The 143199-nt window shown below is 45.7% G+C and overlaps 3 protein-coding genes and 5 long non-coding RNA genes across 26 annotated transcripts in view; 5 read left to right on the top strand and 3 right to left on the bottom strand.

Moving 5' to 3' along the window:
• Positions 1 to 4913, top strand: part of LOC128341582 (zinc finger protein 501-like) — a 7927-nt gene extending 3014 nt beyond the window's left edge. For all 3 annotated transcript variants that reach the window (XM_053287879.1, XM_053287878.1, XM_053287877.1), the window contains one exon: positions 1 to 4913. This exon is cut by the window's left edge. In XM_053287879.1, coding sequence (XP_053143854.1) covers positions 1 to 577 — 577 coding nt within the window. In that variant the 3' untranslated portion in view covers positions 578 to 4913.
• Positions 4914 to 7690: 2777 nt separating this feature from the next.
• Positions 7691 to 15646, top strand: LOC128348032 (uncharacterized). Of its 3 annotated transcripts, none has more exons than XM_053303524.1 (2): positions 7691 to 7937; positions 14117 to 15646. In XM_053303524.1, the coding sequence occupies exons 1-2, from the start codon at positions 7850 to 7852 to the stop codon at positions 15115 to 15117; spliced, it is 1089 nt and encodes a 362-aa protein (XP_053159499.1). In that variant the 5' UTR covers positions 7691 to 7849; the 3' UTR covers positions 15118 to 15646. The 3 variants fall into 3 exon arrangements, with proteins under 3 accessions (XP_053159499.1, XP_053159500.1, XP_053159501.1); XM_053303525.1 differs by having other exon boundaries at positions 7697 to 7934; XM_053303526.1 differs by lacking the exon at positions 7691 to 7937 and adding an exon at positions 8515 to 8660.
• Positions 15647 to 38918: 23272 nt separating this feature from the next.
• Positions 38919 to 46794, bottom strand: LOC128342928 (uncharacterized). 3 transcript variants are annotated; one of them, XR_008315259.1, is made up of 4 exons: positions 45761 to 46794; positions 42659 to 42769; positions 41476 to 41770; positions 38919 to 39102 (listed from the first exon to the last, which is right to left on the bottom strand). It is a non-coding gene; the product is annotated as an uncharacterized LOC128342928 (long non-coding RNA). The 3 variants fall into 3 exon arrangements; XR_008315257.1 differs by lacking the exon at positions 38919 to 39102 and having other exon boundaries at positions 41425 to 41770; XR_008315258.1 differs by lacking the exons at positions 38919 to 39102; positions 45761 to 46794 and adding an exon at positions 43839 to 44436 and having other exon boundaries at positions 41425 to 41770.
• Positions 46795 to 47998: 1204 nt separating this feature from the next.
• On the top strand, positions 47999 to 80499 carry LOC128342926 (uncharacterized). Of its 7 annotated transcripts, XR_008315250.1 has the most exons (5): positions 61204 to 61902; positions 67565 to 67642; positions 69297 to 69397; positions 76373 to 76505; positions 78075 to 80499. It is a non-coding gene; the product is annotated as an uncharacterized LOC128342926 (long non-coding RNA). The 7 variants fall into 7 exon arrangements; XR_008315249.1 differs by lacking the exons at positions 61204 to 61902; positions 67565 to 67642; positions 69297 to 69397 and adding exons at positions 48184 to 48247; positions 49671 to 49889; XR_008315254.1 differs by lacking the exon at positions 69297 to 69397 and having other exon boundaries at positions 61209 to 61902.
• Positions 55702 to 107277, bottom strand: LOC128342925 (E3 ubiquitin-protein ligase TRIM39-like). Of its 7 annotated transcripts, none has more exons than XM_053291127.1 (10): positions 107187 to 107277; positions 105645 to 105851; positions 104504 to 104629; positions 100045 to 100466; positions 84047 to 84142; positions 80807 to 81037; positions 79529 to 79551; positions 69432 to 69547; positions 67045 to 67059; positions 55702 to 59677 (listed from the first exon to the last, which is right to left on the bottom strand). In XM_053291127.1, exons 4-10 carry the CDS (start codon positions 100459 to 100461, stop codon positions 59130 to 59132), a joined length of 1446 nt encoding a protein of 481 aa, XP_053147102.1. In that variant the 5' UTR covers positions 100462 to 100466; positions 104504 to 104629; positions 105645 to 105851; positions 107187 to 107277; the 3' UTR covers positions 55702 to 59129. The 7 variants fall into 7 exon arrangements, with proteins under 7 accessions (XP_053147102.1, XP_053147098.1, XP_053147099.1 ...); XM_053291123.1 differs by lacking the exon at positions 107187 to 107277 and adding an exon at positions 106728 to 107046; XM_053291124.1 differs by lacking the exon at positions 107187 to 107277 and adding an exon at positions 106728 to 107046 and having other exon boundaries at positions 105649 to 105851.
• On the top strand, positions 106573 to 117636 carry LOC128342932 (uncharacterized). The gene is made up of 3 exons (XR_008315263.1): positions 106573 to 106710; positions 116035 to 116157; positions 117479 to 117636. It is a non-coding gene; the product is annotated as an uncharacterized LOC128342932 (long non-coding RNA).
• Positions 112199 to 114363, bottom strand: LOC128342929 (uncharacterized). Its single transcript, XR_008315260.1, has 2 exons — positions 113788 to 114363; positions 112199 to 112523 (listed from the first exon to the last, which is right to left on the bottom strand). It is a non-coding gene; the product is annotated as an uncharacterized LOC128342929 (long non-coding RNA).
• A 7560-nt stretch (positions 117637 to 125196) lies between the features above and the next one.
• On the top strand, positions 125197 to 135430 carry LOC128342930 (uncharacterized). Its single transcript, XR_008315261.1, has 3 exons — positions 125197 to 125328; positions 130462 to 130578; positions 135112 to 135430. It is a non-coding gene; the product is annotated as an uncharacterized LOC128342930 (long non-coding RNA).
• The last annotated feature ends 7769 nt before the right edge of the window (positions 135431 to 143199 follow it).

Here is a 143199-nt window from a genome sequence, read left to right as displayed (position 1 = left end):
TCGGTGCACACAGTGTGGGAAGAGCTTCCGTCAGAATTCACACTTGGTGATCCACGAAAGAATCCACTCGGGAGAGAAGCCCTGCCACTGCCCCCAGTGTGGAAAATGCTTTGGAGACACTTCGGCCCTCCTCAAACACCAGAGAACTCACTCAGGCGAGAAGCCCTATGCATGCCCGCACTGCGAGAGGGGCTTTGGCCAGAATTCGCACCTCCTGCAGCACCTGAAAACACACACAGGAGAGAAGAGCTATCGGTGCACCGAGTGTGACAAAAGTTTCGGCCAAAAGTCTCAACTGATTGTTCACCAGCGAGTCCATTCAGGGGAGAAGCCCTATAAATGCTCTGACTGTGGGAGGTGTTTCAGCCGCAGCTTCAATCTGATTTCGCACAAGAGAACTCACACTGGGGAAAAGCCTTTCAAATGCCCTGATTGTGGGAAATGTTTCAGTAGGAGCTCAAACGTTCTTGTGCACCAGAGAATCCACAATGGGGAGAGGCCCTTCAAGTGCCCTTGCTGTGGGAAGAACTTCCGTCGCAACTCTCACCTGATGGTGCACCAGAGACTCCACCACTGACACCTTCTGTGTGTGTGTGCATGTGCACGCACAATTTCTCATCTATGTGTGTATTCTGTTCTGGAGAGCATAAGCCTTCTTCCAACAGCTGGTCACTCACTTAGATGGCTTTAGAAGAGGATTAGACACATTCATGGAGGACATTGGCCCATGACTGCTAGTCATGAAGGTTAAATCCTACCTCTAGGTTCAGAGGCAGGCTGCCTCTTGAGTACCTGTTGCAGGGGAGCAGTGGTGGGAGAGGGAGCCATGCCCTTGTCTCCTGCTTCTGGGCTTCCCAGGGGCATCTGGTGGGCCACTGTGGGGAGCAGAATGCCAGGCTAGATAGGCGTTGGGCCTGATCCAGCAGGTCTCCTCCTATGTTCTTGTAGACATAGTCTTGGGTATTGGAAGTCTCAGGGTGATATCTTAGGCACTCTTGAATTCAATGAATATGAACAGAGAACTCATGAAGAGGGCAGCTGTATTTTTGTATGCATGTTTCTTTAAGCAGGAGTCCAATTTGGCTATTGTGCGTGCGTGCGTGCGCGCGCACGCACGCACACACACACACACACTTTCCCCCTCTCTGCCATGTGAATCATATTTCATCAGGGACCTCTAGGTCTATGGGCAATAGTGCAAACAGAACATTAATGAACAGACCCCTGCAGGGTTCCCTCTAAGGCATGCGCACATGCACACGCCCACAAGTTTTTTAATGTCCGCTCAGTTCATTTTAGATCCCACTCAGGTTGAATCAGGAAGGCCAACCTCTGAATGCACGTGCGGACACACTGCCTTGATATTGCCGCCCAGAACAAAATTCATTCCGCACACAGATGAAAAACATTAGAGAGAACACTGCACTCCAGAACCTAAAAGCCCTGGAGGAGGAAGCTTGTGTAGGCAAGGAAATACACAACGGATAGTGAATGGCCAAACTGAAATGAGATGTGACCGCAATATTAATTTGGACAAAGGAGCAAGACAAAAAAGCAATAGGTGAGGTGGAAAGAGATTTGGACAGGCTCTGATGGACACGGCAAACAGGCGGAACCAAGGCTTACACTTACACCCTATCCTGCGGTGTCCTTCCATGCACATCTTTCCTCCCATATATGATGGAATGATGGCCGTCCACTCCTATGAGAAAAGATCTGGCACTGTACTTGTGGCTACCACGAGGCTGGAGTTGGCTCCCAGTTCCTTATCTGACACAGCACTGCATGAGCAGCCTGAGTACAGAAGCTGGCAGGGCCCAGACTCCAAACTAAGCTTTGAGCTACCAGTTTCTTATTCACGCTGCTCATGGGACTTAATTTCAACAGGACTGCTCAGGAGGAACTCAATTTGGTTGTCCGCCAGTGTGCCCATGGAAGGTTAGTTGGAATGTCATCCAATATTGATATACCACTTGTTTAAAAACTGCTCAGAGTGGTTTACATAGCAAAGGAAATGAAAATGTGGTCTGTTGTCCCCAAAGAGCACACAATTTGAGGGGAGGGGCACACAGGTGAGGGTGGGACACAAGGGAGATACCAGCAAATAGTCACTGAAAACACTATGTTGGGATGAATACAGCAGATAATTGGTAACCCCTGCTAAATGTATGAGAATCATAACTCTAAAAGTGCCTCTTTGCCCAGTTAGATTACAAGATTTTAGATTAGATAACAAGATTTTACAAGGTATGCAGAAGTCTAAACCTCTCTCTCTCTCTGTACACATGCACACAGGGCAAGGGAACTGTGAATCATGGGGCCAAATGGCTATGAAATGCAACGAGTACAGTCTGTAACTATTCTTCTGTCAAGCCTAAATATAAGAGATAAGTACAGAACATAGTCTTCCTAGATGTGCTGTTGTGAGATAGGAAGTAATTTATCTCTATGTAAAAAACATTTCCTTCAAATGGGTCTGGCTTAATTTTAGTAGTTCAGTGTCATTCACTATACTCCTTTCATGTCATTCAAAGGAAACCAATTAAAACAAACAGGAGGAGTGAATAGGATTAGCCTTCGAAGAGAGAAAAACATTACATCTATGTAACAAACTTGGGGCCCTTCCAGATAGAGGTTTATTTAATGAATGGTCATTTCAGACAATTTTGCTAGGCATCCAGATGATGTTCTCTACATTCTGTGGGAAATGTGCCCCATTTCCTACTCCCATTTCTTTTCAGTCCTCATTAATTCTGACTTGAACTCACTATTGGAACAACTTGCACAATGAGGAGAGGTGTAGATAAACCATAATGCTACCAGTCTGGGTCTGAAAAGGAGTGGTTTTCTGCCCAAGTAGTGACATATCAGATGATTGGCTCCCAGGGGCAGTCTTTCCCTGCTTCTACACCAGTATTACTGCTATTGTGTAGGGGAGCATCAGCAGGAGAGAGGGCATGACCTCAGCTCTTGCCTGTGGGCTTCTCAGAGACATCTGGTGGGCCACTGTGAAACAGGATGCTGGTCTAGATGGGCCTTGGGCCTGATCCAGCAGGGCTGTTCTTACGATCTTACCCTGTGTTTTTATTTTTAAAAAATAAGTGAGTTTTTTTTTTTAAGTAAAAGCCTGCTCCTATTCATGTTTACTCATTGGAAGATAGGGGGCCCCTCTGGGAAGAGCATTTGCATGCTTGCATGCAGAAGGTTCCAGGTTCCCTCCCTGGCATCTCCAAGATCAGGCTCAGAGAGACTTCTGCCTGTAACCTTGGAAAAGCTGCTGCCAGTCTGTGCAGACAATACTGAGCTAGATGGACTCATGATCTGACTCAGTATATGGCAGCTTCCTATGTTCCTCCCAAGACGTCAGGGTGGGAGGTTTTGGGAAAGGAGTACAGCTATGCATCAATTTCAGAGTGATAACGGGGTGGGTTTTTTAAATGGTTTGTCCTGACTGCTCCAACTAAAATGTTTTAAATGGCAAAAGGTCAAGCCTCAAAACATTCAAGTGTGCCACAGCCACTGACTACAACCTATGTGGCCTTTCCTTCATGCTGCAATGTCTACCCAATCCACCTCCACCTCCTCGCTCTCTGCTCCCCATTATGTTCCCCCCACAAGCATTTTAATTTTAATTTAATAATAGCAGTGTGTGTGCTATATGGTTGTGGTAGCAGACAGAGTGGAAGAGCAGCAGTTTAACATAATATTTTAAAAGGAGGAAACGGTGGTCTCAGCAGCACAATCGACTCATACTGAGAAGTATTACTCATACACATACTGAGAAGTCAGTCCCACTATGTCCATTGGGGTTTAAGCCCAGGTAAGTGTGCATAGGATTGCAGTGATGGTTGGGTTGGAGGAAACTATTTCAGGAAGTGAGTATAAGGATCAGCAACAATGTGCAGAGAACCAGGAGACACTCGAAGCCACATCAGGCATGTTTTATTTTTGTTGCTTCCATTCCAGAGGGTGTGTGTGGGGGGGGGGGATGTGTGCTTCAGATGTTTGGTAAAGCTGAAGGGCTTGACCACAGAATTAATTTTAACAAATGAGACAGTCTTGGTGGGGACAGCGGGAGGGATGGGCAAGGCAGCGGGAGGGACAGACAGCCAATGCCTCACCCTGTCATTGGCAGGACCTATCCAGACTCCATCTTGGAGGAAACCCTTTCGGGGTGGGGGGAGGGCATACCTCAGCCAAAAAAACCCTTAGCCCTGATGAACGCCTGGAGCAGAAAGGTTGGCCGCCTTGCAGTTGGTCCCTTGAAGGAGCCCTGGAGCCCCCTTTCTGTCCTAGAATCCCTTTTGTCACCCCTGAAGTGACACCCTGCCAGGGCCAAACTCCAGCAGTGGAGGTGAAGTGCTCCCCTGGCTGCTCAGGGCCTCCCTCCCTGTGGACCACTGTTCCTTCTAACAGGGATTCCCAGATGTTGACTACAGCTCCAGGATCCCCAGCTGCAGTGGCTTTTGCTTGGGAATTGTGGGAGTTGTAGTCAACAACATCTGGGAATCCCTGATAGAGGATGTGAACCCATTTGGGATGTCCCAGCTCAGACACCTGATTTAAATCGGGACTGGCCTGAACCCCAGGGTCAAGCAGGATTCCTGTCTCCTTCATAACTTCTCCATTTGCAGCCAGCCTTGGTTGGTTCAACAGCTCCATCCAGTGAGCTCTTCAGTCCGACTTGCTGCCATGCCAGGGCTGCGCATGGGTGCGTGCGCACACACACATACACACCAGTGTGGACAGACAATAATGACAAGAGTGTACAAAAGAACCCACAAGTTGCGTTTGTTAAATAAAAGTTGCTTTGGGAGGAAACTCTTTGGAAAAGGAGAAGCAAGGAAATTGTAAAATGCAAGCTTTATTTACTCATAAAATAAACAAGAACACCACTGTTGTTATTCCTTGTGCGGAAGGATCCTAAGCATGTTTTCTCAGAAATCAGTCCCACTGATTTTAACAAGACTTACTCCCTAATACAAAGTCTTGGTTTTGGAGTACAGGGGAGGGAGTTGGAAGTTACCCCCCCCCAAGCAAAACGTGGATTTTTTTTAACCCGATATAAATCGGGCTATACTCTTAATATGCAATGAAAAATCCAAATTGTGTGTGACGTGCTCCCCAAGAGCTCACAGGGACTTCAAGGTAAATTTGGCCAATACGTGAACGCACACCTCCGTTCGGAGGAGATGTGAGCTAAAAGCCAGGTGTGAAAAACCTCCAGGCGGGTGGTGTGTTGCCCATGTGGGGAGGGGCAGGGGACCCGTACTAACTGCCCTGTATAAACTTGCCACTTGAGGCAACTGCCTCACCCCACCTCATTAAACGACTGCCCCATTGGAGAGGGACAGCTCTTCTCCCCTTCCTGTATATGAGACCCAGCAATTGAAAAGGTGGCACTTGGCCCAGTTAACAGAGGAGTCAGTCTTTATTACAGTCATAACTAGCATAAAGTATAAGGGTGATTAAAAGTTAAAAGTGAAAGTAGATAAAAAGTGATTACATATAGGATGGTACTTAAAGTACATATTGATACTAAAAATAGTAAAAATTACACCAGAAGCATGAGGGCATAAAAACCTGAAAAGAAATAAAAGGCATAAAAAGGCGGGGTGGGGGGATAAAAATGGAATTAAAAAGATTAAAAGACATGAGAGGACAGAAATACATAAAAGCCTGCGTAATAAAACTAATCACCTTAAGTGGAGCAGTGGGGAAATGCTTGACTAACAAGCAGAAGGTTGCTGGTTCAACTCTCTGCTGCAACTATATTGGGCAGCAGCGATATAGGAAGATGCTGAAAGGCATCATCTCATACTGTGTGGGAGGAGGCATTGGTAAACCCCTCCTGTATTCTGCCAAAGAAAACCACAGGGCTCTGTGGGTGCCAGGAGTTGAAATCGACTTGACGGAACAGTTTAATAAAACTGGATAACAGCCAGGCTATAAGGAGCAGTAGAAAAAAGGGAGGAACGTAAGTCTTTACGTTTAAATCCATTTTTATCCCCTACCAACCTCATGAAAGGAGAGCTGGTCTTGTGGTAGCAAGCATGACTTGTCCCCTTAGCTAAGCAGGGTCTGCCCTGGTTGCATATGAATGGGAGACTTGATGTGTGAGCACTGCAAGTGTTCACACATCAAGATCTTCCCCTCAGGGGATGGAGCCGCTCTGGGAAGAGCAACTAGTTTCCTCCCTCCCTGGCTTCTCCAAGATAAGGCTGAGAGAGACTCCTGCCTGCAACCTTGGAGAAGCCGCTGCCAGTCTGTGTAGACAGTACTGAGCAAGATGGACCTGTGGTCTAACTCAGTATATGGCAGCTTCCTATGTTTTCTATTGGATCAGTACTGAGTGAACAATTGTAGAGCCCGTCCTGGGAAGGATAGTATCTTCCGGGACTCATTCTAAGGATGGATTCTGCACCCAGTCTTCCCCATCCTCTTCTGACTCCTGACCTGGACCATGGCAGTACTGAGATAATCTTCAGAGATTTTTCTCTAGGTGCCCTTGTCTTCTGAGGACCAAACTATAAAGTACTTTAAACCCATCAGTTAACAGACAAGCGCTTGTAGGCCTGTTAACCTAATGGGTACAGCCAGGTCTGTGTGCAGGCTGCAATCTAGCAGGAGCTCTGAAAACCTGCAAAATGTGATACTGGGTAAATGTGATACTGGCTCTATCTTGCTCTCTCTCTCTCTCTCTCTCTCTCTCTCTCTCTCACTCACACACACACACACACACGTACATGGATTTCCACTAGTTAGGGGCAGAAGCTTCAAAAAAGCTTCTTGCAGCTAGGGTTGCCATGTCCCCTGGAATTTAGGGCAGCCCCCGGATTTTGGCTCCTCCACCTGTCTGCTAAATTCCACCCGGATTTACACGGATTTCAGATGTGCTGCCTGGATTTTACTCTGGGTCCGATCATATGGGAGGGCAGAGGAGGGGAAAGTATGCAAATCTGTCAAATAAATAAATAAAAATACTAATTAGTTGCCACATAATTTGCATAATATGCGAATTAGGTCACCTGGATTTGGGAAGCTTGAATATGGCAACCCTACAGTTGCTCCTTCCGTGTCTACCAAAATCAGAGGAATAGGCTGTAGCTCAGAGTACAAATACTTTGTATGCACGGCAGTAGCTAGTCTCAGGTTCTATCCTTGGTGTCTCCAGAGAGGGCTAGGAAAAACCCCTGCCTGACTCTAGACTCAGAGCTGCTACCAGACAGTGGAGGTAGTAGCCCTAGGCTAGACAGACCAATGGTCTGAGTAGATGGCAATATTTTGCGTTCAATAAATAATGCAAAAATACGCAGATTTGCATATAGATTGAGAAGTCCAACTTTTACTGGCAAAGAGTTTGCTTTGCTCCTGCTAACTGGGCAAGAAGCACCTTTTAAAAGCTCTCTTGTACTTAGCACGGGGAGAGCAGCTGGCCCAATTCAGCCCAGCGAAGTGCCTCCCCAGTGAGTGTCTCCTTTGCATGTACTTGTTTGTTTTAGGTTGCGAGCTCTTTGGGGAGAGGGGTCCATTCCCTCTCACAGCATTTCATAGCATATTAAACTGTTAAAGGAGATCCAAAGCCCCTACTATTCTTTTCCAACCTTCAAAGACAGTTGGTGTGGCCCAGTAGGGCTCCTGGTTTTGGTTAAAACAGACCACGCAGGACCGAAGCCAACCCAGCCTGCTCTATCACACGCCGAATCCGCCTTCACTACCCCGACCCCAACCCAAGAACGGAGGGATACAATTCTAGGGTCACTTCCGTTTGGCTGGGAACAGCCCCCTAGAGCGATCGTCTTTGTATTGCAACAAAGTGGGCTGGGCAGGAGGCGGGCCCCAGAACTGAATGCGTGCCGGAGAATTGAAACCAGGAGGACGCCAGAGCGAATCAAGCCGGGCCGAGGCGACCCCCGCATCGGAGGGGTGCAGCGGTAGTAAATATCTCCTCTTGCTAACTGCCTCCTCGCCGCCGGTCCCTACACGGCGGCGCATCCCTACCCTGGCCCCAGAGCTGCTGTCCCTAGCGGGGCGTGTGGGGCTGGTGAAGGGGTAGTAAATATCTCCTCTTGCTCCCCCCCGCCCCACATAGGGCGCATCCCAGGGCTGTCCTTAGAGGGGCGTGGGACTGTGGGGAGCTGGTTGTGGGGGAGAGTATGCATGCAGCCGCAGATGTTTGGGGGAGGAATCTTCTCCCCCAGGGCTAAGCAACGGTCGGGGGGGTGGGGTCCCAGGCAAAGCCTGTCTCTGTGCCCCCCATCCCGTCACCCACCTGGGCACCGTCCTGGCCCCTGCAGGCAGGAGGGTGGGTGCCAGGTGGGTGATGGGGAGCGCACCGCCTGCCTTCCTTGCTGCCATCGCTACCCACCACTTTGCGGTGACGGTGAGGAGGGCGGTTGGAGGATGAGGCACACTCGCTCACTTGCCCACTCACCCACCCTCCTCATTGCTGCCGCCTCCATTTGCTGCGAAAGCAGTGGGTGAAGGTGGCGGCGAGGACGGTGGGGGGGTGGGCAAGCTGGGGGTCGCTCCCCACCGCCCACCCCCTCACCGGGCCTCCTCGTTGCTGCTGCAAAGTGGTGACGCAGAGGAGGGCAGGCGCGCGCTCCTCCCCTGGAAATACTAGAAATGTCTTCAGGGTACAGCAGCTGGGTACCTTGGTAAGCCTGACCCTGGTGGGGTGCAGGGCTTGGGGCGAATCAGCATGTTCAGGGCCTCATGGGGTGGTATTTGTGGGGCGGAGTGGGTATGTAGCTGCAGATGGTGGGGGTCTCCAGTGATCCCTCTCCCCCTCCCATCTCCCGTATACCATCTTCTTTCCCGTCCACACTCCTCTTCCCACCCCCCACCACTAGCTAGCAGATATGTACCTTTTTGTGGGTGCGGTTTGTTAACTTTGGGTGTAGTCATGCAACAATGGCTCACAACTTTTATCAGTCTAGAAAGGGGGGAGAAAGTATGTGCAAACAAAAGGCTTGTTAAGAGGGGGTGGGTTTAAAGACCCTCTCTATCTCCTTCATTCTCACTCTCCAGGTCAGTGTGCCATTCTCTTCAAGGATTTCAGAAACAAAGGTGGTTTTCTTTACACGCGCGCACACACACACACACACACACCCTGTTTGTCAGGACGTAATTCCATTGACTGTAATGGATTCAATTCCCAAGTAAAATGTGCTAGTGAAAATGCAGTCACAATGTTGCAAGACTTGACTGTTCATTGTGGAAAGTGAATATGCTCTGGTGCAAGTGGAGTTGCCAGCCAGATTTACTCAGGCTCTGGAGTCTTTGCAACTCTGTTTATCAGGCTAATTCTGGTTATCTTTTAGTTGCACTTTTTGGGAGGGGGGGGAGTTTTTGCCTATCTGTTAAAGCATCTGCCTAACTGTTAAAAGCAGAGGAGCCTTGTCAAGAAAAAATCTGGCAAATGCAGTGGCTTGTGGTCTTGTGCAAGTTGTGGTGTTCCCCTCCATTGGGAAAACACCCAGGATGCTTTGGGTTGCAGCAGGTCAGGATAGTATAACTTCTTAAATAAAGGTTTTTGATTGAATGCATGTTTTAATGAGCAAAAGTCCATAAACAGAAAGTCTCTTCAGCATTAGAGAAAGATAGAACACAGTCTGCATATCAGCATGTTTAACATAGTATAGGGAGACCTTATTTGCTTTTTTTGTTTCCAGTCCTTCCTTTCTATTCACACTAACCAGCTCTCAGGAAGAATTCTTCAGCCCAAACAGATTGCTTTGAACCCGCAAATTGCTTAGCATTGCAACAACAGATGCAATATTATTTTATCTCTGAGCCAGATTTCTGCATTTCAGAAATGCTCAAATAGGTTTATGCCACTTTGAGAAATTTCCCAGTAAACCCAGCAAAGGTACAAATCCTGAATTCAAATTACTTATGTCAAGAAACTTGAGGAGACAGCCTTTAGCTTACTAGGATTTCTGCCCCAAAGTTACTCCTGACCCCCTTGTGGGTTGCTGCCGCTATCTCCTTTGGCTATCCCGACTGGAGGCACAATAAGGAGGATCTGTGCCTCTTCAGGTAGAGTGCAGGGGTTGCTGGCCCCTCCAGCCTTCTTCTTCTTCTTCTTCTTCTTATTATTATTATTTTATTATTTACATTTTATATCCTGCTCTTCCTCCAAGGAGCCCAGAGTGGCGTACTACATACTTAAGTTTCTCCTCACAACAACCCTGTGAAGTAGGTTAGGCTGAGAGAAATGACCGGCCCAGAGTCACCCAGCAAGTATCATGGCTGAATGAGGATTTGAACTCAGGTCTCCCCACGGTCCTAGTCCAGCACTCTAACCACTATACCATGCTGCCTTGTGGAGAGATGTTTTTAGGCTCTGTAAAGAATAGCGGTTGTATATAGGGAACAGAGAAACTTCTTTATAGGAGTATTCCTTGCTGGCTCAGAAAATAAATTCCATCAGTATATGTGAAAAAGCATTGATGGAATCAGAGGCTGATGAAAATGCAACAAAAGTCTAGCTCTCAGAGGGTTTACTGGGCAATTTATCAAAGTGGCATAAACCGATTTGAACATCTCTGAAATGCAGGAGCTGGCTCAGAGATAAAATAACATTATGTCTGTTGTTCCGATGAGAAGCACTTCATGAGTTCAAAGCAATCATTAGTACAGTTAGTGGCGGAAGAACAAGCCAGTTTTTATGCAGGCCGCTCTCCCTTAGACAATGAGCATATTTTGCAGCGTTTGGTAGAAAAGTATACACATAAATCTAGGGATGAACCGAATTCACATCAAATCCAATACCACATTATATGCTGCCTTCATTGAATTCAGATTTGCTTTTGATTCAATTTCTAGTGAAAAATTGTGGTTCAAACTCAAGAACCATAGACAAAAGGTTGTTATTATTATTGATATATAAACTACATGAAAATTCTTCTGTGAAAGTATGCTGCAATGCTCAGGATCACCTCACTAAAGAAATTCCAACTTGAAGAGGTGTCAGACAAGGGTACATCTTGGTGCCCTTATTACAGGTGGACCACAGTTTTTGCGGGGGTTCCGTTCCATGGCTCTGTCGTGGATATGGAAACAATGAATATAGAAGCACTGATCTCTATGGGATCATGGGGGTTAGGTTCCCAGCCGGCCATTTTTGACCAAAATCAGCTGAAAATCGGCCAGTTTTTTTCAGGGAGAGCTCCTTAGCAGTCTCTGCCACTCTCCCCAAGTTGTACTATGCCCCCAAATGGCCCAAAATCAGCCAAAAATGGCCTAAAACAGCCAAAAATCACCCAATTTTCACTGGGGGGTTGGAGTTCCTTAGCAGTCTATGCTGTTCCCCCCAAGTTGTAATGTGCCCCCTCAAATGGCCAAAAACTGGCCAAAATTTGCCTGATTTTCATGGTGGGGGGAGCTTCTTACCTTGCTCTGCTGCTCACCCTGAGGCATGCAGTGTTACAAAATGGCTGAAAATCACAGTTTGGGGGTGGTGGTGTTTTTTTGACGGAAGCCATTTTGTGGCTCTGATTCCTAAAATGGCAGCTGGAAATGACCTCTGCAGGCATTTCCGGCCATCCCTGACTTGCGGATATGTGAGGTCGACATGTCCCCGCCAGCACACACACGCACGTATGCCAATTTTGGGTGTCATTTTTCTGACCGCAGATACGTGAAACTGCAGATAAGGAGGCCCACCTGTATTTCACTTTTATATCAGTTCCATGGTTTTTCATTTAAATAATCTGGTTTACCATCCACTAAAGCTAGCAAACAAACACCTAGAAATTTTGCTTTACTCGGATGATGCAGTTCTGCCTTCTCAAACTCCGATTAGGCTAAACGGGCTCTCAATTCCCTTGCATTATATTGTTAGGAGGAAACCCTGGAGATTATTTACCCCAAGACAAAAACCCTCATATTTGTTCTTGGCATTTGAATGGCTACACAACTGAGCAAGTTAAAATATTTAAATCTCTGAGTGTAGTCTTCTAATCTTCTGGCAGCTGGAATGCTCATTTGGACTATGTTTCCCCAGAAATCAGCATCCGCTATAAAATATTTTCGTTCCAGAGGAGCCTTATTTGTTCCAGCTATTTTTGGCAAAATCTTGGGCACAACTCCTATATTCCCATTCAGCCATGAAACTAGCTGGGTGACTCTGGGCCAGTCACTTCTCTCTCAGCCTAACCTACTTCACAGGGTTGTTGTGAAAGAGAAACTCAAGTATGTAGTACACCGCTCGGGGCTCCTTGGAGGAAGAGTGGGATATAAATGTAAAAATAAAAATAATAATATGGAGCTCAACCTGGCCCTTATAACAACTGGATGGTATAGAATCTGTACAATCCAAATTGTTAAGTTCTATATTTCAGGATCCACGTTGCATCCCCAATGTTGTTTTCTGTTGAGAAGCTGGTGTAATTGGGTTGAGACAGAGCTCTGGGTGTGTGTTTTCACATACTAGTTAAGACTATTATTCTGCCCAATAGGGTTAGTTTTCCTGACCTCGGCTGATAACTTTGATTCAAAATGGAGAAGGTCCTTAGAGCAGAAATTATGGCTTCTTGCAGGAAGAGCTTACTAAGATGGGCCCTGATTAGGCTGAAAGAACACTCACTCACTCACTCAATCTTTATTACAGTCAAAGACAAGCATAAGACTCCGAATACTAGATGTTGAATGGCAATTAGACCTAGCTGGTCTTCCAAAAGACATATTTCTCTCCAACCAATCCATTTCTTTGAGGCCTGAGAGCTATCCGAATCATTTAACAACATCAACATTTAGTTGTTTTTTTAAAATAAATTTTATTAGTTTTCAAAATACAAAGATGCAAAGGTGAGGGAGAAAAATGAAAATAATATAAGATCAAAAGAATAGGATGCCTCTCCAAACATACAATATCCACGAATAAAATCAGTTTTGCATACTTATTTTGCAAACTTATTATCCACAAAAAAGTACAATCTTATCATCAGAGTTGTCTAATCTGATCAAACATCCTTTTAAAGCAAAATCCAAAGGAAAAAGTGTGATAACAGAAAAAGTGGCAACTCTGTCAGTTATGAGCTTCAAATTAAACCTAAATCTCATTGGTTTTTATATCATTCAGGTATCCAGCATATTATCTACCAAAAAGTATTGAATGATTGCATCAAGGCAAACTGAGAAGAGAAATAATAATAATAATAATTATTATTATTATAATTATAATTAATAATAATAAATTAATAATATTAGTGGAAAGCGGCAGAGTGAAGTAATCTGTAATAAAGAACAGTTTTTCTCTAAACAATTTGATTTTTTAAAAAGTAAAGGACTACCAAAAATGTTACAATAATTTTGTTTAGAAGCCAATCGTATTAATTGGAAATAGAAAATACCAGAATGGAAAAGTAACAAAGGTATTCAGCTTAGTAAGTATAAGAAACTTATTTCCTACTAGACAAAGGAAAACTAGTAAGCTAAAACATTGTAATAATAAAAAGGCCTTTTATCATCAGTGAACCAGGCCAATTGGTAACACTGTTAAGCTAAAATAAAAATAAGATGCAGGGACAAGAAAAAGCAATAACAAAGGTATCAGAGACTTTGTCAATAAACCAGTCCAATTAGTAATCCGGTTGTCTTGCTTTGGGCAAGACAAAAGTGGCCCCTTTCTTGCAGACTTGCTTGTTATCATCAGCTGGGGGTGGGGGCGATCCATTGTTTCTTGTGAGCCAATGCTCACAACCTTTTATCAGCTTTGGGAGGAATATTATCCTGCTCTCCCTACTGGGACAGCAGAATGGATAATGGAGCACACCCACAGATCTAATGCTACTCATTATAAGGAACATTGCCATAGATATATCAGACTGCAGAAGGCATTAACTGAAATCTGAAGTGGGCAAGAGCTTTATTCACACAGCTTATTCAGAGCAGTTAGATACTGTCCAAAGCCATGCTGGGACATAAATATACTCCAGGGGACAATCCTAGTAGCAGCCAGAGAAGACAGATCCCCTTGTGTGCACATATCTGTCAGAACATTTTGAATTCCTATGTGGACGTGGGATTCATTAATATGGAGGGGAAAGGTGTGGTGTTGTGTGCATGGCAGAGGAGTAACTGACCTTCAGCTGTTTTTCATTGCCAGTTCTCGCCAGCATGAGAGATGACAGCAACCTGTACGAGCCTCTTCTGGAGGATGGGGACGACAGAAGGCTGATACCTGTCCCGAGAGTCTCATATGTGGAGAAACTCTGGGGAATTCTTCCACAAAACTTTGCAGCATCGTGGCTTAATTTTCCAAACAGCATAGAATATGGCATGCCCTGTTCCTCTCATAAGCTTACAAGGGAGAAGTCCACTATGACTCAAGCCACTAGATTTGCAGCTGAAAGAAGAACCTGGGCTTTGATTCTGGGTTTTGCTCTTCTTTCCCTCTTTCTGCTGGTTCTGTTGTGTTTCTTCTACAGTTTCTCCATTTGCCCCTTGAGGAAACAACAATGTCCCATTGAAGTCAACAGGACCAAAGCTGAGGAGAACACAATAGCGGCCATCGTGGTTATGCCAGAAGATCTCAGTGTGGCAACTCTGCAGGAGGCCAGGGAGAAAGAACACTTGGAAGCCATGAGAAATTGCTTGGATAAAGCCTTTGAGGAGTTTTATCAGGAGCCAAACATGGTAAAGAAGAATGCCAAGATGGTCCTTCAGTGTAATGGAACAAGGCGGGAATTTCTATCCGGAAAAGGGGAAAACCACATTGAAGTGGTCCAGATCAATGACAAGATTGATTACATACTTGATGAGGCCAGCCCAGAGGTTCATATGGCAAGGCTTGGCCGCCATTCATTCCCACTCAATCTCATCAGCATCAATGAAGTTCTCGATGATTTGGCTTCCTGGGAAGGCTCAGAGGAGCTGCAGGCCTGTCTCAACAAGGCCTTAAAGGAATTTCCTCAAGAGCCAATGAGTGTGCAGGACAATGCTAGTTTGGTGGTGGTGTGTGGGAGGAAGAATCTGACCTTTATCTCTGGTAAAGGGCAGAATGAGATCAATGTGTACAAAGAGGACACAGATGAGGAGATTCAGTATCAGGTGAAAGCTACTGGATGGGCCTGGTGGGCCAGACTTTTCACCAGAGGTGCAGGCTGAGTTCTGTGGCTCTGCTCAGAAGATGAACTATGAGGCACCTCCCTGCTATGCTTTCCAATGGACATGGTCCCTTGTGATCACATCACTTCTGTGTCCTATACCAGGGGTTCCCAACCTTGAATCCCCAGTTGTTGATGGACTACAGCTCCCATCATCCCTGGTTGGGATTGATGGGGATTGTGGTCCAACAACATGTGGGGACCCAAGGTCAGAAACCCCTGTTTGTTACAATGCCTATCAATCACATAACTAGCAGTAAACAATCATTTGGTAATACTTTTTTTTTAAAAGTCACTGTTTGTGTTCAGACTATTATTCCAAAGCAGGAAGTGTCTCTTCTGGTTGAACAGTAATGCCAAATCTCAGATTCATTGTTTAGGCACATACTAATCAGAACTGCATTTATGCAAAGATGATTAATTATCAGAATCTTGTATGACAATCTGTTTCAGCACTCAAGTGCTGCACCCTCAGTAATTTATTCTGCTCTCTACGTAATGCTTTTTAATAAAGGCTTAAATAAACAATACTTCTTTTCCCTTTTGTGCTATCTCAGACTTTCAAAAGATCTCTCTATTATTAAAAATATTTTTACATTCCATTTTTCAGCAAAGCAGTTCTCAAAGTGGTTGACATAGCAAAATGTCGGGGGAAACAGTTCCCTGTTCACACGACACCGGCAACAGCGCTAGAGATGCTGAGCTGAGTTGTTTCCCCCTGATCAGTATAAGAAAGCCACCACTTTGTTCAGTTATCAAAGACATAGTTTTTAAATATAACACTTATCAGAGATCTTTTGTATGTCCTGCATCTCCAGACATTTCAGCTAGAAATAATGGATTGAACTTGTAGCCTTCATTTGCTTCCAGTTCCATCCTTCCTCCTCCTGTCTGCCTTTGTGCTCCTGCCTTCCGGTAACTGGACCTGGATTCCCCTTCAGCAGATGAGCCAAGGTGTGAGAAAATCTTGTCCATCTGACTAAGAACCACCTCTCTCCCCAATTTGCCTCTCCTTTAAGCAAAAAGCCCATGGCAGCTTTACCCTTTGCAGCCCCCTAGTGGTGGTGGTGAGTTTTGTTTAAAAAGAACTTTGAGACTGAAGATTGGGTGTATTAAAGAATGTGACATTTTGCCATCAGATCAAATGGAAATTTGTGAATGGCAAATGTAGATTTTAAAAGTTATTATTTCAACTGGTTAAAATATCTTTTGCTTGCAATCCTGACAAAGGGCAAAGGACATGGAAGATACCTTGGAGAAGCCGCTGCCAGTCTGTGAAGACAATACTGAGCTAGATAGACCAATGGTCTGACTCAGTATAGGGCAGCTTCCTATGTTCCTGAATTTAGTCATTTCCTGGAATCAACCTGTTTTTGGAGCACCAGGCCATCTTGTTTTCCCTTTGCCCTCTATTGCTGCCAGTTACAACCTTTTCTTTTGAAAAATTCTGACATTCAAGGCAGAGTGCCTCTGAACATATGCTGCGTGCCTTGCCCTTGCCAGGAATGCACTCTGTTTTGAAGACTGGGCCTAAAATTCAATAGACTCAGACTGTGCAGACTGCCTTTTCCTTCTGGAGAGGATGTTTAACTCCTGTCACACTACTTCCCCAATCCAAATAGAACCTCCCTTCACCTTGCCCTGTAAGAAGCTGCTATTTGCTTTGAGGGTCAAAAAGTACAGGGCAGTCTGGGAAACGGTAGCCTTGAGGGGAAACCCCGCAAAGCACGCTAATGGCACTATATAAATACCATATGGCCATCTTGAACAACTTGGAGAAATGGGGTATGGATAGATGTATTAAATGAGTGTGCTTAGGTGCCTACAGACAAAATGTTACTTGCATCCTTGGGTTGCTCTGGAAGCACATTCACCATGCTACATTTAGTCAGATATTCTCCAGGGTCAAGCTTGGCAAAACTGCTTCTACTTGTTTGCAGGAGAAGCCAGTTGTGCACAGTGCTGATTGGCGGGCACCTGTGAGCTCAAGAATCTCCTTTCCTCTCCAGAGCAGTTCTGATTTAAAAAAAAACCAGCTGTTAGACAAACCTTTTATTGCATACATGTACAAATGGTGCTTTCAGCTCATTAAAAAAAAAAAAAAAAAAGGACATAGTCTGCCTGAAGTATGGAATTGGCAGCTCAACTTTCCAGCAGCCTTATGAGATCATCCTGCTTTCTGTGTGTGTCCATCCATGTGTTCCCCCTCCCCCACCATCAACTTGGCAACACCTGGACCAATATGAACCAAATCAGGTACAGTTGTAGGGACACTGCAACGGTGTAGTTTGTGATTATGTCATCCACCTCAATCTAAGATGGCGGATGCGTAAACATTTGAGGCGTAAGTGGGATAACTTGTGAACCGCTTAACCAATTTGAGCCAAATTTGCTACAGCTGTAGGGACACATAGGGATGCCCAAATGGTGTGGTGTGTGTGATGATGTCATCCACTCCAAGATGGCGACCATGTGAATGTCCTGAGAGGCAAGCGGCCCTATTTGTGGAGTGTCTAACCAATTTAAACCAAATTAGGTACAGTTGCAGTGAGTGACACATAGGGACACCTCAATGGCATAGTTTGTGATGATCTCATCCATGCCAGTTCAAGATGGCGGATGCATGAACATTTGAGGTACAACAGATCTAACTTGTGGATCTCAATTTGAACCAAATTTAGTCCAGTTGTAGACAGTGAAAGGAAAGCAGGCTGATTAGTTCTTACTAGAACAACTTGTTATACACTTACAGTGGTGCAATGCTATGCATGCCTACTCAGAAGTAAGCCCCACTTAATTTAATGAGACTTACTCCCAGATAAGTGTGCATAGAGTTGCAGCATTTACAGATTTAAGACTAACCCTATTTGAACGTCAGGCTCCTCAGTGGGTCAGGCACCACCACACCACTGCTGGGTGTCCAGTAGGTGGCAGTGTTTGATTAGCAAAATGACCATCCTTTTCATCCTTCGCCAGTAAGACTTGAAAATGATGCTGTTTGCATCTGTAGCCCATACCACAGGAGGATAGCTCCTCCTGGAGTAGGGTGGGTGAATTACTGGGACAGCAGCCACAGTTATCCATGCCTAGAAACCTCCAGATTAGATTATTGTTCCTGAAGTCTCCTCAGAAATGACAACATACAGCTGCTAGTCCACTTCTGTACAGCAATAAAGTGTGGGAGAGCCAAAGTTGTTGTGCAGGTTCCTAGCACAATCTTATGCCCCACACACATGCTGCTGCTGGCTTCTGTGCTACTTCCCAACATGATTTTACTCTATGTACAAATGCTGAGCAACAGCCTTTCCCAATTTTAGTAGCGCCACCTACTGGCCAGCCTTTGCATTCTGAGAAGAACTTGCCTGTCTTCCCCATCACCCAAAAACAGTGATGAAAAGGAGCAGGTTCTTCTAGTGCAGGCCTGCTCCACTTTGGCCCTCCTGCAGATGTTGGCTTACAACTCCCATAATCCCTGGCTATTGGCCACTGTAGCTGGTGATTATTGGAGTTGTAGTCCAAAAACAGCTGGGGGAGGGGCAAAGTTGAGCAGGCCTGTTCTAGCAAGACAAGAGCCAACTAGCAGGTGGAACGCTGAAAATCACACGAGGTTCAAAGGAACACATCACGCCAGTTTGAAACAAACCACAGTGGCCAGGAGTATATCTCTGAGCACAATTCAGAGCACGGATGATTGCCTTGCAGGACCATTCTGGAGCCCCATCTTTGGAATGCTCTCCCCAGGAAGAGTCACAAAGTTCCTGAGCAAAGCCCTTTCACAGCGCCAGGCCTTTCAAAAGGTTATTTGAACTGGTTCTAATCTCTCACGGTCATGCTCTCATGTTTTTATTGCCCCCTGCTATTTTAACATGTTTGATTTACTTTGACGTGCGACTTGAATGATTTGTTTATTGGTTGTAACTGCAATTGTAATTCTTGGTGGGAAGAGAGGGGAACCATAGCTCAGTGGTAGAGCACGTACTTTGCGTTCAAAAAGTTACTCCCTGCAGGGTCTTCAGCCATGAATATCACACTCTTCTGCAATAGAGTTGTCAAATTCTCAGTTCGGGGGGATTTCATCCCACTCTGTGTGTGAACTTCTAAATGTCATGGAATGTGATTCTAGACAACAAAGTCTGTTGTCTTTGAAATGTGGGTATTGTGTGAGCAGCAGCAGCAGTGAAGTATGCAGGGGGAGGAGAAGTGGGTTGCTTGACGCAGGTCTGAGTTTGAGAGGAGCCTGGCCCTGGACTCATCACTTGACTGTGCTCATTGTTATCAGTCACTTAATGTGCACAGTGCCACAGGATGGGCTCTAGCAAGCGTGTGACGTGGTGGAGTTGGTTTATCCTCTCTCTGTTGACCCCCACCGTGTCTTGGCTGCTGCTGTTTTAACTTGGCTTGGTTCCTGTGGTTTTAAAATAAAGACAAGCTACCTTGGGTGTCTCTATAAGGAGAGGGAAGATGAGATGTACATTTTTTTCCATGAATAAAATGAGCTAAAGCCTCTTTAAACCAGTTATTGGGTGCAGACCAATGAAGAGACGTAAGAAAGGGGCATTGGGAGTAGATGGGTCGTAGTGGCAGGGTCTCAGGCAGGGCTGCACAACTTCGGCTCTCCCACTGTTGTGGGACTACAACTCCCATCATCCCTGGCCAGTGTTCCCTGTAACAGGGATTCCCAGATGTTGCTGACTACATCTCCCAGCATCCCCAGCTGCAGTGGCCTTTGGCTGGGGATTATGGGAGTTGTAGTCAACAACATCTGGGAATCCCTGTTACAGGGAACACTGTCCGTGACTATTGGTCACTGTTGCTGGGAATGATGCGAGTTGTAGTCCAGCAACAGCTGGAGGGCCAAATTTGGGCAGCCCTGATCTAGGGAACAGTTTCTTTGCAGGTGGGAAAAGGAGCTGTGAGGAGCTCCAGCATGATTGACCCTCCGAGGGGGTTGGTTCCTACCTGCCTCCTTTGTAGGGAGTTGCTTGGCTTGCTTGACCAGAGTCATTTTGTGGCCTGACTCAGAACCTTGGCGACTCCTACCCGAGGGTGACGATGATGAAGAATATTTATATATTGCTTTTCAGCCAAAGTTCCCAAAGCAGTTTACATAGAGAAATATAAATAAATAAGCCAAGATGGCTGGCTCCCTGTCCCCAAAGAGCTCACCATCTAAAAAGAAATGTAAGCTAGACACCAGCAGCAGCCACTGGAAGGATGCTGTGCTGGGGCTGGATAGGGCCAGTTGCTCTCCCCCTGCTCAATAAAGAGTCACACCACTTTAAAAAGGGGTCTCTTTGCTCAGTTAGCAGGGGAACTGGTTCACTACCTGGTTCACTTCCTGCTTCCAGCTGTGGCATATGGGAGCCTCAATTATTCGGTTTAAGAGGAAGCAGGGGCAGATGACGCAATGGATCCACTTGCCCTGCACAGTGAATCTTCTGCTCCTTTCCAGCCTCCTCCATAAGCAGGGATTAGGAGTGACCTAGCTGTGCCACAGCAAAATGCCTACATACCATCCCTGCATGAAGAAAGGACCCCTTCTGTGCCAAAACAATGACATAGTAGGAGAGATGAGGATCTGGTCATTGTTTTTAACCTCATTCTCAGAGGATCGAGCTATACCCATCACAGGAACATAGGAAGCTGCCATTTTACTGAGTCAGACCATTGGCCCATCTCACTCAGTATTGTCTACACAGACTGGCAGCAGCTTCTCCAAGGTAAGAGGCAGGAATCTCTCTCAGCTCTATCTTGTAGATGCCAGGGAGGGAACTTGGAACCTTTTGCTCTTCCCAGAGCGGCTCCATCCCCTGAGGGGAATATCTTACAGTGCTCACACTTCTAGTCTCCCATTCATTTGCAACCAGGGTAGACTCTGCTTAGCTAAGGAGATGAGTCATGCCTGCTACCACAAGACCAGCTCTCCTCTCCAACAATAAGGAAGAGTTTTCAACTGCAAGCACAGGGCCCATTATGGGCCATTGGACAGAACACTGAGCCTATTTTCAAAGAAGTAATACACATCACAGGCTTGCCAAAGGCCCATCATCATTGTGCTGGGTAGGGGCCAGGAGGAAGGGCCATAGCTTGTCCTGCCTGGGGACAAGAGACAGGCTACTGCCCTGCTCCAGCCGTCCCAGATTAAAACCCATTTATTTTATCTCATAACTAATGAGAACAAAGCGTGCCAGTATCTAGACGATCCAGCCCTTTTAACTGCAGAGATCCCAACAGAGTTCCATTGCTTGGACATGCTGGAGTGTGAAAAAGAGACAAGACAGGATGTTTCATAGAAGTGACGGCGAAGACAGAGCTAAACTTTCTCCAAAGTCCTGGAGTGGAGGAAGGGGGGGAACCTGCCAAGTAAACTACCTGAGAGAAAAGCAAGGTATACACCCCTTAGCTGGCCCTCAAGCCGTCAGTATAAATGGGTGGAAAGAACGAGAAGCGGACATGAAGAGCATACTGGAGGAAAAGTGGCTGACATGATGTGCAGCATTCTGGCACTGGAATACTTGGTGCTGGCCGGCTGCTGCTGCATACATGCAGACAAGCCTGACATGGTTCAGAATGAGAGGCTGCTGTGCGAGCAGCACCACCACAGCTATTCCCATCAGCCACAAGGGGAATTGCTGTGGCTGTGTGGCAGCACTGTTTGCACAACCACTTGTTTTTAGGCAGCCCTAGCGTTCTTAAGGACAAGCAGCTGTGCAGGCAGTGCGGCCACAGCTATATCTGGAGTTTTTCCGCATGTGGTTTTTTACAGCACTTTTGCACACTGAGGCTTGGGGTGCGTTCAGTGAGGGCGGGATTTAGCCTGAATTCTGTACTGAGACAGCAAGGTACTACGCAAATGGCAAGCAGAATTATTCAGATTTTACATTTGCGAATGGAGCTTAACCCGGAGTATCTGTGTCCCAACATAGTTGCACTTCCTAAAACATTTTCCGGGGATACTCCATCATGCTGCAGGGTATGGTTCTGATGTGTGGAGAGACCCCGGACATAAACCAGATCAAGATGAGATGGAAATGTGGCTTTGCCAAGTGTCTGCTGACGCGATAGCACACTGGGTAGGCTTGTTTCCTGTGCCCTGGAGTCAACTTCTGATAATTCATTTCTGGTTTTTTCCTTTAAAAAAATTCTTCTTTCGTGAAGAGCCTGGCACATTAACAACAACAACAACGACAATAATAATAATAATTATCCTCCAGTGAGGCAATACCTTGGCGTGGTTGTGGGGCTTGCGTGCTCTGAGGAAGGTGAGAGCTATGCCAGAGGTCCAACCATACTGGACAGGTCTCACCAGAGGAGCCAGACAAAGAGTGCCTCTCCCATCAACAATATGGTGAGACGTAACTTTAATAAATCTATACCGGATCGGTCGTCGCCCGGGTCAACAAGGACCGCGCCAGGTGCTGGAGTCCCTGGACATCTGGTGGCAAGTGGGCAACAGGACAGGATCTTCAGTTGAGCAACCAGGGCTGGAGACTGCAAGGTTACTGGAAGAAACGTCATTTAACCGAAAAAATATATACGAAAAATGCCAACAAGGAAATAATGATCTGCTATTACAAGTCTAGTCCAACTAGAAGAGGTTATTTAAAAAGAATGTACCAAATTTGGAAAGAGAAGCATCCAGATACAGAAATAACAGAACAAAGGCTAGCAGACCAGAGAAGATTCATAATAAGAAATAAAGTATCCACAGGAGTTGAGCTGGAAGAACTGCAAAGAGCAACACAGGCTCAAGATATGGAAGAAGAATTACCACCAACTGAAGCAGTTGCTCAGGTGCAGGTGGAGGAGGTGTTGGAAACAGAGGATTCCACTGTTGCCAAACTGTTTTAAAATCAAAACCAGGCAACCTTTCCTTTGCCTTCACCTCAAAAACCCAAATGCCGTTTAACAGAAAAGCAACAAGAACTAAAGCAAAAAATAACTGAGCACATGAACCAAACAACCACCAGGGTTCGACTTCCAGCTCTAAAAACACTTGCCAAAAAACCACTTGCTCAGGCATTAAAAGATGTCAATGCTGCACTTGCAGAAATAACAACCAAGAATTTGCAAGAAACAAACCAACTAATGTACAGTGCAGCCACAACAACACCACAAGATCTCGGATATAAGATCAATGGACCTGTAAAAAAATAAAATAGTACATCACCTAAATGGAAGATTAGATTAGAAAATAAAATCTCCAGGCTTAGATCAGATGCTAGTAAATTGAAAGATATGAAAGACAAGAAGCTGAAGAATGACAACACCAAACAGTATCTGATCCAAAAATACCACCTAGATTCAAGGAAAATTAGAGAAGTCCTGGAAATAATAAAGCAGCAAATAACAGCAATGTCAAAGAAGATTAGCAGATACGAAGCCAGAACTACACAACACAGGCAGAATCTCCAATTCCAGTCGAATCAGAGACGTTTCTACCAAAGCATAGAAGGAGAAACTGCAAGAAATGTAGAAACACCAAATAAAGAAGAAACAGTGCAATTCTGGGGGAAATTATGGGACAATTCAATAGATTATAATAAAAAAGCAGGCTGGATGAAAGAGGTCAAAAAATGTAACCAACAAATGCAAGATCTAATAATAACACCAGAATTAATAAGTGAAAGAGCAAAGAAAATTAAAAATTGGACTGCGCCAGGCGACGATGAACGGCATGGCTTTTGGCTTAAACACCTAACAAGCCTTCATAAACAACTATCAAAACAGTTCAATCACATTTTGCATGGAGGTGATATTGAACAATGGCTAACAACTGGGAAAACTCATCTCATAATGAAAGACCCAGCAAAAGGTGCAGTTCCAAGTAATTATAGACTGATAACCTGCCTGCCAACCATGTTCAAATTATTAGCTGGAATAATAGCAGATGAAGTGATGCAACACTTATTAACTAACAAACAGCTTCCAGTTGAACAGAAAGGAAATTGCCCGAACACCAGAGGCACAAAAGACTAGCTGCTGATTGACAAAATGATTTTAGAAAACTGCAAGAGAAGAAAAACAAATCTAAGTATTGCATGGATTGACTACAAGAAAGCCTTTGAATCATTGCCTCACACATGGATACTAAAATGTTTAGAAACAACTGGTGTCAGCAAAAACATTCAGATATTTATTAAAAAAGCAATGAGCATGTGGAGTACACAGTTAACAATCAATGGCGAGACACTTGGACAGGTTAGCATTAGAAGAGGCATTTTCCAAGGGGACTTACTATCCCCTCTGTTGTTTGTAATCGCCATGACCCCACTTTCACAAATACTAAACAAAACAGGCCTGGGATACCAAACATCTGAAACATCAAGTAAAATAAACCATCTGCTGTACATGGATGATCTGAAGTTGTATGGAAAGTCCCAGTCAGAAATCGAATCACTGCTAAACACTGTCTGTATATTCAGTAGCAATATAGCAATGGAGTTTGGACTAGACAAGTGTGCTGCATTAATAATGAACAGAGGAAAAATAAGAAAAACAGAAGGAATAGAATTGCCCAATGGAAGCAACATCAAGAATCTGGAAGAGAAAGAACATTACAAATACTTGGGCATTCTCCAGGCTGATAACATTGCACACACTGAAGTTAAAAGAAAAATTGGAAGTGAATACATCAGGAGAGTTAGAAAAATCCTCAAGTCCAAACTCAATGGCGGAACACCATACAAGCCATAAACACCTGGGCTATACCTGTTATCAGATACACTGCAGGAATAATAGACCAGACCCAGGCAGAGCTAGAGACGCTAGACCGTAAGACCAGGAAAATAATGACCATCAATCATGCTCTGCACCCCTGCAGTGATGTAGATAGGCTATACCTCCCTCGCAGCTCAGGTGGAAGAGGAATGCTGCATGTCCATCAAACAGTAGAGGAGGAGAAAAGAGGCCTTGAAGAATATATCAAGGACAGTGAAGAAGATGCACTTCAAATGGTCAATAACGTGAAACTATTCAACACCAATGAAACAAAGCAGGCCTACAAGAAAGAACAAGTCAAGAACCTAGCAGAAAAATGGAGAAATAATCACTGCATGGTCAATATTTGCACAATATAAGTAGAAAATCAGACAACACCAAGACCTGGCAATGGCTTAAGAATGGCAACTTGAAGAAAGAAACAGAGGGTTTAATACTGGCTGCATAAGAACAGGCACTAAGAACAAATGCAATAAGAGCAAAAGTAGAAAAGTCAACAACAAACAGCAAGTGCCACCTTTGTAAAGAAGCAGATGAAGCCGTGGACCTCCTAATCAGCTGTTGTAAAAAGATCGCACAGACTGACTACAAACAAAGGCATGACAAGGTAGCAGGGATGATACACTGGAACATCTGCAAAAAATACAAGCTACCTGTAGCCAAACATTGGTGGGACCATAAAACTGAAAAAGTTGAAGAAAATGAAGATGTAAAAATATTATGGGACTTCCGACTACAAACAGACAAACATCTGCCACACAATACACCAGATATAACTGTAGTTGATAAGAAAGAAAAACAAGTCAAAATAATCGACTTAGCAATACCAGGGGATAGCAGAATAGAAGAAAAAGAAATAGAAAAAAATCACAAAATACAAAGATCTACAAATTGAAATTGAAAGGCTGTAGCAGAAAAAGACCCAAATAATCCCAGTGGTAATTGGCGCCCTGGGTGCAGTTCCAAAAGACCTTGAAGAGCACCTCAATACCATAGGGGCCACAGAAATCACCATAAGCCAATTTTAAAAAGCAACTTTACTGGGAACAGCCTATATTTTGTGACAATATCTATAACAGCAGCAACAACATTGACAATACAATTCAGCCATCCCAGGTCCTTGGGAAGGACTCGATGTCTGGATAAAACAAACCAGTCAATAACACCTGTCTGACTATGTAAACAAGAAATAATAAATTGATTATTATTGGAATGGATGAAGTACATGGCTTTTGGCTCAAACATCTGACCAGCTTACATAAAAGATTAGCCAAGCAATTGAATGATATACTCAAAAATGGAGAACTTGGTGAATGGATGACACCTGGCAACAGAGGCGTATCTAGGGAAAATAGCGCCTAGGGCAAACACTGAAATTGCGCCCCCTGTCAAAGCATCTGACACCCATCTTTCAGATAACTTTACCATAATAGCAGCTGAAAAATACAAGTCAAGCTCGTTAATCTTTTAATATTGCAAAAACTATTTAGCAGTGGACTTAGCCAGACCAAAAAATGCTGGAAAACGACAAATTTCAGTATGTGGGGGCTCATGAAATACCCAAATACTATGTGGAGGTGTACTTGGAAAACTAAACAGAAGTGCCTGTCTAATTCTCTACTATGCATTGTAGCATCACTATTACATAAGTTTTAAAAATTAATGGAGAATTTGACTTTTCCCAGATACTCTGTGAATAATTAAAGGATATGCAGAGTAAACTGTGTCATAGCTTGGAATATATTCTAGTCTTTCAGAAAGACAGTTAAAATGAGAGAAAGAGAGCAAGAAACTCCCAGTGGGCCTTAATATTAAGGGTTTTACACTGATTCAAAGATAAACTCACCATTAATAGCCATATTAGCAAGACATCACATTTAACTCACTGATCACAAGAAGCAAAGTAAGAGCAAATGAATACAATCCTAGCTCTTAAGCGTCAGCTCAGTATTCACAAGCCCTGATTCTCTGTACATAGTGCCAATCTGAATATGTGTACAGTGTCTTATATTATATTATAATTATTATTTTTATTATTTTTACCCATAGCCCCTTTGGGGGGCTTCCTAAAGGCTGGGTTTTTTGGTGTTTTTTTTGCAAAGATTCCCCCTCACCCCGCTGGCCTCTAGGGCCTCGCAGGGACCATTTGAGCATGTGCAGTGGCCGTTTTAAAAAATAATCTTTTTTTTTTTTAAAGGCGACTGAAAACAAAATGGCCACCGCACATACTCAAATGGCCTCTGCAAAGCCTGGCATGACCTAGAGCCTCACAGAGGCCATTTGAGCATGCACGGTGGCCATTTTGTTTTTGGCAGCCATTAAAAAAAAATTTTACAAAATGTCGCCCCCCTTCAAGTGGCGCCCGGGGCACGTGCTCTGCCTGCCCTACCCCTAGATACGCCCCTGCCTGGCAAGACTTGTCTTATTCTAAAAAACTATTAAAAAGGCGCAGTACCAAGTAACTATAATAACAGCAACAACATTGATAATAAAATTCAGCCATCCCAGGTCCTTGGGAAGGACTCAATGTCTGGATAAAACAAACCAGTCAATAACACCTGCCTGACTGTGTGAACAACAACAACAACAACAGCAATAAAATAGTTTGCCATAGGTCTTGCACAAGGCGACCACATGTCTCTATAGCGCACCTCAAGATTTTACTTAAAAAACATAGAGATCAATGGAAAACTAGAAATTGATGGCTCTGTTCCATAATTGTGATGCTTCATATTTTTATTGCCCCTATTGCAATATTTGATTAATTTTGATATATTACTTTAACGCTTTAATTGTTCTTATTTATGGGAAGAGAGGGGAATCATAAGTCAGTGGTAAAGCACATCCTTTGCATGCAGGTGATTTCAGGTCTGATACCTAACTGGTCATCTGCAGATGAAAAGTTCAGGGAAGCAGGTGATGGAAGAGATCTCTGCTTTATACCATGCAGAAGTTCTATCTGTCAGAATACTAGTCTAGATGGGTCAATAGTATAATAAGGCAGCTTCATATATTGATATCCTTAGCCACCCTGCGAGTATATGGCTGAAAGACCAGATATAATGTTTTTGAACAAATTGAAGACTAGGGATGTGCATAAAACCGGTTCTCCCGGTTCGGTTCGGGTCCGAACCGGGTCCGGACCGGACCGGGGTGGTTCGGTTTTGGTTTTGCCAGACCACCCCCCCGGTCCGGTTCGGTTTCGAACTGGTTCAGATCCGAACCGAACCGGTTCGGATCACAAAAAGTGGCTGGTTTTGAAGGGGACATTGTGTTCTACCTGCCACCCAAATTTCAAGTCGATTGGACCTTCCTCTGATTTTTTACAAATTTTTTTCAAAAAATAAATTTTTGCCCATAACTTACAATGTGGAGCCCTTAGGGGCAAAAAAGCTGGGGTGGGTGGTAGCCACCCATGGGTGTCCTCCACCCCAAAAATCCCAAGGCAATTGGTGGCTCCTAGTATTATTGGTGAATTTCTGAAGAAATTTTTTTTCCATTGGCTAGAATGGGGGTTTGGGGCTGCCCCAGACCCACCTCTGTGGGGTGGCAGCACCCCCAAAGTGGGTCCGGGGCCATGGCAAAAATGCCCTCAGTCCCTCCCAGCAATCCCCGTAGAGATAGGAGTGATGGTTCTGTTGTTTTTCTGAGGTATTCTGAGTGTAGATTCTATGATAGCTTATGAGATTTCCAATGAGACACCATGAATCCACTCTCATTTGCTATCACAGAATCCACACTCACTCAGAACACCTCAGAAAAACAACAGAACCATCACTCCTATCTCTACGGGGATTGCTGGGAGGGACTGAGGGCATTTTTGCCATGGCCCCGGACCCACTTTGGCGGTGCTGCCACCCCACAGAGGCGGGTCTGGGGCAGCCCCGAACCCCCATTCTAGCCAATGGAAAAAAAAATTTTCTTCAGAAATTCACCAATAATACTAGGAGCAACCCAACAATTGCCACCCCATCTTTTTGGCGCCTCTCTCTGGGCGCCCTAACACGTAACACCTAGTCAGTCCATCTTAATGCCTACCTACTACCACCACTCCTATCCAAGCAAGTAAGAGGAGGACACTCAGAGAGACAACACCCACTCTCTGATCTAACAAAAAGGCCACTGCTGTGCTGCCTGCCAGCACAGCAGCAGCAGCGGAGCAGCACACTAAGCACAAGAGCAGCACACACAGAGAAGAAGCAGGAGGCGGAGCAGCAGAGCAGCAGACCTGCCGCTCTGCATGATGGGTGACGTGATGCCCAAAGAAACCACCGCCTCACTCAGTGCCTGCCACTGACTAGGCCCGACAGACAGAAGCCAGCCAACCTGCTCTGCTCTGCTCTGATGCTCCCCATGGATGATGCACACACACCCTACATCTGCATCCCAATGACCAGACCAGACCAGACCAAGTGCGCAGAGTCAGCACAGGCCAGCAGCCACCAGCCCAGCAACAACAACAGCTACTACTGCTACCACCACAACCAGTGTTGCCGCTACAATAACATTCCCAGTCCAGTCACGCGCGCCACAGCCTGAGCCTAGCACACAGCCAACAGCTGCTGCCAGCCAGTGCCTGGCAAGCCCAGCCAACATGAGGAGGAGAGAGCTAACAAGTAGACGGCGCACGCACATCACCAACCCATCACGACGGCGCAACTGCAAGGGGAGAGGGCACAATTACAGGCAGGAGGAGGAGGAGGAGGAGGAGGAGGCGGGCGAGGCAATCCTAGCACAGATTTGAAAGTTTAAAATCCACCAGGACATCTTCTAGAATCTAGACTTCTGTTTTTTCTACCACCAGCTGTAGTGTCTAGTTAGTCAGTGTGCTGTGCAGCTGAGCTGAGCTGAGCTGAGCTGCATGTGAGGAAGGGTGATTGTAGCTAGTTCTTTAGTTTCAGCAGACTGAGCATTGAGCATGGGCAGTGGCCTTGGGAAGCAACACAATTACACGACACTCACCTGCTGCTGTTGGTTCTAGAAGTTGCCTCTTCTCGTCTTCACCTCTTCGTGTGTGTGTGTGTGTGTGTGTGCAGTGAGTGCATGCCTTTTGCCTTGCTGGAAAGAAATGCTTCTCTGGTCCACCACCACATATCTGCTCAAGGACACAGAGGCCCAAGGCAGAGGTGGTGGCACCAGTGTGAGTGCATGTGTGCTGGTGGTGTTTGCCACCACAGGTGTTTTGTGTGTGTATGTGTGCGCTGCTAGCTAGGAGGGGGGAGGGAGGCAGGGAGGGAGGCTGGGAGGCAGGGGGGAGGAAAGGGGAGGGGGAGAGGGATGTAGAGGGGATTGAAGGGGGGAGGGTCCGGCTCAGAGTTGGTCAGCCACATATTTGTGCACACACGTGCTCACGTGTGTGCTTCGGTGGGAGAGACCAGACTCTCATCATCTGCCAGACCGGGGTTGGGGGCAGGTGAGGCGGTGGTGGGCTGGAAGGGAGGGAGGATGGAAGGTGGTGAAGAGGAAGGGGAGAGGATGAGAGGGGAAGGATGGAGGGAGGCATGGGGGGGAGGAAAAAAAACATGTAGACAGACACACACCACACTACACACAGAAAGCATCCACACACAGAGACAGTGCTAGGCATCCATTCACACAGACAGACAGACAGACAGACAGACACACAACAGGAAGAGACAGACTGAGCCTGCACCACACACACACACACAGACCCAATTCCCCCCCTGCACAGTTATCAATCAATATGTTGTGTTGGCAGCCAGTTCATTGCTATTCTGATGGTTTTGGGTTTTTTGCCATCAGCCAACATCAACAGTGACCACAATCAAGATGAACATAAGATGATAATAATTCATTCGTTTCATTTCAAAAAATCACCCAATCATTTTCTCCATGTAAACCAAGCCCCCCACACATGATTTCTGGCGACATTTTCAATAAAATCAATTCATTTGGCATTCATCATTTTGTTCTCCCTTTGTCACCTTTTTTTCTTTCTTTTGCATAATTTTGAGGCTTGATTTTGACATGGGGTTTTTAAAGAAAAAATTATTTACATGTTTATTTACATACAGTATTTACATATCTACACTGCATTTTTGAACGTATACCCGCCGCTGCCGCTAAGTCTAGTACTCCGTGGGCTGTGCTACTTTGGGGGTGTGTGCCGTGCCCACGCCAGGTCCCCAAATGCTGACAGGTGGATAGATAAAGGGCCTGTGCTGGTCAGCATTGGGTTTCTTTTTAGGTGGGCGTGGGCATTGTAAACATCTGGCCAGTCGCAGCACTACAACTACTACTACAACTGCATCTCTGTGTGGGCACACTACACGCTGCGACTGGCTGGCACGGCTCAGCATCTGTCACGTCAGCTCAGCTAGAGGTGGAAGGGGGGAGGGTAGGGATAAGCACAGAGTTCGAGCCAGGCAGGTGACCAACCATGGGGCAACCCACGGTAATCACTCGCCCGTCTCAAACTGCAGCTTGGGGTAGCCCAACAGGGGGAGGTTCACCTTAAGGAAGACCAGCTGCTCCACCAGACCAGGGTCCAAGCGGGAGCGAGAGGGTGTCACCACGTCCCCGGCACGTGAAAACACCCGCTCGCTCTGGACACTGGTTGGGGGGCAGGAGAGGAGGCGCACAGCCACCACCGCCAGGTCCGGCCAGACTTGGCAGCGGCTCGCCCAGAACTGTGCGCAGTCCACGCCGTCTCCCTCCACAGGCTCCTCCAAGTACTGCGCAACGCATTGCTCAGCACTGGAGGGGGGCCTGGCAGGTCGAGCCTCCCGCATACCAGGCATGGCGCCATAGCAGAACCGCTGAAACCACTGGGCGGATCTCGAGTCGGTAGCAAATGGCTGCTGCGATGGCGCCGCCTGGGATGCCGCGCTGCTGGACTGGGAAGAGGGAGGGGAAGGGGAAGCTGACGCCGGCTGGCCGCCCATGCTGCTGCTGGGTGCGGGTTGGGCCGCGAGGGCTGCCCCCGCACCACTACCAACACCCTGGTCTCTGCGGGCCCTAGCGGCCTCCTCCTCCCTAACCTTCTCGACCAGGATGCCCTTCCACCTGGGCAAGTCGTCGGCACTCACGGCATTGCCCTTGAGGGCTGGGTGACAGAGACAAGCGAGGACATACTCCTCCCTGTCTCCCAGCACATCAACGAGCCGCTTGTCAACCCCAGACCTCAGCCTCCCAGCCAGAGCACGACCCTCTGGCGTGGTCAGAGAGATATGGAGTCCACCCATCAGCTTCTCGAGACCAACAGCTGTGGGCAGCGCCTGGCTCAAGGGAGTGGTGTCGCCACACAAGCCCTTCGTGGCAAGCTGGAAGGGCTCGAGTGCCGACACCGCCTCGGACATCTGCTTCCACTCTGCGTTCGAGAAGTCGCAGACATCCAAGGACTCGTCCCTCGCCAGGGCGACAAGGGCTCTCTCCTGCTCCAACAGGCGCTGGAACAGGAGGAAGGTGGAGTTCCACCGCGTCTCCACATCCGTAGGGATGAGATGGCGAGGAAGGCCAAGGTCATCCTGCTTCTGGCGAAGCAGTCTCCTGGACTTCTCGCTGCGGTGGAAGTGGGCGGCCAGCTTGCGGGACTTATCCACAAGCGTGGCCGTGGCAGCAACAGCACCTGCGATGGGGCGGGCCCCCTTCTCCTGGGACGCCTTCAGCTCCTTAAGGCCAAGGGCGTCCCTGACGGTCAGATGGAGCGTGTGTGCCATACACCGTATGTTCACACAGTCCATGACTGTCTCGACAGCGGCGGTAACGTTGGCTCCATTGTCGGTGACAATGAAGCCGCGGGAGAGGTGTGGACACCCGCCAATCCACTCCTCTATCTGGCGGTCGAGTACGGCCGCCACCTCCTCCGCGGTGTGCCTCGTGTCCATCGTCTCCACGTGCAGGACGGCCCACCTGTGCCGTAGTGCATCGGGAGCCGCGCCAGACCCGGAAGCATCGCCCGCGGAGGTCCCCTCACTCTCCGGTCCCCACCAGTGAGCAGTGAGGGCCAGGAAAGAAGCGTGCATCCCACTGACACTGGTCCAGAGGTCAGTCGTGAAATGCACGCTTGTCCCGGCCGGAGCTGCACGCAGCTCGGCCGACACGAGCTCCCTGCACCGGCGGTACAGGGAGGGGACCACGTTCCGGCTGAACGTCGTCCTTGAGGGGATGACGTATTCGGGAGCCAGGTATTGGAGAATCCGGCGGAAGCCGTTGTTCTCGACCACCTGAAACGGCTGGTCATCGGTGGAAATCATCTCCCCTATGAGGCGGGTGAGGTGATGATGGTCCACGCGAACAATACGCTGGCTGCCCGAGGACTGCGTCCACCGCTGGACGGGCAGTGTAGCCTGCCTGCTGGCTGGCACACTGCCGCTGCCCGCCCTAGTGGCAGATGCACAAGGCGCACTAGCGCTGCCAGCCTGTCCCCTGAGACCTGGGTGGTGACGCTCTAGGTGTCTCCACATAGGCGTCGTACCCAGGTGCGCAGGGTCCCTTCCACGGCTGACAAGCATCCTGCAGTGGACACAGCGGGCGTGGAATGGGTCATCTTGAGGGACCTCAAAATGCACCCATGCACCACTGCCCTTGGCCTCCTGCGCCCTGGGCGCCGTCCTAGGCCGTTTCTCGCAGGGTGGCTGCAGTCCTAGGGGGGGGGGCGGCCGCCGCTGCCTGCCCACTGCTGCCACCCAACCCGCCCCTTCCGCCCTCCACAGCGGAGGAAGGGCCCGGCTCAACTGGCATCGGAGAGGCAGGCCTCTCCTCCACCACCTCGCCAGACCGCTCCCCACCAGAGTGTCGGGCTTCACGAGGGGGGGCCCCACTGAGTGGCGAAAGGATAGGGGGAAGGGGCCCCAGAGGGAGGGAGAACCTGGCTGCATCGCTGCCAGCCGCACGGTCCTCACCGCCCTCTACCTGCTCTTCCAACTCCACAGTCTCCTCCACCTCAACAACTGGCGGTAGCTCAGCAGCACCTGGTGCCGCCGGCGAGGAGGGACCCGCCACAGCCCTAACAGTGCCTCTGCCTCTGCCGCGATTGGCGGCAGCAGGCGTGGGGAACTGAATCCTGCGCACCAAAGATGGGGCCGGAGCAAAGAATTCTCCAATGGGGAGAACTGGGGTGTCCTCAGGCTCCCCGCGTCCTCTCCCTCCCCGTGCCGCAGGCGCACCCCGCACCTGGCCTCTCCCACCTCTGCCTGCCAGCCTTGAGCGAGCCCTGCCCGCCACACGGCGCTCAGACATGCTGCTAGGTCAGAAGGAGGGAGACTTTAGGAGGAAGGCCAGACAGGGTCAAAAAAATAATTTGGAGGGGCTTAGGGGCCAAAAAAAGGCAGCTGATTTGGAGGCGGCGGGGGGGAAGTTTGTTTTCAAAAAAGGAAGCCAATTGGGGGGAAAGGAAGACTTTTTGATATGGGGGGGGAAGCCAATCGAAGTGAGGGGGAGGGTGTCCTTTTTGAATTTGGGAGTCAACCACCAAGCCAATTGGGGAGATGGGTCTGGGAGGGTTTTTTTTTAGAAAAATAGGGGGTTAAAGGGTGGAACCCCGGTGTGGGAGGGTGGCACGGGCAGTTGGGTGGAGTAGTTGTGGTGTGGGTGGCAAGTTTTTAGCTTTTTTGGGGGGGGAGAGTGGATGGGGGGAGGGCACAGCACCTACCGGGGGTGGGGGAGGGATGCAGTCAACGCTTGGGAACCTGCAGATCAAAGGAGGAAACCCTTATTTAGTGAACTGGAACACAAAGTGTGGGTTCTGGGGGGTGGTTCTCAAGTAATGCTCCTGTGGGGGGAGTATCAAACTCAATGCAGCCTATTTAGTGACTCTAAATTGCACACAACCAAAACCAGAACCCAGTCACACCAACACAGAGGTTGAACCCACCCACTCTGTGACTCTGCCTGCCCAATGCCATGGCAAGCAAGCAGCAGCAAACACTTGATGGCAGCCTCATGGATTGAACATCATGATCATCATCATACGTGTGTATTGGCCCAGCATGTAGTGGCAGCATCAGAGCCCAGCCAGGACCCCACTCAGACTGCCCCAGAGGCAAGGAAGCACTCTGGCATGGCATGGGCCCAGCATGTAGTGGCAGCATCGCATCAGAACCCTGGACCCCACTCAGACTGCCCCAGAGGCAAGGAAGCACTCTGGAAGGCACCTGTTCAAAAACCACCTGCAAGACGCATGCAATGCAACGCAACACACAGCAGCAATTTCTTTACTGGGCATGGGCATGAAGACACAAGTTTTACAACAGTACATCTCCTCTCCAAGGTTCCCTCCCTCCTCCCCACACCCAAATGCATTTCAGAATAGGGGTGTCCCTATTTAAAACCGCCAGCTAGGGAGAGAAAGGGGCAACAAAAGGTGCACAATCGCACACGCACTAACCCCTCTTCTTCCGGTCCTTCTCCTGCCGCTCACTGCTGGTCACGGATTCGCCGCCGCCAGCCAGCCACCCTGGGCTGAGACACAGCAGGGCGGCCGCACGAGGCACACAGGCAACCGGGGTAGTTCAACAACGATGGAGGGGCAGAAGTGAGGAGACAACACTATTTGTGTCGCTCAACTCACCCCCAAGCAGAGACAAAATCAACCAAAAACTATAAAAAGAAAAAAAAAACCGATGGCAGCCGCCAGGTGGGTAGGCTACTGTGTGCGGCTGCAGCTGTGGGAGAGGAGGTGGAAAGTGAAGGGGAGCAGAGAGAGAAAAGACTAAGAGAGAGAGAAAAGAGAGGGGGGGCAGGGACAAAGAGAAAGAGAGGAGAGAGAGAGAAAAGAAAGAGAGAGAGAGGAGAAAGAGAGATGATAGAGAGAAAGAGGAGAGAGGAGAAGCGCAGCGCAGCAGGGAGGGGGGATTCAGGTGTGGGGGGAAGACACAGCAGTAGCAGCGGTCCAAAGAGGTGGGGGGAGCAGAGAGGGTGTGTGTGGTTGGGGGCTAGTGTGTGGCAGGGGGCCTGGGGTAAGTGGAGAGAGTCGGGGGCAAGGAGAAAAAGAGGTGGGGTGGGGGGAGCAGAGAGGGTGTGTGTGGTTGGGGCTAGTGTGTGGCAGGGGGCCTGGGGTAAGTGGAGAGAGTCAGGGGCAAGGAGGAAAAGAGGTGGGGTGGGGGGAGCAGAGAGGGTGTGTGTGGTTGGGGGCTAGTGTGTGGCAGGGGGCCTGGGGTAAGTGGAGAGAGTCGGGGGCAAGGAGGAAAAGAGGTGGGGTGGGGGGAGCAGAGAGGGTGTGTGTGGTTGGGGGCTAGTGTGTGGCAGGGGGCCTGGGGTAAGTGGAGAGAGTCGGGGGCAAGGAGGAAAAGAGGTGGGGTGGGGGGAGCAGAGAGGGTGTGTGTGGTTGGGGGCTAGTGTGTGGCAGGGGGCCTGGGGTAAGTGGAGAGAGTCGGGGGCAAGGAGAAAAAGAGGTGGGGTGGGGGGAGCAGAGAGGGTGTGTGTGGTTGGGGGCTAGTGTGTGGCAGGGGGCCTGGGGTAAGTGGAGAGAGTCAGGGGCAAGGAGGAAAAGAGGTGGGGTGGGGGGAGCAGAGAGGGTGTGTGTGGTTGGGGGCTAGTGTGTGGCAGGGGGCCTGGGGTAAGTGGAGAGAGTCGGGGGCAAGGAGGAAAAGAGGTGGGGTGGGGGGAGCAGAGAGGGTGTGTGTGGTTGGGGGCTAGTGTGTGGCAGGGGGCCTGGGGTAAGTGGAGAGAGTCGGGGGCAAGGAGGAAAAGAGGTGGGGTGGGGGGAGCAGAGAGGGTGTGTGTGGTTGGGGGCTAGTGTGTGGCAGGGGGCCTGGGGTAAGTGGAGAGAGTCGGGGGCAAGGAGAAAAAGAGGTGGGGTGGGGGGAGCAGAGAGGGTGTGTGTGGTTGGGGCTAGTGTGTGGCAGGGGGCCTGGGGTAAGTGGAGAGAGTCGGGGGCAAGGAGAAAAAGAGGTGGGGTGGGGGGAGCAGAGAGGGTGTGTGTGGTTGGGGCTAGTGTGTGGCAGGGGGCCTGGGGTGAGTGGAGAGAGTCAGGGGCAAGGAGAAAAAGAGGTGGGGTGGGGGGAGCAGAGAGGGTGTGTGTGGTTGGGGGCTAGTGTGTGGCAGAGGGGTGTTGGGGGGAAGGGGAGGGGGCAACAACAAACAGCAAAGGAGAAACTGGAACAACTCGGGCAGCAGCAGTGATTAGGCTGGATGGGGTGGTTGGGGGAGGAGCTGGGCCTGGGCTAGGGTAGGGTCTGGGAGGAGGGAGGGTGGGGGGGCAGGCAGGGGGGGGAGGAGGAGGGTAGCAAAATATATAAAGCAATATATATCAAGAGAACACAAGCCAGAAGTTTAAAAAAAAAATTAAAAGAAAGACTATAACCAGCAGAAAAAACTTGGGGGTGGGGGTGTGGGGAGGGGGAACCAAACACAGACTCTGAGGGGGGCCACTAAGTGAACAGAGACAATGAAACCACAATTGCTGCAAATTAATAATAGCAAATGAATAAGTGGAACCAAGCAAAGAAAACTGGACTCGGTTTGGCAGCAGCAAACTTGGGAGAAGGCTGGATGGGGTGGGGTTGGGGTGGGGTGTGGTTGGACTTGGAGGGGCAAGTTTGGAGCAGGGAACCAAAACTGATTATATGGGACAACAAGAAACAATAACAGAATCCTCTGGGGGTAGGGGGGAGGGATTCAGGGAACCAACTCGCAGGGCAGCAGCAGTCAGCAGAAACAAACAAAATGGTACAATTTAAGCAAAACCAGCAAGCAATATATAACTGAAACCAATGGAATGCAATGTGAAAATCAAAAAGTTGGACAAAAACAAGGCAGGACAAAGAGCAATAATTAATGGAAGAAGTTTTAAAGCAATGAGGATGCAGTGGGTGGGAGTGGGGGAGGGGGAGGGTAGGCCCAAAGGATGAGAAGGGAAAGGGGGGGAGGGGGGGAGAAAAGCAGACAGACAAGGAACAGGGAAAATTGGGGGAAATTAAGAAGAAAGTAAAGTGAAGTAACACACAGTATACAGACAAGAGACAGACAGAGAGAGGAGACACACAGAGAGTCACAAAGGGCAGGTGGACAAAGGATTAGACAGAGCACACACAGAGAGACACAGGACACAGTCAGGACTCACAGAGACACTAGAGCAGCCAGCAAAGGGCAAGCAGGTCTCAGAGATGATCCCACAACTGCAGCCAAGAGAAGTTTCCAGAGAAGAGGCTTGGGTTTATATAGGTTTGAAATTCCCTCCTTTGGGAGCCCCCACCTTTGCACTCCCCCCACGGCCAACAGGGTGCCAGCTCTCAACAGTGCAACAGCCAAGCAGCCTACCAGACCAAAGGACTCATTCTGGCCAATCAAGGATCAATAGCGCAGCCAATACAATGCCTGGAAATAGCATCACAAAATGGATGCAAGGAGGAGCAAAAGTTTCGGGAAGGAGACACAAAATGGAGGACACACTTGGAACTTTAAAGAGACACTCCAGAGACTCAATTTCATTCCCGAACCGGTTCGGGAAACCCGAGCCGGTTCGGTACCGAACCGGCTCGAATTCGGTCCGGCTCGGTCCCGGAAGGGCCCGATTCGGTCCGGGATCGAGCCGCCGGATCCGGACCGGTTCGGACGAACCGGTCCGGATCCGAACCGAACCGCACATCCCTATTGAAGACAGAGCCAAATACACACACACACACACACACACACACACACACACACACACACACCACATGACACACACAGTATTTTTAACACCTGGGTTCTTGAGGGCACAAACAGCAACTGAACTCACAAGAATGTAAGCATATAAAAAGGTATGTTTATGCAAATATGTACTTGCAAAAACATTGCAACACGCAACTTAACATATTCCCGTTCCACATATTTCTTTCCCCACTCCCCGCTTTGTCTTTAGAGCACCTGGCACAGATCACTACCGCACTCAGCCGGCTGGTGCAGTGCAGGCCAGCGGCGACCCCACCACCCAGGACAGACTAAAGAGGATTTGGGGGCCCCCAGGGGGTGTGGAGGCCCTGGACTCTGGTGCTGTAGTCCAGGGGTAAGAGTACCACTGCATGCTGAGTCTGATTTCTTGAGATGGTGCAAGCATGTGGGCCTAGATCCCAGAATAGGGGTGAGAGACCTCAAAAAGCAGAAGTGGCTTGTGTGGGTTTCACAAAAAAGGAGGAGAGATGTACATTTTCACTTGTTTGTGGCAAAGCATCACCAATGCTCTACTGGAATTTTTTGTTACAAATGTGCTGCTCTGAGCAGCATTTGATGGTCAATGTATGGCCACTTAGCTTCTTTGTCATTCCACAGCGATAGGAGTGAGGTGTGGAGCATCCATAGACACGGTATTTCACCCCCTTCTTTTCTGTGAGGAAAAGAAGAAGAAACAACTCATAAGACATCCCTTTCACATCCTAAATCATCTCTGTGCTCCAGACGAGGCTAAGGCAGACTGTTCCTGCCCTCTCGAAAAGGGGGACCACCATTGCCTTTTTGTCTCATCGTCCTCTACACTCTTCGCTCCCCAACCCCAACTTGGCAGCAGTTGGCATGCTGGACTAGTCAGATCTGGGCTCAGCTCTTTACTCGGCCATGAAGGTGAATGACTGGGTGCTTGCCTGGGCACATAGGAACATGGGAAGCTCCCTTTTACCAAATCAGACCATAGGTCCATCTATCTAGCTCACTGTTGTCCACACTGACTGGCAGCAGCTTAGCTCTCCAAGGCTTCAGGCAGGAGTCTTTCTCAGCCCTACCTGGAGATCCCAGGGATTGGATCTGGGATCTTCTGCAGGCAAAGCAGATGCTCTGCCATTGAGCTGCTACAATAATCGCAAGCCAATCACTCTTTCTCAGCCTAACTAACCTCACAGAGTCATTGTGAGGATGAAATGCAGGAGAAAGACATTGAGGTCATTCACACAATCAAAAACTGTGTTCTACCTGGGTTTGGGAACTGTGTGTACTCCCAATTTTTGATTGTGTGGAAGCAAGGTTACAGGAAAACCTGGGTAGAAATGATTGTGTGGAAGCAAGGTAGGAGAAAAAGCTATCCAGGTTTTCCTCCAACCTTGCTTCCACACAATCACAAGCCAGGTAGGAGAAAAAGCTACCCAGGTTTTCCTCCAACCTTGCTTCCACACAATCACAATCATAGAACACAGTTTTCGATTGTGTGAATGACCTCAATGTCTGCTGCCCTGAGCTCCTTGCAGGAATGACTGAGGGTGGCGGCAGGGAAAGATGATGTAATCATCTGTTTTCCTTGTCTCCCCCCACTTCTTAGCACCATTTTCCCTCTTCCCTCCCCACAGATCCAACTTCAGATCTATGGTGAGCTCTGTGAAGCTGCCTTCTACCCAGTCAGCCATTTGTCCATCTAGCCCAGTGCCATTTCCCCTGATTGGCAGCAGTTTGCCAAGGCTTTCAGGCAGTCATCTGCCTCAGCAAGGCTTCCTGTGGTGCTTTGGCTGTGGCTTGAGCCTTCTGTATGCAAGAGGCATGACTCTGTCACCGAATCTGTTCCCTAGCACTTTATGGCTGCCCAGAAAGAGAGAAAGGCCAGCAAGTCTGATCAACCAGATGAGATTGTTTTAGTGTGGTCAGGCGAGTAAGAGAGATGGATCTGCACCTGCAAGATCCGATTTCAGATAAATCTTGCTTGCATTAGTCATCAGACCATAGCAAAAAAATAAATAAAAATAAAAAATACTACTAATAAAGTGCTGTAAACACAGATTACACAACAGGCATCAACAAGACCATGGTTCAGCAGCACATGTGAAAGGGACAATAACCTGAACATGAACCAGCTGGCAGTGTGACACAGCCAGCTGCTAAAAAATGCAAATGCAGTCTTAGGCTGCAGTAACAGCAGCACAGTGCCCAGATCATAAGCAGCAATCATTCCATTCTATTCCACATGGGAGGAGAGCTGGTCTTGTGGTAGCAAGCATGACTTTTCCCCTTAGCTAAGCAGGGTCTGCCATGGTTGCATATGAATGGGAGACTTGATGTGTGAGCACTTTAAGATATTCCCCTCAGAGGTGCTCTTACCCCTGGACTTTGGGGCCGGTCCAGGGCCTCCACACCCCTTAGGTGCACCTCTGATTCCCCTTAAGGGATGAAGCTGCTCTGGGAAGAGGGTCTTCTGGGAAGAGCATCTAGGTTCCGAGTTCCGTCCTTGGCATCTCCAAAATAGGGCTGAGAGAGATTCCTGCCTGCAATCTTGGAGAAGCCTCTGCCAGTCTGTGTAGACAATACTGAGCAAGATGGACCAATGGTCTGACTCAGTATATGGCAGCTTCCTATGTTCCACACTGCTCAGTCTTCACTTGGAATACTGTCTCAAGTTCCAGGCCCCACCTTGTCAACAGATGTTGATAAACTGGAATGGGTTTAGAGGAGGACAACAAAGATGGCGAGCAGGGGTGTAACTAGGGGAGAAGGGACCTATGTTTGCCCCTCTCCCCAGTGGCCCCTTGGAGTGAGGAAGATAATTAAGAAAATAGGGAAGGGTGGAGCTGGGGCCCCCGGGTTCTTTGAACCCATCTGCTCAATTATAGCTACACCCCTGATGGCGAGAGCTCTAGAAATCAAGTCCTATGAGCAACGGTTGAAGAAGCTGGGTATTTATTTATTTATTGTTAGATTTTTAATACCACTTTTCAATAAAACAAACTCAAGATGGTCTACAAAACATTTAAATCAATAGAAGAGTATAAAAACAGTTACACACTAAAATATGATATTGGAGTATAACCGTAATCTGGCTTCTTGAGAAAGGGATGCCACTGGTGCACTAGCCAAAGCTGCTTTCCCTCTCCGCCGGCCGGCTGCCTCCTCCGGCAAGGCTGAGTCCACCAGCCAGCCAACCGCCTCCTGCCATGCACGCAGCTCCACCGTCTGCCCAAACTGCCCGCCTCTTCTGGCAAGGTCGAGTGAGCCGGCTGGCCAACCGCCTCCTGCCAGGAACTCTCGCGAGGGTTCTGCCACTCTCATGAGATTTCTGACACACACTTTTTCTGGCACGTCTATGAGAATTAAATATATAGATGATTCTAAGATTCCGCTGCTCATTATGTGGTCCTGGACCAAGATGTCCCATCTCTCATCCTGAGTTTTCCTATTTATAATACTGATCATTGTGAAGGTGAATACAAGCAAAATTTGGAGAGTATTTTGCAAATTAAGGCTGCCATCCCTGTAGTAGAATGCATTTAACAGAACAGTGGGAACTGAAAGGTTAATAGTTGTAGGAGGTTCATCAGTCTTGAACATGCATCCTTCAGTGGAAATCGGGAACCTTCTTCCAAGTCAACAGGTTTAATTAGACCAAACTGCAAAAATGCTGTACGTATGATTGACAGCAGCAGAAGAGCAAGCAAAGTCTGAACTGATCAGGATGGTGCATCAAGTTCAGGGAGGGAGTTAAATCAAGCCTAATTCAACTCTGCACCTTGTGGAACTTGGGACTTTTGAACTTCCCTCTCAAATCACCAGCTGTCTGAATCTGGATTGCATTGAGTCGAGAGCAAGAGAGAGCCACAGTGGAGTTGTATGAGGTTGTGAGGGCCTAAGAGGATTCATGGAGAACGGCCTGAGAGGGAATTACATAATGCCCCCACCCCCAAGTCTATGAAGTCAAATATTGATTTACACACATATTTATATTTTATTTATGTAAAATTAGCAAGTTTATTCTACTCTTACTACACGCAGTTCTTCACATAAATATTATGTTTTTCTATAGTCAATAATAACCCGTCTACTTGTACATTTGTAGCTGCTAGCATTGCTGAGCTAGTACTTCAATATGAAATGGAGGACATAAAATATGAGGGGGCCTAAGGCGACAGGCTTACTAGCCTATGGGTTAATCCAGCCCTGAGCAAGGGAAACAGCCCCAGACGGCTGCTTACTTTTGCTGATGATGACAGCCATACACGCTCCGTTGGTTTCGCATCTGCCGACGTGAGTGACACAGCCAACACGGTGAACTTCCATGAGGCATTCTTTGCATCTGAGGCGCCCTATAACGGTAAATGGTACAAGTGAGATCTACTAGAAACATACCGCCAGCAAGGGTTCTTTTGTGAGAGACCACTCAACAGGGTGCCAGCCCTTGCAGCAAATATGGGAAAGAGATCTGGAAGGATAATGGGGAAGGGGGGGGGGACCCGCACTATGCAGTTCCACTGGAACACTTCATGCACTTTTAGCACCAACATACTTTATACACTTTGTATTTATTCATTCATTCATTCATTCATTCATTCCATTTATACACCACACTTCCTAAATTAACTGTTTAGCTATCATGACCAGGGCCAGCATCAGAGGTTGGCACTGTCAGGCGGCTGCTAGACCTTAGGAGGACTTCAAGAAGGCCCACTGGTACTGATCCCTGACCCATAAGAATGCAAGAACAGCCCTGCTGGATCAGGCACAAGGCCCATCTAGTCCAGCATCCGGTTTCCCACAGAGGCCCACCAGGGAGCCCACAGGCAAAGCCATCTTTTGTGGGGTGGGTGGGTGCGGGCGTGGGATTGGGGCAATCATCTCAAGCCCTACACCATCCTGAGCACGTGCGTACACACACACACACACACACACACACACACACACACAGTTTGCTCAGAGAGCAGTGCAGTCCAGCCAGAGCCTCCACAGCACACAGCTGAGCAGAGTGCCCCGCAGGCCCTGGCTGGGGACAGGGAGACTCCAGGCAGGAAGCTCAATGCCACCACTGCTTGGCCTCACCTGGGCCTCACATCCCTTTGCTGCCCCCCCCCAACCGCTTAGCCTCATGGGGGCCCTGCAGCCCTCCTAGAGATTAGTTAGCTCTGCCAACTGCCACCAGGGAAGAGCAGCCACCACCAGTAGTGAGAGGGCCTCCTGTGAGGTCTGGTGGTCATCTCAGGGGAGCCAGATCTGGATCCTAGATCTGGCCCCTGCCTCGTGCTTGTGTGGGCATGATGAGCCATTGCCCTCTTGCTCAACCCTGTGGTGCTCTCCCTGAACGGCACACCAACCCCCCCCCCACAAGCTCTATTTCTCCCTCTAGCCCCTGCGGCATCAACTCCCCCAATCTCTTTCTACCTGGCGGCAGCAGCAGCAACAGCCATCACACCTGCTCCAGCCAAGTACATATGTCCCACTGGCCCTGTGTTTTCTGGTGGCAAGAGAGCAGGACGAGAGAGCTGGAGCAGGAGTGGCAGCTCTCAGGTCAAAGGCAGGGAAGCTCTGTGAGGTGGCTAGTGAAGGCGGGCACCAGGCACCACTGCCACCTCAGGCGGCCTACCTCACCATACCCCTTGGGTGGGCTGATGCCTCCTTCCTTTGTGACACCACTGCTGTCTGTGGTGGTAGTGACACCTGGTGAGTGCCCATCACTGGCTAGCCTGCCCTCCGCCTTTGAGTGGTGAGGCAGTGGCCACTGTCTGGACCTGCTGGATTTGGAGGAGAAGTGCAAGGAGGAGGAGTGGGGAGGAGGAGGATGACGACCAAGCATGTCTTCTGATCCCCACCCCCAAACTCGGAACATGCTCTTCTCGTGTGGTTCTCCTCAATTAACTTGTCCAACATTTATTCAAAGTCACCCAAATGAGTGGCCTCCAAGAGTATCGTGATGCCTGAGATGGGGCACCAAATAATGCTCGTCAACCCTGACTGGGGCTAGCCCCCTTTCAAAACTGATGCTTCCAAGTTTGAAAATGGCATGGAAGGAAGGGAAGGAGGCTGGCAGCCTCCTCTTCTCTCCTTGCGCTCTGTGAAGAGCTTGCAAGGGTCAGATCAGTCCAATGGCAGCAGAGGTGGACTCCTGAGGTGACCACCTCATTTTGCCTCATGAAATGAGCCTGCCTCTGGTGGGCATTGTTATTATATCTTTTGGTAAAGAAAGCTTGGATGGTTTTAAACAAGCTGTTCTAGTAAGAACTAATCAGCCTACTTTCCTTTCACTGTCTCTACAACTGGACTAAATTTGTTCAAATCAAGGTTCACAAGTTAGATCTCTTGCACCTCAAATATTCATGCATCCACCAATTTGGATCAGGGTGGACGACATTATTACAAACCATACCATTGAGGTGCCCCTGTGTGTCACTCACTACAACTGTATCTAATTTGGTTCAAATGGGTTAGGACAGTCCACAAATTAGCCTGCTTGCATCTCAGATGTTCACGTAGCCACCATCTTGAACTGGAGTGGATGACATCATCACACACCACACCATTTGGGCATCTCTATGTGTCCCTACAGCTGTAGCAAATTTGGTCCAAATTGGTTAAGTGGTTCACAAGTTAGCCCACTTGCGCCTCAAAAGTTTACGTGTCCGTCATCTTGGATCAGGGTAGATGACATCATCACAAACTACGCTGTTGAGGTGTCCCTATGTGTCCCTACAACTGTACCTGATTTGGTTCATATTGGTCCAGGTGTTGCGAAGTTGGTGGCGGGGGGATACATGGACACACACACAGTATGCCGGGTGATCTCATAAGCCTACTGGAAAGTAGGCTAAAAAGGATTAGACGAATGTATGGAAGTGCACATTGGTGGTACATGTTGGAATTCTGCTTCAGAATTCCCAGCCCCCACCACTAGGAGGCAGCATCTCCTCCTTGTGGTGAAGGGTGGAGGTGGTGGCCCTTTAAAAGCCACCGAGCACTGGCATGGAGAAAGTTGGGCAGTTGTGGTGATCCTTGGGAATGTCTGGGGAGTGGAGAAGGGGAAGCTGGGCACTCGTGCAGGGCCCCTGGGAACTGCAGGGTAGCCTGGGGGATGTAGTTCTTCCCAAGCTTCTCCAAAGGTCACTCAACAGAGCCATTAGTAGTTATGCAAGGCCACATTGCATAGAGATCCACAAGTATGATTCAAATGGCAAAGAAATGCTGAGAAATCCATATTTTCACAGATATGTTGCAGAGGTGCATACTCACATACAGTACCTATGCAAACAATACCTCACCCCAAAGTCCCTATTTTAACTAAGAAGTCCTGGGTTCAAGTTCCTACTTACCTTTAAAGTTCACTGGCTGATCTTGGATGAGTCACTTTCTCAGCTCAACCTACCTCACAGGGCTGATATGGGGCTAAAACAGGAAAAAGCTTTGTGTACAACATTCTGTCTCCTTGGCAGAGCAGAACAGAAATGGAGCATGCAGTTAAAATAAATAAATAAATAAATAAATAAATAAATAAATAAATAAATGGTGGGGATAGGATGATTCACTCTGCTTATCCTTTGTGACGGTCCCTTTAGCCGTTGTTTTGAGAAGGTTACAGGAGGTACAATTTGGCTAAAACTGGGTTAAGTCAGGGGGCTGGTCTTGTAAATTTCATTTAAAGGCCCCCATATCTCCCCTCCACACCACCACCACCACTACTGCAATCTGAGCTACACAGCTCAAATTGTGTCAAAGATGTTGCTATAATCAATGTACAGAAGCTGAGCTATTTGAAAAGGCACCTTGAAAAGACTTCTCTGAAGAACGTTGTGAGGTGAATCGAAACAATAATCAAATCTGATTTGATACAGTCTCAATTGGAGCATTTTTCACTGGAAATGATTCCGATGAAATATTTATTTCCCTGATAGCACAAATAGATTCAGTGCAATGCCTCAACATATCAGCACTGCATCCTCAAATCTATTGGAGGAGGATTATGGGAGCCCTTTCCTTTCCTGAAGAACCATGGTTCCCCGAGAAAGCGTCTGCCAAGAAGGCAGCAGCAGTGATGCAAATTGTTGCCCTTCCCTCCATCTTCTTGCCCTAATATGCACCAAGGCAGAACACAACATCATGATTTTGTATCCTTTTCCTGGTGCATTACTGGGGAAAGAAATGCCCACTGCCTGTAACTATAGGGCTCAGCCACCCCACCACCCCACCCACACCAGTTGCTTCATGAACATGATGTTGCTTCCTGCCCTGGTACTCTCTAGGATAATAACTTAGAGGGGAAGATAGCAATTTGAATCACTGCCACTTCCTTCTGGACAGATGCTTTCTTTGGGGAACACCAGATCTTCAGGAAAAGATAAGCCCACCCCGGTTCTGGTGCATCAGCTCAATGTGATGCAGAGCTCCCTGATGATCAAAATGCACAATCCAGTCATTACCAAGATTAAGTTGATTCCCAATCCTGCTAATGAACATGGTACACAGCCCTACTTCTCTGTAGACAATTCTGAGATAGCTGTAGGCAATTCCATGCAAAGTTAGCAGCATCCCAGTCAAAAGAAAGAAAGAAAGAAAGAAAGAAAGAAAGAAAGAAAGAAAAAGTTGAAAATGAATGAAAAGGGATTCATCAGCAATAAAACACCACCATCAGAACCAATTGTCATTGTTAAGCAGAACTCACCCCCCAGTCCCAGGTGGAGCAGAGCAGAGAAAACAAAGAGGAGAGCCCAGGTCATGGTAACAACAGCTCCTTCTCCTCTACAGTGAATAGACTTTATGGGAGCATATCCCGTACTCTATAAAGAATGTCTTTCTTGCTACACTAATTTCTCACCAGTGGCTGCCATGGAGAGTGGGTCACTATGATTTTATCTGTATATTTTTGCACTCTTGATAAGAATGTGCTGCACCTCTGTGCATTTCACAGCCTTTTGGCCTTGCTAGATTCCACCCCCCCCTTTCCAGTTCCCATAAGCTAATAGAGAACAATTAAGGTCGCTTACAAGAATGATTTTAATATTTGACCAAAAAAAGAAAAGACAATTTCTGCAATAATTCCTCATCATTCCTGTTCCATTTTGCAAACACATGAACCCAGTTCAGCAACGGTAAAAGCTTTCCTCCCTGAGCCAGTCCATGATAAAATATTTCCTACTCATTTCCCAGTTTTGGCAATCACAAAACTGGACTCATGACAAACTTTTGGCCTTTGTCATGAGTCATGACCAGCACATTTCATTCACAACAGGACTTAAAAACAAAACAAACAAACATTCAACAGATCACAAATGTCAAAATGGAAAATCACAAACTTCCCATTTTGATTCCATCATTCCAAATATAATACATGCCATCATTTGTCCAAAATAGCAAAAGGACAAAACCACCAAATATGCATGAATCTGACATAAGGCTGGTTCTTATGATCGACCTAGGTACATAGAGATATAGGAAGCAGGCGCGTAACAACGATAGGGCAAGGGGAGACAGTTGTCTGGGGGCCCCACTGCCTGGAGGGGCACCCCAGAGGCACCTCATGTGACTCCCCATTGCCCCCTGCCCAGCCCCAAGGCTCCTCAGCCACTTGCCCTGTTCGCCGTCTCTCCAGCTTGTTCTCCTGGCCGGCAATCGAGCAGCAGACACGCTGCAAAGAGCTCCTTTTCTCCCGCGTCTCAGCTGATCGGCGGGTGGGCGGGGCTTCCACGGAGGTCTGGTGTAGGCCTCTGTGAAGCCTGAACTCCAGTAGGGCCCAAGCCAGCCAGGAAGGAGGCAGCCAGAGAGGCCTCCACTGTTCTCTGCAGCAGAAGACCCCCTGCTGCCAGGTAGAGTGTGAACTCCTTTTTGTGGTTACCTTCCCCACCCCGGATATATAGGCATCTGCTTGCCATAGGGCTTTGATATGGGGGGGGAGGGACTGACAAGTCTCTGAATATTTATTTTTAAACAGCTTGGAAAATTTGCTGGCTTAAAAAAAACTATCTAAAAAGTCCTATAAGTGGCAGAAAATTACAAAAACTTCTGGAAGAAACAGTATTATATTTATTTTATTCATTCATTCATTCATTTATAAATGCACTTATGTTCAAGTTGTTTTGCAACCCAGAAGGTCTGAGTGAGAACTGTGAACTTCTGCTTTTATTTTATTTTATTTTTCTTGTGTGTGAACTGCTCTCCAATAACTTGCAGGGACTTCAGGGTAAATCTGGCCAACATGTGAATGCAGCACCTCTTTTCCAGAGGAGATGTGTGTTAAAGGGCTTTAAAAGCCTCCTGTGAAAAACCTCCTGGAATCAAACTTGACTGAATTTGTTCAGAATTCTGAGAAAACAAACATAGGCTCACCCTGCATGGTCGAAAGTCTCCTTTGCTAATCTGCAGCGAGGGGCCCATTTTAATCATTCATCTTTCTAGTGTGTTCTAGGCATTAAAAGTAAAACAAATGTATAGTACTCAATGTATATCACTATATATTGTGACGTGTGCGTGTGTGTATTCAGTGAAATGTATTTCCAGGCAGCATACTTATTTTGGAATATCAGACTTAAATCCTTGGGGGCCTGGGGTGTGTGGAGGCCCTGGACTTTGAGTGGGGGGGGACCCATTTTAAAATCTTGTCTCTGGGCCCACTCCAACCTTGCTACGCCCCTGATAGGAAGTTGCTTTCTACTGGGTCGGACCCTTGGTCCATCTAGTTAGTATTGTCAGGGCTGACTGGCAGCAGCTGTCCAAAGTTTCAGGCAGGAGTCTTTTCCCAGCTTTACCTGGAAATGCCAGGTATGGAACTTGGGAACTTCTGCATGCAAAGCAGAGAGGAATCAGAGATTCCTGCCTTGCATGCTTCCATGAAGTGCGTCAACCCAGACTTTTTGCGGAATCTCAGGTTGCCATTGTTCCAACCCAACGTGGAACCAACATCAAGCTTACTCCAGATCCCAATTACAGATCTTGACTTCACGTCAGGTTGGCACAGTGCCAGTCTGAGGACCCCCCGCCCCGCAAAAAAAGTGTTGTTCTCACAACACACTCCTTGGGAGCTCATGCATGGCAGGCAGGTACCAGCAATTCCCATCTAATGGATATTAGATCGATCGTGAGAACTGCCCAAAATTTGCCAGATATTCCCAACATTTCAGTGTGCTGGAAGGAAATGTGGTATAAAGTACCACCTGTGCAACATTTTGAGTTTATTTCACTCAAATTCAACAAGGAAGCGAACGACCTAATAAAACAGTCACTTTATTACAGTCACTCCCATATGGACAGAAACAGCTGCCTTATACTGAATGAGACAACTGGTCCATTTACGTTAGCATTGTCTACATGAACCTGCCAGAGTTCCAGCTGAGAGAGGGAATCTTCCCCAATCCTACAAGGGGATGTCACCCACTGATTGACCTTGGAACCTTCTTGAAGTACTCTGCTGCTGAGCAACAGCCTCTTCCACTGTTGGGACACCAAGAGAAGGTGCCCAATTTTTTTTATGTTAATCCTCTTTATGAAAAATTAATTGAAAGCAACTGGTGTGTGTGTGTGTATATAGATAGATAGATAGATAGATAGACACACAGACATCCCTTTATTCATAAAGGGATCTTGCGTTAGCTGCTCCGTATCTAGCCCCATTCACACATTATGCTTAATTTTATGTTTCAGTATTTTATGTTTCAATATTTTATGCATGCAAAATGTGTGCACAGTGTACACAAGTATAACTGGCATTTGAAGAGCCTGTGCCCAGCAGTGGCATAACTGGGGTTGGGGGTAGCATGTTCGGCCCCCTCTCAATGACACTGTTTGTTTTTGTGCACATGTGTATGGTGCACGCGCCAGTGATACCCCTGTGTGTGATGTCACATGCAAGGGGGTGTGGCCAGAGACCTGGAAGGGCTGCATGGGGGTTTCAGAACTCATTGCCAGCTGGGTGTTGCTTTTTCTCTCAAACTCGAGCTCAAGGAAAGGAAAACATGTGCACCCAGCAACGAGCACCAGCTGGGAATGAGCTCTGGAGATCTTCGGAGGCCCTTGCAGGGCTCTGGACACGCCCCCTTGCATTGATGTCACACGCCAGAAGGCATGGCCAGAGCCCTGGATAGGCCACATGAGCTCTCCAGAGCTCATTCCCAGCTGGTGCTTGGTTGCTGGGTGCATGCTTTGTTCATTCTTTCTTTCACTTGGAGCTGGCAGCATACACTGCTGGGAAATAACTCTGTCCCTGGTGCCCAGGTTCACTTTTAAAAAGAATGCATGGGCAGACATTCACAATACATGTGTATAGATTTGTGTAGCACATACAACATATGTCTGAATAGGGTTTTCACTAGATCTCTTAATGGATTCTGAAATTATGATTCCCATAATTTCTTGTGCTAGAAAATGCTGACCCTGCAGATGCTACTACTACGCATATTCCTATACCACTTTTCAACAAAAGTTCCCAAAGTGGAACACACAAAAAAGAAATAATAAAGAAGATGGTCCTGTGTCTCAAAGGGCTCACAGTCTAATAAGAAGCAGAATGGAGACACCAGGAATAGCCACTGGCGGGACGCTGTGCTGGGGTTAAACAAGCCAGTTTGCTCTCCCTTGCTAAATATAAGAGAATCACCACTTTAAAAGGTGCTTCTTTGTTCAGTTAGCAGGGCATGATACTGATTAAAAAGAGGATATGTTGAGCTTCCTTATCTGTAAGGATCACCTATCAAAAGTAAACTCCTTCCCTCCAATAAAAGGAAATAAAAGGCAATATTTATATTACCTATAAATTTCACACGCAATATTAAATATTACCTAAATTATTTTAGGTAATACTTAAAATATTACCTAAACGGCTTGGGCCCTGGGTATTTAAGAGAACGTCTTCTTCATCAAGAACCCCACTGCCTATTGAGAGAATCAGGAGATGTCTGTCTGCAGTTGCCACTGGCTCGTCTGATGGCTACTCGGGGATGGGACAGGCCTTCTCCGCTGCTGCCCCAAAGGTTTAGAATGTGGTCCCTGCTGAAATAAGAGCCTCCCCATCTCTGACAGCTTTTAAAAGGTCTCTGAAGACTATTCACCGAGGCTTTTAATTAAATATTGTTTTAACAGTTTTAACATCATTTTAAAATGTTTTAAAGTTTAAATCGTTGTAGTGTGTTAACTTTTACTGTATCATTTATTTTGTGTTAACTAATGTTTTAAGTTTTCTGTTGTCATTTATTTTAACTAATGTTTTAAATTCTTCTGTTTGTTTGTTTGCTTGTTGTGAACCGCCCAGAAATGTGAGTTTTGGGCAGTTTAAAAATATGTTAACAATAATAATACTCTAGAACTATTTAACTTTACAATTTGCAACACAGACAATATAATCAATTACTCAATGCTGGTCACAAGTACCTGATGCAAAAGGCAAGATCAGCACATTGTGGTTGTTTGCTGCTTCAGGCAAATTGCAGTCAGCTGCCCTGTTCCCCTTGCTGGCTCTACCCCCATGCCTGTGTGCCACCCTCTTTCTCCCAAGTTCAACAGCTGGGATGCGCTGCTGCCCTGTGAGTGGCAGTATGGAGCATCCCTTTGGCAGATGCAGCTGGCTGATCCCTGCTACTGCTGCACTGCTAAAGTAAAGGTAAAGTGTGCCATCGAGTCAGTGTTGATTCCTGGCGACCACAGAGCCCTGTGGCTGTCTTTGGTAGGATACAGGAGGGGTTTACCATTGCCATCTCCTGTGCAGTATGAGATGATGCCTTTCAGCATCTTTCCTATATTGCTGCTGCCCGATATTCTTTCCCATAGTCTAGGAAACATACCAGCGGGGATTCAAAAAGGCAACCTCATGCATGCTAGGCAAGTCATTTCCCCGCTGTGCTATAGATGTAGCTAATTCAATTAGGTATAGCTATACTAGTTTCCTCTCTCCCTCTTTCTCTTGCTGCCTCCCCTTCCTAAACTTGTCTGCGGCTTCAGAATAATTATCAGGAGGGGGAGGAAGAGGAGTATGTAGTCCTGATGTGAGCAGCCTGCAAATTTCTGAGTGCCTTCTACCCATTTTGCTTCCACCTGACCTTGGTCATTTTCTTGTCCATTGTACTGGGCTGTATATTAAGTACTGGGCCTTCATCAGTTTAAGGCCCTTCTGATGAGGTCTGCAAGGCTCCTGTCAAGGTGTTAAATATCATGTAGAGGGATTAAGCAAATTATCACCCTATCCTCAAAAGGGTTAATCTAAACTCATCAACAACTCCGATGAAATGAGTTTGGCACTGCCAAGCTTTGAGATCTGGTTACAGGCTGTTAAGCACTGCAGAACGTTTTGGCCAGAAAAATAACTATTACAGAGTTAGGACAGCTATGCCAGTTAAGATATGTGGCCCAGGTGTGTGTGTGTGTGTGTGTGTGTGTGTGTGTGTGTGTGTGTGTGTGTGAGAGAGAGAGAGAGAGAGAGAGAGAGAGAGAGAGAGAGAGAGAGAGAGATTTGAATGGGCGGTTCAATAGAAAGAGAAAACTGCTTCCCCATTATAAAATGGTTTTTCATGTAGTAGTTGCAGCAGCTAGTTAATTTTGTCCACATAAGAACAGCCAGGGTCGTAGCTACGGAAGAGGGGGTCCGTGGTCGCCCCTCTCCCCGGCAGCCCCTTGGAGTGAGGGAGATAATGAAGAAAATAGGGAGGGGTGGAGTTGGGGGGCCGGTTTCTTTGAACCCATCTGTTCAATTATAGCTACAACCCAGTTGCATCATCAGGCCAATGCCGGGTCTTGTGGTAGCAAGCATGACTTGTCCCCTTAGCTAAGCAGGGTTCACCCTGGTTGCACATGAATGGGAGACTAGAAGTGTGAGCGCTGTAAGATATTCCCCTCAGGGGATGGAGCCGCTCTGGGAAGAGCATCTAGGCTCCAAGTTCCCTCCCTGACATCTCCAAGATAGGGCTGAGAGAGATTCCTGCCTGAGATTCCTGAGAGAGATTATCTGACAGAGAGAGGATGAAGTAGTGGGACCCCTGTAGGCAGCTGGGGAAACCCTGTTTGGAATGTTAGGAGAGAAAAACTGTAAGGGTGAGGGAAAGCCCTTACTGGTCAGCTAGGAGGGTTGTGGGAGGGTTAATCTTAAGGAAGTAAAATAGGTCTGAGCAGGAAAGTGAGGCTATTCACAGGACTGCGTGAAAGCGGGTTTTCAAGTGGTCGTGAGAACTGTCAGGAGCCGTGCGGCAATCCTCCCACCAGATGAGGTTAGCGGAGTGAGTCGCCATGGCACGTGAGTCGCCATTGTACTGCTCTGCGGTGACTCATGAGGAGACCCCTGACCAGGAAGCTCCAACAAGCCTCCCAGTCTCGGGGGTCTCCCCAGAATGCCCTGTGCACTTGCTGAGCTGGTAGTCATGTGGGTGGCCAATCTGGCCACCCAGGGCGAGCTCCCTGTTCATCAGCGGGGAGAGCCCAGTTAGGCTCTATGCATGGACTGTGTGTAGAGCCTCCGTGACTTCTCTGAGGAAGGGAGAAGAGTGGGTTTTACGTAGAGGCAGAGGAGGAGGTTCAGCACTCTAAAAGGAAAACCCATTCTCTGTTCAGGGGAAAAGACCTGGTCGCAACAGGGAGGCAGGTCTGAGACAAAACAAAGTTAGCCAAGCAACTCACCCTAACCCTAAAAGAGGAAAGTCACAGAGAAGGAATCTTACCACCACTAAAACATTACAGAACTGCAACACTGCTATAAGTTTATGTTTGATACCTGAGACCACTATGCTTATAAGAACCTGCAACGTCACCTAGAGATGTGCAGAACATTATGAGCTTGGAACGTTCTACCTCAAAACAGGCCATTGCAAGTGTTCTGACCCAACATGGAACGCTCTTCAAATGAAGGGCAGTTCTGTCGGAACAAGCGGCTTGCCTGGTTGTTTCGATGGAATGTTTCAGACATTTGTGTTCCATTCCAAATGCCCGGAATGTTCCATTGAAACCACCAGTCAAGCCAGTTGTTCCGATGGAATGGCCCTTCACTTGAAGGGTGTTTCATCTTCGGTTGGAACACTCGCAACGGCTCATTTCGAGGCAAAAATGTTCCGAGAACATTCTGCACATCCCTAAGCCTAAGAAAGAAAAAAGCTTTTTACTTCAATGTTATCAAGGTGCTAGAAAGTTTCCTTTCCTCTCCCATGTTCACCAAAAGATTTCACCATGCTACAGGGTAACTTATCATACTGGAGAAATTTAAGAATGAATATGCTCTGTCACAAGTCCTTCATAAGACTGTGATATTGGTCCCAGATCTGTCAAACAATCTGAATGGTGGCAGCAGCGTTACCTGGAAGAAGAGCAAGCATCACACAACCTAAAATGAATGTCTAACTTTGTTAATATTAGTATCTTTTACTTAATTTCTGCTCTCTGCCTTACAAGGAGCTCATGTGCTTTGATCAGTGTTACAGTCAGTTCTAAATAATCTTGGGGGTGGTGGTGGTGGTATTTTTAGAAGCAAAACTTATTTGAACTTCTCCTTCAATCCAGCATGTCCTGCTGCAACTTGAGGTTACTTTTTGATCAGGCAAGAGCCCTGTTCACTAAGGGAGCTCAGCTCAGTTTCTGCTGGTCGTATGCAGCAACGGGAGCTGCGTGGCTCCCGGTGGCAAGCCCGCCTAAATACCACCCGCTTAAATGAGGTTAGTGGAGCGAGCACTCCGCTGACCCAATTTTTTGGGTTGGGTGTCTGCTGTGAATGCTTGCAGCTGCAGCAGACATACTCAGGGAGGGGGGGAAGGTGGGACCCCAGGAATGCATCGCTCACTCGTGCGGTGCATTACTGGGGCTCCAGGGAGCGGGCCCTATGCCCAACCCGCCAGAGCTGCTGGACGAGCCGCAGCTGGGCGCAGGAGTGCCTGCGTGAAGCTGCTGCTCATCTGGGCAGGCGATGTGCCCATCCAGGGAGTTCCGTGTGCTTGTCTGCAGGGAGGTAAGCACTTTTGGGCTTCTTTCCCGCATAACAGGGTAGCCCGTCCCACTTGATCGTGGGATGTTTCATAGTGTAGCCAGGTGCAGGGCTACCATGACTGCACTTACTAGCCCCACTAGCCTTTAGGAACGTGCCATACTGATGCAGGAATTGTTCATCTGATCCTCCTGTCCCACGAGCAGAACCAGATTTTCAGATTTGTTCCTGAATTGCTTTATTGTAGGTTTGTCCATTAGTGCTCTTGTTTTCTGCATAAGACACAATCCCCCAAACCTGGCTCGTAACAGATCTCATGCTGATATTCCACCTGTCTCCTTCCCAAGCACATGGTGAAGAAGTCACACCCACACCCTGTTGTCAAATAAACAGGAATTTTATTAACATCTTTACAAGCCACAATGTAAGTTTATTTCACTAAGCTGTGGGTTGCCAAAGAACTGCTGATATACGAGCCCACCCATGCTCAAGGATTTGCAGTGTCCAGAACAGCGCTTCTTCTATTGTACGCACACACAAATAAATGGAGTAAACCAAGCAACCTCAAATATCACCACTAGAGGACAGATGCAAGCCAAGCCTAACAGTTTAATTCTCATTTCTCTGGTGGCTGGCTCCCCAAAGACAACTGAATTCTGATGAGAGGCAAGAAGTCATCACCAGGAGGAGCTTATTAAGCCAATGACTAACCTGGAGTTGAACTGGAAATTTTATCTCCTGGAGGAATTGAAAGGAAGCTGGAGGCCCACCTCCCACCCCACCCCTTGCTGTGATCAACACGGCATTGGCACTCATATTCCCCAACTGTTAATCAAATTTGTTCTGAAGTTCAAATTTATTCTAATCACATGCACACGCACATTTCTATAGTAATAATTTCTGAACTCCTAACTCTTCTTGAGCTACTGAAACAGAGCTCCAACCGGGAGGAGGGGGGCATTTCCCCCCAACCGTTAAGCTCTGATCAGCAAGAAGCAGAATCTCCTCTCTGTAATTTCATACAAAAACTCACCAAAGCTGGACTGGAAGGGCTTTTTTGAACTAGAACAAATCTCTGTATGTGCTACAAAACGTCAAAATCAGTAAAAGCTACCTCCTCTCGGCCTTCCGGAAACATGACCTGTAGCACAGATCCTGTTTGAGGCACCAAGGCCCAGAAGCAGCTGCAATCCAATAACAGAAGGAGTTTGCACTGGGAATCTGAATCTCAGTTGTACATTAAAGAAATATCTATAATAAAACTCAATTATAAGCTGAAAACATTCTAGCCGTTTGAGACAGGCTTCCACTGCATGTGTCCTATTAACGCTTGTATCAAGCCCCATAATATTTAGCCCAAGTCACATCTCTTTTGAATGAGTGGCATAGTCTCCTTGTAAACAGAAGGGATAGATCCAGAAGGGTGCTGGTGCAGCAGTGTAATGCAAGCTATTTTCCCACCCCTTCCTTGTCACTGCAAACCCACAAGCATCCCCAAAGTTTGAGAGACCCTCAACAATGAAATTGACTGTGGCGTGGGGGGTGCAGAAGAATCCTTGCATGAGATCTTCACCCCTTTCCCAGGGATTTCTTTCTCCCTCTGAAATCCCTTTGCACAGACTATGACATTGCTGAGGGTCCCTCAATCCTCAGGAATGGGTTTTTCAGGGAGGGGCTCAGGAGCTGCAGCAAGGAGAGGAGGTGAGGCAAATCACCTGCTCTAGGACTGCTGCGCCAGCACACTCTGGCTGCGAAATAGGGGGTTACTCTGCCATTAATTCTAAAACCTGTTAAAAACCTGCCTGTTTCCCTTCAATCTGTTTTATTATAAGAGTTTCACTGAACTAAAAAGGATACGCACTTTACCTCTAAGACATGTTAGAAAGCATCTCAGCCCGACAACATCCAATTCTGAGATGCAATTTCAGGAGGAGAAGCTAGGCAGAGGAAAGAATACAAAGAATTTATAGCCTCCCCCCACTCCACCAACCCCATTTGCAGCTGTCCCCCCCCCCCACTCTGGAACTTCTACATTTTTCACAATTTCTTTCTAAGGCAATCCCTGCCAAGCATGGCTCATATAGGCATGATAATGACATCATCCAACCCTATAGCCTTTGCTCTCATTCTCAATGGACAAACATTTTTGCCTGCCTCCTGTACTGCAAAATAGGGTGCCTGTTCAAAAGGGAGCCAAGTCTTATGTGACTCCATTTTGCATCACACATTCTATTTTGCATCAGCCCTACCTGCCAATGCGCTGCACTGGCAAACGTCCACAGCAAGAGGTGAGGAGAGGTTCCTTTTCTTCAAGTAAACATCTGGAAGACATTCACAGCCCGCTGTGGGGCCAATGCACTGGAGTGCCCGGCATGCCGTGGCTGCCTTTTGCCTGTGGTGGCTCCCTGGTCGTGTGATGGCCACAGACAAGAGTTGCAACAATGGTAACTATTCAATTCACTATTCTGATTGTTTGTGATCTGGCGCAGGGAACAAGCCCGGGCAAAAATCAAGGTAGCTACCACCAGAAGCTAGAAGGATGTATGTGGCTTTCCTTCAGATACCATCTTAGTCCTGTTTGGGTCTCAAGAGCAAGGACGTGACCAGACAACTCTATCTTGTGGGTCACGGCAAAAGTGCTGAGTTTCTCATCTCTGTAGTAATCTGTCTGCCAGGCAGCTGCAGCTCTATGCAGTCTGCAGAGGCAGCCTCCTGCAGCAAGCACTGGGATGTCTCAGAGGAGGAGGTGCATCTCCTGAGCCACCTATGCACTACACCGCAGTGTTGCTCAACGTTTTTGGAGTCATGGACCGCTACATTATTTGTGCGCAGTTTCCTGGACCAGCCGTTAGTAAGGGGGTCACCCCCCTCGCCCCCAACCTCACCCCCAGACACCCCCCCCAAAACAATTCCGGGCAGCAATCTGGAGCTCATTTCCAGGAAGAAAAAGTTCATTTCAAGGAAGCAAAATGAATGTTATCCAGCAGTGAGGGCTGCCTGGAAATGAACTCCAGGCGGCCCCTGCCGGCCCCCAATTTTTGGGGGGTGGGTGGGTGGGGGGCGTGACTTTTATTAGTGATGCCTCAAGGACCGGTACCCAATGCCTTGTAGACCGGTGGTTGAGAAACACTGCACTACAGCATACTACCAAGAGTTCAGGTGCTGCTACCTAGATATGCACTTTAGCAGGCAACAAAATAAGATTGGAGAAGGGTCAACATTTTACAGCCTATGTGTGCAATTCTCCATATTAACCTCTTCACAGAAGGGTCTCTTCCCATCACTACCCAGAGAGTTTATGCCTTCCACGTTCAGAGTACATAGAATGGCCACACCTTTTCACTCACACACACTCCTGACCAGCTCTGTTCACAGTCAACACAAACACCTTGGCCTTCTACCTTGCTAACACCAGTGCTTAATTTTCAGATTAAGCAACACTGTCTTGGAATGTAAACCCCCATCAGAGGTTTGGGACCACAGAAGGCAACACGTTCTTCATTGGCCTTCACAAGTTTTACTGCTCCAAAGTTCCTCCTTAGCTTTAATGAAAATCTCTCTCCCCTCTCTCTGGTGTCACTGGTAAAATATGAGGTTTAGAAGAAAATGTTTAACTTCTATTTATTTTTTAAAAGAGAAGAAGAGCCACTGCATATTTTATTCTGGTGCCCTTTTTTTTTTTTCCAGCTGGAGGTGACATTGGCTGGACCCTAGCTCTTCACCCCACCCTCCACGAGAAGTCAAGTTATTTAAACTCTTCACGTACTCTGAGGCTAATCCTAGCAGGGAGACAAGGTTCATAACGGTCACTCCCAGTCCGTGGAAGGTCGAATGATGAGGGGAGCAGCGTTCTTGCGCCCGGCGCGGATCCCTGGATAGAAGAAAGGCCAAAGCTTCTCACTGAAGGTGTCAGTAAAAGTATAGATGTGGGAGCGGTCCGTGACATTGTAGAAGGACAACTTGCCAGCCTCATAGTCCAGAAAGACGCCGACTCGCTTGGGTTTGATGGTGACATTGATAGGGGTGAATGGGGTGGTGGTGGCTGCGTATTTGTCCCCATTGAATAGCCTCACCCGCCAATAACCAGTCTCGGGCAAGGAGGTCGTCTCTCCTTTACGGCTGACTGAGTCATTGCAGACCCCCAGAGCCCAGTGGGTCTTTTCACCCACTTCCACCTCCCAGTAGTGGCGGCCTGAGGTGAAGCCTTTTGTGGCTAAGACACAGGGATAGACGGTGAAGCGTCTTGGGCTCTCAGGCAAGTCTCGCAGCCGCTGCTCCACAAACTTGACACTCTTGCGGTCCTCAGAGAGCACTAGGTTGGGGTGGGCAGTTTCAGGGTCAAGAGTCAAATCTCCTGCAGGAAAAGAGAGAGAAGAAGATTGATCTATGCTCTGTTCATATAATGGTTAAGCTACTGTATCCATTTCTGGGATTATTTTCTCTGGCTGATTCAGAATGCAACTGTTAAATGCATACCCCCACCCCCCAAAATATTGGCATCTCTCATCTACACTGGTTTGATCACCTGTGTGGGCTCAGAGGATCCATTCTGTAGACAGGAAAACGTTATTTGCGGTTCTGCGTATCTGTGGGGTGTATTATTGACACCCATTTCCAGGATCCACGGATACTATTGGATTAAAACCCATGTATCTGAGGTTCCTAGAGGGCTGGAAGTGACTGCAGAGGTAATTTACAGCTGCCATTTTGTCTCTAGTAAGCCAGGAAGAGACAGGAGGAGCCATTTTTTGGCTCATTTCTGAAAAAAACAACCCGGACTTTCCCCCATGATTTTCCAGAGTTTTTTTTGGGGGGGGGGGAGAATCTGTCCTTTGGGGAGCATTCCTGAGCACATGGAAGACCAGTGGAACATGCCAGAGTAAGTTCTGGCCTATGTGGGGGCCGTTTGGGGCTTTTAAATCCCCCCCGGAACCTAACCCCTTTCCCCATAGACCTAATGCCTCGTTACTCGCAGTAGTAGGTGAGGAATGAAACTCCCACAAGTAATAAGGTTCTCCTGTAAAGCAGACTGTCATATAAGCAAATGCTGATCACGAGTGTCTTGAGATGGCAGGAAATATTCCTCTTGCCAGAACTTGCATTTGAATGAGAAGCTGCTTGGCTAGGCACCCTGGTCCCAGACAAACAGAAGTCTGAATAGAGCAACTTGACTTAATGCGAGGAAATCAAACCTTATGCCAACAGCCGGGCTCATTAAGGGCCCATCTAATTTTGTCTCCAACTAAACAGGACTGTCTCACCTATTCAGTCCCCACAGCCCTTTGGAATCCTTGTACAGTATTAGGTGCCTGCCTTGCACTTAGGATGCTGCTCCCCCCCAGGCAAAGGCCTTTCTGCAGTCTGGAACTTGCCGACCCCCAACTCATGACCCACCCTTTCCCTCTGGGGTTCTCGTTTCTCCCCAGCAGAATAGGAGAGATATAACTTGCTCTTCCCTTCCTGCCTTTCTCTATCGTTCTTTTCTTCATCTTCTCTTTTGGTTTGGTAGACCAGGCTTGACCTTTACCATCCCCTCCACTATTCCTCCCCTTTCTTTACTCCTTGTTTTCCAGAAAGCCTTAGTTCTTTCTTATTCAGTCTTCAAACATGCCCAATTGGTGTTCTGGCCAGCTCTACCAGACAAACATCAGATTCGTTTTGTGGCTGCAGAAAGGAAATAGATTCCCTTAGTACCAGAGTATTTCCCCTCACATTGATTTGGTGTTCCTATTCCATACACAAAGTAGGTACGTGTGCATGTAAAAAGCGTGGCATTAGCTCACTGCCACTCTGCCCCTCAGCATTCAAGTTCTATGCCTGTATTACCTACTAAAAGGACCAGCATCTCAGCTGCGGTTGTGTGCATGCAAAAAGACCGCTGGGGCACACTAGCACTGCTTTAATCAAGATGAAGATGGGCAAGGAATTCCCAGAATCCTTTCCTCCTCTCAGACTGGAGACTAAAGCAAAAGTAACCCAAGATCTCAGGAATAGGAAGAAAGCATGGGGTGAAGAGATGGGTCTACTCTGGGAAGAGCAGACACAGCTGAGAAGTTGAGCAAGCCCTTCTAAACATCTAGCCTTTTCCCCTTCAAACAAACTAACAGGAAGAGACACAGCTGAGAAGCTGAGCAAGCCCTTCTAAACATCTAGCCTTTTCCACTTCAAACAAACCAAGAGGGGAGTTTAGCAGGGGCTGTTTCTCTCTAAGGGGTAGGTCTTTGTCTCTCTATCTCTGTGTGTGTTACTTGTTAGGGTTACTTGTTAGGGTTAACATATAACAGGGCTAGGAGTTCTTAGGGTTACCTAAAGGCAGTGTTACTTAGTAGTGGGGGTGGAGCCAGCTAGGGCTGGGAGGGGCCCCACATTCCTTCCTTTGACTCACATCCTGTGTGACAGTTGGAAGCCTACTCTACATAAGAGGTGTAGGCCCGAGAGCATAGCGAGCAGAGCATAGCCGACAGGGATAGCAAACAGGACATAGGAGTTTTGCAGGAGTTTAGTGGGAAGTGTGTGGGGGAGCCTGGAACAAGCCCCCGCGATCACAAGGATCACAAGGAGCCTCGTGGAGAAGAGAACGTAAGTACATATCCCTCCCTCGTATCCCTCATATTCTTGGGAAAGGCTGTTTGGACAGTTAAATAGCTGACCATTACAGCTGAGACCTATCCTAATAAACTATCTAAAAAACGGACAATAAGCTCCCTAAATACTGTAAAGAGCCAACTATAACAGTATGAAGATAGAAGGTCAGCAGGGGAAGGGGCACTTCCCAGTGTATTGCACAGAGTGCCACATGTACGACTATTTGCCCCATGGGCAGAAGTCATGGGTGTGTGCTCGGTGCAAGGAGCTCCTGGCTCTCAGGGAACAAATCCGTTCCCTAGAGACCAAGGTGGTGGATCTGGAGAAGCTCAGGGAGACAGAGAGGCATGTGGATGAGACCTTCAGGGATGTGATAGAGGCATCCCACTCCAGGGCTGGTAGCTCCTCTGCTGTCAGGGAGAATGAAGGTCTTGGGCGAGGAGGACATCGGTCTGAGGAAGAGGGAAATGCTCCTTTAGAAGGGACCCCTTCCATGGATGATGAGCCCATATCCTCTCGCACAGGGAATACTCCTCTGGGGGGTGGGGGTCTCCTTGTAGTTGGTGATTCGATCATTAGGGGGATAGAGAGATGGGTTTGTGACCCGCGTGTTGACCGTACGGTGACTTGCCTGCCTGGTGCGAAGGTTGCGGACATTACGCAGCATCTAGACAGGCTCCTAGGCAGTGCTGGGGAGGAGACAGCTGTCGTGGTGCACGTCGGCACCAACGATGTGGGGAAATGCAGTCAGGAGGTCCTGGAAGCCAAATTTAGGCTGATAGGTAGCATTTTGAAATCCAGGACCCCCAAGGTAGCAGTCTCAGAAATGCTACCTGTTGCACGCGCAAGTACAGTGAGACAGGCTGAGCTGAGGGGTTTCAATGCATGGATGAGACGTTTGTGCTGGGAGGAGGGCTTTAGATTTGTTAGGCACTGGGACACATTTTGGGGCAAGCAAGGCCTGTACAAAAGGGACGGGCTGCACTTGAACCAAGATGGAACCAGACTGCTGGCACTTAAAATAAAAAAGGTTGCAGAGCAGCTTTTAAAATGACACCTGGGGAACAGCCGATGGGAGCTGGGCAGTATCCCGTTTGGCAAAAGCCATCCTTTAAAGTGTGAGGCTGCAAAGAATTCAAATAAAACAGAAGGGGACAGAGCAGAACTGCATAAAGAGCAGACGGGAGCCTGTGCCAGCAAGTCAAAAAGTCAAAAGAATAGCATACATCAGGGGAAAGATTCAGTGTATAGGTGCTTGTATGCTAATGCCAGAAGCCTCCGAGCCAAGATGGGTGAGCTGGAGTGCTTGGTTGCTAACGCAGAAATAGACATAGTGGGCATAACAGAAACATGGTGGAACAGTGAGAACCGGTGGGACACTGTTATCCCTGGGTATAAACTCTATAGGAAGGACAGGGAGGGGTGCCTTGGAGGAGGAGTAGCACTGTATGTTAAAGAAGGGATAGAATCTAACAAGCTAGAAAACCTAAGTGGACTGGAGTCCTCCACAGAAACCCTGTGGGTGACTATACAAGGCCAGAAAGGAATCGTGCTACTGGGGACGTGCTATCGCCTTCCGGATCAAAATGCCGACAGTGACTGGGAGTTGCAGGAAGAAATCAGGGAGGCGTCAAGGAGAGGCAGGGCTGTAATTATGGGTGATTTCAACTACCCACACATAGACTGGGTAAATTCACATTCAAGTCAGGACAAAGAGGTCAATTTTCTAGATATGCTAAATGACTGTGCCCTAGAACAGCTGGTCATGGAAACAACCAGAGAGAAGGCGACCTTGGATCTAATTCTGAGTGACACCCAGGACCTGGTGCGTGATGTGAGTGTCATCGACCCTTTAGGGAACAGTGACCACAGTGCCATCAAATTCAGCAAACATGCGGGGAGAGAATCACCAAGGATGTCAAACACAGACATTTTGAATTTCAGAAGAGGAAACTTCTCCAAAATGAGGAGTATGGTGAAAAGAAAGCTGAGGGGAAAAGCAGGAGAGTCACTTCGCTCCAGAATGCATGGAGTTTACTCAAAACCACAATACTAGAAGCCCAGTCAGCTTGTATACCCAAAAGGAGGAAAGGTACCACTAAGTCCAGGAGGATGCCAGCATGGCTAACGGGTACCGTCAAAGAAGCCATAAAAGGGAAGAAGACTTCCTTCCGAAATTGGAAGGCCTGTCCAAACGAAGAGAACAGAAAGGAACACAAACTCTGGCAAAAGAAATGCAAGGTGACAATAAGGGAGGCAAAAAGAGAGTTTGAGGAACATTTAGCCAAAAGTATCAAGGGGAATAACAAAAACTTCTTTAAGTACATCAGAAGCAGGAAACCTGCCAGGGAGGCGGTTGGGCCATTAGACAATGAAGGAGTGAAAGGGATTATTAAGGAGGATATGGAGGTTGCAAAGAAACTGAATGAGTTCTTTGCGTCTGTCTTCACGGCAGAGGATACTGAGCATATACCTGTTCCTGAACCAGGCTTTTTAGGGATGGAGGCCAGAGAGCTGAGTCAGATAGAAGTGACAAGGGATGATGTTCTAAACTGTCTGGAAAAACTGAAAGCTAACAAATCACCAGGGCCGGATGGAATCCATCCAAGAGTCCTCAAAGAACTCAAATGTGAAATTGCTGACCTCCTTGCTAAAATATTTAACTTATCCCTGAAATCGGGCTCTGTACCAGAGGACTGGAGAGTAGCAAATGTAACACCGATTTTCAAAAAGGGATCCAGGGGCGATCCAGGAAATTACAGGCCGGTTAGCCTAACGTCCGTTCTGGGCAAACTGATGGAAAGCATCCTCAAGGATAAAATTGTAAAGCACCTAGAAGAACAGGCCCTGCTGGGAGTGAGCCAGCATGGCTTCCGCAAAGGTAAATCTTGCCTCACCAACCTTTTGGACTTCTTTGAGAGTGTCAACGAGTGTGTGGATCAAGGTGATCCAGTTGACATAGCCTACCTGGACTTCCAAAAAGCTTTTGACAAAGTTCCTCATCAAAGACTCCTGAGGAAACTTAGCGGTCATGGGATAAGGGGACAAGTACATGTGTGGATTGCTAAATGGTTGAAAGACAGGAAACAGAGGGTAGGTATAAATGGAGAGTTTTCACAATGGAGGGAAGTAAGAAGTGGGGTCCCGCAGGGATCTGTACTGGGACCGGTGCTTTTTAATTTATTCATAAATGATCTAGAAGCAGGGGTAAGCAGCGATGTGGCCAAATTTGCAGATGATACCAAACTCTTCCGGGTAGTGAAATCCAAAACGGATTGTGAGCAGCTCCAAAAGGATCTCTCCAAACTGGGGGAGTGGGCGACAAAATGGCAAATGTGGTTCAATGTTAGCAAGTGTAAAGTGATGCACATTGGGACAAAAAACCCCAACTTCAAGTATATGCTGATGGGATCCGAGCTGTCGGTGATGGAACAGGAGAGGGATCTTGGGGTTGTGGTTGACAGCTCGTTGAAAGTGTCAACTCAATGTGCAGCAGCGGTGAAAAAGGTCAATTCCATGTTAGGGATCATTAGAAAGGGGATTGAAAATAAAACGGCTAACATTATAATGCCCTTATACAAAACTATGGTGCGACCACACTTGGAGTACTGCGTACAATTCTGGTCACCACATCTTAAAAAGGACATTGTTGAACTGGAGAAGGTACAGAAGAGGGCAACCAAGATGATCAGGGGCCTAGAGCACCTTTCTTATGAGGCAAGACTACAACACCTGGGGCTTTTTAGTTTAGAAAAAAGACGACTGCGGGGAGACATGATAGAGGTCTATAAAATCATGCATGGCGTGGAGAAAGTGGAGAGAGAGAGATTCTTTTCCCTCTCACACAACACTAGAACCAGGGGTCACTCCATGAAATTGATTGCCAGGAGGTCTAGGACCAACAAACGGAAGTACTTTTTCACACAACGTGTGATCCACTTGTGGAACTCTCTGCCACAGGATGTGGTGACAGCCAACAACCTGGATGGCTTTAAGAGGGGTTTGGATGACTTCATGGAGGAGAGGTCTATCAATGGCTACTAGTCAGAGGGCTGTGGGCCACCTCCAGCCTCAAGGGTGGGGTGCCTCTGAGTACCAGTTGCAGGGGAGTAATGGCAGGAGAGACGGCACACCCTCAACTCCTGTCCGTGGCTTCCAGCGGCATCTGGTGGGCCACTGTGTGAAACAGGATGCTGGACTAGATGGGCCGTGGGCCTGATCCAGCAGGGATGTTCTTATGTCTAGACCAGCAGCTGAGTATCTAGTCCAATATCTAGTTTCAACCTCCCACACCCCCAACATATGGTCATCACCACTTCTGTCAAAGAGCGTATTACTACCCCCTTCATCCACTTCTCCAGCATATGACCCCCTGCTGCACTACATACTGTTTATGCCAGGCTGGACAATATGAATATCATGGGCCAGTTTTGAGTTTAATAGAGCCCATGAATGCTTTTTAGCAGGTTGAGATCCTATTTCACTAATAACTCTAGTAAGTTTCTAACTCTTTAGGTTAGAAGCTGGAGATGCAAAAACCAGTTTAAGAGAGTCTAAACATCAACATTCTTCTGACTGCCAAAGTTCAAACATCCATATCAGGAAGAATATGGGAAGAAACCTGTACGTTGAAGCCTGAATCGACAGCTAACCACAAGGCATTATTATCTGATCTGAGTGTTACATCAGCAGTGGCGGCTCGCTACTCTCAAAGGGCAGATATGGAAGGACACAAGCCCTATGGTGCAGCCCTTTGGATGAGAACAGCAGGTCATTGCTGCACGGACTGAACATCATGGCTAACGTGCCTAGCCTGTCTTTAGAGGCACCTAAGATACATAACACAATGCAAGACTTCATATTTATATTTTCCATGCAGTTTTCATGCAACAACATTTTCCATTGCAATTATGGAAATCGCTGCTGCAAAGTTGTAGCTGCAAAAGGCCTGACAGTTGCGCATTACATTATCCACATGAATAAGTCCAGAAGGAGTGTCCTGTGTGGACGACAGTGCCCAATAACCCTAATATTATTCTTTATTACCATGCTTCTCTATTGTTAATATTTATAAGGAAGTGCTTGCATGTCTTGGCTTGAACTGGACCAGGAATGATTAAAAATTGGAATCCTTACCCTGGCTTGAGCAACCTACATAGATAAAAGAGAAATAAATGCTTTACTACGCTTTAGGCATGCAAAGAAATCGTAATAGAGATTAAAACACAGCAATCTTGCTGCAGACACTTGCAGTCTTGCAACAGACCTTTTAACTGGACTACTGCAAGTGGCAACTACCTGCTTGGGGAACAAGATTTCTTATGGATTTCTGTACCCACCCCACCCTGCCGCTGGCCCCCAGGTGTTCATATAACAGATCTGTGACAAAATCATTTTATTTATATTCTGCTTTCCTTCAACACAACTCAAGGAAGTGTACAGTCTTCCCAAGAGGTCTTCTATTCAGGCACTGACCAGACCTGGATCTGCTTAGCTTCAGCACAGTTATGGTAGCATGTGCCTTTAAATTACAACCCTGGCACATATATGTAAACTACCATGAGACTCTATGATTTGGCTGTATAGAAGTGTGATAAATATATAGTTAAGAGGGACCCAAACAGTTAATAATTCCTCTCTTTATCAACACCTTCAGATGAGACATTTTGTTCTTCAGATCGAGAGACAGCAGATACAATTTAGGAGATATGATTAACTGAATTCACTACCGCAGGTCAGTATGGTGGCCACTAACTGAGAAGCTTTTTAAGGATTAGTCAAATTCATGGAGGACAAATTTATCAATGGATAATTAGCCATGGGACTTCCATGTTCGGAGGCAGTATACAACTGAAGACCAAATGCTGGGGCCCAAATGCTGGGATGCCTTATGAGCTTCCAGAGGCAACTGGCTGGCCAATGTCTGAACAAGAATACTGGACTAGATAAGCCTTGGTCTGATCTAGCAAGACAATTTTAACACCTACTTTCAGACAGGAAGAAGGCTTATGAGGTTTCCATTTCCGTGTGTGGGCTTGTGTGTTTACAGTCACAGGACATTGGAGGAAGTCCTATGGGACCCCGATGGGGGCAGTTGTTTTTTTTGCCAGTCTCATCCTTTTGTTACCCACGTGTTGACAATTGGATACAAATCAAATTCACAGCACATGGGATAGGGCACTAGTTAAGAGTCACAATTTTACAAGAAGCAGAAAGAATGCTCCATTAATTCTATTTGGAACTATCTGTTGTGACCTGTACACATGATCTTCTCAAAACAGGAGTACGAATGGATATTGAAAATTTGGTGAACAGCTAAACTAGTTTAAAAAAACAACAACACAACATATCTGAATCAAATTAAAGAAGGTAGATAGGTACGAATTTTCTGAAACATAATCTTTAGTTAGAGCATAATAGCACTTAGCAATAGCACTTACATTTATATACCGCTCTATAGCCAGAGCTCTCTAAGTGGTTTACAATGATTTAGCATATTGCCCCCAACATTCTGGGTACTCATTTTACCGACCTCGGAAGGATGGAAGGCTGAGTCAACCTTGAGCCCCTGGTCAGGATCGAACTTGTAACCTTCTGGTTACAGGGCGGCAGTTTTACCACTGCGCCATGAAACGGTTACTTTGATCACATAACCAAGGTTATTTATTGTCTGTCATTTCATAGCACAATAAGCTTTACAGATCTTAGATCAAATGTCATGCGATCAGACATCATGTGTCAGAATCTAATTCATGTCACAATATTCTTATCTACAACCTTTTCTAATAATTTGTCTTAGAATATATACTAGAAGAGACAAGGAATTATTGTTTGTCATAAAATTATCTTAAAAGAGGGGGGAAAGGAAGTAGAAGATTTAACTGCTCAGGAAATACAAGTTTCTTGTTCTGCATGGCTACCCTCCTCCTTCTCCAGCTCTCATAACAGGTGTTCTTCACCTGGGATTCAGGTAGTCCATGGAAAAGTAGATATATAATTAAAGGTAGCTAAACATGGCACATCCTCTATTTTTCTTGAATTTTACTTTTACTTTCACTGTTCACAAAAGATACCAGAGTGGAATTAACTATCCTGAGTACTTCCCACCCCCTAAGGCTCTTTCTAGAGCCTTATGAAAGTATATTATATAAATGGGGTTGTGGGGAGGGTCCTTGGGCAATACATGAGGATCTGAGAGGTCCATAAGTGCAAAAAAGGTTAAGAGCCCCATCCTATTATGTTTCTCTACATATATACTCCTTTCCCTACTATCCACATTTCCCCAACTGAAACCATCATGCCTCTCTGAGTCAAACAATGTCAAGTTCTGCAGCTGTTTCAAACTAAATTATATTTACTTCAGTTGCCTCAATGTTTCTAATCTGCAGAATTCATTCTGAGCACAGAGTTATTCTGGCATGGTGGATACCAAATGAATGCCACTTTGGCCTATGAAAAGGAGCGAGGAGTTTTCAAGATCCTCCCCCAGGTACAGTGCTGGTCTGCATATCACATTTACTCACCTGTCAGCCTTTTGATGATTTTGCGCAGGACAAAGTACTGCCTGGGAAAGTTGCAGAAATTCTTTTCGAGCTCAATAGGGATCAGGCTCGGTTCTTTGGCCTGCAACTCTTCACACCTGCAAGGATAAGAGCAGAGCAGGTCAGGGAGAAGAAAACCAATCCTTTATCCACACAAGTGCCCCAATCATTTTCCATTTCATGGGCAACAGAAGCCTAGACCTCACACACTTGAAAGTATACAGGCAACACCTGTTAGCCACAGAAATTCAGTAAGGGAGGAAAGTCTGGCCAGGATTTTCCAGACGTTTTACCTTCAGTGCCCTACACAGATCTCTTCCCACCACTGGAACAATGACTAACATGCTAAATATGCTAAATCATTGTAAACCGCTTAGAGAGCTCCGGCTATAAAGCGGTATATAAATGTAAGTGCTATTGCTAACAGAATAAATTATACATGGCTGCTAGCTCAAACGGCTTGAGCTGAGCATAAGAAAACCCTGTTATTAGCCAAGGCCTATCAAGTTCAGCATCCTGTTTCCCAGAGAGGCAACCAGATGCGTCTGGGAAGCCCACACACAACTGGCATTCAGAAATACCTATTGGATCACACAATGGCTACTGGATCACATAACACCACCCCACACCAAACTTACTGGTACCAGTTTGCTTCTGGGCTCAATTCACGGTACCAGCATTGAGCTCTCATAAGAACAGCCCTGCTAGATCAGGCCCAAGGCCCATCTAGTCCAGCATCCTGTTTCACACAGTGGCCCACCAGATGCCACTGGAAGCCTACAGGCAGGAATTGAGGGCATGCCCTCTCTCAAGCTATACATTACCTAAAGCAATGCCTGTTCCCACATGTTCCTTCCTATTCATTGAAGGGGTATTAAACCAAAATGAGTAAAACGGATTCTCCATGTTTACAATCAATATGTCTCCAAACAACAGAGAATTAACCTCAGGGTTGTTGTGAGGATCACACAACCGTGTACACTGCTCTGGGTCCCTCAGATATAAATGTAAAAATATTGAATAAGATGGTATAACGGCGATGAGATATGCATCTTCCAAAATCCACAATCTTCTTTTTCAGAGACCTCTTTAATGTGTGAATAAAACATAAAAACAGATGTTCAGTGCTACTACTGTATAGCACTGAAGCTGATGTGTCACATCAAAAGGTCTGATATCTTTGAACATCTGTTTTTATGTTTTATTCACACATTGAGGAGGTCTCTGAAAGGAAAGGGAATAAATGGAAAAATAAGTGAAGTGTGCTGGGAACAAACTGCTTGTGAGCGTCCCATAGGCATTTAGCTGGACATTGCTAGAAACAGAATGCTGAGCTAGAGAAACCTTGAGTCTGATCCAGTAGGAAGCTTCTTAGGTATTTAGGCAAAAATCAAGTTTCATAATTTATCCCAGTTGCAGAATTCACCTTTTCTACATGAACTGTTTGGGTGACTCTGGTGCAGAACTCAACTCCCACCTTCTCTTTCCCCGCTTCTCTTTTTGAGGAAACACACTTGTGGCTTGAGCAACATATGCTTCAGGAGGCTAATGGGAAGGCCTACAGCAGCAAACATGATTGTCAAACAAAACTAGGTGGTGGGGGGGACCCATCAATGTTCTAATGGAGAACTTTAGCTCCTCAAAATTTAGCATATGATGCTAATGTGTAGAATGAGTAAAAGTACAATTGTACACACACAGAGGAGACGTGCTTGACAATTTTTTTGTAGATGGATAGAAGCATTTTTGGACTTTTGAAAGCGTACTTATATAATTGACAACAGAGATTCAATTTTTTAAAAGTTCAGCTTCTTTTAATGTAGAACTTAATTGTTCTAGAAACTAGCTTTATACAACTATGGTTGACACCTCCTCCCTTCAATCTCAATGTAACAATGGGCAAAGCCCTGAATCAGAGCTAGACCTAATTGGGTAGCACTGAATCAGTCAATTTCTCCCCCTTGAACTTTAGATTATCTACAAAATGTAAGTAGTGATGTTCATTACTGGAGTGCCCATGTTGTGATAATCAAAAAGAGAAGCAGTAATTTATGTTTTATAAAAGATAAAGAAATGAACACCACCACATTAAATGGGAAGGTGTCTTCGTATAAAGGGGTTTTTTATTAAATGATGTAAAATTAATAGTTTCACAGTTGCATCTGGGAAGGCAGTGCTTAAATTCTAGGAGAGAGAATAGAAGGCCCCTTAATGAAGCCCCACCCCGATTCCATCCAATTTTAGCCTAATCATGTCCCACCTTGGTAGCCTTCCAAAAACAGTAGCTAAGCAGACCATGCCATCACAAAAGATAAAGGGGCCAGGACCTCTCACACCTTCCTGTAATTCAAGCACAGAAGAGGTTCAAATGAATCTTCCATGCATGGAGACTCACTGGGGTAACGTTTGAAGCCCTTGGGCATAGGCCATCCACTATTTAAAACGTTTAAAATGGTGGAATGAGAACACAACACATTGAAAGACAATGTAAGAGCATGCACGCGCACACATACACACACAAATCTCCCAAGAGTTACAATAGCAGGTTGCTTACCTGGAACAGTAGTTCTTCTGGTAGTCAACTGTTTCTTCACACAAAATGGGCTTTGCACACATGCAGTAGCCCAACCGAGAACATTCCAAGTTCTCAAAGTGTTTTGGTGGTAGACCCGCCCCCTATCCTGCATGAGAGCGAGGCTATTCCCTCCCTTTCAGTTCTAGAGTCTGCCATGTACCTAGCATACTGTCCACCTGCAGAGGGGAGGATGGGTGGGTATGTGAAGGTACAGTTGACCACCAGAAGAACTATTGTTACAGGTAAGCAACCTGCTGTTCTTCTAAGCAGTTACTGTACCTCACACAAAATGGGTGCATGCCAAGCCGCCTTACCTTGTGGAGAGAGCAAGAATCCACGTCCAGGGAATCACATAAAAATGGAATTGGGAACCACCCGGCCAAATATTGTATCTTGGTGGGCCTTAGTGTCCAGAGCGTAGTGTTTAATGAAAGTGGCTAGAGCAGACCATGTTATGGCCTGGCAGATAGAGCCCAGTGGGTTCTTCCACGATTAAAAGCCGTGGATGTAGCCAGAGCGCATGTAGAGTAAGCTGTCAAGTTGTTCGGTGGAGCTTTGTGAGCAAAACAGTCCAGCTTGATAGTAGCCACAATCCACCTGGAGATAGATTGGGCAGAGGCCCTCTGTCATCAGGTTTTGCATCATCACAGGTTAGAAAAAGGAAATTCAAGGCACGGAAGAGCTCAGTCCTTTTAAAATAGAAGGCCAATGTCCAACGTATGGAGTTTCCATTTGTCTTCCGAAGCTGGGTTAGGATAAAAAACTGGGAGTGATAACTGTTGTGACCTATGAAACGTGGAAACAATTTTAGGTAGGAATTGTAAATCAGGACATAACACAATCCTGTCATTATGAAAAACTAGGTAGGGTAGATTCAGCAAAGGGCTCTGAGTTCTCCTACCCTGCAGGCCGAGATTGTGGCGACAAGGAACACAGTTTTCCATGTGAGGACCACATGTCATAAGTGGCCATGTGCTTGAAAGGCTTTCCTGTGAGACCCAGGAGAACCAATGGTAAGTCCCATGGTAGAGACAGATTAGGTACATCTGGATGTAGATTCGCCAGGCCTTTCAGGAACATTTTGACCATATGGATGACCCCAGGGAGACTGACCAAAAGCACTGATATGGCTGCAAGATGAACACGGACTGAGAACATTGACTGGATTTCTTTAGTTGCAACAGGTAAGACAGTATGCAAGGCTTCAGTACTTGTATGGGGTCTACGCCTGTAGTCATAGCCTCTGAAGAGAACCTTTTCCTTTTAGTGGCATATGACTGTCTGGTGGACATCTTTCGGGAAGCTGCTAGCGCAGAATCTATCTTCCGGGACACCATTCAAGATTCTCCACACTGTGATCCTGAGGGTGCATAAGTCCAGATCTGTCTGAGAACCAAGGTCTGGGATCCATGGGAGATGCACGTAAATGTTGTTGGAGAGGTGGAGGAGATGGGGAAACCAATGTTTCTTCAGCCACCAAGGTGCAATCAGTATGCAGGATGCCCTGTTCTCACTGATCTTTTGGACTACCTTTGGCAAGAGGAGGATCGACAGGAACATGTAGAGAAGGCGATTTCTCCAGCAGTGAGCAAATACGTCACTTAATGAGCCGTGGTCTATGCCTGCTCTGGAGCAGAATTCATGGCACTGAGTGTTGTGTTGAGATGCAAACATGTCTATCAAGGGAGTGCCCCATTGTTGGAATATGGCTCGGGACCAGAGTCCACTCATGACTGAATGAAGTGGTCCTGCTTAGAGAGTCTGCAAGCATGTTGTCCTTATGTGTACTGCCATCTCCTTATGTGTATTGCTGTTAATAGCCAGATGGATGGCCCACTCAAAACTGTAAACAGCCAAGTATAGCAGGCAGTGAGAGCCCGTGTTGCCCTGGAGGTATCTAAAAACCATCGTTGAAGAATTCTTATGTGGAGCCACACTTGTGCAGGACCTAGAGAAGAGAGCTGGTCTTGTGGTAGCAAGCATGATTTGTCCCCTTAGCTAAGCAGGGTCCACCCTGGTTGCATATGAATGGGAGACTAGAAGTGTGAGCACTCTAAGATATTCCCTTTAGGGGATGGAGCCGCTCTGGGAAGAGCAGAAGGTTCCAAGTTCCCTCTGGCTTCTTCAAGACAGGGCTGAGATTCCTGCCTGAAACCTTGGAGAAGTCACTGCCAGTCTGTGAAGACAATACTGAGCTAGATAGACCAATGATCTGACTCAGTATATGGCAGCTTCCTATGTCCCTATGACTGGTGTTGTGAAGGACATAAGGCCCAGCAGTCACTGCACAGTCCGGGTGGAGTGTTTTGGGTGGTAGACGAACCTCATGGTGAGTCTGTGCACAGCAGAAACCATTCCATTGGGAGAAACACTGCTTCCTGAAACAAATAAAAAATAATGCCCAGTAACTTTATGGTTCTTGATGGAGTAAGTTGAGAGCCAGTGTGGTGTAGTGGTTAGAGTGCTGGACTAGGACCGGGGAGACCCAAGTTCAAATCCCCATTCAGCCATGAGACTTGCTGGGCGACTCCGGGCCAGTCACTTCTCTCTCAGCCTAACCTACTTCACAGGGTTGTTGTGAAAGAGAAACTTAAGTATGTAGTACACCGCTCTGGGCTCCTTGGAGGAAGAGTGGGATATAAATGTAATAATAATAATAATTTCTTGTAGTTTACTTTGAGACCCAAGTCTGACAGGAGGGCCATGGTATACTGTAGACTGTGCTCTAGCTTCCAAATAGGCTTCCAAGTGTTCCAATTCAAAGCTATGCCATTTGGCCTCTCCACAGCACCATGAGTATATGGCTGTAGTGGTTGCCTTCCTACAAGAACAAGGCATTCAAATCTTCCTATACTAGATGACTGGCTCTTCTCTGGAAACAGTGTTTCCAGTGAGGTGCCAGTTGTCTAGTATGGGAAGATTTGAATGCCTTGTTCTTATAGGAAGGCAATCACTACAGCCAAACATTTGGTATACACACATGGTGTCATCGAGAAGCCAAATAGAACAGCTTTGAATTGGAACGCCTGGAAGCCTATCTGGAAGCACAAGAATTTCCTGGGTTATGGGTGGAGAGATACATGATAGTAGATGCCTACGAGATCCAAGGATGCAAACCATACATTCTTTGTAATCACGGGGATAATGGATGAAACTGTGAGCATTCTGAATTTTTTGTACACCACATAGACATCTCTTAGGTGCATGATGGGACGTAGACCTCATAGGAACATAGGAAGCTGCCAGCGGGTATAGTGGTTAGAGTGCTGGACTAGGACTGGGGAGACCTGAGTTCATATCCCCATTCAGCCATGATACTAGCTGGGTGACTCTGGGCCAGTCACTTCTCTCTCAGCCTAACCTACTTCACAGGGTTGTTGTGAGGAGAAACCTAAATATGTAGTACACCGCTCTGGGCTCCTTGGAGGAAGAGCAGGATATAAAATGTAAATAATAATTAAATAATAATAATAAATAATATACTGAGTCAGACCATAGGTCCATCTCACTCAGTACTATCTACACAGACTGGCAGCGGCTTCTCCAAGGTTGCAGGCAGGAATCTCTCAGCCCTATCTTGGAGATGCCAAGGAGGGAACTTGGAACCTTCTACATGCAAGCAAGCAGAGGTTCTTCCCAGAGCAGCCCCATCCCCTAAGGGGGAATATCTTACAGTGCTCACACATGTAGTCTCCCATTAAGCAGACCCTGCTTAGCTAAGGTGACAAGTCATGCTTGCTACCACAAGACCAGCTCCTCCATCCCTTTTCAGTATGGTGAAATATCGGGAAAAGAAACCTTTGGTGGAGTCCCCTTTCACAGGTTTGATAGCATCTTTGGAAAGCAAGGACTGTACTTCCTCCAAAAGTTCTGATGACAGGTGTGTAACCTTTACCCCAGAGAATGGGGCAAGGGGAGTATATTCTATGGCATATCCTACGTGGATGATGGTCAATATCCATTGATCCGAGGTGATGTTCTCCCAAGCACTTAGACAGGGTTGCATGTGTGTTCCAAATTTGAAAGAGTCAAGATCGCTTGGTATATGTGGAGGACTTGGGCTTAGACTGCTGTGTTTTTCCGAAGGAGTACTGTTGCTTGTGGTACTGAGGTGTTCTAGATTGTCGGAAGGAATGGTCTGTAGACTGTAAGTGTTGAGGGGCAGAATGAATATGGCCTTGAAGATTTGCTGCCCTTAGTAAACTTGTAAGAGGACAGCAGTGCTGTCCTCAATTTTGCAGTATTTCTCAGTTTTTTTGGAGGCATTCTATTGCCTCATCTGTCTTTTCTCCAATGAGTGCTTAGCCATCAAAGGGTAAGTTTTCTATCCTTGTTTTTTTTCCCCCAGGAGCAAGGTTAGAGAAGTGTATCCAGGAGTGACAACGTAGTGTCACCGCTGCCAACATGGAGCAAGCCGTGCAGTCTGTGAAATATTGAGAAGTGTGCAACAATAGCTTGGGAAGTCTAGAAGCCTCCTTGCGGTAAGCTAACACAGAATCTTTCTTTTCCTGGGGAATGTAATCCAAGAATGGAGCCATCTTTCCCTACAGAAACAAATTATAGCAAGCCATGCAAACTTGATAAATTTTCTATTTTGAGGTGAAGTGTGAATGTGGAGTAGATTCTTCTCCCAAGGAAGTCCAATTTCCTCCCTTCTCTGTTGGCCAGAACCAAGAGGATTCTATTATTTTTTAACCTAGACTGGGCTGCTTTTACTATGACTAAGTTCGGTGTGGGGTGCTTCTGTAGGAACTGATCATCTTCCACTTGGACCTTATTAAAGCTTTCTAGTTTTTTGGATGTGGTGGCAGCAAAGCTGGCTTTGCCCAGCAAGCACTGAAATTCACTGGCAGAAAAATAGATCGTGAGGCATCTATGTCAACAGGTCCAAATACTGGATCTGGAGAAGGTTTAGGTGGTTCATTAGTCTGTATGCCTAGAGAAGTGGCCATACGTACCACCTATTCTGTGAATAGCTTTAGGTCCTCCGATGGTGATGGGGTCTTTGAATCTTCAATCCAGTCTGATGGCATCAAGCCCGATACCAAGTCCACTGAGGTTTCTGTTTTGGAGACCTTGTTATCAGACTCCGAGTCTACTCCAGGGGTTCCGGGGTTTGAAGGTCAGTGTCTCTATACTTGAAAGGCTGGATGTCCAGTGCTGGGTTTGGAGCCAGTGCAGTAGGGAAAGGTGGTGTGGGATGTGGAGTCCCTCCAGCAGGGATTAAGGGTTGACCTTCCTCTTTGCAATGAGAAAGAACGGGTCCTTCTGTGTCTGCGGTGTGCCCGGTGCAGTATGGTGCTGGAACTGCTGGGGCTCAAGGCAATGGTTTTCGATCTCAGGATCGAGACCAAGATCTATTTCTTCTTGGAGAACAGAATCAGGATTGGAAGCCTTGGCCCCAGTGATCTGGTGCTTCCAGGTACGGGTGTCGGTATGGAGCAAAAGAGCAGTGGTGGTGCTGGTAGTGATCCTTGCCTGCAAAGACATACCTATCATAAAAAAGTAGGCATAGAGGTCCGGAGATGGGAACCGATAACTGTATTCAGACGGGTAGTATCTATAATATTGATGCTTTTGGTACTGATAGGTCAGGTTGGAAGGACAGTAGTGGCTAGGGGATTCCCTGTGATCTGGAAATGCGTGTCGGTGCCTAGGAGACCATATTGGGTGCCATCTTTGTCCTCTGAAGGCTCAGGATAGAAGTCCTGGTCAGGTTCAGAGGTGGATATGGAGGTGGTGTCTCTGGGTGCTTCCCAACTTGGAATGAAATGGTATGAAGAGTCTTGATCTGGGACAGAGCATTCTAGAGTCTCCCGAGGTGGCTGAGAATCAGGATACTGAGGTAGTGTTTGAGGTTTGGGCACCAAGCCCGTCAGTACTGGCAACGGAGTTTTCTCTGGAATAGGTATGGACGTCTGTGTCTTCTTAGGAATTTTAGGGAGCTTTGCAATAGGAATTAGATCAACATTGCCTGTAGGTTGCCTCAGAGGCTTCTTCTTTTTAGGAATCTCTTCCTGAGGAATCTTTTTATTTTGTTTTATCTTCAGGAGCGGGATGATGCCTGAGGAACTCGGTGTAATCCAGAGGAAGTGCTCAAATTCAGCGCCGTTGAGTTCAGATTTTTTACTGTTCCTGAAGGGCATGGGACCGACTGGTTGGCATCATCCATCGGTGTCAAGGGGGCAGTCTTGTCCAGTACTACTATGGTCAAAGTGGTAGGTAGAGTAGCCATTTTGGGTGCGGGGGTGGAGAGGGCCCGCTCCCACAACAAGGCACAGAGCGTGGAAGCCTTAATTCTGCCTTGCCTGCTTAGTACATTTTTGGCAATGGGTGCAGTGTTCCAACAGCTGTGCCTCCCCCAAGCAAATGGTGGTGGTTGTCAGTCAAGGGAAGTTTAGCCTCACATCTGATACATTTTTTAAAGGAAACTTTTGTCTCCATACAAGTCTGAAGACAACTGTCTGTAAGGGGCGGAGCAGGTGTCTGCAACAAACAAGACAAATGGAAATAAAAACATGTGAGAATAGTTGAATAAACAAGAAAACTGAACGAAAATAATAAGGTGGTACGAAAAAACCCAGATTGCTGTTTGGAAATATTATTCAATTGGACATGGTAATGTGTTGCGTGTGGCGGACAACTAAGAACTGAAAAGGAGGGAATAGTCTTGCTCTCCTGCAGGATAGCGGGAAGTAGGGACGTGCAAACAGGTTCAACATCGAACCGATTCAGTTCAACTGTTCAGGGTTGAACCGAACCACACCCTGTTCGGTCCAACCCTGGATCAAAACCTCCATGATTCTTTTGTTGTTTCAAAATTTTCAAATTTTTATTTTTTACATTTACCCCCTCCATTGGAGTTGTCCGAGGTGGCGGAGGGTGGGCGGGGACATGGAAGTTCCTCCTCCCCCTGCTAGCCTCCCTTATTCCAGGGCCATGCAGAGGCCCATTGCACAGGCACAGCAGCATCCAAAATGGCCACCACACTGAGGAGGGAAGGCAGAAAACCAGCCGAAGAGCGGCCAATTTCTGGAATAAGGGAGGCTGGTGGGGGGAGGGGGAACCTCAGTGGACCCTCCCCCTGCCTTGGACAACTCCCCTCAGAGGGGTAAGTGTAAAAAAAAAATAAATTAAAACATTTTTTGTGAAACGTCCCCCTCCGACCAAACCGGGGGGGTGCCAGACTGAACTGGCCTGGTCTGGGTCCAGTTCAGACTCAAACTGAACTAGACCAGCTGGTTCTGTGCACACCCGTAGCGGGAAGGGCTAATGCCAAAATACTTTTAGAACCTGGAATGTTTCCGGTTGGCCTACCACGTGTGCATGAAGCCCATTTTGTGTGAGGCACAGTGACTATTTAGAAGAACTTTGGAATCTGTTTCTGCTCTAAAGCCAGCAATGATAATTGTCCAATGGGAACTTCTGGCATGTATGGCTTCTCAAAGCCACCATAAACAGCAGGTGCCTACCCATTGGGATGAGCAAGAGATTCAGTCCTTACCTTTCAAGTGTATTCTTTACATCCTGCATGAGAAGAAAAGGCAATACAATTAGTCAGGATTCATACAGTCATAGAGGAGCCCACCCACTATTAAAACTGTCCTTTCAGACAATGTAGGAGGTGGGGAAGGAGATCCCATTTGTGCTCTATTAAACCCAAAAATCGTCACTGTCTTCTCCTTTCTCACCTCGAAAGCACAGCTCACGGTTCAAAACTCCACCAACTTATCACAAGAGGTCGAAAGTGACTGAACTGGTGGACATTCCATCCAAACTAACTCATCTTCCAACCTGCCACTGTAACATCCAGAAATATTAACCCTAGGCAGCCATATAAAGCCAATGTAGTAGGGGGATCAGGATCACCATAAGCCTACTCTATTCCCCAGTGGTGTATCCAATTTCACCAAAGCCTTTGTTGTACACTGACTAGAGTGTCTGCATAGGAACAGAACCACCCAGGTTCAAAACCCATTGAAGCTCACTGGGTGACCTTAGGCTAGTCACTTTGAGTCTAACTTACCTCGCACTGCCAGTCAGTGTAGACAATACTGAGTGAGATGGTCTGACTCAGTATAAGGTAGCATCCGATTTTTAAATCTACAATTTTCAAGGTGCCATAGAGGTGTGCACAAAAGAGAGACTCACATTCTGCAACCAAGGTAGAACTCCTCTTGGCTCCCAGACCTTCTCCCATCTCAGTATACTGACAACAAATGAAGGGGCCATAGCTCAGCGGCATACTTTGTATGCAAAAGGCCCCAGATTCCATTCCCAGCATATCCCATTTAAAGGCCTCAGCAAAAGGCATTTGCCTGAGATCTTGGAGAGCTGCAGCTAGTCAGTGTAAACAATGCTGGACTGATTCAGTATAAGGCTGCATCATATGGCATAAGAACAGATGAACAATATAAATCTCAAGTACCTAATCATTTGGCTACCTGAAACCTGGCATGCCTGCTAGGAATTCAAAATCAGTATTTTAGCTCTCTTCTCAGTCTTCTCGAGTTATGTGATCAGGAATAGAACTGAAGAACCTGAGACCCTTCTCCTTCTCATCCATTCTACAATGACACCAGGCCATTTCCCAACCACCGGGTGAGTAAGTAACCAGAAACAGTTATTTCTACTTATCCAATTCCATCACTACTTCTTAAAAAAAACAGAAAGATCTCTTTTAAGAGGAAATTCCCAGAGAATGGAATGTTCCTAGCATCATTGATTGAGAGGAACATAAGAGATAGGACCACCCTCCGGGAGACTCTGGTGCACATCTCACCTTGAGCATCTCTATGCCTGATTGCAAACACTTCTCCTCAATCTCTGTGATGAGGCTGTTGAGGGAGACCCGCTGCTCTGACAGCTCTGCCACGTTATCTTTCAGCTTCTGCAGGATCTCTTTCTCCTCGTCCTCTAACCTCCGCAATAGCACCTGCTGTTCCTCCTCCAGGAACTGATGCAGCTCCTCAAACTCACTGATGATGAGCTGACGTCGGTTCTCAACCTTCCTCTATAAAGAAATGGGAGAAGAGGTTGGGAACTTGAGATCATGGAGGAAATGGGCCAGCTCAACAATACGTTTAGGATCAACCAAGAGAAGAACCCTTTTGTGCAATGCAGGAATATGATGTGGTGTTTAGTGTTGGACTGGCCATGGTCCCATTCAGCCATGAAGGTAACTGGGTAAACTTGGGCCAGTTGGGAAACTCTCAGTCGGATCTACCAAACAGGATTCTTACAGGATAAAGGCCATTCTCCTCAGTGGTAGGAAGTGAGTAACAGGCATGCTCGTTTTGAGCTGCTGCCACCATCCATGGCAGGGGTGGGGGTGCTGAGTGGCCCACTGGGCAAAGCCCCTGCAGGGAGATCCATAGGGCTCTCCACAGATCCGGTTTCCACACAAGGTGGTACCGCGGCAGAGATGGTAACAGTAGTGGAAGCCTTTGTACACGTGGCTTTTTGGCCCGCTCTCACCTCCTTCGTTCTGCTAGTCTTCCTGGGGCATGTTTCAGTGGCAGAAGGTTAGCCTCCAACCACTCAGCTGAAGTGGAGTCATCCAAGAGAGGGGCAGAGACCTCTCTTGCTTTGAGAAGTGGGAATGGCCATGCTAGAAAAGCTGCAACATGCCACAGTGGACCACTGGTGCAGCCTGCCGGTACTGAGGAGAAAATCTGGCCAAGCTTCTGCCTCCCTTGCCCTTCCCTCCATCTTGCTCTAAGTAACACGAAGGAAGGCGGGGGTAGAAGACTGAGACTAGAAACTAACAAGATTTGAAGCACCGAGCTCAAAAAAAGTGAACCTGTTCCTGAGCAAGACAGGGAGAAAACTGAAGGCTTGGGATAGCTCTTCCCATATTTATTTATTTATTAGATTTATATACCGCCCTTCCAAAATGGCTCAGTGCGGTTCACAACATGATAAAAACAATTAAAACAAATTAACAATTAAAATCAAACTATTAAAACACAATAAAACCAATATTGGTCATGTGAAACTCCAATATTGGTCATATGGTCATGTGAAACTCTCTGCTGATTGGCCCTGTCTCGGAGCAGGTGGGAGGAGCAACCCAACTCTAGATACCCTCCCCCACTGAGGGTGAATGCAGTATATTGCACCTAGGCTTCTGTAGAAGGATGTGATATAAGGTAATATGTTGTCCATATTATCTTAAGACAGCAGGATTTCCCCTATTCCCAATGCAAAACATTACACATATTAGCTGAAATTAATCTTAATGTAAGTTCCAAATGATCTTTATCAATGAACAGAACAATCCTATGATCCCAGTTACATTGTGTAAGTTGTCCACAGGAAACTTAGCCTGGATTCTATGCTCTTCCAAAGCAAGATGAGAGGAGAAAACGAGAGCAGTAAAAAACCCAGATTGGTGCAACCCTTCCAGTCACAATGGCAACATCACTACAACGCATCAGTCATGGAAAGGCATGCTCCCATTGCCTTCATGTGGGCCAGGCATGGAAAGTGACCATGGTAACAGGAAAGTGTCCCATGATGTTACACCACACACACCCCTCATTTAACAAAAACATGCCATAGTACCTTCTACTGAGGAGCCAGCATGGTATAGTGGTTAGAGTGCTGGACTAGGACCAAGGAGACCTGAGTTCAGATCCCCATTCAGCCATGAGACTTCCTGGGTGACTCAGTCACTTCACTCTCAGCCTAACCTACTTCACAGGGTTGTTGTGAGGAGAAACTTAAGTATGTAGTACACCGCTCTGGGCTCCTTGGAGGAAGATCAGGTTATAAAATGTAAATTAATAATAATAATAATAATAATAATAACGACGACTAGATGTCTGGATAAAACAAACCAGTCAATAACACCTGTCTGACTGTGTAAATAAATAAATAAATAAATAATAGCAATAGTAATAGCAACAGCAGCAGCTATTGTAGAACAGGCAGCAAGAGGCCACACAGAGAAAGCTGCCTGAGACCTTTAGCACTGAGGGGTTGAAATCTCCTTCATAATGCCTCCCCCCACTCCCTCCCTGCCCCCCTCTCTCTCACGTGCGGGCGCACACAAAAATTAATAACCACCTTCTGGAATATACACACAAAGGGGCAAGAGAAAGAGGAGGACCGGGCTGTAGCCCATAGCAGGAATCGCATTGTGGTGCTACCTAAGGGGTGGTATTGGTGACACACCAGCACCCACAGCTGGTCCCAGCAGGGAAATGGTGAGCTAGAGCTGGTTGCCAGCATGTGCTTGTGGGGACCCAGGAGAATCTTGCGAAAGCTTGGAGAGGTTTCACAGGATTTTGGTCTGGGATCTCGGCCTTGGCCAAGATCTCGTGAGAAGTGCTCTGAATGCCAGTACGTTTTTAAGAGACAGAGGCCTCTGATGAGAGGGGCCAGTTCTCAAGGAGGATTCAAGCTGGCAAGAGCCCTGGGACTCAGACTTTGGGCAGCCCCTCGCTGGTGGCCTTGTGTAAGGAACAAGCCCCTGTCACAGGATGCCTACCTTCAAGGAGCTCTGAGGCCCATCTGGACTACCCAAAGCCTCCTCAAACACAAGCTGCAACCTCGAGGGGAGGTGTGACAGTTGGGTTTTTAAAATTGTGTGTTGTTTAAATGTGTTGTAACCAGTGTTCTCTCATTTTTTTCATCACTGTGTGGGATGAGTTTTGTTCTGGGTGGCAGTATCAAGACAGTGTGTGCGCACATGCATTCAGAGTGGGGATGCTGATCAAACCTGAGCGGGATCTAAAATTAACTGAGCAGACATTTTAAAAAGTATGAGCATGCACTCATGTGCACGCCTTAGAGAAAACACTGGTTGTAACACACAGGACCTCTAGGACTGGATGGGTTAAAAGCCAAATGATTATGTTCAATCATAAACATCAACCAAAGAAACCTGAGCAGTGACTTGAACAGAGGTTCTCCAGGGCCAAGGTCAATGCCAAGACTGTGTGCAATGCAACACCCATTTGGGAAAGGAGAGTCCAGCTCCAGGTGAGAGAGATAACAGCAAGCACACAACACCTGCCTTGAGCTCCCCTGGCTTCTTCTCCTCCTGGGATTTGCAGTGGGCAATGTCCTGCAGCTTTTGTTCTAGCGGCTCTAGGCACTTCTGCAATTTCTCCTGCATGAAAAAGGAAGAGGTAGCATGGTTGAGAGCTAGCATGGCAAAGCAATTAAGAGTTCAGTCAGAAACTAAACCACCTTGCGCCTAGGAAAGGTGGTATATAAATATGCCAGGTACTCTGGTTGACTTACTGCACAAGGGTATATCAGACCAGGAATGTTGCATGCACAACTATGCAAAATGTGAAATTTGTTCAAATGTTACACAAGGGTAAGCCCATTATTTCCAGTGGGCTTACTCTTGTGCAACATTGCACAGTTTGCAGAGTTGTACAGCTTGCATACACATGTTACTGGGCTGACATACACTTGTGCAGTATGCCAGCCAATAAAATGAACTGAGATGCTCCTGATTCAGATCTCACCACAGTCATTGATAATTCACTTTTAGAAACCTCCTTCAAACCCTATTAGCCCTGTAAGATTTACAGGCAGAGATGTGGGATTGAAAATTTCTCAAAATGGACAATTCCTCAAATAGACAATTTCCCCATTCTTTATTTCTCCATTTCTGTTTCAGTGGATGCCAATGTAATATTAGGCAAGTTTGGCAATTTCAAAGTTGTAATTAAAGTTTTTCAGATGATTATCACTTTCTATCTCACCTAGGGACTGCGAGAGAGAGTACATATGTTTTACTGATTTGAGTATTCCAATAAAAAATAATTTATTTCCATACAAAGCTCTGAATTTGTTTCAGTATAAAATTTAAACCATATGTTTCCCCCCTGCCTTGTCAAATATTTCAGTTCAACCACTTGGCTATTTAGAAAAAAACCTTTTGAGATATAGTGTAGAAAATTGATGTTGTGTTGTGTGTTTCACTAAATACGTAGGTCAAACATGCCAGATCAGATCACAGTCTATTTAGGGCATCAGGAATGTTTGCATAGTAAAAATTTTTGAGAGAAATGTTAATGAAAATTTGATGCAAATTTGAATGGGATTTACCCTCAGGAATTTTTCCAATTCAATGTTTTCTAGAAACCCCACATCTCTGGTTGTGGAGTGCAGGCTTGATTAAGCAAAGTTCAGCTGAAATGAAATAAAGTTGGAACTCTGAGGACTGCTGTGAAGCAGTAAAAGCCTGACTCTGATGGGTGATCTTTGTCTGAGGTGCAGCAAGGGATGCTGAACAACAAGATGTACCTGGCATAACTGTGTCTTTTGCTGTTTTAAAATGCTGGGCATAAATGACAGTCTTCTTTTGAAGATGGACTTGATAAAATCATAACAGTGACTGGGAACAGAACCAGGATGCTGGACTAGCACTTATGATCTGAAGACATGACTCCAGACAGGTGACACTTGCTGGTTTTTTGGGTTTTTTTGGACAAAGGTAGTTTAAAAGGGACTTCAAGAAACTCCAACTTGATCTAACCCATGAAACAAGAGAATGGAAAATATTGAGTGTTCTCCTATTCTCCACCTTTAAAAAGGAGAGGAAACACCCCTGATCAGAAAAGAAAAGATAAACGGTCAAGCACCCAGGCAGATTCCTGGAGACATCTCTTTGGTGGAGCACCTCCTTCAACTTCCAATCCCTCTCCCTTTTCTCAGTCCACCTCTACACCCTTTAATCTTTTCTTCACATTGGCTCTCCTTTGGTTTGGAGGACTATGACTTTTAATTACTTGCTTTCTTCATGGCTCCTTTTAGGATATCTTTGCCTCTTTTCTAGTTGCTACGTTTTGCAGTTTCCTGATCTGAAGGCTACTCTCTGGATGGTGGACACAGTCCTGGATATCACAGGGCGACATTACTGGATTCGCAAGTAGAGATGACCTTGCTTGAAACTTTAGAGCTTTTCAAGTAGAAGGGTAAAAGGAAGTATGAGGGAGGTAGACAGAATGTGAAGGAGTAGAGTAGAGCTTATAAGAATATTTAATCTCATTTAAGAATAATTTGCTGCTAAGGTTTGCTTTGCATTGTTATGTATTCAGATGCATTGTAGGCTCATCGCTACATCTGCCATGCTATTTAAGCAATAGTATACGGGTCATTCATTTATTGAGGGAGACTTATTTAAGCCTTGGTTATGGTGCTGTCATTCATTATATATTTTGAAGAATTTGTGTGAAATAAAGTCATACTTCCTGATAACCTATGGATACCAAATTTTGCATGAACAATCCTGCCACTTATGTTAGGTGAATGCACTACTTTTGACACCAGAATATCCTCACTGAATGGTTTGTATTTTTTTCCAAAGAAGAAATTCTGAATATAATAACCATATGTTAACGGTTTTACTAAACAGATTTAACAATCAATAATCAAATCAATAATTCCAAAATGATACAATGTCCAAGAAAAGCAGATCTTTCTCAGATTCAAATTTACTATTACAATTATATGATAATATATGGTAATAAATTATTACAAATTTACCATACATTATAATTCATCAATAAAATGAATGTTTGCAGTTGAAATCACACAAATTCCTAACTGTTCGTTTACTTTGCTTTTGCAAGCACATGGTTTCGTGGGCCACCCTTCTGTATACCAGTTTAGTTACTGCGGGTCATAGTTTCAAAATTCAATTTTTTATCCTCCCCCCATTAAACTGGTAACTTTAAATAGCCACCCTTCTCAGCTGGCACGCAGGGAGATTTAAATAAGTGGCACCAGACGCTCAGGCTGCTCATCCGCTCTCGCCTCTTGCACTGCTTCTTTAAACCTCCCCACATGTCAGCTGAGGTGGAGAATGTGGCTATTTAAATGTTAAACCTCCCCATGCTTCTCAGCTGATGGGCAGGGTGGTTTAACACTTAAATAGTCACTCTTCCCACTTCTCAGCTGTCATGTGGGGAGTTTTAAAGTTTAAATAGCTACCCTTCCCACACAGGCTGTTCCATCCACTCATGCCGTGAGAGTTGATTATTTAGCTAAGGAACCTAATCCCATTTCGGGGGTTAGCTCAAGCACTCCAATATTGCACTTTCCACAAACATAACTCCCACAATATTAGAGGGCCTTTCTGGATTTCATTTCTTGAACATTCCTAGCAGTTTAATCTATGCAAAATGACTTTGCCCAGTTAACAAACATCTCCAACTAGTCATATATATTGGGGATCAATGGCAAAGCATTTGCATTGCATTCAGAAAGTCTCAGGTTCAAATCCTGAAGGTAGAGCTGAGAAAGACTTCTACCTGCTTGGAGAGGCACTGCCACTCTGCATAGACTAGGGCTGAACAGCTGCCCTCCTGCAGATGATGGATTACAACTCCCGTAATTCCTGATTATTGGCTAGGTCTAGTCCAAAACTAGCTGGCGAGCCCGGGTCATGCAGCCCTGGTATAGAAGGGCTACATGGACCAAAGGGCTGATTCATAAGGCCCGGGGGCCAGATTCGGCCTGCAGAAACTATTTTACTGCCTCTTCCCTAGGTATCCTGCAGCAACACAAGAGCCAGAAACTGCCTTATAGCACCATCCTGTGCATGCTTTCTCAGAAATATGCTCCATGATGTACCCAGTGAGGCTTACTCCCATGTAAGCATGCCTAGCATTGCAGCCTGAAAGCAACAACAGCTAGGGAGAGACAAGGACTTGGCATTTGTTTGGGGCTGGCATGCACTCTAGAGGCCCCACTCATTGAACACAAGGACAGGACCTATTCTCTGGCCACTATCCTTGGTTAAAACTATGGGTCCATTGACGGCGGGCGGGGGGGATAGATCCACAAGTAACTAATATAACAATTTTAATTTTAATGTAATAATGTGCTAAAAATTTTATCTTGGCCCCTCAACACCAAATTGTGGATGGTTCTGGCCCACCAGGGCATTTGAGTTGTGCAGCCCTGGTCAAGGGCCTCAACAAACCGCTGCTAATCTATTTCAGTAAAACAAGTGTGTCAGTGGATCAGCCTGTGTTCCTTCTTGGCCATGCATTTAGCTCATTGGGGCAATTAAATGGCCCCCTTTTCAGCCTTGAATTTACGAGATGACCTTAGGCAAATCACAACACCCATCCTTTGCTCCACTATGGGGCAATTTATTTGTTTCATTTTTATCCCACCTTTCATCAATTGAAGTTGGTGGCATACAGAAGGTTCCCAGGCACTGTTTAGTTTCAGAAAGGTTGCTCTACCATGGTGCTTCAGAATATACCCTATAATATTTATTTTCCAGATTTGTACCTAGCTTTTTATTAAAACTCTAAGTTTACAGAACACATTAAAATACACAGTAAATTATACACAATGTAGTAAAAACCCAAACAGCAGCAAAGGTCATAAAGCCAGTATAAAATAAATTCTGCACATGATTAAAACCTTCTGAAACCAAAAGGTCTAACCTCCATTTGAAAGTGGAGAAAGAAGGTTTAACCCCATTATAATTGTGCTGGCCAGCCCTTTAGGATGAGCCCATAGTTCAGCAGTAGAAGATTCAAGGATGAAAACCAGCAACATCACCAGTAAAAAGGTTCTCTGGCAGTATAGCTAGACCTGCCTAAGACCTTGGAGAGCTATGACATGGTCCTGTGGTTTGATTCATAGTGAAACTGCTTCCTACATTGATCTGTTGAGTAGGGCCCAGATCCAAGATTTAATTTACCTCCTGGCAGTATATGTGGCTAGCTAATTTTTGATGGACCAACACTGGGGAAAGGAAGCATAGTGCAGAACAAGGATGGGAAAATTTGACACATGGCTATCTAGGTTCCTAGATATGTGATGCTGGGACCCAGAAATCTAAAATATTACTTCACCCCTCACGCAATAGGAGGGAGTCTAGCTCCAAAGTGTAATCCAAACAGCTGAGAAGACTCCAGACATGATCTTAGGGCTGTATTTTACATTGCCCTGAGAAATTTTGGAGGGGCGGTATACAAATCAAATAAATAAATAAAATTAAAATAAATTATATGATTAAGCCTCAGGAAAGCACTGTGAAAAGTCTCTCTAGCATATAAAAACCCAGAAAAAAAGTTCACAGACCAGTTCCATAGTCTATTAGTGCATGTGGTTTTCTTGGAAGTGGATGCATGTAGAAACCCTTCCTATATTTCATTTCAGAATGCAGCAGAGACACTTTCAGGAGCACTCAGATGCCTCACAAACATACTGTGAGTAGCAACCCCCAGATTTCCCCAGTTTGACTACTAACTGAATAAATGTTCAGCAAGGCAAGGTACAAATTAATAAATTAAACCCAGCAGCTAGCTTCCTGACTAAATTACTCAAATGGAAGTCCCACTGAAATTAATATAACAAATTCATCATGATTTCAATCAGACTTCCATTGAATAATTTAGTTAGGATGTCAGCCATTGTCTTTACTGGCCTTCCATCCTACCAGTCAACAGCCATGGTTCAGGGTTGAATCAGCCTAAACATAACCCAAAAAAATGTTCGTCTACCTGCTCTTACAGCTTTGCAGTAATAAAGATTCTATGTGTGCACTATCACTCTGATAGAAGTGTTTCTCGATTTCCACCCTGGGGTTTCAGACCAGTGTCTTTCCTTGACCTATCTGGAGATGACAGGGACTGAACTTGTCATCTTCTGCAGGGAAAGCATACGCTTTGCCACTACTGCTTACTGCATGTACCAGCATCATCTACAATTGTTTATCATGTGCAAGAGCTCACATCCCTGTTTCAGACCTAGGTTTATGTGCACAAGAACATCAGACCCACCTTGCTGGATCAGGCCCATGGCCTATCTAGTCCAGCACTATTTCCCATAGTGGCTCATCAGATGCCTCTAAGAAGCCCAAAAAACAGGAGATGCAGGCATGCCCTCTGACATTGTTCCCTGCAATTGGAGGCACCCTGTTTCTGAACCTGGAAGTAGCCTATGGCCATCAAGACTAGTAGCCAATGATGGACTTGTCCTCCAGAAATGTTTCTAAGCCCTGCTTGAAATCATTCAGACTGGTGGCCTTCGTCACATCCTGTGGCAGAGAATTCCATAGTTTAATTATGTCTATCAGAGTAGAGTCTATCAGACTAATACCGTTTTTTTAAACTGAAAAGCCACAAATGTTGTAGTGTTACTTCATAAGAAAGGTGCTTTAGACCCCTCTTTGCTGCACCTTTTACACTTCTAGAATGTCCTTTTTGAGATATGATGACCAGGACTATACACAATATTCCAAATGTGGCTACACCACAGATTTGTTTAACAGCATTTCAAGATTAACAGTTTATTTTCAATTCCCAATACAAGTGTGTGTAAGCATACCATCTTTTTTTGGGCTCTTTGGACCCCTGTTAACTGGGCAAAGAGGCACCTTTTTAATGTGGTGATTCTCTTTACTGAGCAGGGGGAGAGTAACTGGCCCTATCCATCCCCAGCATAGTATCTCCACAGACTGTTGCTGGTGTCTATCTTATGTTTATTTTTAGACTATGAGCCCTCTGGGAACAGGGATCCATTTTATTTATTTATTTATTATTTCTCCGTGTAAATCACTTTGGATACTTTTGTTGAAAAGTGGAATATAAATTGTTGTTGTTATTCTCAAATTCAAGGTAAGTGTTTTAGAACAAATAAGTTGCCAGAGCTTCAAGAACTCCCTACCACCACCCATTTCAGTATCTAGTTGAAATGAAATTTGACTGAAGGTCAAGTTCTGGTGGAAGCAAGTTCCCCACCCACCTTTAAGAAGTTTAAAGGCAACTGCTAGGAGAGGAATTTGGCCCTTCATCCCATACGAGTTGGATTCTCATGGTCTAATGCAGGGATTCTCAACGTGTGGGTCCCCAGATGTAATTAGACTTCAACTCCCATAATTCCCAACCAAAGGGCACTGGGGCTGGGGATTATGGGAGGTGAAGTCCAATAACATCTGGGGACCCACACGTTGAGAAACCCTGGTCTAATGCATAGGATGTCTGGTACCACCGATTTAAAAGTGACCAAGAATCCAAGTCAATTCTTCAAATGATTCACCCGCATTTGAACCTGGATCATAATTTCTGTCAAGTGCCTGAACTGGGCAACTTCAGATGGGATTGCCTCTCTTCTGAATTATTCTACATGTGATATTAGGAAAATAGTTACTGTAATTTTTAACTTAATATAGCCAAACCAATGAGAAATTCTGGGACTAAAAATCAATCAAAGTTTAGAGACACTGATTTCCTGATATTCCTCTTCAATTCTTGCTCAAATGGAGGTTATCAATGTGCTTTATTATGCTAGCTCCTAGTATATTAATCCTGCAAGTAACCTTGAGCCCCTGGTGGCGCAGTGGTAAAAACTGCCGCCCTGTAACCAGAAGGTTACAAGTTCGATCCTGACCAGGGGCTCAAGGTTGACTCAGCCTTCCATCCTTCCGAGGTCGGTAAAATGAGTACCCAGAATGTTGGGGGCAATATGCTAAATCATTGTAAACTGCTTAGAGAGCTTCGGCTATAGAGCGGTATATAAATGCAAGTGCTATTGCTATTGCTATTGCTAATAAACTTGCCAATGAGCTCTATCACTAATGAATTTGAATGCATTAACCATCCAGTTTGGAAGCAGCTCTTGAGAAGAAAAGGCTCATACCAGGAGAGGCAGCAAATTTTTGTTTACTTTCCTAAAGAAGAAAGCAAGCAAATAAATCGATAAGAAAACAAGTTTGTTAGGGCTAGTCTTTTCTAGGGTTTGATTTCTTGCTGGCTTTGACAGGGCAGTTTCAGTTGTGCCTAGAGGCTGCAGGAGAGGCCACATTCCTGAGGTGGCTCAGTTTGGAAGCAGCTCTTGAGAAGACAAGGTTCAGACCAGGGGAACTTTACGAACAAGATTTTGCTAACAGATATCAAATGAGTCTTGTGGGTAGTTTATTGGAGAAGCACACAAGTGGTCCCCCTTTATCACAAAGGAGACACCCAGCACAATAAGGAGGTGAGTACTACCCCACTTTTGTAACTTTCTTGGAGGCCAGAGCTTAAAACCTTTAATTAGCTGACAACTGCAATTAATACCTAGCTTTCAGTAAGCAAGCTCTCTATATACTAAATAGCTAATAAAACTAGTTATGAAAGTATAATGGAAGCAGGGGAGGGGAGGGGAGGGGGTGCTTCCCAATGTATTGCAGAGTTGCATGTCTGACTATCTGCCTGAGGTGTAGAAGTCGTGGGTGTGCACTCAGTGCAAAGAGCTCCTGGCTCTTAGGGAACAAGTTCATTCTCTTGAAGCCAAAGTGGCTGACCTGGAGAAGCTCAGGAAGGAAGAGAGGTATGTGAGATGTAATGGAGGCATCCCACTCCAAGGCTGACAGCTCCTTTTTTATCATGGAGAATGAAGGTCTCAGGGAAGGAGGATATCAGTCTGAGAAAGAGGGAAATGCCTTTGAAGGGACTCCTTCCTTCGGTGATGCACCCATATCCTCTTGCACAGATAAAATTCCACCGGGGGTTGAGGGCCTCCTAGTAGTGGGTGATTTGATTGTTAGAGGCCTAGAGAGATGGGTTTGTGAAATTCTGACCCATGTGTAGACCTCACGGCGACTTGCCTGTCTGGTGTGAAGGTTACGGAATTGATGCAGCCTCTAGATAAACTGTTAGGCCGTGCTGGGGAGAAGTCAGCTGTCGTGGTGAACGTCGGCACCAACAATGTTGGGAAATGCAGTTTGAAGGTCCTGGAAACCAAATTTAGGCTGCTAGATAGCATACTGAAGCTCTCCGACCCACTTCAAAATTGGTTTCTTGGTATAAGGAAGATCTACAAGAGCAGAAACACCAAGGAAGACAACTGGAGTGCAACATAGGAAGCTGCCATATACTGAAGCAGACCACTGGTCTATCTAGCTCAGTATTGTCTTCACATACTGGCAGCAGCTTCTCCAAAGTTGCAGGCAGGAATTTATCTCAGCCCTATCTTGGAGAGGCCAGGAGGGAAGAAACTTGAAACCTTCTGCTCTTCCCAGAGTGGTTCCATCCCCTGAGGGGAATATCTTACAGTGCTCACACTTCTAGTCTCCTGCAAATGGAGAAAGACTTGACTGACAGATTAAGTCATAGAACATATTTGAAGATCTAAGCTGTGGCAATACATGCAGCAAAGAAATGATTTTCTGTCTGTATTGCATCTGCAAGTTCCTGTCTGGCCAAGTTGTTCAGTATCAGGGGGTTAGTGCACAACCCTCCTTCCATGATTCAGAATTTGGAACGACCAATTACCTGCTGAAATGTTTTAAATGAGTTTTGAGGACAAAATATCTCATATACGGGCAGACTTAGATTCAGATCCCACAATTACTGCAGTGTCTGATGTGGAGGAGTCCAACAAGCCCTCTTATGTGGTTAGGATGCATCACTTTCCGTTTGTGACTCCTGAGGATATAGACAAGCTGCTTGGAGAGGTAAGGCCTACCACCTGTTCTCTTAACCCTTATCCGACATGGTTGGATGGGGTGTTGTAAACAGCATGGTAGAGATTATAAATGCTTCTCTGAGGGAGGGCAGGATGCCTCCTTGTAGGAGGCAATTATTAGACCTCTTCTGAAGAAGCTTGAATTGGATTCCTCAGAGTTAAGCAACTATGGACCTGTCTCCAACTTCCCATGGCTGGGCAAGGTAACAGAGGGTGGTGGCCTCCCAGATCCAGGTAATTTTGGAGGAAACAGATTATTTATACCCATTTCAAACTAGCTTTTGAGTGGGCTATGTGGTGAGGACTGCCTTGGCCGGCCTGATGGATGATCTACAATTAGGAATTGACAGAGGAAGTGTGACTTTATTGGTCCTTTTGGATCTCTTGGCAGCTTTCGATACTATTGAGCATAGTATCCTTCTGGAGCATCTGAAAGGGTTGGGGGTGGGAGGCACTGCTTTGCAGTGGTTCCGCTCCTACCTCTCGAGCAGATTCCCGATGGTGTCCCTTGGAGACTGTCGTTCTTCTGAATATGAACTTTTGTATGGTGTTCTCCAGGGCTCCATACTGCTTTTAAAAATCTACATGAAACTGCTGGGAGAGATCATCAGGAGATTTGGTGCAGGGTGTTATCAGTATGCTGATGACACCCAAATCTATTTCTCCATGTCAACATCATCAGGAAAAGGCACAACTTCCCTACATGGCTACCTGGAGACGGTAATGGGTTGGATGAGGGATAACAAACTGAGACTGAATCCAGATAAGACACAGGTACTTATTGTTCAGGATTGGAACTTGGGAGATGATTTTGATTTGCCTGTTCTGAATGGGGTCACACTTCCCCAGAAGGAATAGGTGCGCAGCCTGGGAGTGCTTCGCAATACACAACTCTCCCTGGTATCCCAGATTGAGGCAGTGGCCAGAAGTGCTTTCTATCAGCTTTGGCTGATACACCAGCTGTGTCCGTTTCTTGAGATGAATGTCCTACGAACGGTGGTACATATGCTGGTAGCCTCCAGACTTGATTACTGGGTTGCGCTCTATGTGGGGCTGCCTTTGTACATAGTCTGGAAACTGCAATTGGTACAGAATGCAGCAGCCAGGTTGATCTCCGGGTCATCTTGAAGAGACTATAGTACATCTATATTGAAAGAGCTACACTGGCTACCAATAAGCTTCTGGGCAAAATACAGTGCTGGTTATAACCTATAAAGCCCTAAACAGCTTAGGCCCTGGGTATTTAAGAGAACATCTTGTTCGCCATGACCTCCATCGCCCATTGAGGGCATCTGGAGAGGTTCGTCTGCTGCCACTGCCCCAAGACTGTGGAATGCAATCCCTGTCGAGATGAGAGCCTCCCCATCTCTGACAACTTTTTAAAAATCCTTAAAGACCTACCTTTTCACCCAAGCTTTTTAATTTAATTGTGGTTTTAAACTGTTGTAAGGTTTTTTATTCCTGTGTTTTAGCTTTTTATGTTGTTGTGAGCTGACCAGGGTTGGGAGTTTGAGGCAACATACAAATTTTTTATATATAAATAAAATATTGAAGTCCAGGACCCCCAGGGTAGAGCTCTCCAAAGTGCTACCTGTTCCATGCGCAGGGACAGCAAGACAGGTAGACCTGAGAGGTCTTGATTCATGGATGAGACACTGGTGCTGGGAAGAGGGGTTTAGATTTGTTAGGCACTGAGATACATTTTGGAGCAAGCAAAGCCTGTACAAAAGGGATGGGTTCCACTTGAACCAAGATGGAACCAGACTGCTGGCACTTAAAATCAAAGAGGTCGCAGAGCAGCTTTTAAAATGATGACTGGGGGACTGCCAACAGGAACTGGAGGGTATCTGGTTAGGCAAGCAAAATCCCCTAAGGTGCATGGGTGCAAACCTTTCAGATAAATCAGAAGGGGACACAGTAGAACCAAGAGTAGAGCAGACACAAGTACATGACAAGCTCTGTACTGGAGGTCTGGAAAGTAGCAAACGTAAACCGATTTTCAAAAAGGGATCCAGGGGCGATCCGGGAAATTACAGGCCGGTTAGCTTAACATCTGTTCCAGGCAAATTGATGGAACATATTCTCAAGGATAAAATGGTAAAGCACAAAGAAGAACAGGCCCTGCTGCGGGAGAACCAGCATGGCTTCTGCAAAGGTAAATCTTGCCTCACAAACCTTTTGGAATTCTTTGAGAGTAAACAAGTATGTGGATAAAGGTGATCCAGTTGACATAGTATATCTGGACTTCCAATAAGCTTTCGACAAGGTTCCTCATCAAAGACTCTTGAGAAAAATTAGCAGCCATAGGATAAGGGGACAATTACATGGGTGGATTGCTAACTGGTTGAAGGACAGGAAACAGAGGGTAGGTATAAATGGAGAGTTTTCACAATGGAGGGAAGTAAAAAGTGGGATCCCCCAGGGATCTGTCCTGAGACCGGGGCTGTTTAATGTATTCATAAATGATCTAGAAGTAGGCGCAAGCAACGAGGTGGCCAAATTTGCAGATGATACCAAACTCTTTTGGGTAGTGAAATCCAAAACGGATTGTGAGGAGCTCCAAAAGGAACTCTCCAAACTGGGTGAGTGGGCAACAAAATGGCAAATGCGGTTCCATGTTGTCAAGTGTAAAGTGATGCACATTGGGACGAAAAACCCCAAATTCAAGTATATGTTGATGGGATTGAGCTGTTGGTGACTGACTAGGAGAGGGATCTTGGGGTCATGGTGGACAGCTCGTTGAAAATGTTGACTCAATGTGCAGCAGCTGTGAAAATGGCCAATTCCATGCTAGGGATCATTAGGAAGGGGATTGAAAATAAAACTGATAATATTATAATACCTTTATAATATTATAATACAAGGCGGCCACACCTGGACTACTGCGTACAATTCTGGTCACCAAAAAAAAAAAAAAGGACATTGTAGAAAAAGGACATTGTAGAACTGGAAAAGGTGCAGAAGAGGGCAACCAAGATGATCAGGGACCTAGAGCACTTTCCTTACAAGGCAGGACTACAACACCTGGGGCTTTTTAGTTTAGAAAAAAGACGACTGCTGTCTATAAAATCATGCATGATGCAGAGGAAGTGAACAGAGAGAAATTTTTCTTCCTCTCACATAACACTAGAGCCAGGGGTTATCCTATGAAATTGATTGCTAGGAAATTGAGGACCAACAAACGGAAGTACTTTTTCACACAAAGCATAATTAACTTGTGGAATTCTCTGCCACAAGATGTAGTAACAGCCAACAACCTAGATGGCTTTAAGAGGGGTTTGGATAACAGCTAGTAGTTGGAAGGCTATAGGTCACCTCCAGTCTCAGAGGCAGGATGCCTCTGAATACCAGTTGCAGGGAAGTAACAGCAGGAGAGAGGGTATGTCCTCAACTCCTGCCTGTAGGCTCCCAGTGGTATCTGGTGGGCCATTATGTGAAACAGGATGCTGGACTAAATAGGCCTTGGAGATGACCCAACAGTGCTCTTCTTATATTCTTAGCTGGTCAAAAACGTCAAATGACAGTAAGAGAGATAGCACACACCAGTGCCAGGTGTCTATATACCAATGCCAGAAGTCTCTGAGCCAAGACGGGCGAGCTGGAGTGCTTGGTTGCCAATGAAAACATAGATATAGTGGGAAACCTAGTGGAACGTTGAGGACCAGTGGGACACTGTTATTCCTGGATGCAAACTCTACAGAAAATCCACCACCACAGGGGTGGTGGTGGATTTGCACTGAATGTTAAAGAGATAGAATCCAACAAGCTAGAAAACCTAGGAGGACTGGAGTCCTCCACAGAATCACTATGGATCACAGAATCACAGAATCACTATACGAAGACTGAAAGGAAATGTGTTACTAAGGACATGCTTTCACCCTCCAGATCAAAACAGAGTTACCTGGAGTTGGAGAAGCAAATCAGAGAGGAGTCGAAGAGAGACAGAGCTGTAATAATGGGTGGTTTCAATTACCCTGACACAGACTGGGCATATTCACATGCAGGTATTGACAGAGGCCATATTTCTAGACATGCTAAATGGCTATGCCTTAGAATAGTTGATTGCAGAACTAACCAGAGAGAAGGCAACCTTGGACTTCATCCTGGGGGCTGCCCACAACCTGATGCAAGATGTCAGAGTTGTAGAACCACTGGGAAACAGAGACCATAGTGTGGCTCAATTCAACTTATATTTGAGTGGAGCATTGCCAAGCAAGTCCAACACAGATGCACTGGACTTCAGAAGAGGAAACTTCTAAAAAAATTGAGGGTGCTGGGAAAATGGAAGCTGAAAGGGCAAGTCAGGAGGTCAAATCACTCCAGAAAGCATGGATTTAAAACCACAATAATAAAAGCTCAGTTGGAACATATACGAAGGAGGAAGAATGGTGTCACCAAGTTCAGGAGGACATCAGCATGGCTAAAGTAGAGTCAGGGAAGTTATATAAAAGGAGACGACTTCCTTTAGAAAATGAAAGTCCTGCCCAAATGAAAAGAACAAAAAGGAACATGAACTGGCAAAAGAAATGAAAGGAGACAATAAGGGATGCAAAAAGAGAATTTGAGGAGCATATAGCTAGAATTGTCAAGGGGAACAACAAAAGTTTGTTTAAAATACAGCAGAAAGCAGGAAACCTGCCAGAGAAGTGGTTGGACCCTTAGATGATGAGGGAGTGAAAGGGATTATTGAAGGACGATAAAGATACTGCAGAGAAGCTGAATGAGTTCTTTGCATCTGTCTTCATGGAGAATACTGACCATATCCCCGCTTGGAGGCTGAAGAACTGGGCCAATTTGAGGTGATGAGAGAAACTGGGACTGAAAATCAATCTAGGCAGGATGCATCCGAATATCGGTTGCAGGGGAGCAACAGCAAGAGAGAGGGCATGCCCTCATCTCTTGCCAACAGAATGCTGGAATAGATAGGCTTTGGACCTGATCCTGCAGGGTTGTTCTTGTTTGTCAACTCACCTAAACAACCTCCAAGCAGTGGGTTGTACTGCCCTTCATGGCTCACAAAAATCACAGGCTCTATGTCTTGATACAAACAGTGATCCTACAATCTGACTAGCAGGTCTGAGAGCCAGCCTGGCATGGTGGTTAGAGTGGTGGACTAGGACCGAGAAGACCTGAGTTCAAATCCCCATTCAGCCATGAAGCTCACTGGGTGACTCTGGGCCAGTTGCATATCTCTCAGCCTAACCTACCTCACAGGGTTGTTGTGAGGACAAACATAACCATGTACACCGCTCTGGGCTCCTTGGAGGAAGTGTGGGATATAAATGTACAGAAAGAAAGAAAGAAAGAAAGAAAGAAAGAAAGGAGTAGAGTTCTAAATGAGCATAGTCTGTAGTAAAACAGGCTAGAAAGTTGTTTCTACTTAGACTCTGATTCTTTGAGCTAATAATTATGAATTCTCTGGTTGTAAATTACAAAAACAAATGCTGTCCATGGATCAGAAAAACTAAATGATTTCAGTGGATTGCTCAATTTTTGGATATTAGATTAATTTTAAATCAATTCTCTTTACATTAATTATGCTTCCTATTCACTGTCCCTGAGTTACTTAGAAAAAAACCTGCATCACCCTCCAGTCTCTGAACTGGATTCCAGTTAGTTCCTACATCAGATTTCAAGTGCTATGGGCCAGTTCCAACATTACAGCCCCCAGCACACGTGGATGTTCCAGTGCCTTCCGAGCTCATCTCTTTATTACATGTATGTGTGGGGCAAGGGAGCTGTTCATCTAAATGGCCCTTATACACTCATGTTCCAAGTATTTGTCTAAACATTCAGGTGAACAGTCTCTTCCCCCTCATGTGATAAAAGGATCTGCTAGAAGGGCACTGGGATGTCCCAACGAGTGCACTCGATGAGTGTCCCCTTCATACTCACATTTACTGGGGGATATATCATTGGAACTAGCTCTTGGTCCACATTTTTAAGCCTTTCCATACCTCAACCTCTGCTACTTTCTTATTCCCAGTCATGTCATGAACACTGTGCAATCTCACTGGCTATTGTGCCAACCAACAAAAGGACTTACTACCAAAGCTGGGAAAACCTATAAGAAATGCATGCATCACACTGCGCCATTTTGGATTATACGTCCAATGTGCCCCACCTACCACCTAAGAGAAGTACACATCCCCCTCGATATCACCTAATCACATGGAGGATGATAGTGTCAGATAAAACACCTCCCCGCATGGGAGCCAGCGTGGTATAGAGGTTAGAGTGCTGGATGAGGACCGGGGAGACCCGAGTTCAAATCCCCATTCAGCCATGATAATTGCTGGGTAACTCTGGGCCAGTCACTTCTCTCTCAGCCCAACCTACTTCACAGGGTTGTTGTGAAAGAAAAACTCAAGTATGTAGTACACCGCTGTGGGCTCCTTGGAGGAAGAGCGGAATATAAATGTAAAATAATAATAATAATAATACTGATTAGGATAAATGAAACAGGGAGGGGTGATCCTTTTCACATGGTAGGCAGGGCCAATTGGACAGATAATCCAAACCAATCCATTGCTAGCCATGCCCTTCCCAATTTCTCTCTTTTTAAGAAGCTCCCAACAATACCTTATACTCCAGGGAAGCATCATCCAGAGACACGACTGTGTGAGAGCGGTGCTCATGGGAGATTTCGCACACCAAACAAACTGCCTCCTGGTCCTCTTTGCAGAAGAGGCGAAGCACTTCGTTGTGCTTCTCACACAAGTTCTCGTCCCGCACCTTGCGCTTGTTGGTGACTTGCAGCTGCTTGGCTATCTCCACCATGTTGCCCAGCTGTCGGTTGGGTTTCAGTGTGCGGTGGCGGAAAGTCTTACGGCAGACGGGGCATGGGAAGTCACGGTTTAACTCCTCCCACCAGCGGGTAATGCAGACCCGGCAGAAGTTGTGCCCACAGTCAATGATCACGGGGTCTTTAAGGTACTCCAGGCAGACAGAACAGCTAGCCTCTACCTGGAGGTTCTCCAGAGGATTTGTGGTGGCCATGGCTCCTGGAAAGAAAAGGAAAAATATTACAGTCAGAACCAAGCCAGCCTCAAGATTCTTCTTCATGTATCTTATTCCACACTTCGTTTGGGAAACTTGGAGTAGTGTACATGCAGCTCCCAGTGCTCTCCCAGCCAGGCACTGATCAGATGCAAATCTCTTCTGCATCACCATTTCTATAGGTGCAAGAGCTTCCTCACAATTCAATGGGTGAATGATAAGATGGCATATGGGTCCGTCTCTTCTGGACAGAGCCTGTCTGAAATTACCATTCCAAAACTAGTTAATAAAGATTAAGTGGCTCTTAAATCTTTTTTCAAGCACCCCATTGGGTACTTGTAATCAGGATGGTTAAGACAGAGGTTAACAAATTCCAGGTGCCAGGGAGCAACTGCACCTAGACATTTAATCATGGCACCTAAACCAGGATATTCAGAGGTAAGGTTGTAAAACCATTAAAATCATTTTATGATTTATTTACTTTTTGCCACAGGCAGCACTATCAAGGGGATAAAGAGATGCTCATTTACCTCCCCCTCCACAATGTATGTCACCAAGTTCAGTGGTTTTGTTAAGCAACCACGGTCTGGCTCCCAAATTTGGGGACTGGCTCCTTGTGACGAAACGGGGCTTACTCTGTGCTTTCCAGCAACCTACCTCTCAGTAGAGAGATTGCTCTGATCCCAAATCTAGGAGCAATGCCATTCCTTCAAGGTAGGCTGCCACCAGTTGAAGACCCATCTAAAGCCTCTGCTGACCAGGCTGACACACTTCAGCAACCTAGAACTGTCTGGCTTGGGACTTACAGGCACTGCACAACCAAAGCCCACACAACCCAGTTCTAGACAACAATGTATTATTCAGAAACAACTCAACAGTAGTGAATAACCTTACAAGGCCCATGAGAAAGAGTTTTGGTGTGAGCGCGCCAGCGGCAGAGACAAGCGTGCGCGCCGCAAAGAACGCATGCACGCCACCAGCTCTTCCTGCTTTTAAGCTAGCAAGGACAACAACGGGGGCAGGGGCGGCAGGGAGGAACTCTGCCGCCCCAAGAATGTTTGGAAAAGTGCCAGCGCCGGAGGGGGAAGAGTGGCGGCGGGGGGGGGGGAGTACTACCACCACCCCCTTAAAGACACACACTCCCCCCACCGTGCCGAACTGAACCCCCAGAATTTCGGACCGGTTTGGAGGCCTTGGCAATGGCCTCCGAACCGAACCATGCACACCACTAGAAGCCACTTCTAAGTATATGTACTTTATTAAGAAACAAGGGTTGCACACGGAATAAGGAATTGGTGGGAAATAGGGGAACTGGAAGTAAAGACAGGCACAAAAGAAAATACAAAAGCATTAACTAGCTAGCTAGCTAGCACTAAGCTTTACCTAGACTAGCAGTAGGCCAGACCTTGACTGAGGGAGCATTAATCCCTGCAACTTCTCCCTTTCTGGACACAAGTAGCATCTGGTGACAAGGTGCCTACTTGCTGGCAACTCAAGACTGCACTCCTGACAAAATGGAGGGGTTCTTGTCCCCTATTTTATTGTGATACAAAAAGGGGAAGGCTTTCCCACTCTTCCAGAGATAGACAGCTCTGGGATCCAAGGGAAAGAGTCAGTGTATCTCTGGTGTGTAACTGGCCAATCCAGGATAAAGGTTTTTCCTCCAAACTGGAGGTCCCTTCTCCTTAATGGGGCTGAACTAGCACGTCTAAGCTGAATCTGGTTTGAACTGGTTACCTACTGTGAAAAAGACTTAGGCCTGTAGCTTGATGGCCCTGTCCCCTCAATAACAAAAGTAAGAAACTATTGGGCTAAGATGGGGATCTGTGTTTCGTTACTCTCCTAGATCCAAACAAAATATGTTAAGAATTTTAAAGTGGGTTAAGAAATGGATTTTTACCCAGAAATATGCAATGCAGGGCTGAGAAAGTGGAGGCTGTAGTTCTCATTAAGGATTGTAGGGGACCCTAGAACCAGAGGGTGGTAGTGAGTAACAAAATACAAAACAAAATCAACAGCAAAGCGAATTTTGCTCATCTCTTTAATCCCAGGATTAATTAGTAGCTTCTACTCAGAGAAGTCCTCAGGATGTGTGGTTTTAAAACTACTGTCACAGAATCCTTTCTATGTCAATTAGTTTGTCAAAGAACAGTTGAATACTGGGAGGATTCTGGTGTGCCTTCCAGAGTACACAATTTGCATGGGATGGTAGCTAGGCTCTTTGGGCCACAGTGTTAGTTCATATGAACTGAGAACATGCCCTAGAACACCCCACTCCTCTGTATTTATTATTTATACTCTGCCTTATCATATTCCAACACAGCTAACAAACTTTAAAATTCAATATATAAAATACTGTACCACAGAGTTAAAGAAAAAGACTATTAAAGAGAGGGATATATTAAATATTCACTGCATCAAACCAGCACTGCAATGAAAGACCAATGGCACAAGAGAACATTACTGCTTTTGCCTGCTACCAAAAGACAGACAAGACTAGGAGGAAGAGAACAACCATGGGGAGACTGCTGCAATCTGAGGCAATCGCAGAGAAGGCCATGTGCATGACAACCAAGTAGGGATGTGCAGAACATGTGTGGAATGGAACGCAAATGCCCGGAATGCGCTGTCAGAACAAGCGGTCGAGCTTGTCCGATAGAACCAGCCCTTCATTTGCCCATTTCGAGGCAGTCCATTCTGAGTGCAAAACATTCTGCACATCCCTGCAACCAAGCCTCACTTGGTCTCAGCAGCTGGAACAGAACCCCTTCTGCTCATCTTATGTGGTTGGCAATCACCCGAAGAAAAAAGCTGTCCTTCAGATATTTGGAGCCTAAGCCACAAAGGCAGGCTTTGACAAATATTCTTTAGATCTACTACTACAACAACAAATATTTATATACCGCTTTTCAACAAAAGTTCCCAAAGAGGTTTATATAGAGAAATATAAATAAATAAATAAAATGGCTCCCTGTCCCCAAAGGGCTCACAATCTAAAAAAGAAATGTAAGATAGACACCAGCAACAGCCATTGGAGAGATGCTGTGCTGGGGTTGGATAGGGCCAGTTGCTCTCCCCCTACTAAATAAAGAGATTTACTACTTTAAAAAAGGTGCCTCTTTGCTCAGTTAGCAGATCTGGTAACCAGTCCAGAAATTTAGGAGCCAGAAAAAGGACACTTGACAAAATTACTAGACTTAGTGACTAACATTGTGGAGGGGAGGGCAAATGGGTTCTCTTTATCCCCTTTATAAGTATCATACTTAGAGCAGAAACAGGGCTGCCTGGGTCAAACAAAGATTTTATGACATAACTCTGCTTCTGAATATGCTAGTCTAGGCACTTCAGTTAAGTTTCAAAGGATCATGGCTCCATGACGCCTGGGATTTGTCAAGCCCTGTATTAAGGGCTTTAATCACCAGCACCTTGAATTGGACCCAGAACATATGGGCAGCTAATGCAGTTCTTTAAGGATGGGAGTAATATGCTCCCACACCATGGTCCCAGTGAGAACCCTGCAAGCCATGTTTTGTACAGTTTAAGTTCGTGATACTCTTCAAAGGCTGTTCCACACAGAGTGCACTATAGTAATCCAAACTGCACTGTGAAGATTTTCTCCCCATCTCTCACCTCACCAGAACCAGGGATAATCTAATAAAAGTGATCAGCAGGAATTTAGGACAGACCAAAGGAAGTTCTGCACACAGCATATAATTAGTCTGAAGAATTCACTGCCCACAAGATGTGGTGATAGTCACCACTTAGATGGTGGTGTTTGGACAAATGCATGGAGGACTAAGTCTATCAATGGCTACTAGTTGACAGTTGTATGCTACCTTCAGAGGCAGAACATCTCTGAATAGCAATTGCAGGGAAGCAAGAGTGGGAGAGGGGGGAATGCCCAGAGACATTTGGATAGCCACTATCAGGAGCAAGATGTTTGACTAAAGAGGCCTTGGCCTGATCCAGGAAGGCTCTTATGTCTTGGTCAAGGAACACAACAGTGGTCCATTCTCCAAATAAGGAGATTAGCTATACTTACTTTGTAGAGCTGATCGTTTAAGAGAGCACACTTAAAAGTCCACAAAAATGAAGGTGACAGCTGGGGAGCAGATGCTAAGATGCTCAACAGGGCACAGGCATTTTACAGGATTTGAGCAGCTGGCAGCTGAGAAGATAAATAGAAAGATACTGCTGTTAAAAAGATCACCTCAAGAATGATTCAGTCATCCAAAGCAGTTAAGTATCTCCAGAACTAGACCTAAGAATTAATGTGTCATATCCCCTCCTCACCCAGTGGATCAGGACAAGTTAATATATAAAACTCACATTATCCTTGCATCTCTAACAAATAAGTTAGGTACAGAAAATATTTGTTTAAAGCATCTCAATGATATTTGTGACGAAACAGAAATTTGTCTCTCAAGTTCTCATCAATAATGGCTGGTGCAGGAACTACAGTGAGAGGCACCTTTAAAAGGTAAATATAGGTGCTTACCACCGCTCTCGCTGGACCTGACCACTGCTTGGAGCAACAGCACACAGCCCAGTAGCCTCTGCGGAAGGGGATTGCCTCTGTGGGGCCAATCCCCCGCCGGCAGCCAGGTGAGTGGCGGAGTAGGTGGTGTGCTGCTGCTCTGAGCAGGGTTCAAGCGTGGCAGTAAACACTTATTAATTTACCCTTAAAGGTGTCTCTCACTGCCACTCCCCCCCACCGCGGTGCCTGGGTCACATCTAACAGTCTGTTCACTGCATCATAGTGTTTCTCAACTAAACAATCAAAAAGTGAACACATTTCAACTAAGAAATCATAAAGTGACCATTCTTCACATTTCAAGAAATTTGCCATGCTCTTTACATTGTCAAAGCAGTGTATAATCACCAAAGCACAGGTCACAGAAATGAAAGGATGGAGAGGATCATTCAGTCTAACCCCCTGCCCTAAAACAAGATATCCTTGGCCTAAAGATATCCTGGGCAAATACATTTTCCAAGAAAATAGATTTTACAGCCTCTTTAGGTAGCTGCAAAGGTTAGCCCCACCAACCCAGAATCACTCAGCATGTGGATAGGATATAGTGCAGTTGTGTTTAATTCAAAGCTTGCAAAAACATTCAACTAAAATGCTCTAGAAGCACCCCAGACAAGAACTGTAGAGCTCTTTGGAGGTATCTGGTACCTACCTACCCCTTGCTTGGTCGGTATGTGCCATTTTTTCTCTGACTGCAGTTTCAGATCGAGAAAATTTTTCTTTAGGGCGCTAGCGATAGCCTGGCTCAACGTCACAGCAAAGATGTTAAGTGATGGCTGTTTAGTTCCCTTCCAGCTCTTCAGCACCAAGGTATCATATGAGATGTTTTCTTTCCCATACACTTTGACATTCAAACTTGCTATGCCAAAAGAAAAAGTATTGAGAGAACAATAATACTTTGGATTTATATAGCATACTCCAGGTATTCAGCATACTTCATGTATTCAGTATTATCAAGTAACTTTTGTAACAGTGCTGTAACGTAAGTTAACATTATCTTCTTACTGCAAATGAGAAGTGATGGTGGAAAAATACAAGTTTGCCCAAGGCCACTTAAAAGAATCATGGCTGGACAGAGGCTTTAATTGCATGGTTGAAGGCAGCTTTGAAACAGAGACTTTCCAGCTTACTCTCTTAGCCATTACACCACATCAGTAAACCCTGCTAACTGGCATCTGGTGGGCCACTGTGTGAAACAGGATGCTGGAGTAGATAGGCCTTGGGCCTGATCCAGCAGGGCTGTTCTTATGATCAAAGAGGCACTTTTAAAGAGGCAATTCTCTCATATTTAGCAGGGGGAGAGCAACTGTCCCTATCCAGCCCTGGCACAGAATCCCTCCAGTGACTATTGCAAGTGTCTACCTTGTATTTCTTTTTAGACTGTGAACCCTTTTGGGACAGCAAATCATCTTACTACTTTTTCTATGTAAACTACTGGGAACTTTTGAAAAGCAGTATATAAATATCTGTAGTTGTAGCTCTAGCATGTGATCAACGGTAGTGAGAGTGATTAAGGTAAGTCTGAAAAATACCTACAACCTAGTGTATATGGGGAAGTTGATTTCAAGGGAGTCAGAGGATAAACGGTAGCAGTGTCTACCTAGAAGACTGTTACCTAGAAGAGCCTAGATAAACCTTTAAAGTTGACTCTACCGTTCAAGACCAGAGGTGCTAGGGAAAGCAGAGGACCTTCGTGATGTGTGGAGAGAATAATAAAGGTAGGTCTGAAACATACCTGGTGGGTATTGGAGAAAATGTTTGGGGGGGCCTCAGAGAGGGTAATTACGGTAGGCCGTGCAAAGCCCCCAGCTCCTTCAGGCAGCAGGGACGCATCACGAGTAATTACGACAGGCTTCTCCTTTCCCTTCTCACACCGGCCTCCCTTCCACCCCCACCCGCTCAGGTCCCGCTCGGGAGAGGGTGGGGGCGCCCAAGGGGCCTGCTCCGGGTTCAGCCACCGGAGCTGTTAGCTAGTCCCCCACCCTCCCACTACTATTACTACAACAACAACAAAAGCCCACCCTGCTCTTTTTCCCCCTCCCCCCCGCCGCCCCAATCCTCCGCCCTCTGCCAACGCCTCCACAGGAAGCGGCTCCGGTGTTCCAGGAAGTAGTCCTCTCTAACCACTGCCGGGCACCATGGAGATAGAAAGTAATTTTGAGAAAGCAGACATATACGGGCGGCGGCCCCTTACCGGAAGTTCGGATTCCCTCACCGGAAGCAGACGTGTTTCCTAAGCCGAGTAACACACGCGGCCTAGTCTTTTGCTTCCCCCGCTTCTCCGAAGTTCCCCTTTCGGTCGTTCATTTTGCCAGCGTGTAAAGGGGCGGCGCTTGCTTGCTGCGGAGCGACGGTGGCTGAATTCAGGGCATCCACTTCTGAGTAAACGCGAGGCGGGTGAAGTTGTCCTCGACCTCCGTCCTTCCTGAGCAATCTTGGAGGGTGATGAGCAGCAGCGCAGTTCTAGGCAAATCTGCTCAGAAGTATATCCGTCTCCGTCTGAGTTCAGTCAGTGGTGGGACTGATTCCCAGGTCAATGTACTTGCTTGGGACTTCAGTCTAAGTTTCAGTCGGCTGTGTTGCGTTTGGGTCTGATTCTGCGGTGTGTGCCAAGTTTATTGCCAGATGTTCTCCTCTTTTAAGGTTACCTAAGCTTGCTCACTTCGTCTGTTTCTCCGCTGCCACCATTTGTTTGTTATGAAGCCACTGTAAGGCTTGGGGTTTCTTATCCTGTTAAATGTGACGTTGCTGTCACGGGGAAGGCTGTTGACGGGAATCAGTCAGAGTCAGAGATGTTTCAAACAAAAACAAGAACCAAGTTTTAGGTTTGTGTACACTACAATGTGTACACAGGTCACTGAAATATCAATAACCTGCAATATGGTGATGACACCACTCTGATAGCTGAGAATGCAGATGATCTGCAAGCTCTAGTAATGAAAGTCAAGGAGCTCAGTGAAAAAATTGGACTTCGACTAAACGTAAAGAGGACTAAACTAATGACAACAGGTACAGCAACCAGCCTCAGAAGAGACAATGAAGACACTTGAGTGGTGGATAGCTTCTGCCTTTTAGGATTGACCGTCAACAGTAAAGGATCCAGCAGTCAAGAAATACGCTGCAGACTAGCACTTGGCAGGGTTGCAGTGAAGGTCTTGGAAAGGTTATTTAGACACACTGGATGCGAAAGCTGGACTCTGAAGAAGCAAGATAGAAAAAGTATGGACTTTTTGAACTTTGGTGCTGGAGAAGACTTTGGAGGATACTATGGACATCCAGGGAAACAAACAAATGACCAGAGAACAAATCAGTCCAGAATTTTCACTCAAGGTGCAAATGACCAGGCTCAAACTAGCATACTTTGGACACATTATGCGAAAATCCAGCTCCCTTGAGAAGTCCATAATGCTGGGAAAAGTTGAAGGAAAGAGTAGAAGAGGGCGACCTGCAACAAGGTGGATGGACTCGATTGTGACAGCAATGAATGCACCACTGAGAGACCTTAAAGGCCAAGCTGAATACAGATAATCCTGGAGAGAATCTATCTATGTGGTCGCTAAGAGTTGACACAGACTTGATGGCACTTAATCAATCAATCAATCAATCAATCACACTACTATGACGTAGGACTGCTAACTTGCTTGGTTGCAGTATTGATGTTTCTTTTTACAGAGCTTGGCTGCGTTTCACTCAGTGCTTCAAACTTTAACCCAGGTCCTTCCCAGAACTGTCCTTTTTATCCAGTCTTTGTCACAGACTGTCTTATTCTCAATTTTTATTATAGACCATTTTTAATCTTTTGAGTCTAAACTTAAAAGCATCTCTTTTTGAGAGTCCTTCTCACCAGATCCCAAAATCCACTCCTCCTGTTCTCCACTATTAACTCCCAACTGTCACACTCTGCCACCCATGATTGACAACTTCACTGTGTTCCAAGCTAATTTACAGAAAAATATTTCTGCTCTATACACTATTGTATCATTTCACCACAGGCTGTGAAGTAATGCTAATACTGTTAGTAATTAGTAATGCTAATCCTGTTGCAGGATTGCTGCAGCCAATGCATGGCTGCAGTAATGCTAATCCTGTTCAGGCTGCAATCCTAAACATGCCAGTGAGAAAAATCCCATTGAACACAATGACTTCTTTTTGAGTAAATATGTCCAGGTATTTGAGTGGGAAGATTACTTTAATGAACTTTATTTTTCTGGTCCTTTTCTCCAGGCATTGTAGCTACATGATGTCAATGTTTAAAAGCCCCATAGTATTACCCTTTCTCTGGCACCTGTGTTGCTGGCTGGCTTTCTATATTATTATTATTATTATTATTATTACATTTATATCCCGCTCTTCCTCCAAGGAGCCCAGAGCGGTGTACTACATACTTAAGTTTCTCTTTCACAACAGCCCTGGGAAGTAGGCTATGCTGAGAGAGAAGTGACTGGCCCAGAGTCACCCAGGAAGTCTCATGGCTGAATGGGGATTTGAACTCGGGTCTCCCTGGTCCTAGTCCAGCACTCTAACCACTATACCACGCTGGCTCTCCTATATATGTGGATCATAAACCCCTTGCCCTCATTTCCGGATTCTCTCTAGAGTGCCTCCCTCAGAGTTAAGTGTTGTATCAAGAAATTATGCCCCCAGGTGTTGTATCAGTTCATATCTGATGAATGTGGCAACCAATATGTTCAATGCAAGTACAATATGTGCATATACAGATCTGAACATGTGTGGAGTTATTCACACATGTGAACAGTGGCACACTTCCTATCTGTTCCCTGAATTTGACAGGCCTGTGTTCACTTTTTAAATGATTACATGTACAGTCATTCACACAAAAATATATACAAGCATCTAAATGCATTTATAGAATCCTATCTGAATAGGGCTCTTCTCCTACATGTGCAGAACCCACTTTGTGCATTCACGCACAGCCCTAGCTCACTGCTTTTGGCTGCTCCAGATAAATGGCAACAGCCACCCGACCCCTGTCACTGGCTCCATCCTTGGGTGGGTGCCAGCATTGGTGCCATCCAGCCCATCACTGCCCCCCCCCCCCCGCATTACATACTCAAGCACCACTTCCTTGTTGCCAGCCTCAGCAGCTGGGCATGCTGCCACTGTTTATTGTTATTATTGTTATTAATTCAATTTCTATACCGCCCTTCCAAAAAACGGCTCAGGGCAGTTTACACAGGTTTATTTGCTGTTTGTATGGTGTGCCCCACAAGAGGGAGCATGAAACATGCTTTCAGCAACAGTTGCTGCCTGACCTCTTAAAAAAATTTTTTTTACATGCTTACAAAGCACAACTCTAAAATAACATGTAGTTTGACCCTTAAGAAAGGGGGGGGGGAGAAAGCCATAGAACAAGGAGCAATATATTAGGCAGATCTACCAGCCCCAGAAACTCCACGATCAGGTGAGGAATGAATGTTAATATTTGTTAGGGTGGCCGGCATTCAAACAGATAGCAATGTTCCTTATGGTCCAGTGGTCCATGAGCCATTTTCTCCAAAAGCACAGATTGATCTCTGGAATGTAGATATGTGATATGATGCAGAAAAAATAATAATAACCTGACCATTGAGAATAGGTCACTTTCTATTCATGCAAAAGTGATCCAGTGGGATGTGGCTCCTGTTTGGGAATGTAGGGACTAGGCATGGTTCTAAATAAATTCATTAAATAAAATAAACATAAGATAAGAAAAATTATGTGTCAGTTTTCAGTGCAGAAGATGTCAGGTAGAAATCAGCACCACCAGGACTGCTCCCCGCCACTCCGCACCTTACAGGTGTCTGAAGAACTAAATCAAATCAAGGTGGCATGAAATGAAGTTCTAGGACTAATTGACAATTTAAGAACTAACAGATCATCAAGCCCTGATGGCATACACATGCAAATTCTTAAATAGTTTACCCTTTAACAAAAACATGATACTAGATAGATAATTGGGAGGTAGGCAACATAAGGTTACTTTTTGAAACGGGGATTATGTGGGAGTTGGAAAATTACAGGTCCATTAGCCGAATTGTTGTTGTGGGTGGAAAGCATTATTGAAGTTAGATTTCACATAATGAAGAACATGCCTTGCTGAGCAAGAATCATTATGGTCTCTGCTAAGGGAAGTTTTGCCTCTTTAGAATATTAGAATTCTTTGAGAGTGTCAACAAGTATTTGACAGGCAGACATTATATATTTGGCCATCCAAAAGGTTTTTTGGTGAAATTACTTTGTTCAGTAAACAAAGCAGCCCTAGGATAAAGTGATGGATCCTCTTCTGAATAACTGGTTACAGAACAAGAATCAGGGGGCAGGAGCAACCAGGTAGGATTCACACTGGATGGAAGAAAACAGTAGAACCCCGCAAAGGTTTGTATTGGGACTGGTACTATTCAAATTATTCACATCTGATCTGGAGCCAGAGGTGAGTAGTGAGGTAACTAAATTTGCAGATGACCCCAAATTATTCAAGATGATGAAAATGCACAGTGATAGTAGTAAAGGGGAAGGTGAACAAGGAAAAGAAAGCACGCTGCTGCAACTAAGTGCTGTCTTTAGCTGCTTGTTTGCTTGCCTCTTCCTCTTCCTCTTAGTGCTGGGAAAGAAAGGGCCCCAAAGCCAAGTGTATGAGACAGAAGCCGGGCAGCCTCCTCCTGCCTCAGGCAACTAGCTGCTAGACACGTCATTCTCAAACAGGAGGTGGGTAAGGAGGAAGTGGAAGCCAATGAGGAATAGCATATCCCAGTTCTATATTTGCTAATATGCCAGAGCCACACCTACATTAAAAAAAAAAAAAAAGCTCACAGTGCATTTGCAGTTGTTTGAAGCTTGATTTTGGCATTATAATTCTGGCGTTATATACAGGTGTCTGCACACATGTATGTGTTTTTGTATGAATGATTGTACATATGTTCATTTAAAAAGTGAACCTGGGCACAGGTCCCCTCAAATATAGGGTAGAGATAGGAAGTATGCTATGTTAGTTGAACATATTGTGTAAGTAATTGTACATGCATGCAGAACTATACACGTGTGCACTAAATACATATACAATCTGAGCACAGTCACTCTACTCAGATTGTCTATGTATTTAACATAATGTCTGAATAAGGCTACAGATCCTGAGAGAAAAATCATACATTCCCTGATATAAAACATGATGCACTCAGGGAAAGTGCTAACATTTCAACAGGAGTGAAGCCTTGAAAATAAACATTTATTCATACGAACGTGCCAAGTAAGCACAACCAATGAGAAGCAACGCACATTTAATGCACAACATAAGGATTGTGCGGAAAGGTCTCATGCTGCTGTGCCTTTCTGAAGAATTATGTCTGCACATGAACTTAAAGACTCTTTATCACTTGTGCCAGCAGACATTGGCCAAAGCAAAAATAAGCCCATCAGATGATCTGGGAGGACCAAGTCATACAGTAGCTGGGGAAGCAAAGGAGGTGTGAACCTCAGCAGTACTCAAGTGGGAGATCGTGGGAGCCTCACAGATAGCTGCTCTGAGTTTTTTTTCCTAAAGGATAAGAAGGAAAGAAGTGTAATAAATAAATATACAATACAGTGTAACAATATACTCAGTGCTGGAACTCTTGTCTCCTGTTTCTTCCTTTTAAAGAGAAATGTGGGTGTGGGAGAGGACACTGCGCCTCTTTTAAAAGACAAGGAGACTGAGCTAGATGAGAAGGTTCAGAGGGAGCAGAACATTTGGGTACAGTAAGATAACAAGGTGTTGAAACTTGGAAGACAGAAGGTTGCAAGTTCCATCAATAATGGCCACGTGATACAGGACAAGTTGAACATGTGGGCATGGTAGAGAAGAGTGTGTCCTACCCGCCCACCCATGAGTGTTGAAAGTGGAATGACAGAGTTATTGTTTTCCATCTGTGAACACCCATTCCATTATATGGGGGTGCCTTGATTGGGCTCCCCCCTCCCTTGTCAAGCAATGAGTGAAATGTAAGTACAGTCTGGTGGTCCTAGAAATCGAGGACTTAGCGGGGAGGAGGAGGTGTTTTAATGTTTGGAAAATGAAAATAGGAAGCTACCTTTTACTGAGATCATTGGTCCATCTAGCTCAGTATCATTTACAATGGAAAGCAATGGCTCTCCACAGTTTCAGATGGGACTCTAGCTCTGACTTGCCTGAAGATGCTAGGGATGGAAGTTGGGACCTTATTTACTTGATTTATATGCCACCCCTCCAAAATGGCCCAGGGCGGTTTACAACAAATAAAAACAATTAAAATAAGTTTAACAGTTAAAATCAGAACTAAATCAATTGAACAATTAAAATCAATTAAACATTAAAAACATTAACATTAAAATCATTTAAACCAGCATTAAAAATTTAAACCATACATCTAATTAAAAGCCTGGGTGAATCAATGTGCCTTCAGCAAATGTGTCTTTGTCTTATGCACACAAAGCAGGAGCTCTACCACTAAGCTATCATCTGTATTTTGCTTAGAGTTCCAGGACTCAAAAGGTCAGCAGTGATCTCTCATGACACAGAAACAGAGGAAGCTGCCTTATATGTCGATTCAGATCATTGGTCCATCTAGCTCAGTATGGTCTAAACTGCCTGGTAGTGGCTCTCCAAGGTTTTCAGGCAGGAGTCTTTCCCAGCGCTACATGGGAAAGCCAGGGGTTGAACCTGGGATGTGCAAATGCTCTACCACTGAGATATGGCCCCATCACCCATGTTTTTGATCCACCTCCAAAAGGGCAGGTTGATCTCTGAAGTGTAGGTGTGTTTTGTGACAGGTATAAAAGCTCACCTGGCCACTGAGGAGAGGTTAGTGTCTCTTTTTCCATGCCAAAAGGCCATCCAATGGAGGGCAGCTTCTTCCTGGTGATTCAAAGGCCTTCTGTGGCCCAGGTTTGCCTTCTTACTGTCTGTGTTTTCCTCAGCCTTGGACAAGGAGGTAAGTCGCACCTTAGAGAGGTAGGAGAGAGATGCCACTAGCATACAGGTGCTATTCTCCCCTTCCCCCTCTCTTGTTCAGAAGTGATGCTCCCAATCTGCATTATGAAATGGGATCAGAAAGTAGTCTGGGGATTCTTCCAGGATACCTTCTCACAAACAAGCGAAGACAAATTCGAATGTCTATGGAGGACACACAGCCCTCTGGAATTTTTTTTATGATGATGTGAACTAACTAACAATATCATTACGACCTGCGTAAGAGAAGAGTTTTAGGGGAACCAAAGGGTGCAATACATCTCTCTGTGCTCAGACACACATTAAGCCTCCCCTTGCACTTTCAGGTACTGGCAGCTTTGAAAAGTCAAGGTTTTCTCCCAGACCCCAAGTCTTCTGAGATAAATTCCTTCATTGGAAGTATCTGGATGGCTGCCATGGAAATGGTTGTCAAGAATATGATTACCTGGGCAAATCTCAACCTCTGGGGGCACAGTGTGGGGGAAGTGAAACACTTCACCTTTGCTTGTGATCACGGAGGTCACAGCGGAGTCAGGTTCCTAAGTTTTGAAATGAGAAAATTCTCATATATGAGGCAAGATATGGCACCATTCCTTTAATAGTTCCTGTATTCCACTTTTCACATGTTAATCACTCGTACAATCTGTGCATGGTGCAAACAGGCACAAATCTATGCAGATACAGTTATTCATATGATATGTTGAACACAGGTTCAGCAGTATACTTCCTGTTTATATCTTGTATGTCAGGGGGCCTGCACCCAGGTTCACCTTTAAATGAACACTAGTCATTTACACAAAACCATGTAGGTTCCCAGGGACAGATAAGAACATAAGAAGAGGGTTAGGCCCAAGGCCTATCTAGTACAGCACCCTGTTTCCCACAGTGGCCCACCAGATGCCTCTGAGAAGTCCACAGGCATGAAATGAGGGCATGCCCACTCTCCTGTGGTTGCTCCCCTGCAACTGGTGCTTGGAGGCCTCCTGCCTCTGAGCCTGGAGGTAGCCTATAGCCATCAATACTAGTAGCCATTGAAAGACTTGTCCACCATGATTTGCTTAAAGCCATCCAAGCAAGTGGCTATCACCACATTCCATGGTAAAGGATTCCGTAGATTAATTCTGTGCTGTGTGAAAGAAGTACTTCCTTTTGTCAGTCCTAAATTTCCTGGCAATCAGTTTCATGGGATGACCCCCAGGACCAGACTGGGGGCATTGAGAGGGTGGTGGAATGTATGTGGGGAGGGCGCTGGGTTTTGAGCAGAATGGGTACTTAAGGGTGGGAGTATTCACTGCTGCTGAGTGCAGCGGGGCTCAGGGGCACCCCGCAGGTGAGGCACATCGGGAATATGCCCTGTGGGCCAGTCTGAGCCTGATGACCCCTGGTTCAAGTGTGGTGATACAGGGGAAAGAACTTCTCCCTATCCATTCTGACCACACCGTGCATAATTTTATACACCTCTATCATGTCTCCCCTAAATTACTTTTTTCTAAACTAAAAAGACTCAAATGTTATCTTCCACATAGGAAGCTGCCATATATTGAGTCAGACCACTGGCCCATCTAGCTCAGAATTGTCTACGCAGACTGGCAGCAGCTTCTCCAAGGTTACAGGCAGGAGTCTCTCTCAGCCCTATCTTGGAGATGCCAGGGAGGGGATTTGGAACCTTCTGCAGGCAAGCATGCAGGTGCTATTCCCAGAGCAGCCCCATCTCCTGAGAGGGAATATCTTACAGTGCTCACACGTAGTCTCCCATTCAAATGCAAACCAGGGTGGACCCTGCTTAACAAAGAGGACAATACATGCTTGCTACAGTAGCAATGCTACCACAAGACCAGCTCTCCTCGCAAGGCCTTACCTCGTAAGGGAGGTGCTAGCCCTCAGTCATTTTAGTTGCTGTCTTCTGCACCTTTTCCAGTTCTACAGTGTCCTTTCTGAGATATGGCAACCAGAACTGTATGCACGTACAGCGTAATGTCTGAATAGGGCTTTAAAGAGGGTAGACTTGCTGTATAGGCCACTCCTGTAAGGCTGCTGTGAACAGAGAGCCATTAGAATTTTTTTCAAAGTGTCTCTTTATTAGCAGGTGCTGTGAATTGTCGGCGCTGTGCCTCTATGGAGCCAGGGGCACCGTGCAGTCCACCTAGACACAAGTGCACAGCCATCAAGGATGAGCAAGTCTGCTTCACTTACAGAATCATGAAGGGTAAGGAGTATTCTGGGGACACGTTTCGTTTCTTGGCACCACTCCTTTATGGAGCTGGCAATTCACAAAACCACACGGGGTGGGTGGGTGGGTGGGGGGGATATATGCATGCTCAATGGCTAGAATAAGCAGGAGGTATGAAGGAGCATGGCCAGACTCCTTTGGATGAATAATAAATTTTGATGAAAATTTTGATAAAGTTTGATGAATAATAAATAATAAGGCAAATTGAGGTGGTTACCCCAGGTGGCAAATTGGCAGAGGCAGAGGATTAGCTGTCTCCACTGGCCTATTGCCTCCTCCTCACCAACCACCTCAGTAATTAACAGCAGCTAGCAGCAGTGGCAGCCACCTAATGGGGCAGTGGGGAAATGACTTGACTAGCAAGCCAGAGGTTGCCGGTTCGAATCCCCGCTGGTATGTTTCTCAGACTATGGGAAACACCTATATCAGGCAGCAGCGATATAGGAAGATGCTGAAAGGCATCATCTCATACTGTGCAGGAGGAGGCAATGGTAAACCCCTCCTGTATCCTACCAAAAACAACCACAGGGCTCTGTGGGCGCCAGGAGTCGACACCGACTCGACGGCACACACTTTAGCAGCAGTGGTATTGCCCAGCCACCACACTGGTCTTCCCCCTCCTGTTTGACTGTCCCCTGCAAGGCATGGGGCAAGTATCATTCTATGATCTGCCTTCTGCATTTTTCAAAAGGCAGGAAGTGGGACAAATGGGAGGAGGAGGAGGAGGAGGAGGAGTTGTATCAGTGACCACTGCCACATAAACCAAATTGGCATGAGGTGGATGAGGAGACTGGGGGACTGTGGGATGGGGGTGAATTGGCATGGATGGTGGCACGATCAGGGTGGAAGGAGGTGGGAAAGTCAGCCTGGAAAGGAAATAGGCACATGCTGTGTGAATCAAGCTGGGAATGGGGGAAGATTGGGGAGATGGCAGGTTTGGTGCATGGCACACAGTGTGGTCTGTGCATTGTAGGGTTCCAAGGCAGTGTCACCTTAGGTGCCAGCTTGGGTTGGGTCTGCAGAAGAGGTTTTATTCTCACTTTCTATCACATGAATGAATGACTGCCACATTATGGTAGAGGCAAAACCTTCTATGTCTGACACTGGCCTTCACTGACAGGGATTCTATAGAGGATGGTGGTGCAGGGTGGGGCGGTAGATGCATACCACAAGTGTATAAACACACACACACACACCATTATGAAACCCCCCTGTCTGCATATATCCACCTGCCATAATGAAGTGATGCTAGTTCATTATAACAGTGAAACAAAGACTCTTCTTTCACCAATTCCAGGTCAAGAGGTACAGCAATTGATACGGGGGTGTACAGAGAAAAGAAACCTGAGATGTTCAACTAGATGGACGGATCCAAGTGTTCAACTCCAATATGAATTTCTATGCTGTTCTGAAAAACACATGTGCAACAGACTCAATTAGATCATCTGAAAGTGTGCCTCCATTATGGGTTGGGGAGGGGAGGGAGAGGGGGGAGGGAAAGAGACTGACTCTCTGTCTCAAATTTATCATAATCTATATATAACATACTTTTCACATTTATAAATTGACACACCAGATTACAATCAGTGAAAATATTCATACCCTTAGATAATCAGCTATATTGGGATTCCTTCAGATATAATCAGTTGGTAATCTTGAAATTGGAAACACTTTCTGAAATTCATTATTAGACTTTAAATATACTGCATATTTAAACTGAAGATGCTCACCATCAATATGCACACTGAGATTCTTTTTTTAACACAGATTCATTACTCTTAAATTCCTTAAAGAGCAACAGGCCAGCTGTTTCTTTCTTCTTACTTTGTACATGGTTTAAAAGGCCTTTTGTTGGATCTGTTGTGAGTCTGTTCATTCTGAGTTTTAGTTTTCCCCACAAGGCTGGGCTACTCACCTGTATTTGTCCTTTGTGTTCTGTCTTTCCTTCCATTTTTATGCCTGCCTTTTGTATTTCCAGCTCATCAGTAAGCTTCTTGTGCAGGCACATTGGCCAACATCTTCACTAATGCTGCACTCAGCCAAGGATGCACATGTGCTTCTGGTGCTTTCCACACTAATGCAAGGCAGGTATCAGGAATGATTTTTGCTGAACTCCCCTTCCCTCTGATGCGTTCTGTGCCACACACAAAAATGTGCCTGAAGTCTGCACAACTCTTAGGGACGGATTCCTGGAAGTAAAAACTCCTTCAGGAGGGAAGAGAGAGCAATGAAAATCATGGCCTCCCTCTGCCTCCAATGGGCCTGCAGGGATCTGCAGGGATAAGTCTGGAGTGCAGTTAAGTTTCACTCTGTTTACATTTTTGAGGTTGCGTCTGTTTTCATAGTCCTGCAGAGAATGTCAGCCAGTGACACCGGCTTCTGGGCATGCACGCATAAGATTTGGTTGCAAGTCTATCTATCTATCTATCTATCTATCTATCTATCTATCTATCTATCTATCTATCTATCTATCTATCTATCTATCATCTATCTATCTATCTATCTATAATTTATGATCTTTATTTAATTCTTCATTCCAATAAATAATGTGTCCTTGAAAAAACTAACATACCTGAAGTGTATTTCTCACATCAGAATCAGTGTCTGAAAGTTCTATCACTTTGGTTCTTAAGTTTCTGTTTGAGCTCCACAGAGTTCCGAAAATTGAAGGTCTGCATGAATTGTAAAAAGGAAGGAAGGAAATGGGAATGGTGCAATAGCGGTTTATTAAGGAGTAGATCCTAACGCATTTCGAGCAGAACTCTTCTTCAGGGGACTACAACATATAAAATATACCAGTGATGATGATAAGGAATAGTTATTACTTATTAAGTACAACGGCAAAATGATTTTTATTTTTGTCATTTGTGTGTGGGCCAGTTACCCCATTGTGTTGCATTCACCATGCTCTAGCTTGTTTGAGGATCTTTGTTACATGGTTTAAACTCGCCAGTTTGTAAAAAGCTATTTACTATTATCTGTGGCTTAGTTTGTTTAAATACCTTTGAATTTGCTAGTTTGTTTGCAAAAAGCTATTTATCATAACCTTGGTTTAGTTAGTTTATATATTTCTGCTATACTGTTTTAGCTTGCTGGTCTGTTTGTGAGAAGTCATTTATTATACTTTTGTCTTTGTACTTTGGGTTTATCTTATTTCCTTTCTATCATCATGGCTTGCTTTCATCTATTTTTAAAATTGTGAGTAGTTTCATATAGTTCCTTGTATATTCCTTATTATCATCATGGGTATATTTTATATGTTGTCGTGCTCTGAAGAAGAGTTCTACTCGAAACATGTCGGGACCTACTCTTTAATAAACTGCTACTGCACCATTCCTGTTTCCTTCCTATTTGTTGGTGTGGTGCTTTCCCCTCTTGTGTGTGTCTGTCATGAATTGTAACAAACCTCTCACTGTTTAATATATTTGTTCTCTCTGTGTGTATGCACGCACGTGCATGTTTTAAAACATTCTTGCTTTATTCTTGCCTTCAATTCATGGAAGAAGGCTATTAGCTAGGATGGCCAAATGGAACCTCTGGCCACTGACAAGTCAATTGCAGTTCCTGCAAGTCAAACAGCAGGTTAGGCTGTTCCTTTTGTGTGCAATTCAGTAGCTAGGGGAGAGGGGGCCCATGTTCACCTCTCTCTCTGGCGTCCCCTCAGAGTGAGGGAGATAATGAAGAAAATAGGGAGGGGTGGAGCTGGGGGGGCCCTAAGGAGCTGGGGGCCCAGGTTCTTTGAACCCTTTTGCTAAATTATAGCTACACCCTGGTCCTGTTTGTGGACTTCCAAGATGCACCTACCTGGCCAATATGGGAAGCAGACTCTGGACTACATAGACTTTTGATCTGATCCAATTATCTGCTTTAGGCATTTGTGAACTGGTTTGAGGTCAAGCTGGTTCACCAGGCCAGACCCGCTTCGAGGTTCTAAAAGTTTATCTATATCTATATATAACCCTCTGGGGGGTGCTGACACAGCCGTGGGTGTGTGGGTGTCTCCAGAGGTTCCCCCTCCCCCTGCCGGCCTCCCCCTGCCGGATTCCCCCTGGTCTTCTATGGGATGTTTTGACCCATTTGGGGGGCATTTTGGCCCTTTCTGAAGTGGTGGCAACCATTTTGGAGGATGCCACACATGCACCCTGGCCATTTATGTGGCTGGACCTGGCAGTAAGTTAAATTTTAAAAAACCACCTCACTTTTGAAACCCCGAACTGGCTTGAATTTGAGCTGAGCCGGGGTTCTAGTTCAGGGACACAAAACCAAACATGGCTGGCATGGCTCAGACTTGAGCTGAACCAACCAGTTTTGTGCACATCCCTACTCTTATCTTCTTAAGCTCTAGTTTGCAAACTGTGTGCCATGAAAACTGCTAGGGTATTGTGAGAATTAAATGAATTTAGACTCCTCTGAGTCTAAAGTCCTCACTGCACAGAAGAAGCTATCCACTGAATCCCTATGTGTAATAACTTGTGCCATCATATTTCATACCATAATTGCAACAGTGAGACAGATCCTGTTTTACTTTGAGTTTCACTCTTCAGATAGGCCTTGGGCCTTATCCAGCAAGGCTCTTCATATGTTCTTATGAAGATGATCATTTCTTAGAAAACATTCTAGCTAATATATGAAGCTTTTATACTTTTTCTTTTCAAGGCAAGCCAATGGATAACCAGGGTGGGCGAACGCAGTGCAGGTGCAAACTGAGTCCAGGACCTGGGAACCGTGGCTCAGCTGTGCACACAGCCACAGGTTCTCAGCTGCAGTTCCAGCAGCTCTGCCATAATCCTACAGTGCTGAGGAATCTAGGAGCCTGGTGTGGACCAGATTGATGCTTGGATAGGAGTCCAGTGGGAACTCCATAAAAGCTGCCCTATTGTAAGTGAAGAGCAGGATAGCAACATAATGAATATAATAATAGCAATGTCATTAAAATATAGAATCTAGTGCAGTGATCTGCTCAATACTGCTACCTCCTTCAAGCTCTTCCTTTTAATGTGTGTGATGTGTGGGAGGAAGAATGTACTTCTTGAAAAGGTGGGAAGAAGTAGAGGGAGCAGAACATTTGGGCGCAGTAAAATCAGAAGACAGAAAGGCTATTCACATGAGCAGCCCAGCCTGGGCTAGGTTGCTTGTGTGCAGCACCAGGATTGGGGCCGATCCCAGTGCTGCCTGTCTGCCTAACCCTGCTTTTAACCCCGGCCTTTAGCCAGGGTCCTGTGGTTGCTCGGGCTGAGTGCTGAGTAGTAGGAGATTCCCCCAATGCCCCACACTCATTACTGGCTGTGTTTTGGGATATCTGTAGGCTGGGATGCATTGTCCTGGACTCCAGAGATCTGCGCTGCTCAGAGCAGTGGAGAATGTGTGGGTGTGCAGTCCCCACGTCCACCAACATGCCTGGATCGCCTGGGGGAAAGGTAGGTTGGTCGCTGCCTCCCTGCACCCACCCTAACCACCAGAGATTAGTCCGCATGTATAGCCTTTCTATGTTGCAACACAATGCCTGTATTGCTGTTTTCTCTCTCCAGAGAGTTGAAAGTGAATGGAATGATATCATTGGCCATGGTGTACCCATTTGTTCCATACAAGTTCTCTGCCAAGTTCCAAAACCCCCAAAGCAACAAGTGGCATGTACACATCAGCTGCCAGTCCTACAAACTACAGGATCTGGGAGGGGGTCGGCAGATGTTTGATCTCATGGCCCATCAGCCACATTCTTGATCCATTCCCAAAGAACAGGTTGATCCCTGGAACGTAGGTGTGTTCTATAATGGGGATAAAATCCAACTGCACACTGGAAAGAGGTCAGTGTTTCTCTTTCCTACCAAAAGGCCATCTAATGGGGGGCAGCTTTTTCCTTGAAACTCGGGGGCCATGCATGGCCCAGATCTGGCTATCTGCCTTCTGTGTTTTCTTCTTCCTCAGACCAGGAGGTAAGTTCCACCTACAAGCCATAAGGAAACAGATGCCGCTAGTGCACCCATGCTAGTTAAAGCCCTGAACAATCTGGGCCCAGTGCATCTTAGGACTACCTCCTCCTATACAAATCTACCCTCCGATAAAGATCTCCTGGAGGAGCTCGGCTGTGTGTGCACCAAGGCTTGCTGATGCAGTGATGGCTAGTAATGGGCAGATCACATGTGGATGTATTTAAATGAAGCTCAGGTGAAGCTCATTCTCACTACTCTGGCCCCATCCCAGCTGTCTCTGTCTCCCTCACCATACCTGGCCACATCTGAGCGGGTCATTTGCCCAGTTTTTCAGCCAGCCTGTGTGCAAAGGATTAATGTCACCGCTAGGCGTGGTGAGGGAGAGCCAGGGAGCCAGGATGGGACAGAGGAGTGAGAATGAGCCTCACCTGAGGCTAATTAATGCCCCCACTCCTTTCACCCATACTGGTTGCCCATTAGCTGATGTTTGGTTGGAAGGTGTGAAGGACAGGGCCCTCTTTGCAGCTGCTCTCTGGCTCTGGAATTCTCTCCTCTGTGAAATCCATGCTGCCCCATCCCTCTCAAATTTCTGGCTTTGCAGGAGGGGTCAGGTGCTTAGGATTGGATGAAACTGAGTGTGTCTTCTGGTCTCTGCCAGTTTTTTTGGTGCTTGCTGTGATTTTTGCTTGCATTTTTGTATTGGGTTATTGCATTTCTTGTTTTAAACTTTGTTGCTTTGAAGCTTGGGTAAAAAAGTAAACTATATGTTCAAGAATAAATAATTCAATAAAACATTCCTTCATTTTGTCTTAATAAATCCACAGATTGCCTTTGAACATGGGGGAAAATGTAAAAACAGTAGTGTTGGGTGGGGGGAGGTTCCTGGGACGTGTTCTCAAAGACTGAGAAAAACTGGGTGCATCTGGAGAACACAGACACATGTTTCATTGATTAACTAATAATATTCTCAAAGCTGGCTCCAGGAGCTTTTCCAAACAGTGACGAATACAGCTTTGTTACACTTAGCCTGGGGCAGGGGGAATTCATATGAAGGAACAGATCAGCAGAGCTGGGATCTGGAGGAGGAAGTCCTCTGGTATCCTACAACGCGTTACGCTTGACCTGGCTCTATGGAAGCTCGGACTTCTGGCAGCCCAGGATGCCACACAACCAGTCAGTGAGGTAGGAGGGTGTGTGCGCGCCCTCCTACCTTACTTTGAGCCCAGGTACAAAACACGGGCTACCCAGAAAAGGAGTACCGGGATTGAGGCTGAACCCAGCAATTGTCACGACCAGCCCTACCTGGGCTAGCATTTGACCACCATTTGATTTTGCTAAGTCACCCAAAAGACAGCCAAGGAGCTGGGCACTCCAATATGGGGGGGGGGGGAAGCTTGGTCCTCCAAAGATATCCCAGCATGCACTGCAGGCACATCAGTACAGTAGCAGCTCTCCTCTGACAGAACTCCATGACAAATATGACTGCCGGCTGCCCAGGAACAGTTTTGAGTGGCGATCTCTGCACATAAATGGAGAAATGAGGTTTCTCTCAAACCTTGGTAAAGACCTGGGTAGAGCCTACCCAGATCTAAGGAAGTGCAAGCTGCAGGTTTGGCCAGTTCAGACTGGAATTTTGAACTAGCCTGGTTTCAGGTTTGGCTGAACTGGGTCCAGTCCAGTTCAGCTATTGAACCAGTCTGAACTGGTTCATGGGCTGGTTCATGGGTATACTTGTAAAGGGGAATCCGGCGAGGATTCCCTTTTACAAGATGAGGGCACTCCCTATCCTAAAGGCTAGGATAGGGAATGAGAGAGAAGGATATTCTGTACCTTTAGGAGGCCGTGGCAGAGATACATTGGAGGCGGCAGCAGGAGCTCCTCCAAGCCCCCTGCTGGCCTTCATAAAGGACAGTCCATGCGTTTGCGGAAGCCCAAACCAGACCACAGCCAACCCAGACTGTACTATGGAAGGCAGGCAGGGGGGACTTGGAGGAGCCCCCACTCGCACCTCCTCCAGTGTCTATCTGCTGCCTCTGCCTTACCCTCTTAAAGGCACAGAGTACTCTTTCTCTCACCTCCCCGCCCAGGGCTTAAGGATAAGGTATGCCCCCTTTACTTATTAAAGGGAAATACTCGCTATATGCCCCTTTACAAGTATATCCCTGAACCAGCCCGTGAACAATTTCTTAGAACCAGGGCCAGTCCACATTGAACTTGGACTGCTCGAATTGGGCTGGTTCAATTTGAACCACGGTTCAAATCGAGCCGTCTTGCACACATCTACCCAGATCTGGACTGATCTGGAGGGAATCATGTGGGTTCTTACGTTCAGAAATAGCTGGGTTTGCTGCCTCAGACCTCCCTTTTAACTATTGTGTCTATGACCTCAAAGCATATTATTTGGATGTAATCTTTACAACAACCCTGAAAAGTAAGTAAATATTCAGTAATCCTAAGGTTTAAGATGAGAATTCAGATGCTTTTAATTTCCACTCATAGGAACATAGGAAGCTGCCATATACTGAGTCAGACCATTGGTCTATCAGCTCAGTATTTGTCTTCACAGAATGGCAGCGGCTTCTTCAAGGTTGCAGGCAGGAATCTCTCTCAGCCCTATCTTGGAGAAGCCAAGTAGGGAACTTGGAACCTTCTGCTCTTCCCAGAGCGGCTCCATCCCCTGAGGGGAATATCTTACAGTGCTCACACTTCTAGTCTCCCTTTCATATGCAACCAGGGTGGACTCTGCTTAGCTAAGGGGACAAGTCATGCTTGCTACCACAAGACCACCACTCATGCTCTAATAAGCATCGTAATTGCAAGTTGTGGAAGAAAGGCTTCCTGGAGCAGGGGTGTAACAATAGGGGGGCAGGGGGGGCACGTGCCCCAGGCGCCACTTGGCAGGGGGCGCCAAAAAGTGCCCCCACTAATCCCCTGCCTTTGGCAAAAAAGAATTTTTTGGTGATTTTTTTTCTCATTACGGAGATCTCCGACGGGCGGGAGCTCCCATTGGCTGCCGGAGAACACATGCCGACCATGCTGGTTGTCTCAGTTCCTCCCTCCCTGCTTGCTGCACGCACAAGGAGGAGCGGAGTAGCTTGGTTTAGTTGAGAGAGCAGCTGCTGCTGGGGACGTTCTCTGACTCTGCCTGCCTGCGTTTGCCCACCACACTGCCCTCTGGCTGCATTTTATTCTTCTGTTCTGCTTCTGCATTAACAAAGTAAGTTTCATTGCTCAAATCTCTCTCTCCCCCGTGTGTGTTGTGTGTGAGAGAATGTCCCTACTCCCTTGCATAACATTCTCCTTTTAGCTCTTCTGTGCTTTGCATAGAATGTCCCTACTCCCTTGCATAACGTTCTCCTTTTAGCTCTTCTGTGCTTTGCATAGCAGGCTCTCCCCCCCCAAACCGAGGGTAGTTGCCTGCAAGTGGAGCCAGTGGCGCTCTCCTGGCTTGCATTGTGTGAGTTTCTGGCTTGCATTGTGTGAGTTTCTGGCTTGCAATGTGTTTCTGGCTTGCATTGTGTGAGTCCCGGTGGGATTGCAAAAGGAAACTCACGCAATGCAAGCCAGGAGAGCGACTTGTGGCTCCACTTGCATTGCCCGAGTTTCCTTTTGCAATCCCACCTCTCAAAAGGAAACTCAAGCAATGCAAGTGGAGCCACAAGTCGCTCTCCTGGCTTGCATGCATGAGTTTCCTTTTGCAGATGTGGGATTGCAAAAGGAAACTAGTAGTACTAGTACACAAGATCTTTGCAGCTCTGCTAATAATTACAACTTCTGGATCATCCCTTAGCATGGGGGGGTGGGGTGGCAAATTTAATTTGGAACTCATTAATATAATTTTTGAATAATGTTCAGTCCTACTGGATTAATACTAGGTTTATTCTTTATAGCAGATTTTTATTAGCAACATACAGTCTACAACATTTTCAGCCTTGTTCATTTGTGCCTTGTGCATATTGTAGATATTCTGTCTCCAAAACATAAGTACAGCATCTATATTTTTGAAGGGGGGAAAATCCCATTTAATACAGTGTGAACAAATTGGTCCAAAAAGTAGCAATGGGAAGTTTTTCTTTCTGCCCCTGTAGCTTTAATAAGATAGAGTGCACAAATATCACTTGATTAACAGCTGCGATATTAATTTCCCTTTTTGGTTGCTTGACTCACAGTAAGAATCATGTCAAGGCAGTGGAGAACCAATTAAATTGATTTTAATCTTTGTTAGGGAAGATAACATGCCTTTTTCTCTCCTTGTTTAAATAATTAAAGTTTCAGTAGGTATTATTTCTGGCTTTAAAGAAATTGGTATCTTAATGTAATGGAATCCTTTTAATTACATACTTAATAGTTTTTAAAAAGTTAATCACGGTTTTTCATTCAATGTGTATTTTGTTTTACATATTAAACATATATTTTCCTTTGAGAGAGTTTTAAAAATAAGTGGAAATTGGGAAGGCTTTTTTAAAACAAAGAAAAATCTCACCCCTACTTATTCATGATCTTTTTGATTTGCCTGTGTTTTTATTTCAAGCAAGTCAGATGTATGTTGGGGGGTATTTATTTATGTGTTTTTATTTCAAGCAAGTCAGATGTAATTGCAAATAACATGCAGAAGATCCCAGGTTCAATCCCTACCTCCAGGTAGGGCTGGGAGAAACTCCTGCCTGAAACCTTGGAGAGCTGTTGCCAGTCAGTGTGGGCAATAGTGAGCTAGGTGGACCAATATCTGACTCTGTAGACAGTTTCCTATGTAATCAAACCATAACTTGCCCTTACGTTCAATCCAATTGGATGCATTCACATTCACAGCTTACATCCAATAAACTGCTGAGTAAGCCCTCCAAACTAGGATCACACAGTGTGGTTTGCAATTCTGGTATATGAAGGGCCCAAATCTCAGTTTTGCTGTTCAGGTGCATAGGCAAACGGTGATTTAATTAAACCAGGAGGTTATTTATTAAGACTGTGTATGAGAGGGAAGCAGAAAGAGGAGGAGATCATGGCTCAAATAATGGTGGCTGAATGTGGCCATTGAGTTTCCCAGGAATACAGCCAACGTAAAGTGTGCTACAAATAGACATTATTATAGAATTAATAAACATAGAATATCTATGATAGACTAGAATATATATCTATTATAATTTCAGTCTCTATTATAATATAAGCATAAATCTTGAATAGACTAGAATATCTATGATGGAAAAGACTAGAATACCTGTCTTGTCTTTTCCATTTTGGGACACAAAACCTATTACTATGTTTAAAAGCATTTATTTTCTGGCCATGAGGACTGCAAACTTAGGCTGTTGGTATGCAAGACATTTCTTTAAAATATATATTTCTAAAGAGCCTTGTAGCCTCATGTTTCCTTTTTCCTGTCCCAGTATACTTGCACGGATGCAGCCCACAACCCACATTTGACTATGACTGTGACACATTTCCATATTTCCGGGGGCGGCGGGGGGGGGGGGCGCAATTTCAGTGCTTGCCCTGGGCGCCGTTTTCCCTAGTTACGCCTCCGTCCTGGAGGAATGATATGTGCATGCTATATGTCTTAAATTTCTTCCTGGACATTTGCTGTAATCCATAGCATTTGGGGGAAGAACTGTGCCTTATAGAAGTACATCAGTTAGACATCCATTAGGTGTATCTGTAGGAAGCTGTTGTTTCTGGATTGGGACAGTGTTGAATTTCTGGCTGGACACTTACTAAATTGGTGGCATTTTGAAGAAGCACTGTGCCTCGTAGAGATGCCTTGGGCAGAAATTCATCATGGCGTCTGTAGCAAGTCATTGAGGAAGTGCAGCTGTAGCATTTCTGTCTAGACGCCTCCCTCCCCAGACCAATAGCAAGCTGAAAGATCAAGGCAAAGTGTGTGTGCATGGAGCCTCATTTGTAAAGCCAGCACAATGTACAAGACTGTACAAAGTCTTTGCAGTGTATATGGTGCAGACGTTTAGGACAGATAGGCACCTTAACTTGCAATTCCCATGCTTTTTAGAACAAGAGTGAAAATCTTGTGAAAATCATCTTAACTCTCATCCTAAAGTGAAATTGTTTTGGATTCTTCTTTCCAAAATACTCGGACAGATCCTTTGAGGATTCTCCAAAGGAGTAGAGCAAGAAAAACTCACAAGTCATTTCCAGCCACTGCCAACAAACTAGTATTCTTGAACCTTGAACAAGGAGATTCTACATCATAGCCAAGCTGTCTATAGACACAGAGGCTTCACTTCCTCTGTTTAGAGAAGGTGAAGCCCTCATATTTGCATGCAGTTTGATTCTTATGTAGAAACTCCATGTTTAATAGCAGGCTATACCAAGATGCTAGTTTGTTGGAGTTGATTTTTGGAGTTTCCTCACTGCATCTTTGGAGCGTCTTAGCTTTGTTCACAATTCAACACAAGTTTTATTCAGAAGTAAGTAAAGCTCTTCTCATGATCAGTGAGAAGAGCTTCTGGCGGGTCTGCGAGGAGAGCAGGCTTAGCCCACTCTCCCCGCACACCATCTTGCCTTCAGCCCTGGGTGGCCGGATTGGCCGCCCACAGGAAAACTGGCTCCGTCACAGAACCAGTGGAGGCTGCAGGGATCCTGGAGAGACCCCCGAGGTTGGCTGCAGCCTCCTGGTCAGGGGTCTACTCATGTGTCGCCGCACACCGCGGCAGCACACAAACAAAAAAATGAGGTTAACGGAGTGCTCGCTCCGTTAACCTCATTTAAGGGGAGTGGGAATTAGGCGGGCTACCCGTCTTTGAACCACCCGGCTCGCCTGCGAGCCCGGTGGTTCCCACGATCAGTAAAAAGTGGGCTAGGCTCCCTTAGCCTGCTTTCTACTGATCGTGGGAATAGTTTCAGTGTCAGATATCATTTGGTTTCCCCCCACTCAGTAAGTTCTTATATACTTTGCAGAGAGGTTGGGGCGGGGAGGGAAAAGAAAGCCCTTGACTTGATCATATGTGTGTTTACCCAGAAGTAAGCCCCAGTGACTTCTTAATAACTTATTCCAAGCTTTGCTGAGGAGCTTTGCTTCTCCCTTTGGTGGAGGTGAGAAGAGAAAGAAAGGGGGCAGAGGGAGAAGATAAAAACCCATAAAAGGAAAGTTAGGGAAAGGGATCCGTTTAACTATATAAGTGCCAGAGGGCTCATAGCCTTTCCTTATCAGGTAACTATGTTCACAACCAGGAGGTGACTCTCTAGAACTTGCCAGGACCAGGGATGGCTGCTATAGATGAGCGGGCAGCGGGGGGGGGGGGGAGGGGGCAGAAAGACAGGTGCATTGCTTATTCACCCTTCCTATCCCAGCTGCTGCCTCTCTTTCTGTGCTTGCCCCACCCTAAGCTTCATGGGCATTGGGAACAGGTGATTGAAATTGATTGAAAGGGATAGGTGATTGAAAAGGAGGACAGGTGATTGTCAGGGGACTGACAGGGGATGGGGTGATTGACAGGGGACAGGGGACTGAAATTTCCAATTGCATGGTTGGGATTCCTATTCCCAACTGGCAAGTGACAGCCCTTGCAGCTCAAGGCAGAGCAGACACAGAGGGAGAGACTGTCAGTCTGGGTGGGGTGGGAAGCATGAATGAGCACTGCACCGGCAGCTCATTTTTCACCCCAGCTCATTTGCAGCAGCTGCCTCCTGGCCAGGACCTGCCCCTCCCAGCTCTGGCTTCAGAGCCCTCAGTGGGCAAAATCCACAATCAGTGTCCTTAGTTGATTTTACTCTGTTAGTATGGAGATCTCAGATGCCAATTTTCAGGAAATAATGGATCTCCCCCACCCCTCAAAACAATGTAAGATTATGCTTCAGCATACATCCAATTCTTCAAAAAAAAAAAAAAAAAAAAAAAAAAAAAATTAAAGGGACATTTAAAATTTTGTGAGATATGTTATCTGATAGCAAAAAAGCATAACCCTTGTTTCTAGAGCTTAAGGGTAGAATTTTAAACTGTACCTCAGCAATTTTATATCAGATGTGGATTTGGAGGAATGGTGTCTCTTGTTGTCTAGTTGATGTGGGCAAATGTTTAGATTTGATAGATATTTTTTCATTTTATGGCCAATAGGATATCCAGGGCTTATAACAAAAGAAATGTTGAAACAACCTATCTCTACTATAGCTGCAGCTGAGGCTGAGAAAGAGTAGCTTTTAAGTCATGTAATAAGTTCATGGTAGAAGTCATGAGTAAAGTTGCCAACTCTAGATACAAAAACCTTGTTGGTGAGGCTGGTTGTGCCCCTCTCTAGCAAAAGCTCAAGAGCTCTGATCCACTGTCAGTTTAAGATAGCGACAACTGGTTCAGAGAATGGCCTGGAGCAGTTTGAATAAAAGGTTCCTGTCTCTTTAACAGCAGATTCCTTGAATTGCCGATACTGCGCTTCTGTGAGGCAACTGGCACCATGCATTCCAGTTCAGAAATTCTGCAAAGTCCACAAGGGTGTCTGTTTCAACATGAAAATCTATGAGGGTAAGAAATGCATTCTGGGCACGTACATTATCTTAACACCACTCATTCATGGAACTGGCCAACCTGGAAGTCAGATGCGCATGCTGGTTTACTACGATTTCCATGTTGGGAATTCTCTCTTGTAAGAGAAACTCTTTTTCATTATAGCAGAATGCACAGAGGCACAACACAGCAGAATTTAGTTAGGCATGCGTGTATGCTGAGAGTAAAGTAACTTGGAGCCAGTTCATAGTTTCAAATCAATATGAGTGGTATTTATTAGAGAACTCCATTCCAGATAGGAAAGTGAGGAGATAGAATATCTAATATATCTATCTAGCTGGATGCAGATGGATTCTGCATCTCTGTATACATGGTGCAGGGGAGAGGAGCTTGCATGTTGCAAGGTAGAAGGAAGGGAAGAGAGGAAGTGACAAGGCATGAAGGAAGTAAGTCCATGAGATTAGCAATCTACATATCAAAAGGATAGTGTCAGAGCAGTAGAGAAGGGATGACCAGTGTTTTGACCCTTTAGCCCTCTGACTCACTAGTCTGTCCCCCTATGTCATTGAGACAAGAGACAGCGCATAGTCCTTCACTTCCGACATTCCACACAATTCCTGTTCCTGCTGTTGTCTTCATACAGGACTAGCCCATCTTCTAGGTAGACCTAGGCAGTCGCCTAGCACACCAATTCTTGGGGGGTGTGTGTGTGTGCCAGGCTGACCCCTCAAGTGGCTGGGCAGTGATGCTGGGTGGTAGCGGCAGCCTTGCAGACTTTAAAAGGTATAATCACCTCCTTACCCATCCCACCTCATCCAGAACTAACCACCAATTATGACTTTGCCCCCACCACATTCAGTTAAAATTATGTACTGTAAACTAAATGTGGGGTAGTGTGCATTAGGGATGTGCATGGAACCGGTGATTCCTCCGGTTCAAAGGTGGTGGGGATCTCCCTTTAAGAGTGGGGGGAGGGTGCACTTACCCTTCCCGCCACTTTCCCCCCGCTGGCGTCGGTTGTTTTAGCAGTCCATCGGGGCGGCAGCATACCTCCCTGCTGCTCCATTGCCCTTCTCTTGCAGATATGACCAAGAATTGCTGACATGCCAGTGTGCATCACAGTGGGAGGGGTAAGTGCACCCTCCCTCGCTCTTAAAGGGAGACCCCCACTGCCTTCAAACCACCCCGCCACAGTTCCGTGCACATCCCTAGTGTGTGTGGGTGCAAAACATTATAGGGCTGGCCCTGTCTTCATAGTTTGTCAAGTAATTCAGAAAGCATACCATACCAACAAAGTAATCTAGGAGTGGTTAACAAAGAGATCAACCGACTTCTTATAACCCTGGAACATAGATGGAGCCCACAATTGTATTACAGACTGCAAATCAAGAGACATAGCAGAAATATCAAAACAGATGCAGACACCAAAAATTCAGTACAGGAAGTGAGCTGAGCCTGGGACTAGAAATCAAGTGAGATCATGGCACCTGTCCCCTCTTTCTTGCACATACGCACACTTACACAAACATGAACAAAGATATATAGGAGCATGTGACACACAAGCACAGAAATATTTCACATGTAAATGTGATTAGGATCATGTCAAAAGTACACATGCACAGGAGCACCCTACATGGAAATATAAACAGCATAACCTCATATGCAAACATATACAGCAGAATATAACATGCAAATGCAAGCAGTAACACACAGAAGCATGCTAAATCCAACTACATAGTAGTAAATCACTTGCATGCATATTGAGAAGCATGCAGGAGTATGCCATAGGCAAATATGTGCAGGCCACATGCAAGCGCACGCAGCAATAGATGGCATGCAAACATCCACAGCTGCACATCATATGCAAAGATATGCAACATCAGATCCTAAGCAAACACATGCAGAAATATGCAGCACAATGCTACAGGCATGTATGTGCAATACCACCTGCCTCACAAACTTACACAACAGCACATCACGTAGAAATGCACACAGATGCAGGAGCTCTCTTTCCCTCATTTACAAAAGTAAACTGCAGTTTGCTCAGTCTGGTGACAGATCTTTTTCTATGGGGAAGCAAATTCTACCAGGGGCATTTCCAGGGCACTTTCCAGATTACACCCTACAACAGTGTCACTACATGTCCATGAAGTGTGCTTCCATACTGCCTATGTTTTGACATCGCTGTCCCTGCACTGTCAGCAAGGTGCTGTTCACATTTCTGATGCCGCCTTTGCGGTTTTATCTTTGTGTTACAGTACTACAACACTGTTAAAAAACAGCTGTATTTTCCCATTGAGGAGGTTTGCGCAAGCTAGAAAAGACTGCTCCCCCTGTTGGTGCCTTTGCGCAACACCCTTTAATTTACGGTTTCAAGACGATCCGGCCAAGCCAAAGTAAACAGGGGCGTATCTAGGGTAGGGCCGGCAGGGCACATGCCCCGGGTGCCACTTGAAGGGGGGCGCCATTTTTTTAAAAAATGGCCACTGAAAACAAAATGGCCACTGTGCATGCTCAAATGGCCTCTGTGAGGCCCTAGGCCATGCCAGGCCTTGCAGAGGCCATTTGAGCATGCATGGCAGCCATTTTGTTTTCAGCGGCCATATATATATACATGGCCACAACACATGCTCAAATGGTCCCTGCAAAGCCCTTGAGGCCACCTAGGGGAGGGGGAACCTTTGCGGACCCACCCCACAGCCTTTAGGGGCTACAGGTATTTTTTTTAAAAAATTAATATAATATGTCACTGTACACATATTCAGTTTGGCACTATATACAGAGAATCAGGGCTTGTGAATAATGAGCTGAAGCTTATGAGCTAGGATTGTATTCATTTGCTCTTACTTTGCTTCGTGTTATAAGTGAGTTAAATGTGATGTCTTAATAGTATGGCTATTAATGGTGAATTTGTCTTTCAATCAGTGTGAAATCCTTAGTATTAAGGCCCACTGGGAGTTTCTTGCTCTCTTTCTCTCATTTTAACTGTCTTTCTGAAATACCTGAATATATTCCAAGCAGTGACACAGTTTACTCTGCATATCTTTTAATTATTTTCAGAGTAAATAGGGAAAAGTCCAATTCTCCATTGATTTTTAAAACTTATGTAATAGTGATGCTACAATGCATAGTAGAGAATTAGACATTAGTTTTCCAAGTATACCTCCACACAGTATTTGGGTATTTCATGAGCCCCAGCATACTGAAATTTGTAGTTTTCTAAATTGTTTTGGAAATATTAAAAGATTAACGAGCTTGACTTGTATTTTTCAGCTGTTATTATGGTAAAGTTATCTGAAAGATGGGTGTCGGATGTTTGGACAAGGGGCGCAATTTCAGTGCTTGCCCTAGGCGCTATTTTCCCTAGATACGCCTCTGGAAGTAAACTACTGCTGAACAGTGTGGAAAGCACCCAGACAGGACCTTTAGCTCATTTGTACATTCACATATCAGCCAGATTTACTCCAAAGTCCCTGCAAACTATTGGGGAGCACTCCAGACATGATTCGGGTTTTTCAGAGCATCGCCTGATTTATGTCTGTGGTAAAAAAAATAAATCCACTTTTTGTGCTGGGGTTTGGGGGGAAATTCAAACTCGCAGTAAACCAGCTGTCTGGAAATGCTCCAGGGAAGTTTCCATGTGACAAAAAGATGCATCTTGCAGCATTGACCCCTTTTTAAAATGTCTGGCTTAAAATGAGAATTTTTAAACCTTCCAATTTAATGGATTTTCACCAAAGGCACAACTGTACAGTACCTTTGATTTTTTTGACCAATTCTAAACCACCAAAAAGAAAATTTAAGGTATGTTTTGGATGGACCCACAAAGTTTCCAAACACTTTGCCATTCCATGTGAACGGTTTAAACTGTAATAATGCAACAATTCTTCAAGATAAATTTCTGAAGTCTGGTCACAAAGTAAAATCTCCATGCCAAATGCCCTGCCTGCTGCCAAGACCAATAGGGTTAATTTTATGACCAACAACCCCTCCCCCACCCCCAGCTTTATGATTACAAGAGAGCCACTGCTGTAGTTGGTTCTCATGGCCCAAAACACCTAGACCTGTGGCCTCCCCAGAGCCATCTGGTGGGCCACTGTGTGAAACAAGATGCTGGACTAGAGAGGCCTTGGGCCTGATCCAGCAGGGCTGTTCTTATGTTCTTATGACGCTGACATTCTGGCACACTCTAGGGTGACTAGGAAAAGAACACAGGAGGAAGCTACATATGAAGGAGGAGAGCTAGGCTGCTGGGAGCAATGTTAACTGTCAATAGCACAGGTCACCATGGGATAAGGAGGAGGTTGAACCTCCAGTTCTCATAGAAACAAGTAGTTGCAACATTATGGTAGAGGCAAAATCTACACCATTTCACAGAGGAATTGCAATGGGAAGGTGGTTGTATACCACACACATGCACACACAGATACACACGTACATTCATTGCAATATAGAAGTCTATGCATATAATCTTCCTGCCATAACGAAGGACAATTTGTCAGTTAATTATAACAGTAAAATAAAGATTCTTCCTTCTCATTTCAATTCCAGGTAATCACGTGGAGAAATTTATACAAGGCTGTTTGAAGGAAGAAGATAAGAAATGTGGAGCTATATGGAAGAATCCAAAGACTCAACATCGCTATGAACTTAGCTGCTGTTCTGACAGAGACAAATGCAACTGGACCTTGATACGTCCATGACAGCACTTTGCTCTGGAATTGCCATAATTTGCTAAATCACTCTTTAGAATCTAGACATCGTTATCATTAGATTGTTGCACTCCAGTGCCTGCTGTCATCTTCTGTGTTTACAGACTTATTCGTGGGTGGTTTGTTATTGTTTTTGCATTAAAATACAATTAAAGTACCAGCCTGTCCAGTGTGGAGATTCAGAATGCCATTGAAGCTTGTTCCCACACTTGCTTGCACATCTGTACACTACCCACATTTGTATCTTTGCTTTTAGAATAAGCAGGGAATTAGCCCGAAAGCCAAATTTGCAAGTGTGCATAACAAATGGACTAGAGGCTGAGCACAAGCAAATGCCAGTGGCTGGCTACCACAGAGGAACACCCGACTTAGAGACAAGACTTTTGAAACAAAGAAAGTTTATTGATGAGCAGAAACTCAATGCAAATGGTGATATTTGGCAACCCTGATAGTGTCACAGTTGTACAGGAAAGAAGGCAACTCCTAGAGACTATATAAGGAGGGAAGATGGGGAGGCTGTAACAGCCCAACAACTGGCAGACTGTAGAATGTGTGCAGAAAGAAGAGGGAGTGGAGATAGAGCAATGTATGGAGAGGAAAGAGCAGTTTGTTACTTGTCCATATCTCTTGTTCCAGGAATGATGCCAAAAGGGAGGATTTCCCACCCCTGGGAAGATTTGGGGTCCCTTGCAAAGGTTTTGCCAAAAGGGGGCAAGGCTCCTGCCACCACGACCACCTGGCATCCCACCTGGCCAACCAGCTGTGTGCCCCGGCCCTGCTCTTGCCTCTCATTTGGCCGACGTGCATGTGCGACGGCCATTTGAGGGATCAGCATGCTGTTAACGGCTGTTACAAGTGCATATCAGCCAGCTGAGTGGCAAGGTTTGCAGCCTAATCCCAATATTCCCCATAGCCTAACTGTTCAGGCTGTACTGTTGAAAAAGTGAGTAGCTCAGTGTGGCAGTTTAAACTGGTGGTGCACCAGAAAATCAAGTTTAGGAATAGGGATCAGGAATAGAAGAAAGACCAGACATATAAGAAACTAAAACAATTGCAAATTAGCTTCAAGATCTAGAGGGCTAATTTTCGGGAACACTTACAGGTTACAGTCTTTCTAGGCCATCTTAACAAGGGAGGAACAAACAGGGCTGGCTGCATTTCACAAGGAGAGGGAACAATGTGGGAGAGAGATGTGACTTCACCAAACCAGCCTGGAGTAAGTGGGGCCAAAGTTATCCTTACAGCCAATAGGCTATGACATCACTCAGATTCATAGAGCTAGGAACACAGTTGCTGGGGAGGGAAATCCTTGGTGGCTTCACTGATGAGTCTCTCCTGGTCTCCTGCTTATATCTCCAAACACAAGGGCTGAAAGAAAGGCCAGCCCAAAACAGATTGGCTTTGGCACACCAGGGCTGATAGACTGAAAGAAAAATGTAAAAGGTCTAATTTTGTCTGTACATGATTTGTAAATAAACAGGATCCAGGAGGAAGGAATGAGTTTAGCTACCAGCACTAGAACCAGAGGTCATCCTATGAATGATTTAGTAGAACGCATGGATCTCTATGATTTGTGGAGAATTAAACATTCAAACGCGAAGGAATATACCTATTCTCTGAAAGATACAAATCCCACTCAAGGATAGATATGGTCTGGACATCCAAATCTCTCATGTCATCTATGAAAAGAATCGATATTATGCCTAGAACTTTATCAGATCATAATGCAATTTGCTTTACATGGAAGAAGACGGGAATGGAATCCTTTCGTTGGAGACTCAATGAATATTTGCTGAAAAAAGTGGAAATTGTGGAAAAAGCCAAAAGAAAGTTAAAGGACTATTTTGAACTGAATTTAAACCAAGGAATGGACATAAAACAGTTTGGGATGCAGGAAAAGCAGTTATGAGAGGCTTTTTAATACAACAGAACGCATGTCTTAAGAAACAAAGGGGATTGAAAAAAGAGGGACTACTGATGGAGATTTCTAAAAAAGAAAGAACTGCTATGGACTAAGGACAAGCAGAAGACTATTCAAGTTATGAAATTGCTTCAGCAGCAGCTCTCTGCATATTTTAAATTCCGTTGAATTTCATTTAATAACAACATAAAGCAAAAGTCATTTGAATTTGCAAACAAACCAGGCAAGTTATTGGCTTGGAAAATGAGAAACGAGAAAAAGAATAAGCACATATCCAAGATCTCAACAAAAAATAGGCTTTCCTATGAGGAAAGGGAAATAAAAAGGGAATTATTTAGATACTGCTCTGAACTATATAAAGGAAACAAAGTAGAAGATATAAAAATTGATAAATTTCTGAAGACACAAAATATCCCACAACTTTCCAAGGATCATATAGAAATTATGAATGCACCAATATCAATAATGGAAATAACGGAAGTAATTAACTCAAGCAAATCCAATAAAGCGCCAGGGCCCGATGGCCTACCAGCTTCATACTACAAATCCTTTAAAGATCACTTATTACAGCCTTTGCAATGGACGATGAATGATATTTTACAAAGAGGTAATATGCCAGAGTCTTGGAAGTATACCAACACTGCAGTAATTCCAAAACCGGATCAAGACTTAACTCAAGTTAAGAATTACAGGCCAATCTCACTGTTAAATAATGATTACAAATTTTTTGCTGCCATTTTGGCAAGGAGAATGAAGGTTGTACTAAGAGCTTTTTTTCATGAAGATCAAGGAGGCTTTTTGCCAAAAAGGCAATTTAGAGACAATGTGAGAACAGTCCTGAATGCACTGGAGTACTATGAAAAATACAATGATAAACAAATAGCTATGATCTTTCTGGATTCAGAGAAAGCATTTGACAATGTTTCCTGGCAGTTTATGTGGAGGCTACTGGATGCAATGGGAGTTGGCAAGAATTTCACTAGAGCTGTTAAGACAATATATTTGGAGCAATATGCTAAAATTATTATAAATGGGGAACTATCAAATAATTGCAAAATACAAAAAGGAACCAGACAAGGTTGTCCACTTTCCCCATTGCTTTTTATATTAGTTCTGGAAGTCCTTTGTAGAAATATCGGAGAAGATGATCAAATACAAGGCTTGAAAATAGGGAAGCAGGAGTATAAACTTAGAGCCTTTGCGGATGATGTGGTGTTTTTTCTTGAAAATCCATTAGAGAAGATCGGAAGGCTCTTGGAAAAAATAGAACAATTCGGCCAACTGGCTGGGTTTTATATGAATAGAACTAAAACAAAGGTGTTGACAAAGAATATGGACCAGACACCTGACTTTAAATTAAATATTTGGGTGTCTGGCTGACAAATAAAAATTCTTTGTTGATTTCAAATAATTATTTCAAAATATGGAATGCAGTAAAAATTGATTTGCAAAGATGGACTAGAATGAACTTATCTTTAATGGGAAGAATTTCAGTTGTCCAGATGAATGTTTTACCTAAAATGTTTCTTTTTCAGACTATTCTTATAATTAATACGTTAACTTGTTTTAAGCAATGGCAAAAGGACATAACTAAATTTGTTTGGCAAGGGAAAAGACCAAGAATTAAATTTAAAAATTTAACAGATGCTAAAGAAAGAGGTGGTCTTACCTTGCCGGACGGATTTAAGGTTGTATTTTGATTCTGTTTGTTTGACGTGGTTAAAGGAATGGATAACATTCAGAAATCCCAGAATACTTGATTTGGAAGGATTTGATAGAAGGTTTGTATGGCATTCTTATTTGTGGTATGCTCAAACTAAAGTGCATAAAGATTTTCCTAATCACCATGTAAGAAGGAGCCTAATGCGAGTGTGGGTAAAATATAAAACATAGATGGAACCTAAAACTCCATTATGGGTATCCCCGATTGAAGCTTTGTCACGTAAAGAGATAGATATGCAGTCTGAGTGGGGTACCTATAGAGATTTGCTATGTTTTCAAGATAAGGGCTGTAAATTAAAAAATCTAGCTGAAGTCCAAAATTTGGTTAGCAACTGGTTTCAGTACCATCAGCTAAATGAAATTTACAAGAAGGATCTTAAAGCTGGATTTGAGGATCAGATGTCGAGATCTGAGAAGGAGCTGTGTGAAAATGATGAAAAATTAGTCTCTAAGATGTATAGGTTGTTGCTCTCGGAGGAGACAAGAGAAGAAGTGGTTAAAACAACTATGATAAAATGGGCTCAAGATGTGGGTCACAATATAGAGATGCCAGCTTGGGAAAAATTATGGAAAACTGATTTAAAGTTTACTTCCTGTTACACTTCAAAAGAAAATTGTTATAAGATGATGTACAGGTGGTATCTGACACCGAAAAAATTAGCATTAATGTATAAAAATGTTTCAAACAAATGTTGGAAATGTGGACAATGTGAAGGAACTTTCTTCCATATATGGTGGTCATGCGGGAGGGCAAAGGCCTTTTGGGATATAATATATAATGAGTTGAAGAAAATTTTTAAAATGACATTTCCTAAAAGGCCAGAATCCTTCTTGCTGGGAATAACTCAAGGAGAAGGAGAATTCTCTAGAAGAAACTTAACTTTTTTAATGTATGCAACCACGGCGGCTAGAATAGCATACGCACAGAAATGGAAAGACAATAAAATGCCTTCAAAAGAAGACTGGTGGATAAGAATTCTGGAATATGCGGAGATGGCAAAACTTACAACACTTATAAGGGATGAAAACTTGGAATGTTTCAAAGATTGAGAAGATTTCTTGCTTTACTTAAAGAACTATTTTTCTAACATGGACCTCTCAGCAGGGTTTGAAATTTAGTAATTACAGCAGTTTGAGTAGGGTAAAATAGAACTGTAAGATGGAATATATATGTTTTGTATTATTATAGCAATGGCTTATATGTAACAAGAACCGCGCAGACTGGTAAGCGGGAAGTCAATATTTACTTAAGTGTGACTGATTGTTGAGGTATTGTAAAAACCAATAACATTTTAAAATGCGGAATATCAGTTGCAGCAGGGCCAGGAGCAGATCTACCAGGATTCCAGGGTGTCCCTAGAACATGGGCCGATCCGACCTTGGGAGCCAGCGCCCTCCCTTGCCTCCCCTCTCTCTGGTCGGCTGGTGGGTCACTCCTGCTCTTGCTGCCTCTCCCATCACCTTGCACAAACTCAGCAGTCTGCCACACGTATGCCTATCTGTCTGCCTGCCTCTGCCATCCATCCACCCATCCATCCATCCATCCATCCATCCCTTCCTGCCTCCACCTTAGTAGCTGCCATCCAGTATTCTAATTTTTTTCATCTCTGTGTGTAATGAGTTTTGCTCTGGGCAGCAGTATCAAGGCAGTGCGTGCGCATGTGCATTCAGAGTGGAACCTTCCTGATTCAATCTGAGCGGAATCTAAAATTAACTGAGCAGACATCAAAAAACTTGTGAGCGGGTGCACACCTTAGAGGGAACACCGCTGCCATTCCTTCCACCCATCTCCACCCACCCACTATCCCTTCCTGCTCTGTCCCTTCTCCATCCTTCACCCTTCTGTCCCCTAGATATCCCTTCCTCCACCCGTCCTTCCACCTCTTCTGGCAAGGTGCCTCTGCAGCGAGGCGGGTCACACACTACTGGGGGAAGAACTGCATGACACTGTGGGGGATGCCTGCACACTGGGAGGTGAATGCAGCCACCCACCTCAGTGCTAGCTATGCTATGGCGGGAGCGGGGGAGGCAACAGCAAGAGAGACGGCGTTCCTTCATCTCTTGACTCGTGGGCCACTGTGGGAAACAGAATGCTTGAACAAATAGGCCAGACAGGGGCGTAACAAGGCTGGAGTGGGCCCAGAGACAAAATTTTAAAATGGGCCCCTTGCTGATGCACACATACACTTCACAATATATAGTCATGTGACTTGCCTCGTGACTTGCCTCTGGGGGGCCCCTCGAGGCATGGGGGCCCCCAGGCAGCCGCCTCCCCTTGCCTAATGGTAGTTACGCCCCTGAGGCCAGATCCAGCAGAGCTGTTCTTATGTTTTTAGAAACTAAAAGGTTGAAATTAGTAGTGTACATGGCCTACCAGGCACTATTGTAGCTATGCCGATGGCTCAGAGGCTAACCAAGGAAGGGCATTACAATGACAATTTTTGTACTAGAGTTACACAGAACAGCCAAGTGACACAGTATCATTCATTCATTCATTCATTTAGATGTCTACACCGCCCTTCCAAAAATGGCTCAGGGCGGTTTACACAGAGAAATAATAAATAAATAAATAAGATGGATCCCTGTCCCCAAGGGGCTTGCAATCTAAAAAGAAACATAAGATAGACGCCAGCAACAGTCACTGGAAGTACTGTGCTGGGGGTGGAGAGGTCCAGTTACTCTCCCCCTGCTAAATAAAGAGAATCACCATGTGAAAAGGTGCCTCTTTGCTAAGTTAGCAGGGGTTGACAAAAGAAATGAAAACAAAAGTTAGATAGCACTCTTTTAAAAGGAGTTCACAGAATGGTTTGAGATGCCAGGAACAAATATGGCCAGATATCACTGTTTGCATCACCAAAAATATAGGCTAGTTGCATCACACTTGTGCCACCACATTCTATACAGTAAGCACAATGGCAAGATTAGATTCTGGAGGAAGCATCTTATTTTCCCAGGTACAAAACATTTAGTTTTATGTGTCCAGAACAACTAAGACACCTTCGACAGAAGGGTAAACTTAAAAGGAGATATGAGGATTGAACCAACATGAAAGAAACATGCAGGGTTGTGTGTTTAGCACAAAACAGATTGTGAGGAAAGGTCTATTGCAGCTTTGCCTTCATTGTCTGTTTATGAGCTGTAATACTCTGTCATCGATCACCAGCAGACACAAGCAAAAACAACTGGACCCAGGGCTGTCCTTAGAGAGCCCTGGTGGGGTGCGGGGCCCAGGGCAAATCAGTCAGTGCGGGACCCCTTCCAGTTAATTCTAATGGGGGTTAAAAGAGCGGGGCCCGGGGCAGTCGCCCTGCTTGCCATCCCTAAGGACAGTCTGGACTGGAGCCACAGGACGATCTGAGAGCACCTAGTCTGACAGTGCTGGGAAGCGGAGGAGGTGTGACCCACCTGAGCAGTGCTGCTTGGGTGGGAGTCTCATGTGAGCTGCTTTGAGTTTTCTAAAGGAAGAGCAGGACAGAGCTGTAATAAGTCACTATAATATATACAGTATGAGAACTAGAATACTGTAGTGAGCTGCTCAAAGCTGCAAGCGCATGTTGGAGGGCAGTTTGTTCCTTTTAAAGAGGAATGTAAATAGGGGAGAGGGCATTAAATCTCTTTTAGTGGAAAAGGAGCAGAACTCTTGGGTACAGTCCGATAAGGTGACAGAACATTGCAACGCTAATGGCCACGTAATCCAAAACAGGCTGACCATGCAGGCACAGAAAGGGAGAGGCTGTGATATTATGGATTCTCCCCCTTCTGGCAGTTGGTAAAACTATAGTTTTGCATTGCATATTGTGCATACCCGTTCCACTTTGTGAAGGAGGAGGCTCTATTGAGCCCCGAAACCCATAGAGCAATGAGTGGCATGCAAGAAGGGGCATGCCCTCATCTCCTACCTGTGGCTTCCAGCGGCATCTGGTGGGCCACTGTGTGAAACAGGAGGCTGAACTAGATGGGCCTTCCTGGGCCTGATCCAGCAGGGCTGTTCTTGTGTTCTTATGTACTGATGGAAGGAACGAGGTTGTATGATAACATCTGGGCTCCCATTATCCCTGTCTCTTCTCTGCTAAATCCAAGAACCTGTTTCTCTATGACTTTTCTCTCTGGCCAGCCTAGAAGCTACTTTAATTCGGATATTAATCTAAATTTCCTCTTAACAGTTGTATGGTTGATTTGTAATGTATTTTTAGTAATAATATAACTTTTAGTGACTCTTGCATTCCATTATACCCCTCTATTCTGATGTGGAACTGCTCCACTCTGAGCTAATTTCCCCACACA

The sequence above is a fragment of the Hemicordylus capensis genome, chromosome 2 (assembly GCF_027244095.1).
Source record: "Hemicordylus capensis ecotype Gifberg chromosome 2, rHemCap1.1.pri, whole genome shotgun sequence".
In the NCBI taxonomy this organism is placed as follows: Eukaryota; Metazoa; Chordata; class Lepidosauria; order Squamata; family Cordylidae; genus Hemicordylus; species Hemicordylus capensis.
Note: the sequence above shows the minus strand (reverse complement) of the source record. Positions and strands in the feature narration are given on the sequence as shown.

Coding starts and splice junctions, on each gene's coding strand:
- LOC128348032 (XM_053303524.1), top strand. CDS start 7,850: ATGCGTGCCGGAGAATTGAAACCAGGAGGACGCCAGAGCGAATCAAGC. Junction 7,938..14,116: donor ATCGGAGGGGTGCAGCGGTA/GTAAATATCTCC, acceptor TTTCATTGCCAG/TTCTCGCCAGCATGAGAGAT.
- LOC128342925 (XM_053291121.1), bottom strand. CDS start 102,410: ATGAGAACTACAGCCTCCACTTTCTCAGCCCTGCATTGCATATTTCTG. Junction 84,143..100,044: donor ATGCTTCCCTGGAGTATAAG/GTATTGTTGGGA, acceptor TTTTTCATGCAG/GAGAAATTGCAGAAGTGCCT. Junction 69,548..79,528: donor GTAAAGAATACACTTGAAAG/GTAAGGACTGAA, acceptor TTATCCTTGCAG/GTGTGAAGAGTTGCAGGCCA.